This window comes from Gambusia affinis, linkage group LG18 (genome assembly GCF_019740435.1).
Source record: "Gambusia affinis linkage group LG18, SWU_Gaff_1.0, whole genome shotgun sequence".
NCBI classification, from domain to species: Eukaryota; Metazoa; Chordata; class Actinopteri; order Cyprinodontiformes; family Poeciliidae; genus Gambusia; species Gambusia affinis.
The window spans coordinates 8,146,877-8,276,843 of record NC_057885.1 but is presented as its reverse complement, the minus strand read 5'-3'; the positions used below and the strand labels follow the sequence as shown (position 1 = coordinate 8,276,843).

General features: G+C 39.7%; 5 protein-coding genes across 8 annotated transcripts in view; 2 read left to right on the top strand and 3 right to left on the bottom strand.

Annotated features, from left to right (window-relative positions):
- Positions 1-8,628: 8,628 nt before the first annotated feature.
- tnfsf10l (TNF superfamily member 10, like) lies at positions 8,629-85,862 on the bottom strand. The gene is made up of 7 exons (XM_044097018.1): positions 85,205-85,862; positions 54,842-54,991; positions 16,380-16,416; positions 16,191-16,292; positions 14,248-14,411; positions 13,312-13,422; positions 8,629-13,228 (listed from the first exon to the last, which is right to left on the bottom strand). Exons 1-7 carry the CDS (start codon positions 85,463-85,465, stop codon positions 13,043-13,045), a joined length of 1,011 nt encoding a protein of 336 aa, XP_043952953.1. The 5' UTR covers positions 85,466-85,862; the 3' UTR covers positions 8,629-13,042.
- A 6,608-nt stretch (positions 85,863-92,470) lies between these two features.
- si:dkey-171c9.3 (A-kinase anchor protein 11) lies at positions 92,471-100,157 on the bottom strand. Of its 2 annotated transcripts, none has more exons than XM_044097013.1 (2): positions 99,677-100,157; positions 92,471-94,913 (listed from the first exon to the last, which is right to left on the bottom strand). In XM_044097013.1, the coding sequence occupies exons 1-2, from the start codon at positions 99,905-99,907 to the stop codon at positions 94,032-94,034; spliced, it is 1,113 nt and encodes a 370-aa protein (XP_043952948.1). In that variant the 5' UTR covers positions 99,908-100,157; the 3' UTR covers positions 92,471-94,031. The 2 variants fall into 2 exon arrangements, with proteins under 2 accessions (XP_043952948.1, XP_043952949.1); XM_044097014.1 differs by lacking the exon at positions 99,677-100,157 and adding an exon at positions 96,895-96,999.
- Positions 100,158-102,186: 2,029 nt separating this feature from the next.
- ccnb3 (cyclin B3) lies at positions 102,187-107,743 on the top strand. 2 transcript variants are annotated; one of them, XM_044097012.1, is made up of 12 exons: positions 102,187-102,345; positions 102,569-102,697; positions 102,837-102,920; positions 103,731-103,843; positions 103,928-104,093; positions 104,674-104,772; positions 104,861-104,953; positions 105,087-105,224; positions 105,318-105,473; positions 105,588-105,737; positions 106,940-107,070; positions 107,165-107,743. In XM_044097012.1, exons 2-12 carry the CDS (start codon positions 102,614-102,616, stop codon positions 107,235-107,237), a joined length of 1,287 nt encoding a protein of 428 aa, XP_043952947.1. In that variant the 5' UTR covers positions 102,187-102,345; positions 102,569-102,613; the 3' UTR covers positions 107,238-107,743. The 2 variants fall into 2 exon arrangements, with proteins under 2 accessions (XP_043952947.1, XP_043952945.1); XM_044097010.1 differs by having other exon boundaries at positions 102,195-102,345; positions 102,566-102,697.
- A 1,465-nt stretch (positions 107,744-109,208) lies between these two features.
- htr2cl1 (5-hydroxytryptamine (serotonin) receptor 2C, G protein-coupled-like 1) overlaps positions 109,209-129,967 on the top strand; it is a 322,666-nt gene continuing 301,907 nt past the window's right edge. The window contains exons 1-2 of one of the 2 annotated variants that reach the window (XM_044096999.1): positions 109,209-109,517; positions 112,523-112,620. The gene's annotated coding sequence lies outside the window, so the exon portion shown is untranslated. The remainder of the gene's footprint in view (positions 109,518-112,522; positions 112,621-129,967) is intronic. The other variant, XR_006368689.1, reaches the window with a different exon arrangement.
- Positions 129,937-129,967, bottom strand: part of LOC122819933 (tryptase beta-2-like) — a 6,837-nt gene continuing 6,806 nt past the window's right edge. The window contains exon 6 of the mRNA XM_044097007.1: positions 129,937-129,967. This exon is cut by the window's right edge and continues 740 nt beyond it. The gene's annotated coding sequence lies outside the window, so the exon portion shown is untranslated.

The window sequence follows — 129,967 nt, the reverse complement described above, 5'->3', positions numbered from 1 at the left end:
GTTAGATAAAGGGACTTATATACCGTTTGTATGACTGTGTGTGTGTCAGGAAGGGTGGTGTTACATGTATGTGGATAGAGGTTGAGGGGCATGTTAAACAAACTCGTAGGTCATTTGTTAAATCTATTAAACACAGTAGGGTCAGAGAAATGCAGATAAGTGCTAAAAACAGCAGTTTTTTTTCCATTTATATGCGGCTGGCATGGACCAAGAGTTACAAGAAGAGAAAATAAAATAAAACCCCTAACAGGTCCACGGTCTGTGATAATGTTACGATGGAAAAGATTAGTAGTCGAACAGTGGCGAGGTCATGAGCGCACGCCCAAAAGCTCTCAACCTCTCGAGCGTACACCCGGGTGAATGTGAAGTTAAATATTTTCACTTTATTTATAGAATACTGTGCCTCTAATGTCTGTAATGATTTTGACCATGCGGAAAACTTTTTTTTCTTCCTTGTAGTCATTGAGTTTTGGTCAGTTAGGAGAAACCAGGCTGTAACACAGAGGGAGTTGGAACATCTACAATTCCAGTTCACCTGTGGTGGGTTGGTGTTTGTGTGGGAGGCTTGGCCAGGTGGTTTGCTCCCGTTGGGTGGCCTATGGCTCCTGGGGATGTGTGGGGGCCGTTAGTGGGCCTAGGGGGTCCACAGGACTTTGGTGAAACTCCAACCTTCTTAACCCCCCATGGGTTCACCAGGTGGAGAAAATGTGTCCCCTTGTTCTAGTCCTTCTAGGCTCTGGCTGGTGTTTTGGGGGTTTCCTCAGCTTGGGTGCTGCTGGTTCTTTGCTTTGCTGACAACCTACTTCTGTTTGGGGCCGTCTCTTGTATGTGTCTGCCTTGGGCCTTTTTGCTGCTGTTGATTGCTGTGGGTTTTTATTTTTTGGCAGGAAAATCTCTTGAGACTCATTGTCTCATTTACAAGAGAGACCTGTTAAGATCTGGGTTGCAGGGTGTAATGTTTTCGCCCCTCTAACAGCTGTGGACCTCCAGCTAACGAACTTGCTCATATGCACCCACTCAACACAGACAGTTATTCCTACATACACATGATCCAAAAGGTTGAAGGTCATACAAGCAGAGCATATTATTGCATCGATGTGGCCTGCCTACTTTGATGCTGCACACAGTCTTAGTTTAATAAAGTCAATTATGCAATTAGGATACCATCACCTTCAGATATCCTTGTTGTAGAGCAAGTCTGCACTGCCATGTCTTCCTAACATGTAATGCTGAAGGTGGGATGTTATTAATCCTCCCGCAGTCTTAGTGCAAAGCTCAGGAGGAGCGCAGAAAATGTCTCGGTCAGAAAACGCTCACAAGAAGTTTTCTTGGCAAGTGGCATGGATTGTCCACAACAACAAGAAGAAGTTTCACATAATTTTTAAATGCAACTTGTTTCCATTGATGTATATTGTGCTCAGCAGACAAATTCAAACGGCTTTGTGAGCACTGAGAAAACCCCATGCTAACTGTTAGCTGCTAACAACACTAAAGTTGGCATTTGTGTTCCAACTGGGGAAAAAGGGTTATTTCGCTCATTGCAATAGATTATCTCTAATCTAAAACACAAAATAAATTCTCAATCTCAAATCAGCTGTGACTCAGATTATTCTTGGGTTTTGAAGGCCAGAAAAAGAACCAACTAAAGTATTATAAAATTCATTAGATAACATCTGCTCTGATCTGGAACCTAAAGTCATGACAGCATATAGGGTAAATCTTTGTTAGTGGAAGCATCAGAAGGCCGAGCACTTACACATGCTTTTGATTTTTGACCCTTTGCCAAGATATTTCAGCCACATGGCCAGAAGAACACGCCTAGAGTTCCATTGACTTTGTCAGAACCACTGAACATGTGTTTTGCAGAGCAGGTCCAGAGGAGACCAGGTGCCGGTTGAATCCATCCACAACACAACCGGATCAAACCCTTGCTGAAGATCACATTTGACAAGAAGATATTTTGCCTGTTTTCAACCACTTTTTTTTTTCTTTTTTTTTTTAAGACAAGCATTCTTTGGAGACCATTTAAACTTGAGCTGCTCAGAAAAATCTCTTTCATTTTCCAGTGATTTAGAGATAATTCTGGTCTTCATACCCAGTGCCAAATAGGAACTGCTGTAACAAAGATAAAGAACACTTAAGACTTGATACCACTTGATAACACATGTTGGGAACTCATTTTAGGAGAAAATGGGTTGAAAGTATTAAAAAAAAAACAACTGTCAACAGACAGTGATGCATTTAGGTTTGCCTTTATAATTTTGGCTAATTGGAAAAAATGAAAAATCTGCAAGTAATGTTCTTTAGATAAATCCTGAAGAGCAGGCTGTTGCAATAAAATCTTAAAACATTTCATGTTTTCCAAAGATTTTTTATATATATATATATAAAAAGCACACTTACTGACTTACTATCAGTGTAAGGGATGAGGAGAGATAAACAGCATGCATTCAAGGGCTTAAAGGGACAGTTCTGCAGTGTTGAAGTGAAGTTCTGATATAACATTAGCAGTTTATCTCTTACCTGTAGTATATAAGTCTCTTAAAATCTTAATTTGCCATAATTCTAGATTAGTTTGTCCAAGAGCGTCGTCTTTCTTTAGCCACTTCGTCATTGTCAAGTCTTTCACTAGCTGGTTAATGTTGGTTTTGTGTCTCCTTTGGCAGTGTGTTTCTCATTATCTGGGCTTGAATGTAAGCAGGAACGTCAGCGAAGGTTGACGGAGCAGTGAAGTATCCGGGGTTGATGCTCCCATAAAGTCACTTTGTGCCCTTGGCCAGCCAGTTTCACTGAATTATCTTGGCATATTTTCTGATTGCTCAATTGACGCTGTGCGTGTCCAAATGATAGGAAGGTTTGGACCTCAAAGCCAAACTATGACAACATCTACTGGAAGTTAAGTATAACTTTGCTAAAGTTTCTCATCTATGCACTACAGATGTAGTAAATTCACTTAGGATCTGAATTTTATAAAGATCACAAGTTACGCGTCTCTAGGCAGTTCAATTGCCGTTTAGAAACGCACAACAGGTGCGCCTCAGTTCTGGATTGACCTCTTCACCCAACAAATAAATGGGAAACATACATCCTGTTAGGAAACATTGTGGGAATAGCTGCAGGTATCAACCTCTCTGTCTTTGGGCGTGACTGTAGAGACTGTAGCAGCTGCTTTATGACTGTTTTAAAGCAACAATGTCCCAACTGAATACGTTTCAGAGGAGCTATTTATCAGTCAAAGGAGATATTCCATTTCAGTTAAATTTAAGGCAAGATCTCCATCTCACTGTCAGCATAAACCTCTAAAGAGAAGGGGAGCCAGGATTGAGACGTTGACATTGTCCTTCGTATTACAAACATGTCTGAATTGTTGTCTCTTAATCCGTGTATGACTAGAACCAGCCTGAAAATGTTCAATGTATCGGCACTGACAAAAAGAAATTAATTGTCAACAAAAACATTACTTCATGTGTATCTAGCTATATATCTAGCTAGCTAGATACTTAACTAGCTAGCTAATTTTTTGCGTATCTATTGATTTACTCAGGTTTAATTAACAAATAAATGGAAGAAAAACACCACTTTAACTTTTAAAACCATTAACGTCTTTGCTGTTAATGGCCAGTAGGTGGCGAAGGTGTCAAAATTAACAGTATACGAAAGATCAAGAATGGCTAAAGCAGTGACAGACTTTAGCCTTTCCTGTTGTCATTAACTTTGACTTACAGTGCTTTGCAACTGCAGAGCTCCACTTAAATGGTTCAGACCAAGACGTGATGCTCACAGATGCTCCTTCATTCAATCTGACTGAGCCTGAACTACTTTTCAAAGAAGGGGCAAAAATGTGTCGCTCTTGATTGGCAAAGCAGGTTTTGACTTAACTAAAAGACTAATATCATTGACTCAGAGATACTGGGCGCAAACGTGCACTACAGTACACGATTCGTATTTTTATTTGTGAAAAATTCTAAACCACAATTTTCCTTCTACATCCATGTTGTACACTAGTCTGTGAAATAAAACTCTATTAAAAACCTTTATACGTAAAATGTAGGGAGGTCAACATGAAATCTTTGCTTGTCTTTTTACTTCACAGCTTTAAGTGTTTAAACCTACTGCACTTAAAACCATTAAAGTTAAACTAGCAGAAATGATTAATCATGTGGATCAGCTTGGCCCCCGTGGAATGTCCAAAATGATTTTTCTGTTAAATGAACTAAACTTTTCCATTTTTCATTAAGAGTCAGGGAGTTGAGAGAGGATTGGATCTGACATGGTCATCTGTTTCTTTAACTGATTACTCAACAACGTGATCCAGGGGTCTGGATACGTTTATGACCTCTTGATATTTTAGCCAAATGCTACAAACATCACCTTCCTTTGTCTCATGCTTAGTGGATAATTTGCAACAGCAACCCATTACAGCGAGTGGAACCGCTTCAACAATCTGGTCCCGATGAGTCTTGTTTGTTGCCATGCCTCCGTGTCTGGAGCATGATGTCACTGCTTTATTCTAATGTTTTAAACATGTTGTGGATAGATTTCATAAACGGGACCCTTCAGAGATTCACCAGCACTTCATTATTATTATTTTTTTTGCCCAGCAGATGTTCTTGGTTGAAATTTGGAAAGGCTGTTTATTTGCACCTGCAAGATCAATGGCAGCTGTCTTGGACAAACATTCGCTAATGAGCAAAGAATAAGAAAATACGACATGCTGCCAGTGGGCTTTGGGATAAACTTCTGGCATATTAAATTAATAATTTAACATGAAAGGAAATGATTAATTAATCATTTCATTAATATGAAATGAACATCAAGGGTAACAATTGTAGGTCATACTACTTATAGCTTTCAGGGTGTTTCATGGGGGCTGCACAGTGGCGCAGTTGGTAGAGCTGTTGCCTTGCAGCAAGAAGGTCCTGGGTTCGATTCCCGGCCCGGGGTCTTTCTGCATGGAGTTTGCATGTTCTCCCTGTGCATGGTGGGTTCTCTCCGGCTTCTCCGGCTTCCTCCCACAGTCCAAAAACATGACTGTCATGTTAACTGGTTTCTCTAAATTCTCCCTAGGTGTGAGTGTGTGTGTGAATGGTTGTTTGTCCTGTATGTCTCTGTGTTGCCCTGCGACAGACTGACAACCTGTCCAGGGTGAACCCCGCCTCTCGCTTGGAACGTTAGCTGGGGATAGGCACCAGCAACCCTCCCAACCCCATTAGGGATAAAGGGTGAATAGAATTTTCATTTTATGAAAAATTATGCAGCACGTTCCTGGGTCCAAAAACATAGTGCCATTAAAAAAAAAGTAGTTCCTCCTTTTACAGATTTCTGCTGTTTTTGCTAATTTGTCACACTTGAACGTTTCAGATTGCCAAACAAATGATAAATTTTAGATAAAGATACTTGAGTAAATACAAAATTTCCCACAATGGTTGTGTTAATTAGGAGGACCACAATATCCAAATCAATTATGTGGAATACAATATTCTCTCATTTCTCATTCATGCTTCTCCTTTGGGCTTTAGAGCAAAGCGTAGTCACTTGAAATGTAAATAAAGGTGGTCCGCCAGCAAAGTACGCAGCGGAGCAGAGACGCATGAAGTGTAAATCTGAGGTGACTTGCCACAGTTAAAGTCAAAGTTCATAATTCAACAATAAAAGAGAGAACAAGTACAAAGGACATCTAAGGGAGACCAATATTTACCGTTGACCAAAAAGAGCCTCACACCCTAAACATGATGCAACATGGTTACACAGTATTGTTGAGTGTGGTTGTGGAACGATTGGCCAGCTGTTCCACTTTGCTATAAAACATTAGAAACAATAAATTTTAGAGAACTGGTCTGTCAAATAGAGCTTGTATGCTTCCTTTGAAGATATGTTATGGTGTTCAGCAAGCTGCAGTCGTTTTAAAACATGGAAGAGCGCTGCGTGAATCCTGAATGGAAGCTTAAGTCGGTGCAGCTGGGACCTGGAGTCTGGGCTGATTTTACTTATAGTTTATAGAGTTTTATCATAATTGGTTGCTTGGTGTCTTTCTTCCAAGTCTGGAAGCCAGCGAGTAATCCCTGATATTTTTCCAAAGAATGCAACTCCAACTTATTCCCAGCAATATTACAGAAAACATACTATTTATGTGGCTAGTTTTGCAGGCAGTTCCAAGTTAGATGGAACATTGGGAATTTATGATTGGCCACCAAAGGCTTTAGTTAGAATGTCAAAACTCTTAAATTCTCAACATCTGGCTGCTGTAATGCATATCACAACATGCAGGGAAGAGTTGAGCCAACAGCTGGTCAGAAAGGCTAAAACAAAAGCAGATTTCTGCTATCTGAAAATGGCTCTTATTTCTAAAATATCATAGCAATCTATGTGAAACCATTCTGTTTACTGATGTAGAAACTGAGGGTTATTTGCGAGGGAAAAACATGTTGGTCTGTGGTCTGTTACCAAAAATTAAATACGTACTGCAGTGTTTTCACATTTTGTCACGTAACAACCACAAACCTAATTTCCTGGGGTTCTGGGGAGAGGAAATAGGACATCTTTTACGTATAAAAATCTAAGATGACACATTTAGCCCCCTTTACTCTAATAAGTAACATCTGGTACAACCGGTTATCTTCAGAAGTTTCGATCATTTATTAAGAAGTTCAGACCTAACTGCAATAGGAAACTGTTTGACGCACAGTGACTCAGCTTGAGCTATTCTGAAAAGAAAAAGAAAAGTGCAAACCTACAGCTGCTACTGTCGTGAAAAGTATTGACACCATGTGAATACAAATATGTACTCATAAGTTTGTTTGGGGTAATTCTTGATTATGCACTACATTCTGTTTTTATGTCAGTTCAAGTCTCAGTGAATATGTTAATGTTTGTTTTTGTGACATGGCTAACGCTGAAGAAAGTTCAAATAGACAGTGAGCACGTTTGCAGTAGACTGTACCTTCAAATTAAAAAGTGACATGAAGGTTATACATCAATGTTTTCATGATTCACTTGACTTGGTCTTGGCACTTGACTCTGTTCTGAATCTGCTTCTGTTCATTCAAACGGAAGTCATTTGAACTTCATAGTTGTCACGAACCGCTCCATCTCCAAAAGTACAATGTTCACCACGTTAACTTCAGTCCACAGGTTAAACCCAGAACATTAAGGTAAACCAACAAAGTGCATATTTAGAAAATCATCATTTCTGCCACAGAGCAACACTATCGATTACCTTGACCACACAGAGAAATCAAACCTCACTTTTACTTTTGACATTATATCATTTTGTCAAAAGATCATGTGGGTGAATCTTCCAGTCTCATCCTTGGTTGGCGTTGTCTGTCTGAGAATGGACTTCTCTTGTCACATGGACCTGGTGTCAGTCACTCGTGACAATCAGATGATTTGTGCAACATTTTCCTTAAACCCAAGCCTTTGACATGCATACCTTGAATTTTTGAAGTTATTCAGTCATTGTGGCAGAACCAGAGCCTTTAGGCTTGTGGCATGGCAGCAGCTAACCAGCAGGAAGGGAAGCAATGGAAGTGGCGCGTAATAAGAACATCTCCAGAAATGCTGTTAACCAGCATTAATTATTACTTCTGCAATGCTCAGATTAAAATTCATAAACAACGGGGCGCGCTGTGGTGGCGTAGTGGATAGCGCGACCCACGTTTGGAGGCCTTGAGTCCTCGACGCGGACGTCGCGGATTCGATTCCCGGACCTGGTGACATTTGCCGCATGTCTTCCCCCCTCTCTCTCCCGCTTTCCTGTCAGCCTACTGTCATATAAAGGACACTAGAGCCCACAAAAGATCCCCTGGTGGGGGGAAAAAAGATCCCAAAAAAAATCATAAACAACCTTCTGACTGTAGTCCAACTGAGCCGCTGCCAAACACACCTTATAGATCTTTTGACATCCCTCTACACCTGTCTTTTTGGACAGGTATCTGAGGATACAGCGCGTTCTCGCCACCTCATAAAGAATCATATTAATTAGTATGCTTACCCAGCAGACCTAAATGGACTGTTGGGAAGTTTTTAAAACAACGTTTATTGATTTATTTTTGTCAGGTTTGTCCAGAGATCAGCTGTGCGGCAGCTCCACAACGAATTAAGTCGAAAAACCACAACACCGCTTCCCTCACTTGGTCCAAAATGAATTCTTATGATAAATGAATCTGACTGAGTAGCTAATTTATCGTATCCATTTCTTGACCTATGAAGCTCAGGACACACCTGTCTTAGATATACTCTATGGATAATTGAGAAAGACAGTGTTGTAATTATTATGGAAAAACTCCTAACAACTTGAAAATTAAATAAATCTTTAGCATTGGAGTCAACATCGGTTCGTCCCTCGAGTTTAGAAAGTTTTTCTTGCTCACAGGTGTGAATTTAGTGACCTAACCTAACATACCAAAAGTAATTACTTGACTTGCACAATAATTTTCAATATTATTTCGACACGCATAATTACCTCCAGAAACATGTTTTCATAACAGTGAAGTAAAATTTTTATATTTTTGCCAAGCAAAAGTCAGTAGAAGTTACGTTTGAATCATAATCTAAACAAACAAACAAAATTTGATTACTAAATTGAAACTTTAGACTTTCAATCAACACATTTTCACAGACACGGGGTTATAGTCAGATATTTGTTTATTTTCCCAACAACACTGTGCCACTAATGTTCACAGCTACGTATAAAACTGTTCAGTAGAAACAAAGCCCTTAGACGTTCAATGCAAATGTTTAAGAAGAGATTGATGGATTTATTGTTACAATATGGTCTGGTATACTGTGATAATAAGGTGGTGTTTTAAAGGGGGAATGGGGGCACCAGGAGGCTTTTGCCCTTTTGAAATAGCATGCTGAGGGTCAAACATGAAGAACAAGACAGAAAATTGATGGGAAGCACAAAAAACCCCCAAAAAACGGTTGAAACTGCAATAATTTTTAAAGTTAAACCATTAAACTTGAATTATTACCTCACCTGATCGCATAAATTTCTGTTCCGAGTCGGAATGGCAGCTTGTGTGTAGAAATGTCCTTTACTCCTGGGAAAACCATTTAAGTGGAAAGGCAAAGAAAGGTGCGTTTGATTTGTTCAACCTCATTTCTTAATTGTGATTGTGACATAAGCTGTTTAAACAAACCCTTACAGTAAAGAGCACACACACACACACACGAGAGCTGACCACTGACAACAACCAGATGGCACAGGGAGGCTGCGCCGTAAATTTCTGAGTGTGTATAAATCTGAGTGTTTGTGCTTTTCCACAGAGTGTGACACAAGATGATTGGTGTGTCTGCAGAGCACATGCTGGCCGGCATGTAGTGCGAGCTGATGTGTGCATGTGCGTGTGTGTGTGTGGGTGTGTGTGTGTGTGTGTGTCTTTTATGGGCATCCATGTCCACATACCAGCAAAAAGAAAGTGTGTAGAGGTCGAGTCAGTGCTAGGTGGTGCATGGTTTATGTCAGTGAATATCTTGCTTCTTCCCAAAACACTTTTTTTTTTAAATGTCTGTGACTTTCTTTATCTGGGCTGTCTTCCAAAACTTTACTGTCTTTGGGGTTTGTCTTATAACAGCAGCATAGCTCTGGGAGAGATGCCTTATTTTTCTGATGCCTGTGTAAAACACTGTATTTATGTTGTACAGCCGTATTTAATTTGACCTTTCATCCCTGACAAATTAGCTCTTGCTCATATTATTTTATTGTTGAAGTAAGAGTTGTAAAATTCTTACAAAACTGCAAAGTAGGTCAGACATGAAATTCAAGGACAAACCGTAAAGGCACTTTTTGGACAATATATTTCCTGATATCTTGTTCCATCTAGATTGAACTGTCACCACCAGTTTCATTTCTGACAATTTTACATTTTCTGCTTCACTTCCCACAAAACATTTAGGCTAGAAAGTAAAATAACAAAAAGAGGCGGTCCTAACGAGTAACTTCTCGGTTGATGTAACCCTAATTTACAACAAAAAGGGAAAATGGAGAGATAAACCCCCCACAAATTTTTATTTGTAATTTTTGTTTATATCCTCTTGTTAGTGAAACCTAACAAGAGGCTAACCTCAACAGTTTATTGTCTATGCTTGTTACAGAGATAGTTTGGATTTCTTAAAGTGAGGTTGTTATCAGTAATGGATCCGTTATCTACGGTAGAAAGATTTTGTAGTACAAGGCTAACAGCTAGCTAACAGATTTTAGCCTGCTCAAATTGAACTTGTTCATATAAACAGACATTATTATATTAGCAGATATAAGTCTTCCTGGATTTGTTGTTAAATGTATTCTTTTTTTTTCCAAGTTGAAATATTCCCAAAACAATGTTAGAAGCCTAAAATTGGGTTGGTTGACTTTGCCGACTGCAACAGTTCACCACGTCATCTGCGACTTGTCAGTTGGCTGGAACTTAGCAGATCTGCCATATGCTAGTAAGTTAGCTATTGGCATGAACTAATGTGATTTTAGAGCTGTGGCAAGGCCATTGTTAAACTGGGATAATGGTGACAAACAACAGTAGTCTCTTGTGAAAGTGTACAAGGTCTGCATTTTCAGTTTGAATTATTTTAAACGGCTAAAATAATCAAAAACAGGTATGGTTCAGACTAACTGTTGGCACTTCTGTAAGAATTTCTTTTTTTTTTCTACAAATTTAAGGCAAAATTACATCTTTCTAATGTAAACAAAGGAGCTAATACTAACATTAACTTTGATTTTAAAATATATTTAACGCCCCCTGGTCCATGGGGGGAGGATTATATCACAGTAATTAACTGGTTCTATGACATTATTTACAATTTCTTGACAAAATTAGGTAAACAAATGTCAACGGCCACTTTTCCCCCATGATGTACGACTCAATGTCTTGAGCAAATAGATCACATCTCAGATGGATAAATATTGAACAAATGAAATCTTAACAGGGAACAGACTCGTCAGGGTTGTCGATGTTGGTTTTCTGTGTAGCAGAAAACCACACAGAAGTTCGTATGGAGCACTTTGTAATGCGAACTACAGCAGCAGAAAGATTATTTTAAGTTATAGCCAACTTATTATTTGAAATTAGTTTGCCAAACACCAATGAACCCTATATCCAAACCAGCCAAAATGAGCACAAGAAATAAATAAAGTGAATCAGTTACACTTCCTCTAGCACATGGACTTGGGTTAGCTTAAACTAGCCTCATTGGTAGCTGAGCTGTGGGGTATAATATCCACGGTCTGTTCCATAACACCGGCTTAACTTAATTTTTTTGATGATGAGACATAAACAATATAATGCGAATAAGTAATATAGAGTGAATCAGTTAGATGAGACTTTCTGCTCTGACAGGGTTAGCTTAGCACAGCATGATTGGCACTTCTGCTACTCTATGTAGTGTAAAACCATGAGTCCACTCCCCCTTACTAGTTTATCTGACGCATGCTTCAGGTGCTCACTGAGCTTTCCCAGCTTTATACCAATTAAGATCTTTTTTTCAAATGTGTCTCTTCTACTTAACAAGCCCTTTGTCTTCCCATTTATCTGGTAAAACTATGCAACACTAGGCATTAGCAAACTGATATCAGAAAACAATAAACAGAATTAGTCACAGGATGAAATTAAAGCATATATTTGCACTTTTTTCCACCCAAACTTTCAAATTAATGTTTGTTTTTTTCCCCACACTAAACTCACCTTTAACCTTTCATCACCCTCTGGTGGTGGCTTATCAGAAGGCAGCTAAAAGGCTTTTTGATTTATTTTTAAAAAGGCTATGATCTTGCTCTGGCACACATTGATTCATGGGTTTACGTAAGTATTTGCACATGTTATTTTCACCTTTCACCTATTTTAAGAGGTTGTTAGAAAGGAAGATTAAAACTGAGATAAATTTAGCATTTGAACATTTCTCTGAATGTATTTCAATGTACAAGGTGCTAGATGCAACGTAGTCCCTAAACAAACAAAGAAAACAACAACAAATGTTCACAACTTAACTTTTACAACCATGCTAGCTGTGAATGTTTGCAACTGAGCAACTAGTGTTTTTCTGCACATTCTGATTCTGTTCTTACAGTAAAACATAATGCAACTTCACAGGTTAGACAAGAAAGGCAACATAGATGAAACTTTTTATGAGAAAACATGGAAGAACCATTGACAGAAGGGAAGAGCAAGAGACTGGTTGGGCTGCATGCCATCCTGAGTCTCTCTGAGTCTTTTTTTATCTCCCTCTGCTTTGCTGGGCTCGTTCTTATTACCATTTACAAGATTTCACCTTTGTCCTCTTTGTTTTCACTTCTCTTGTTCTTTACAGACTCTTCTTCAGAAAGTTCTCGTCTGATCACAGTTCCTTACAGTATCCAGCAGGAAAAGGAAATCCTTATCCTCTGTCATACTTTTCATACAGTTCATGGTTCTAGTCCAAGTGGTTTTCAGGTCAAGTCAAAGTAAAAAATACAGATCAATTAGATTTAAAAAAAACACAAAAAAAACACAGGTCACATCCCATCTTAAGGCCTATATATGTACAGTACTCTCATGGCACGCTTAGAAAAGTTAAACTCAAGACAGTTTGCTTTGGTTTGATCATTGCGCTTCTGCTGCTACCGTTCAAAAGCCCTTCTTCACATCTTTGATGCAGAAGACGGGTGTGTACATTCTTTGGTTCGGAGATCCGTGGGCAAGGTTGCTTTTTACAACAAAGTTTGTTTAAAACAGGAAGTTCACCGAGATCGTTTTCAGCGGGGATGTCCAAATGATCTTCTTTTGTGAAATCCAAACTGCAAGAATCGACTGCAAATTAGTACTGTCCTCTCATATTGATGATTGCACGTCTCTCAACCGATTTTTCTCTCAATGGGAAGTAGGAAAGACAAATCCACTCTTCTCTCCCTTTCACCCAAACTTCTTGCAGGTTTCCCAAATGTTTTCCTCATTTAGCATGTCAAGAACGAGGCTCACAATTGTAATCAATTGATATTAAAAAGGTGTCTCTCTCATTGTCTCCATTTCCTCGGTAGCATCTCTTTTTACCAATCATCTCCCATCATGTTCTCTTAAAGGTCCAAGCGGAAGGCCCCGAAGTAACTGGATGAATCATCGGCATTCACCATAGTAGGAGAGGAGACGGAGACGAAGAGTTCGTCACCGGCCCTCAGCTCAAACAGGCCCCCCTGGTAGACGGAGTGCAGGGCGTACTCGGCATCTGGAGCCCAGCATTTGGTTCCCACACCCTTCAGGAGCTGGAAGAACCCAAGAGAGAAAATCACAGTGAGTTAACGGTTCATATCTGATTGGTCTAAGTAGAGAAAACCTGACGGCATACCTGTATCGGGCTTGGGTAGGAGGTTTTCTTGTAGACGCACTGCACCAGCTGGTGGCTGACGCTGCGCTGGTCCCCGTCACTGGCTGCTGGAGACGGATACCGAAAATATACCTGGAAGTAACCAGGAGGAAAGGATGATCATGACCGGTGCATAACGTCTTTGTTCTTATTGAAAAGTCACGGATAATTAGCTCCACTGCTTTTTAAGAACATTCAGTAGTCAAGGATCTTTTCTATTGCTAAAACGGTTGAGTTTTTCAAGTGAGCATTTAGGACCAGTAAAGCTGTGGTTCTCTTTCAAAGAGGCAGTATTATGTATTTTCCAGGCATATAGTGCTATTTTATAGCAAAATTAAGTAGTTATGTTACTTTTATGTTGATATATACAACAAAAAGTTGTATATACCACGTAAGAATTAAAAGAAATTTTACTTTGTAATTTAACAATTGGGCCTCTGCCTCTTTAAGAAACTCCTTCTCTTTCTGAAACTCCATCTTCAGGAAGTCATCACAACATGGCTCCTCTATTAACCCTTTGACAACGTTTTAACAAGCGTTGTGCTGAGAAGTAGCTGATATGATCAAATCAGCAGATCCGCAGTTCCACCGGTTTGCTAACTGCTGCTGGCTAGTCTGAAGGGGTTTAGTGGGGGAGTCGCAGGGGACGGGCACTCTGTCAACTGCAACTTCAAGGAGGAGCTTTGTCTTGGTAGGCGGAGCTAGGTCCACCCAGGCATTTTGTACAGCTGAATGGTTGCCATGGAGAATAAAGGACTTCTTAAACATGCATGAAAGAATCAATCAACACTCCAGGAAGGTTTTTGATGAGGGAATAACAATACAACATGATGTAAAACTAAAAAAGATTTAATTTTACATAATATTGCCCTTTTAACCTTTCTCTCTCGTTTGAGCCAGTCTGATGAGAATTATCACCTGTGAGTACAGGTAGTACCGCCCGTCTTGAGGCACTCGCAGCCTCCCATTGGTCAGCGTCATGTTGTGCAGGTGAGCGCCAAAGCTCTGATTGGCCCATGAGCGGACCACATGGCGACAGGACTGGTGGAGGCCCGCTGTGGGAATCGGATAGGGAGAGAACCCTGCGAGTACACATTAGAAAAGTATTGAAATATTGCAGATTCTCAACGAGATGGATTGTACTAAAAAATTGACAAAAGCTCAACAGCGGAGGTGGCGTCTAATAAAGCTGAATGTAAAGGCGAAGCAGTAATGCGATACAATGGGTGACCAAAGTTGGCAGCAGTCCGATTCAAACGACTTTCATGAAGAATTAGAATTTGTGTCCATTTTTAATGGTAGGAAAAGTGTAACAATGCAGACTCACGTGACTTTTTACGCGACTAATTCTTCAAAGCACATGTTTTAGTGATTATGCAGATTAAGCTATTTTGTAATTGTATATAATCTGGATATCATTTTTTGACATCTCATGCTGACCTTTAGGCACATAATTTGGAATGGGAGCACATTTTCTGAGTTGATGTCAAAAATGGTTTTAATGTTGGCCTAAATCATAACGAGAATGTATCCATGTGTTCTGTCATATTTCCACTGCTGTTCTTCCGTAATTACAAGTTTAATGACTCTAGACAGTATAGTTCTGGATTATTATCTTTCTTATTATTGTTGAGTCATGTTCCAGTTCTCTTATGTAAACCAAAACCCAAATAGAGAACAGGAAATACAAACGAGTTTAGCCTGTAGCTCAGATTATAAAAAGTAACAACAAGATTGGTTATCATCTATGCAGATGATACTCAGCTCTGTGACAATGTCACCAGGTGACGATGAACCCATTGAAGTGTTCAGTAGATTCATAGAACAAATCAATACCTGGTTGTGCTACAGCTTTCTCCAGCTAAGTAGAAACAACACTGGCTCACATAAGGTGAACGTATGAACAGCAGTAGGGCAGCTAAGCTAACATACTTCAGTTTTTCTCAGCAGTTGCAGGATAAAAGTTTCCTCTACATCATCAGAGGACTTCCCTCTGTGTGTGTCTCACAGCTGAACTTCCTTATGAGAAATCCAGGCTGAATGTGTGAACCTCACCCTCTCATCCTCCTTCCCTTATACACACACACGCACCCACGCAAACACACACATACACTTTTACATTCCTTGCCCTTTGTCAACGCAGTGGAAACAACATCATGCAGCCTGTGCCAGATTGTTAACACCCTTTGATTTGCACGGCAGTTTCAGATGAAATGCCTAAGTCTGGATAGCAGGCAGATGAAAGACAAAGTCCAAGTGCAAAGTATTTTTTAACAACACAAACAGTTGTTTAATCCTCATTTATAATCTATAATTTATTCCTAGTAAACGTCTCCATTAAGTGACTCTACTGGATGCTGACCATGAAATAACTGACGGGTTGAGCAATTGTATTCCTCTTCAGATGGTTCTGACTTGCAGAAGAAACAGGATTTCAGCTGTTTCGAATGAAACCTGGGCTTTTGAAGGACTTGTTTAAACCAACTCTAAGCTGGGAAAATTGAAAAATGTAAAAACACAGATGTTTATCCTGGAGAGCAGACATAGATATGAAAGTAAAGATGATTTAAAGAACATTTAATGCAATCCGTGTGAGTTAGCATGAGCAACAGCTGCTCCTGTGAAGTGTCTTCCCCACTGTTTGTATCTGTTCGCCGTTAAAAACGAGATTGCTAATGCCTTTTGACAAAGTTCCGCTGGGATTTGTATTCCTGTAAACCAATTCAACATGGTGTTTCGTTCAGATCAGACCGTAGCATCATTTGAACAGACGCGTGTTGGCAGAGAGGAAATCGTGTTCAGCATCTTCGCTGTTTCCACCATTGCTTAAACGGAGGGAGACTTTCATCCCCCCGTCTCACCTTGAGAGCTGGTGTCCCGAAGAGTCAGGTGGGCAGACGGCCTCTGGGCCACGGAGCTCATGAACTTTGAGTTGTTGAAAGAGCGAGGCATTGTTCTCGCCTCTGTTAGGGAGAAGAGAAAACCAAAAGAAGCTTAGGAAAGAATACTGAGGAGGAATAATAAGGTGTGCAAGAGAGAGAGATGCTCACCAATGAAGGTTTGTTTGGAGATGATGTTCTCCGTCACCTGAAAGAAGATGGGAACACTAGGATCAACAAAAATGCCACGAATGACAATAAATATTCCATACGTTCTTTTTTTTTTCTCAAGCATTTCCGGTTAATAAAAGCAGAACACAAGTATTTCACACAGCCATAAGGTGCCATCAGGCCATGATCGAACATCCAGAGGATGTCACTTTGAAGGGAGCAAGAAAACCTCAAATTACTGATTGTATCACATGATTGTAGGGCACTGATTGTATCTGTTTTCTTGCAAAATATACGAATGTACAAATTTGATCTCGCTGCCAAACTTCTGATCTGTTCATTTCGTTGCTTTTATCTAGAACTTTACTGGAACTGGTTTTCAGAAGTTGTGTATTCTTAAAAAAAACTCAAGATCGACATTGGGAACAAAAACTATATTATAGAAACATCCTTAGTTTTGGGTAATGGTTGAGAGTTTTCCATTATATTTTAATTTACAGCAAACTACTTTGCTAACTAAAAAAAATATTTTTTTTATGTTTGTTAAAAATGTCACCGTCATGACGGTTTCATATGAGACAGATAATGATCTGTGAAAAATCAAGCTTCTCTCCCTTCTCTGAGTACTAACTAGAAACAACTAATGAGAGTCAGTGGGAGGGTCTCAGCGCTGTCAATCACCCTTGTGTACAATCAATCAAACCATCAAACTTTATTTGTATAGCACATTTCAGCATCAAGGCATTTCAAAGTGCTTTACATCAAATCAAACACAAAAACACAATTCAACATAGAATCAACAATAAAAACACAACATCAAGTCAGATTCTGTCAATAAATTTGCAATTGATTACGTTTCAAATACAACTCTAAACAAGTGGGTTTTAGTTGAGATTTAAAGGAAGTCAGTGTTTCAGCTGTTTTACAGTTTTCTGGAAGTTTGTTCCAGATTTTTGGTGCATAGATGCTAAATGCTGCTTCTCCTCGTTTGGTTCTGGTTCTGGGGATGCAGAGCAGAACCAGAACCAGAAGACCTGAGAGGTTCTGGAAGGTTGATACAACAGCAGCAAATCTTTAATGTATTGTGGTGCTAAACCAATCAGTGATTTATAAACTAGCAACAGTATTTTAAACTCTATTCTTTGAGCAACAGGGAGCCAGTGGAGAGACTTTAAAACTGGTGTTATGTGCTCTATCTTCCTGGTTTTAGTGAGAACACGAGCAGCAGTGTACACACTGTTCACAACCTCCCCCTTGCTCTCCTCTAGGATACAGCTAGTTCCCCACAAGGTAGCATGTTGTGAATGTTTGCTAATGCTATTCTTGGCATCAGTGAGTAAATTACAGAAACCGTAGGATAAATCATAACTTAACGTCCCTCCTCTCATCCCATCTCTGCTCTACATCCTGCATCCCTTGATGGATGTATACACACAGACCAACTGTCTATTCTCACACACTGGATTATTCCAACACGTTTACACAATAAAGTGTGTTCTCGTTTCGCTTTGACTTTAAAGACATAATAATTTTTGCTTGTTAGCGCCTCCTTTTGATCCTCCTTATTCTTCCTTGTTTTTTTGTTTTTTTTGTTCTTTCCAAGATAACTTTTTATGGCTTTTCTCTCCGTTTTCCTGCCTCGCTCCGATCGTAGTCACGCAGTCCCCCTCCGGCACCCCGAAGCGAGCAACCGAATCCTGGCTGTTTCACTTCTCCCTAATTAATTTGCAGAGCAGACCGCAAAATCCTAAAAATGTGCTTCGCTTCGCCTCGTACTATGAAGGTGATGTGTTTTTCTTGGCCTCGGTTTTTTTCCCCCACGCCGTGCACTCAGCTGAACCTGTAAATTGAATGTGATCGCTAAAGGCCAGGGGGTTTGGGGGTATTTCAGTAAATGAAGCTGCCCCGACGTTCCCCCCACCTCACCCCTTGGTGTATACCCTATACGCCCTGAGGAAAACACGGCGGAGAGTAAATGGTGTCTAATCCGTCGCTGTGGCTCGTCTCGCTACGCGTAGCGTGCCGGTCTCGGCTTCCATATGCCCCCAAAGAGGAAAATTACTCCCACACACACTTCAAGACAAGAAAATTGCCAACAGATTTTTCTGCCCTGCATCTGGCGGCAGCTAAACGGGGGAATCTTGTAGGAGCGGCAACCCTTCAAGTGACCCTAAAACGGTGTTTTCAATATAGAAGATCAAAATGTTGGCTGTGTGTAAAGGTAAAAGGCTCACAGAGGAAGCCATCAGAGGTGCTTAAAATTCCATCGCTCCCTCTTTCTGTTGGTATTTCGTCCGCTGCGTGAACATTTGGATACTTTTGATGGAGTGCGGAAAGCCTGAAGCACGTTCCGGATTAACGGCTGACACAAATTTATAAGCTCTGGTCTTAAACTAATAGAATATGTCACTCTGACAAAGGTACCATTCAAGGTCTCTTCTTTAAAAATACACGCGTATTTTTAAAGAATTTCCGATGAAGCGTGTCACTCCAAGCAGGATCCTTGATGAGATAAATCAGGCCAAATGGCGTCCGAAGGGAGAGGAACGAGCTGAAATGTTTGAAACACACCTGAATCCCTCACAGTTATTATTGTCAGATGAGGACAAGATGTGATAAAATCCCAATGAATCCGGCGGGTCGATCTCAGCGTCGTCTCCAACGGTGATTTAAGGTCGACGAACGCAGGATAAATAGTTGTCACCATCTGTCTGTTGGTTACAGGCTGAAATCATTATCCACTGATAATTCCACTGACTAATCGACTCCTCTAGACGTTCACCTGCTAATTATTAAAATTTCCTTAATTAGGAAATAGTTGTTTGCACCACTTAACCCCTATAAAGTGGAAATGTGAGAGGCTTTACTGGGATACAGCTTCAACAAACGGAAATGCGGTGCAAAGTTTACAATGAATGTCATCCTGCGCCGAGACCAGGCGGAGAACTAAACCCGAAACACAGCTGCCATGCCATAACCACGTCTTTCTTTTTCTTCCTCCAGGTCTTCTGACATTTGCAGTGTTTTGACTCCTAATTTTGCTTGTTTGCTAAATCTTGTCATGTACACCTAGACCTGAGTTTAGTGCTCGTATAGACAGACTTGGGAACTTGTCGGAAAACAGAATGTTTCTTTCCTTTGCCTTTCGTGAAGTTGAGGCCGAAATCAGTGAAAAGTCGACTTTCAAGGAGCATAGACAGCAAACAATAGAGCTGTGGTTACCAAAGCTTATCATGTGTTTTCGATGAGGGGTTTTCGACAAAAAGCAGATGATTGGGATTTAGGAGGTTGAAACAAAAAGCCTTTCTTTTAGTTAAGAGTGCTTTCTAGCAATACACATGGATGTACATATACATCCAGCAATGCTTACATTTTTGCACCAGCAAACATCTTAAATATAGGCGCTTTGCCAAATGGGCATCAACTTGTGGGAGGGAAGGAAGCTGGAATCAAACCCACAACTTTCTGATGGCAAGATGACTACTCTTCCCAATGATCCATAGACGTCACCAAAGAGTGTAGGAACTCTGAGTTAGAATATAATATACTTTATTGTCTCCTATTGGAAATGTGTCATGGACTCCAGTGTGTGCATTGCAGCCCAAACAAACTATAAATACACATTAAAAAAACAACTAGCAACGTAAACTACATGCACAGCGGTTTAAAAACAAGAGAAAACCAAAGTTATTGTACAACTTCCAGGTCTCGGCGTATTGTCCATTTAAAATTTAGATTAAATTTTTTGATGACGTTAGGCACAAAAGTGTATTTAAAGTGGTTCAGTTTAGTTTGGGGGATGCTGTACCTTCTACCTGAAGGCTAAAACTCTTAAACAGTCTTGAAGATTCTTGGAAACCATAGAATAGAAAAGATTCCAGTGGATAAAAATGGACAAAAAGAAAACGTTTTCGGTGTTACAAATGAGGAAGTTATGAAAAATCATACACTGTTATAGGGCGTATTATTGCACGTTAACTCAAAATTTTTTTCTTTTTTGCTTCTAGAGCATTTATAATTCCAGATTTTAAACTGAAACTCTTTTTTTAAACTGGGTTTGGTTTAGATGACAAACAAAGCATCGGAAAATGTTTATAAATAAAAAAAAAAAGAGAAAACATATGAGTTATGTTTTCTGTTAATAATCTAGATTATAATTAATCCAGATTAGTCAGAGTTTAAGATTTTCTAACTGATCTTTTTTTATTAGTTAGTTTTTTGTTTGCGTTTCCAGTCCTAATGAGCGCATGATCGGCTGTCACAGTGTTTTAAAATGAAATGCTACACCTCTTCCCTCGTTATGGGGGCTCCATTTTGAGTCAAATAAATCAGCGTGTAGCCTCTGATGTGTCTACCCTCAAAGTTAAGAGCTTACTGCCTATGCATGTGTGTGCATGTGTGTTAATGTAATTGTAGGGTCTAAATGGTTTTCAAGCTGCAGTAATAACAACAAATAAGCCCTGAACACTCCTCTTTTACTTACTTTCAGATAACAAATGGATAAAAATAGATTTATTTTTTTTACATGCTTTGTGCAAAAGCACAAAATCTTACCAAGTACTTTTGGTCTAGTTTGTAGTTAGAACACTTAATATGAGACAAAACTAACATACAAGTACCTTTTCCGGAAGCTACATGAGCTTGTTTTAAGTCAGTAATTCCTGAATATTGATTAAAAAGTACTACTTTCACTGGTAGGTTCTTTCACTTCTCACATGGGAAAAACATCTTGCTTCTTATATCTTTTAACTTCTTTTGAGGATATTTTTTGCAGTGAAAAAACACCAGGGAGTCTGTAGTAAAAAAAAAACACTTGTCCATAAACTTACTTTACAAGCAAATATAAAGTATGTGTGGCAGGGAATAAGCTCTTTACTTCCTGTGCATATTTCCAATTACAATGAAAAATAAATAATTCTTGCAATCTAGCCGATTCTGAATTGAGTACAGATCGTTAATTTAAATATAACACACACACGCAAGATAAAAATATGGGTTTTAATACGCAAATAAGCATAACTCCTAATCACTAAATTTTAAACTGTTACGAATCAATATGATTCCTTGAATGTGTAAATAAGCATCAACAGGTGTTAGGGGAACAAATTTGCCAGCTTTGCTGTGTGGTTGTTTTAGTCAATGTACTACAGGGGGTTAGACAGAGAGTGTTAATTGACAAAATACCACAGTATGATAAGTTTCTTGCAGTTTGTATTGATTAAGTTTTTTACACCAACATTCTCCCAAACTTTTCTGTTGCTTGACCAGTTTAGAGTAATTTGTTGTCATTATAACTCCCAGTCAACAGGGGGAGTTCCTGATAAAGACGCACCAATTAACAGGATGGTTCTTAAGATAATCTTAGGAGATATTCCTGCAGTGCGCAGTGTGTTAAGAGTTATCTGCTCTGCCCAGAAAGACGTCAAGAACTCTCCGGGCTAAAATCATGGATATTCAGTGGGTTTCTCTTGGCTCAATACTGCAACATATGTGGTGTTCCCCGATGACAAACAACAACACAACCTGTTGATTGTGACGTTTGTGTAGCCAAACAGAAATCTAGGTGTCGAAAATACACAGAAGATGAAACTGCAGAGGTGGACCAGAAAGTCCGGTTGAATATCAGGAGACATCTTTGTATCGTTGTTTTCTCTGTTAAATATAGTCTACAAACTGTTGCTTCTTCCCAGTCAGCCATGTTTGTTTACTCTGAACTCACATTTGGTCTTGAGAGGTTGCCGTATACATCATTTTGGTGATTTAAATCTTTGTGTGTAGTATGTTCGATCTGTTTTGTGGACGTACCGCACACTGTGACCAAACCTGTTACACCTTAGATATTTTTATTGTCGTTTGAGTGTTGTCTCAGGTTTTGAAAATGAGACAATACTGTTAAAATCTTGCGGTGTGAACCAGGGATGATTGGAAACTTGGACGGTCTTGCAAAATTTGAAAGTTGTCAACAAATTCTGATCAAGCACCTGTAGTTCCTATGCGTTTACCACAAAAACTTTGCAGAACAAATGGGTCAAAAGTCATTAGTCAGTGGGAGGAGAGGAGAGTCGAAAGCGAAAGATGACGGACAATTATGGGGAATAAGAGAAGTGGAATGAGGTACACAAAAGTTGGGAAAACACAGAGAAGAGTCAGGTGGGGGAATTATGAAAAAACCAAAGATCCTGCCCGACTGAAAGAGAGGATTGAGAGTCGAAAAAGACGAAGAGTGAAAGACGGGCAAGTATGCACATGAACGAGGGCTTTTTTTCCCCCTGCAGATTAGCAGTAGCTGCAACCCAATACTTTAATACGCATGAACAGGCCTGAGCTGGAAGTGTGTCTGTGTGTGTGCGTGTTAGAGAGTATATTTGTGCTACTGTGACAAGTTCTTATCAGCTCTAATCTGGTCTGAGAGGCAACTCATTCCTCCCTGTCTGAGAAAGAGTTGGAGTCCAGGAGAAAATCTCAACCAGTATCTCCATGTTTGTGAGTCTAATAAGCCTGATTCAAGATTTACGAGGGACTCCAACTGGTAACACAAACAGTCTGAGAAAGAAAATACACATGTTTGTCTTTTTAAAAAAATATATAGTAAGTTTTTATTATTATTATTATTATTATTATTATTATTATTATTATTATTATTATTATTATTATTATTATTGGTCATGTTGAGAACTATGAAGCAGTTCTGTTTCAAATACCTAGCATAGCATACTTAGAAACATAAGTCATTACACATGTCTGCTATTAAGGGTTTCTGGCGTATTTGCCTTAACGCGACCCAAACACGTCTTCATTAAAAGCCGGTCTTCCTGACAACGGCCTGTTTTTGTTTATTATTAAATCTCACTCAAAGCCAAAGCAGAAATGTGACTTCAAAATCATAATCCCCATAAAAGAGTGATCTTTGCCTGTCGAATTAAAGGGGCAGTAAAGCCAGCTTTTATTATTACTTTGTTGGCCAACTGAGAAATCAGGACCAAATTCACAAACAGATCCTTGTGTACAAAGACATCTGTAGATGTCCTAGAATAGAAAGTCTTGTTTGAATCAATCAAAAGTGCGTACACAGAAAGAAACCCAGATGCATCAAACTGTGTGTACACTTGGATCCCAGCACATTTTTCTTGTTCAGATTTTAGCGGTCATAGGATTTCTTCATTGTCTTTGGCAAAAGGCCGCAAGTGTTTTCTCCCACAAGTGCTAGACTCTTGCGTTTGCTTTGGTTGCAATTACCCGGACTGCCTAGAGTTCGCTTTTTTGACCCACGTTAAGAGTTTGATTGTGCATTCACACCTCTCCCACAAACAAATCATTTCTAGGCAAATGAACTTGAGTTCGACTAATGCGGACTAAACCAGACTGGTGTGAATGCACCTTTAGGAAGACAGACGCCACTAAATGAGAAAGGTCTACAAAAAACTCAACTCTTTATATTCTCTCTGCAAAAACAGCCACAATGTGCGTCACACATCTGAGCGTCAGATATACTATTATTATAAAAGAATGTGCTATTGAATTGTACTGATAGAGTAAGAATGTAGCGTTTCAATCTTCATTTGTTTACTCACAAAATGTCTCTGAAGACAAAGCCACAGACTACTCAGAAACTAGCCAGCAAAAATGCCCGGTCTGGATTTCCCTCCTAAAGCTTTTTGTCCTTGTGACCCGAAGGCACCAAGAAGCAACAACTCCGATTCAGTTTTTTTCCATCTCTGGTGTTCCGTAGAATGAACGGATCCTCAAGCTGATTCTGTGCCAGCGTGCATAAGCTGCAGCTCTGAACCCAGATGTTAAACGCTTCATCTAGTCAACAAAACAAGTCAGACACACACACACACACACACACACACACACGAAAACACTCATTCGTTTTACAAGATGTTTAGCGTGATTTGTGCCCACGCTGCGCCTCTCGTTGCCAGTCTCCGTCCCTCGCTACGCTCAATTTTCTGTCCAGTCGGAATGATTTTAAGTCTTTTCATGTTCACTTCAACATCTGCCTCTCATCGTTTCTGTCATGTTTTTAGTTAGTTTTGTCTTTTCTTTTGGTCGTGTGCGCTCTAAGACTTGGTGGACCCCAAGCAGGGCCCATATTTTTTACAGAACTATGCAAAAAGTCCCAAGTCTTGCCACATAGTCTTGATTATATTTAGAAATACAATTCAGGAATGGTACAAAAATGGTCCACTGTCACTGACGATTGATCTAGGGACACACTTTTTTTTTGATTTTCAGTAATATATTTTCACTGACACATTAAATTCTGCTTAAAAAGGAAGCAGAAAATCTAAAAGCAACCTGAAAACTATGCCCTGTTAGCTTTTTCGAATGTTTTTGATGATGATAAAACAAAACACTTAAATCCCACTGTATTCAAGAGGCAAAATTCAACATAAATCCAAGACCAGTCTGACCTTCCCGGGACTTCATGGCCCACCATGTAGCATATTTTAGATATTTCCCAGAAATTGAATCTTTCACTGGTGTTCTTTGGATTTCACATTCTTCCACACCTGGCTTCCAGACTGTTGATGCCAAAATTTATCTTCATAAGCTATCTTCTCTGGAAAAAAAACAACAAATCAACCGTTATTGAGATGTCAAAAGTGAATCTCGACCTTTAGAGAGCGGGAAAATAAAAGGAAAATCTTTCCGTGGGGGTATTTTAATTTAATCCCACTGGACTGTGTACAGTTCAGTGTAGGATCCTAGATGCTTTTCATTATTCCATACTCTGAAAACACATTCCTCTGGTCATCTGACTGTGATTTGGCAGCTTTGCAGTCCTGCTCAGAAGCACTTTATCTCTGAAAAGCACAGAGGAAAAGTTTTGTTTTTGCATTTTTTTATGACAGGTAATGCCCCAGTGCCTCGCTCGATGCCAGCCTCTGATAGCTGACCTGTTTACTGAGGGAGTTTCCTGCTGCACCAACGCTGTGTTCGCTTAAGGAAGTGGTTGAATTTACTGAGACAGAAAATAGAGTTGGGTCGACATTTAAACTTCGGTTTAGCCAGGTAATTAAGTCAGTTTGCTTGCCCACTTTGTCGGTTTCACATTAAAGCACTGCAGATGGTATACAGAGTTACCGCCCTGCATGTGCTCTGGTGAGTAGTTTCCGTGTTGTTTTAACGTATTTCAATGCATAGAGCACACATACACTTTTTTTCTCTTCATATTTTCACTGTTTATCTTTTTTTTTTAATCGGCTTTATAGTCTTTTACAACACAATTACGACCGGTAAGGACTGAAACAGCATAATTTCAGGTCAGTGGCAAGGTCAAAGGTCTCAGTCTAAGTTTCATTTCCCAAGAAAACAACAAGAACAAGTACAAAGGTAATATATTATTTACTCACTGCAAAAGCACAAAATCTTGCAAAGTGTTTGGTGACAAGAGTCTTTCGTCTCGTTTCTAGTGCAAATATCTTAGCACACTTGAAATAAGACAAATCTAACTTAATATAGAAGCTTGTTTTATGTCAATACTTCCTTGATATTAATGAAAAACATAGGACAAATGTTTGTTACAAATGAAATAACCTAGTACTTTTTTGTGTCAATATTAATGAATTATTCACTTAAACAAGCTCCTACATCTTGCAAAAAAAAAGTTAATGTTGGTTTCAAGTGTATTAAGATACCTGCACTAAAAACTAGACAAAAAAAATACTTGGTAAAAAGTTGTATTTTTATAGTGTTTTAATTGACTCTTATGTTTTAAAAAAAACCTCCCCAACAAAACAAATATGAATTTTACAGGGGAAAACCAGCCATGTGAGAGAACTGTGTGTTTTTAAAGAAGAGTTTAAGGCAGAACGTCCCATGCATGTAAACACAGCGAAGGCATCCCCGTATCTCCCTTCCCGGGTTCTCCGTGGTTTTACTGGTTTCAGTCGGAACTTCGGCCTTGTCAGTTGTTCGTTATGGGAGTGATGCGTAAGACAAAACAAACTCTTCCCCAGGCCTCCGCTACAGGAAAAACAGACAAGTCCGCGTTCATGTGAGGCAAAAGGAGCCCGAATCCATCTGGCTGGTAAACAGCGTGTGAATCAGCAGCATAATTATTCCACTGTTAAGTTATGGGGGCTTCAAAACCCATATTTGGTCAAATGTTAGGAGTAAAACAAGTAAGACAACATAATTGCTAGATTGAACATGCAATTACAGAGGACCTCTGGATTCAATAATAATAAAACTGGCCTCTGGCCAAAGCCTGCGGCTGAAAGTGAGTTTAAATCAACATACATTCAGGTGTGCGACATCAATAAACTGGCAGTTCTTCACTTCTCTATTGAATGGAAACTTTGTGAATGCACAAAGTTACACTGTGCTTCTTACAATGCAGTGTCAACGCTTCATTCGAAACGAAGTTTATGTTTGCATATCACATATTTTCTGTAGGAGTTGGATATAGTTACACGACCAATCAGTGCTATTGCTAATGCTAAAGTAGCTAGCCTGAGGCGGTGCTTAGTCTAGGAAAGAAAGTGCATATATATTATATATAGCTAACTAAAGAAGTTCATCTAAAATTGAATTATAAAACCCTTAAATTAGAACATAAAAACATAAAACCCGTAAATTAGAACTTTTGCTGAATATTCAGTTTTAATTTTTATAGACTTGGCAAATGGCCTAATATAACGTCTACAGTTTTATTAATACTTTAATAATAAGGCAAAAAGGTGAGACTCTTTTTTTTTTTGTTACCTTTTAAATCCACAATGACTTGCTGAACCATTTGGGGTCAGAAAACATTGTTCAGTTCACAGAAATACCCTGAGTCTAGTTTATTGTCGAGCAGTTAAATATTTATAGGTGATCTCATTGTAAAAAAAGTTCAAACAGCAGAAATAACAATCACAACCATATTGTCAAATACTTTTTCCCTCTGCCCACTTAGTACAATCGGCCATTTAAAATCGTTGCCTTAAAAAAAGCAGATCTCATATTTGAATCTTGTTTCGGGTCTTCCTGTGTGGATTTTTGCGTGTTCTGCCAAAGCATGTTTGCGTTTCATGTAGGTTCTCCGGTTCCATGCTTTTATTTTTTTACTTTAATTTGATCCATAAACAAATCCTTTTTTGGCCTTAAACTGATTGGGAGTCCACTTAAACATACTCAACTGCTTTGGTGTATAAAACCACAGCACATTTTGTAATATCATGCCCTCTTTTGCTCTTTCTGGCGACGAACACCAAAATCTAGAGCATGTCAGCAGAAACATTTTCTCTTCACTTTGTTTCAGCGTTGCCAAACTGGCTGCTGGAGTCGTGGAAGTACATGGGATTTTTTTTTGTGTTTTTTTTTTTTTTTTTTTTTACTGAACACATGTTGTTCAGTGATAGTAGAACAATCAGAGCTATGTTACAAATGTTACAAAGCTTATTCCACTTTTCTTTGGCATGCTCTTGGAGATCCGCGACGGATTCGATCTAGGGGTTTGGTGTGTTGGAATTTAGTTTAAAATTAGTCTCCAGATTTGTTGTCACTTGCAGCTCAGAACATGTTGGACACTTTATCTCATCGCCAAGTGCATGTACGAGGCATTAAGTGTCCCCATCCAAGGCGAGCCTTCGCTAAATATAGCAATAAACTGCTTTCCAAGCATGTTTATTGGGAGGCTCTGTTCCTGCACCAACAAGCTCTGACTCCGTCGCTGTTCTTTGCACACTGGCAAATTTACAAGCTGATGCGCAATAAGAATGAACGATAATAAAAAACAAAAAAACAAAAAACAACTCACACACACACACACACAATCAAAACAGATGTACCAGCAGAGTGTTGTCCAGCAGTTGGAGCCCATCTGCTGCATTTGGCAGGTCAAAACAAAAGCTTGTGGTTTTGGAGTGTATCATCTCCAGAAATAAAAAAAACAACAAAAAAACAACACGCACACAGTTCTCCCAAAAACATTTAGACTAAAAGCAAATCCGAACAGACTCTTCAAGGTTGCAAGGTGGTGAGGATCAAGCTCTCCTTGTTTAGCTTGTCAAAACAGCCCCATTCATCAAATGTGATTCATTCTTTCTGCTTACAGAGTGATGACTTTATTGGACCTTTATCTCACTGCTGTATTTATGCCAACTTTTCCATTTAGATTCTCATATGGACAGGATGGAAGTCAAATCTGTGGTCCAAGAAAACATCCTAGGATAAAAGATAAAAGTCAGAGACCATGTGGTCAAGACAGCAAAGAGTTTTGGGCCTTAAAAATAAAAAAAAGAAGAAAAAGACCCCGGTGGGGGGTCTGCACACAATTTATTCTAGCCCAGGAGGAAACCTCATAAAAGCCCGATCAAGCAGAAGAAGAAACGATGACGCCACCAAAACGCAGAATTGTCGAGGCCTCAACAAAGCCGGCACTATTTTCTTAAAGAGATCCTGTTGGGCCGAGACGTACCAACAGAAACACTGTTGAGTTCTTGGACTGGCGCTCGGAGCCAGAGAGAGGGAGAGCGGGGAGAAACCGGACCAGTTGTGACGCAACACCAGTGTTTGAACTGTAAATGTTCCATGCACAAATATGCAGATGCTGGAGGGGGTGAGTTGGTAGGTCTACACAACGTTTCCCAGAGGCTTCACGTCCTTATACGGCTTTATGAGGGAGGATATGGGGAGAATCATGAAACTCAAACTTTGTTTATATCACCTGGATGCTCTGAGGAACACATAGACTCTCAGTGTTTGCCTTGACGGATCAATTAGATAAATAAATTTTAAAAAAAGCCAAAGGGTTGAAGCGCCTTGTGAAAACCAATTGAGTCCAAGTGCCTGGGCTCTGAAAGGAGCAAAAAGAAACGAACCCCTGGAACTCGATGACCTGCGTTACTGTCTGGAGACGAAGATAATCAAGGATGTGTAAAAGAGCAACCAGTTGCTTCAGTGGAGGATTTAAAAACTAATATGACAGAGAAGAACTGGCAACATGAAACAGAGGGGTCTCAAACTCCAGTCCTCAAGGGCCGCTGTCCTGCAGTTTGTAGATGAGCCACAGGTACAAAACACTTGAATGAAATGGTTTAATTATCTCCTCCTTGTGTAGATCAGTTCTCCAGAGCCTTGCTAATGACCTAATTATTCTATTCTATGTGGTGCAGCAGAGGCACATCTACAAGTTGCAGGCAGCGGCCCTTAAGGACTGGAGTTTGACACCCCTGACCTAGTAGATATACACAAAACCATAGTTAAAAAAATACAACAATCAAACTATAAAACCATGTACAGTGATTTAAAAAAAACAAACAAACAAATAAAACAACTTAATCCACATTTCTTCACATTGCAACCAAAAAATTCAACACTTATTTTATGTGATTAATCAAAAACACATTTGATGCTGTCACACTTGACGGGGTTTAGAGTCGCCTTCCTAGTAGAAGGTGAATCTCAGTTCTTTGATAATCTCTGGTTTCTTCTTGGATTATCCTGTGTGAAGATCCATCCATCTTCACATCAGTTCACACAGCGACTCTGCTTGTGTGAAAAGGAAAGAATCACCACAGGCCACAACGTCACATCGGCCAAAAAGTTGTATTATTTTATTTTCTTTATGTGGTTTGTGTGACTTCCTGTCATCAAAATGCGGTTCCGTTTAATAAACTATTTGTTCAAGCGTTATGTGTGACCAGAGGTTAGGAGCAACTTTTGAGAACTTGAGCGTGCTTATCAAGTATTGCTTTATTTTACTTGCGTAAACTTTCTGGATACTCCGCCCACTGTGAGTAACGTAAAGAAAAAACATGTTTTAACCAGAAATGCACCAGACACTGCAATGCCTAACCTTACCCGAACCCTAACCTTTCATTTGTACGTTTGCCATTTTAAGTCTTTAAAATACCAAAACTTGCACACATCTTTATGTTTGATGCTGTCTGATGACATAAAGTTACAGTATCGAATCGACTTCAGTAGCCTTTTGGCCAAATACATTTCTGCTTGATCAAAGCTTAAGTCATTTCTGTGGCCGCTCCTTTTTACTTCTACTTGAGTAAAAGCATGTTTTTATTGTCCTTGTTTGATTTTGTGTGCATATTTTTTTATGTTGCTTTAGGTTTGGACTTTTATTCCTTGATTTGTTTATTTTGCACAGCGCTTTGGCTGAACATCTGGGTTTTTTTTTATTTTAATTTGCTTGATAAATAATTTGGATATGGATTTGATTGCTTTCCTTTAAAAATAAATAAATAGAGCATAGTCCTGCTGCGGGCAGCCTACCCCCGTGAGAGTCAGACGACTCGGGCCGCGGCGGGCGTCCCTTATTTTCACTTCTGAAAGGTGGAAACTCTGATCTCATTTGACCAGAAAACGTTGTTCTGATCTGTCCGATGTGTTTGTCGGCCTTCGTGATTCTGTTTATTTACCAATTATTACTCTAATAGTCTTTAAAGGACAGCTGTATTTATACTGAAAGTGCAGAAAAGAAATTCTGTTCTGTAGAGAATGATATTTCCTGGGCATTCTGAATCCCCTCAAAATGCTAAAAAATTTATTTTAGCCTGCTTCATTTTTTTTTTTTTGTAAAATTATATTTTGAGTAATTCTTTGATAATTTTCAATTATTTAAGAAAAAGTCGGGCAATTAAGCTAACCTAACACTGGTAATTTAAGTTACGCATTTTTAATGCACAAACCTATATTTGTGTCAAATTTGATCAGTTTGTATTTAAAGTATGGGAAAAAATTTTAAAAATAAACGTTCACAGTTTTTTTTCCTTGTCAGCCACATTTAAACAGAATCTCTAGACTGAATAAAATTTTACCTAAAGGTGTCGTAATATAGGGAGCTAAACACAAATGTGGACAACATTGTTTATATTTTCAATACTTTTTTTTAACAACCACCTTTTGATTTCTTTACAACTATTTGCTATACTGTATTGGTTTGTGACATAAGGGGTAAAATACGTTGGAATTTCTGGTTTTAAAGCAACAAAATAGAAACCAGCTACTGGGAGACTTTCACAAAGAACTGTAGACTTACTGAACCCTGAAACTAAATCACGCATTTTCCTTCATGTTCTTTTTTTACATTTTGGCTGAGAAGTCCAGTCACATTTGACTCCAAGTAATGCGTCACGAATTAAAGCCGAACACGTGGTACATAAAAATCTGACTGCCTCGACGCTGCACACATATAAAACGATAGACAGTTGTTCATCTGTGGGGGGATGAAAATGTGTCGGGGAAATTCCCCAACAGATGAGTCTGGAAGGGAGCGTTTAATACATCAGTCGTGACAACACAAGAAGCCTCTTGTGCTGTTGTTTTTGATGCTAAGGAAAAGCTGGCTGTCCGGGCTGTGGAGTTAGGAGGTCCAGAGAAGAGATGGAGGAATGTTAGAGGAGGCTGCTGGGCAGGAACTTAGCCTGAACGATGAATGGAAGGAAAAAAGAGAAAAGAGGGTGGTTGACGCCAGACACAGGGCTTTTGTGTTTGCCTATCAGCTGGAAATCACTAACAACGCCGCAGACCACCACCCCATCCGGAAAGTGTGTGTGTGTGTGTGTGTGTGTGTGTATAAACAGCATGTCAGTGACTGACATTTGCTTTTCAATAGTCGACTGGAGCGGAGGGTAAGATAAGAACGTGCTCCTCGGGGCCCCCGGCTTGTTTCGTTTGGCTCGACACAAATATCAGACAAAACTGTTTGCTAATCTGACAAAAAGACAGAAAGGAACATAAAAACGTCTCGTTGTTGTGACGTCACCGTGTCCGTCTCCGTCATCATCAACGCTTCATTTCGAACTACACCCTCGACATAATCAAATATTAGACGTAGGGAACCGATGGCTCCATATATTTACTTTTACACATCGCCTATGTCAAAACCCCACAAACATTTTTTCTGTAAATAGTTAGTTGCTAGGATTTTGGCAGGCCAAGGGGAACTTGACCTGAATGTGGGTACAAGGGCCTAAAAACTTAATCAGCTGTAACATGAACTGAATAAAGCTTCCTGCCCGACTTGTCACCTGAAAAAAGTCAAGCATGCGGCAACCAAAACTGCAAAATGTTCATTTTTGAACCGTTGGACCGTATTGTGAATGTGGGCTGAAGGAGACATTTCCCAGGCTTTATTATTGCGAGCTGAAGCTAAACTTTGCACAGACTCCACTCTGTCTGAGTATTTACTGTCTTACATGTAGGTCCAGATACCGTCTATAAAATTTCACGGTGACTCTGCTGGAGCAAAAACAAAGAGTTGCATTGCGCGGATCAAAAGACCAAAGATAAAGGTACGTCAAACCCCTTGACTTATCGTTCGCCCTGAAGCTACTCTGACTATTGAGAAAGTACTAATTGTCCCTTTTGGGTATTTTGTTTGCTGTGTCTGATGTCTTGGGAACAGATGCAACATTCACCAAAGCAGCTAATGATCTAACAATATAGTGACAGCTCACTGCTTCTTTGGCAAAACGTTCTGACTGATGCTGATTCAGGAGTCTTTGATGTTGCCTGAGTGAATCAAAGGGTCCTTTCTGCCAACAGAACTCGCCAAACTTTAAAACCCCTGAAGATGCAGAAAGCTCATATGCTCGATGATTAAATGTGACTCATGTGTCTGAAACCTCCGTTAGACTCTTGTAAATTAATAATGCCCTATTCATAATTTTTTTATTTTTATTTATTCATTTATTTTTTACGTTGATGGGGGTAATTCCCGAACGCTAAAACCCCCTCTTCTGATTATTTTTATAGATTATTTTTTTCAGTTGGATCCTGAACCCTGAAGCAAAGAGCATTCTTTTGAAACGTCTACATAACACCCCCTGCCCCCGACAAGTTTAGCGTGCAAATGAGTAACTTCATCCAATTTGGACGGAAAACACTTTGTGGGGATTTTGGGAAACAGTTGGTCTCTTTCTCCTTACAGTAATATCAGATTAAGTTCTGGGCGTTTTGAAGAAAAACATGTTTTCATTTAAAATCCAACCAAGCCCTGCGATGTTGATCATTGATGCGAAGCTTAGAAAAATGTATCCCATCATTCTCTATCGCAATTGCTCAATAAAAACACCTTGACGTTGCTACTTTTATGCGTTGCGGCTTCTTCTGTCACAATGTCATAGATGGAAAGTTGTGGAAGATTTGCGTTTTTCTACCAGACAAAGTCAGACGTAGTTTAAGGGGAAACTTTGTGGGAGAAAAGGGGCGGAGGGCTGAATAAAAGATCAGTTTTAGCACCGATTTCAAATGGTTACACTTGAGAAACACTGAGGCCTTTCATGCGCCAGACATATCAAGCCTAGGGAGAGACGAATGAGTCCAGTCAGATTCTTTCAGAGCGATATCAAAATAAGATAAGAGCCAGGTCAAACTCAAAAAGAGGACAAGGCACTTCATTTTTGTTTTGCATCTCGAATTAAATTAGGCATAGTAAAAGCCCCGCAGAGTCTGAGGTCTTGATTTGGACTTCAAAGTTCTGCCCCGCGTTATGAAACTCGCCGATTTATTGCGAGAGCAACCCAACGCTACGCGGTGCGCAGCCTCTCGAAAGTTTAAACCTGCAAACTGTCTTTCCGCACCCCCAGCCCAGCCATCTCTAAACACCTGTTTTGCATCAGCGGTCCAAAGCCAAATATTTGCTGTGACATCACCGCTCGCGAGAGGGAGCAGATTCAGTGATACTACACACATGCACACACACACACCCACACACACGAGGTGGGACCAACACGTCGGCTAACCTTTTGACATCATATGCTCCTCATCAGCAGACCCCTTATCTGCTGGCAAGCATGGATGAATGGGGTCTGATCTGCAGCCTCTGACTGTTAAAAGTACATTTTTCACATTTTAACACACTCTTCAGAAGCTTGTTGGTTTAAATAAGAGAGGAACTGACGAGCCATTTTGCTTCTGACCTCATGACACTTAGCGGGCTTTTAAAGGGCTTTCTGTCATCGTCATGGCAATTCTGCAGAGAAGAGCTTTTGCCTGCACCATATAATAGACCTTTAAAAAGTGTTGCAAAACTGTAAAATGGAAGGAAAAGGACACAAGGTTTGGTTATATTTTACTGTTAAAACTCTGAAGAGTGTGGCAGTCGTTAGTACGCTGTCCCTTTTACTAGGATACCCCTAAATCAATCCAAAGCAAGGAAGTGCTATGTAGGAACTATTCAGCTGTTTTCTGTAGAACTTGGATATTTCTAAGGGTGTTTTTACACCTGATATTCGGGTAGACTTTGTTTGATTGGGTAACAAAGTTGCAACATTTGCTCCATTTTCATCTGGTTCAGTTTGCTTTCACACTGCATTGTCAAACAAACCAAACTTTTTGAAAGACCTGTTCCCCCTCTCGCCTGTGGTGGCGCTGCACCAAGAACCACTGAAGGAAACAACATAAATATCTTCCAAAAAGAAATTTCTTCCTTCCTCTCAAAATGTAAACAGAAATGAAGTGGAGTCAAATTTTAGCGATTTATTTTTGGTAAAAGACCACAAGTCATTTCTCCCTCTACGACATTTATTTAGGTTGGATCTACCCACAATGCCTTGCATTTTGTGCATTCTCTGGTATGCTTGGCATTCACATATGCATTTGAACCGCACCAGAGTTCACTTCAACTGAACCAAAACCTAGGTTTGTAGGCGGACCAGAGTTCGCTTTTTGATCCATATCAGAGATTGATTGCACATTCACACTTCCCCAAACGAACCGGACTTTCTAGGCTAACAAACTAAAGTTTGATTAAAGTGGACTAAACCGGGCTAGTGTGAAAGCACCCTAAGAGAACATAAGAAGCCATGTTCAGAGTTTGCCGCAAGCCATGTGAGACACACAGCAAGCAACTGGAAGGAGGTGCTTTGGCTAAATCAGAGCAAAAATTAGCATTTTTACCTACATACAAAACATTATACAGATATGTACGCAAAAAAAACATCGAACACACTGTCCCCATGGTGAATCATGGTGGTGTGAGAGTCATGCTGTGGGGATTCGAAACAAGTCGCTATATATAAAAAGCTGGTGAATAATAGAAGACTTGCAAACCGTGTATCCAGTGCATCAGTTTTGATATGATCTGAAAACCATCCCCCATTGTTTGCTGCCTTTTAGTATTTTCTAAACAAATCTGTCTTGAAACAATGACAGGAGCTCTGGGCAGGAAGTCCTCTGGGACATCCACTGGGTTTGGAAGAAACCCCCCCCAAAAAAACCATTAACAGATCATCTTTTACATAAAGAATGATACGGTTTTGCTTTGTTTCAATGGACAAAAATCCCATTTGAAAGAGCTTCAACTTAGACCAATGCACATTGTTAGGTTAATTTTCAGAACCCAGGGTCTGTTTGGCTTAACTTCGAGAACTCTAACCCTGGTTCAACCCCGGCCTCCCTAAACTTAAAAGGTAAATTCCATTCCTTTGCTCTGCTGAAGGTGAACTGGCTCAGGGTTGAAGGCCGTGACCCTTTCAACCGGACGAAGAGGAGGCAACATTCTTCCTCCAGAAAAGTAATTGCTGCTCAGTCACTATAGCGGCAAGGCATGTTCAGATCACCCCTTATCACTGCTGTTAAAATACACCAAGGAATTTGTTTTTGTCAGGAATGAAACAGCCAGGTCTAAAAAAAAGAAAAAAAAAAAAAGGAAAAAGAAAGGATAAGTTGAAGAGTGAAGCCAAATCTAGGCAGAGGATATATGAGCGAGACCTTGTACGCATTCCTGCTACATTTAGTTGCTTTCAACCGCATCCCCGAGCTATCCATCACTCCAGCTACAGTGTGAGAGCAGCTGTACTGGCCGCTCCTCTCAGCAGGTGAGTATCTGTGACACCGCTCTTTAGAAGAGAAGACGGAGAAGGAAGAGAGAGTTTGAAAGACTGGACTGCCTCAGTTCAGGTTGTTTATCCTCATTTCTCTATTTCTCTCTCCCGCTGGGCTTTCAACTCTTTTGCACCTCCTTACTGGTGAGTTTGAGCTTGTGTTTGCCCAGAAGGGATGACAGTTGAGACCGATTCAGCGCGCACCGCTGGGAACAGCTGTATTCCTTTACAGTGTTCTGAAGGTTTTTGGCTTTTATTCGACTGAAAGAGCCACAAATTATACCCCGAATTAAACCGGATGCTAGCTAAACAGATCCTGTTGCGAGTAGAATTTGGCCAAAAGATTCTTTCTTCATATTTACTACAGTGTGGTGAGGAAACAGTAGGGGACTGAGCACACAGCCATGCAGACACCCAGCACTCACTGACGGAGCTGGACATGTTTGTTTCCAACGCAAAATAAGTGTGGCACCGTGAAAGTTCACAATCCAGAGGCAAGTGGGATTGTTCAGAATAAGTAGAAATTAATAACTATTAGCATCAGGGAAATTATGGTATTAAACATGTAGCTAAGTGCAGAGTTAAATGGATGTAAAGGAGAATGATGTTTTGCAGGTAGAGGGGGTTCCTTGTTTAAATGAGTGAGTGCTTTAGGCAAGTCACTATATGACAGTAGAGTTGGTATTTTTGACCAAGAAAACTCTAATTACATATAAATCTTTGATACTATCAGTTGAGTTTCTCTTCATTTCCCATTATGTTACGCCACTTGCCTTTTTTCACACTGAAAAGTTATCCTTTAAAAGCTATTTTGGAGGCCGAATTGTCTCCTTGTTGAATTCAGGGGGGAGAAACGGGAACACAAAGAGGCAATTATGTGGAGCCCCACTTCCAACAACCTTTCAAGAAAAATAGTTAGAAGTCGAGATGCCCAAAGCTGTCATCTTCGCCAACCCCTCAAAGCAGCTTTGTATGAAGACCAGACCAAAATTGTTTCACTGAAGTTACCACATCGGGTTGCAAAAGACTGAAGAGAGTTTGTTGACGTGACCACAGATGGGATTTCAAGCCCCTCCGTGTGAAGGAGAAACAAACCAGAAAGTCTGACCACTTTTCTGGAAAATGCTCAAAGTGGGAAACTAAAACCAAGGCCTCCAGCGTGATCATTCACTACTTATACGTAGGATGTTTATAGCTGAGTAAATACATAATTGAACTATGAGCAAACCACCCCTTTTTTCTGTACTTCTACCCCAGTTTTCAAACTTTCTTCCCCCTCTCCATCTCTCATGGATTTCCTATCTGTTGCATCCCAACCGGATTTGGTGAAGACTCCCCTCGTTCTTCGTTCCTTTACTTTCTTTTCCATAAATCATTTCAGTTATTCCTCCACTCCGTTTCTCCACTAAGGGTCTCTTTGTGATTGTCAGCATATTTCCCTTCACTGTCATCAGCAGCAGTGGTCTACAACATTCGGCAAAAAGTCTCATCTCCCATGTCACCACCATCGTCTTCGTCCTTCATCGTCACACACACACACACACACGTTTGTCACATGATCACAGTCATCAACATCATCGCTCACTACTAACTGCAGCTTGCGGGTATGTTTATGGCCTGCGCGTGCTCTGCTGAGGGATATGCAAAGTCATATTTTATATAGTCAGCATTGAGCCAAAAGTGTTTAACGCTAACTTTTATTAGCTTATTTTCCTTCAATCTTATGTTACCACTTTTTCTTTCCTTTTTTTAACTCTCTTTCTTTTTTTTCTGACTTTATGCAAGTAACATAATCCATCAGGTCTATATGTCCAAGCACACCACACATTTTATCAGTTCACAGAATCTATATAAAACTAGAACCGCCTTCACTCTGGCACCGGGTTATTTGAGGAAACACTCACAACCCACTTTATTAGACCCACCTGTTCAAATGTTCGTTGACCCAAATAGCAAATCAGCCAATCACATAGCCACGATTTAATCCACCTAGGCATCTAAATGTGGAGACTTGCTAGAAATTACATGCACACCAGAAACAGCGTTTATTGATTCTGAACATGACAATGACTTCACTGTACACCAGTGGCATCTACGGTCACCAAATCTCAATCCAATAGAGAACCTCCAGGTTGTGGTGAATGGAGGGGTTCTCATCGTTCTCGTTGACAAATTTGTAGCAACCATCTGATATTGTCATGTCAATATGAACCAAAATCTCTGAGGAGCGATTCTGACAACTTATTGAATCTGTCTTGAGGAACTAATGGACCTCTGGAGCTTCAATAATAGCACCACATTATTAGGTACAACCTTGTGCACCTAACTATACCAGTGGTTCCCTAAGATTTTCTGGGCCCCCCTATGGATTACAATAAAATCCCCCCCAAAGAGGAAAAAAAAAATCCACCGGGCAAACACATCGTTCAACCAGACATAAACCTACACACATATTTTGTTTTCAAACTCCACTGAAGTTTATTTCACACATCAGGTTGTAACAAAACAAACAACAAACCATCTTTACAGTGAAACACTTTTGTGTAACGTTTATTTATTTTTTTCATCCATACCTCTTCCTGTGCACCCCCTGCAATGGCACTGTGCCCTAGGGGGCGCCCTCCACACTGTTTAGTTTGAATTAAAACATTAAATAATAGTATCAAATAAGTGTATCAAAAAAGCTTGTCTTGCCAAACTGGGCCAACAACAGAGACATGGGAAAGAACCTTAAAGTAAAAAGGTTTAGTTGTACTGAAGATTGCAAGGCGTCCAAGAAAGTGCCAGAATCACCTCTTCTTGTAGATTGCCCCCCCTCACACAATCTTGTTGCTGTCAGCGCTGCACGTACGCAACATTGACAGCTGGCAGTTGCAAATGCTTTTGCACCTAAAATAAACTGAATACTTTTGTACAATAGGGCATCAAAAAGGCAGTTTCTATCCAAAAGATGGCAGAATGAAATTCATCAGGCAGTACGAAGATAAACCGAGTTAGAGTCCTGCATAGTTATGTTCTCTGATAAATCCTTCTTCTGACTGTTTGGGACATCTGGAAAATCATTTGTCTGAAGGAGATGAGTGATACCATGAGCCCTGTGTCGTGTCAACAGTAAAGCATCCTGATACAATCCATGTGTGGGGTTGATTCTCATCCAAGGGAGTGGACTTTTTTACAAGTCCACCAAAGAGCACTGCCAAGAATTAAGAGGGCGGTCAAAACGGCCTCCAAGAGACAATTCCTTTGACAATTCAGACACATTTTGGAGATGATTTGTGTGTCTTCCAGGAAGATGGAGCACCATATAATGAGATGTAAGTGATGATGGAGTGACTAAAGCGTTGTAAAACAAAAATCTTGGAACTGTGTCCTTAAAACTCCCCTGACCTCCACGCTATTGGTCACTTCTCAGAAAGAAATAATGAGACAAGAAAAGGTCACCAGAATTGACGCAGAAATTGGTGGGGCGATTTTTCTTTTTTAAGCAACTTGATGCCAGGAGATCAACTAGAAATGACACCTTGTTGAGGTGGAGCATTGTTCACCATGAAGGTGAACTGGCCTGTGTCGCCCATGATGAGGTAAACCCACTGGATCATTGATGTTATTCAGGAAGTATCAGCTGTTCACTGTGCAGGCCGACAGCTACACAGGTCACACTCATCGACCCAGGATGCAACGCCACCATCTCCAAAGGCTCATCTGGGGACATCAGTGACTGACTGTGTGCTCTTTATTGTTTCAATCAAGGCTGGCAGCCATCATTTCTGCTCAGTGTGATTCCACTTTCTTTTAAGTTTAGCACTAACTCGACCCCGCCCTTTAAAAACCTGCACTGAGTTACCCCTGCAGGACATCTGGTAAGCAGACTACACTCATGTAAGCATCTGGTTGCCACTCACCTCCTTTAATTATCCCTGGAGTTCACTTTCTTGTTCCAGAGGGCGCTGTTCACAATTATCCTACTTTTCAAAAAAATTTTAAATAGTGCAGGCTATGCATACCTTTTACATCAGCACATATTCTGAGCAGTTTTATGGCTCCAATTCAAAGGCCTCTGGTAAATCTTACACGTTGTTACTGAACTGGAGTGGGGAATATGGTTGTAATTAGTTAAACATTAACAAAAGACCTTGAACTTTCCTGTAAGGTCAGATGATAAACACATACCTAAGCACTATTCTTGAATCTGAAACTGTACTTGTTGTTCAGCAGCAAGCTTATCACATTTTACGACTTCCAAGCCTTATGTAACTGCAGACACCATAAACAAATATTGAGACAAAACAAAGTTTTTATTACATCCAGACATACAGTCAAGTGAAAAAAATCAAATGAAATGGAACCCTGAAGGTTAAATATCCAGTTTTTCCATGTAGAACTGTAACATATTTATGTCTAAAACAATTTTTTATCACTGGAAATCTTGGACCCACATTGACTGATACATGGAGACATTTTGTCGGCTCCACGATGTTTGGGATGTTCTATTTCTAAATCCTCAACCATCAGTCCTGGATGGATTTACTGGTACATTATCATATTTCTGTGCCCACGTCTATTTCATTTCTACTACGTTTTACTCACGCACGCTCTGCTCCACAGCAGATTTTATGGGGGATTCCATGATGGTGAGACGACCAGATCCCGCAGCAGCAAATCATCTCTAGACCATGACACTTGCAGACGCTGAGGTTCTTTTCCTGGAATGTCGTATTTAGTTTAGACTAGACATTTCCTCTGCTCCGGTGTCCAGTTAAATCTGTCTACGGCTCATCTCTGCCAAAAACAGGTGCTCAGGCGCAAATCAACAGTTAGACCAACAAACTAAATGACTGAGGTTTAAACAGATTTAAAATGCTGAGTTTGTTTAAATAATGTGTGTGATATCTGTGTGTAGTGTGCTAATTAAATTGGAAAAAGTGTGAAGGTGTCCTAATTTGTTCTTGATCTGATTATTACTATTATTATCTTAATTATTAGAAACGTCCATGCAGAAAGACCGCAGGACCTGGATTTTAACCCAGGACCTTGTTGCTGAACTTTGTAAATTACATTTTATGTAAATTTTTTTTTAAAGTAATTTTTCAGGACTTCCGGTTATGGCGGCCATGTGAAAGGACGTGCCTTCACCGCTCTGCTGTTCCAGTCAAAGAATTTATCTAAAACTCCTCCTTTCAGAACAAACTAAATGACAAATGAGCGCGCGAGTTCGGAATAATGCCTAAAGCAGCAAAAACATCCCTAGACGTAAGTGAAAAGGCGAAACAACATAAACTAACAGAATACCATCTTCGAGGTGAAATGCAGAAAGCTAATGCTAGCTCTTACTCGGCTCTGATGGCTGCCGCAGACAGAGAAGAGAACCCGAAGTCTCAAAGCAGCAAGGTGGACGAAATACTTTCTGTTGTTAATTCGATCCAGAAGGATTTCTCCTCTAGATTCGACGAAGTTCTGGGCTCCATCGACAGCGTAAGAAAAGAGATAAACGACTGTACACAACGAATCACTGAAACCGAAACACGTATTTCTGATGCGGAAAGTGAGATAGAAATGCTACGAACTAAGGTGGATGCGCTAGAGTCCAAGAAGAAGGACTTGGAAGATAAAGTTACGGATCTGGAGGCTAGGTCGAGACAAAACAACCTAAGGCTTATCGGACTGCCGGAGGGAGCAGAAGGGCAGAATCCATGTGAGTTCCTAGAGAAGTGGTTGCCGAAGACCCTTGGTGTTGGAGCTGTGGCCGTGGAAAGAGCGCATCGAATTGGACCCCGGAGAGACAACACCGCAGCGCCTCGCACTTTAATAATAAGATTTCTCAGCTACAAGGATAAGCAGCTTGTTGCTCTAGCATCAAGAGCTAATACTGAAATTCGCTACCAGAATCATCAAATCCGGTTCTACCCAGATACAGCGACGGGTCTTTTCCAGCTTCGGAAGCAGTTCGACCCGATACGCACGGAGCTACGCAAACTGGGATTACGCCACGGGGTGGCTCACCCAGCCAAGCTGCTGGTGACTTATCAGGACCGAACTCATGCTTTCAAAACAGCAGCGGCTGCACGTGAGTTTTTACAGAAAATCCAGAAGAAAACCAACGAGGAGGTAACTATGGGTTAAAAATGCCATATATGGTTTCTTAAGTTAACAATTTGTGGCTTCCTATAACCTTTTTGATGCCATTATCGTTCAGTTGTATAGGTGGTGGAACAGGAGGGTTTTATTAAGAATACATTTACTTCTGCTTAGATATGGCAAAAGGAAAAGTACACATACTGGTTGATGTCCATACTAATAAGTTCGATCCCGTGAACAAATATATGGAAGAGTAAGTTACTGTTATATATAGTGAACAGCATCGGTAATAAAACTTTTATTTTGGTTATTGAGTGGTTAGACTGCTCCTCACTGCGTGTGGGTCGGTCACACGTGATAACGGGAGGTGTACGGAGGGGGGAGGGAGTCCCTCGGTTGGACTTGGTGTGGGAATCTAGGTTTAGGGGTTATGTTGTGAGTTTTGTTCTGTTGTTTAAGCTTCTCAAATGTTCATGTTTGTATGGGGTAAACTTTGTTTTTTATTTCTTCTCCATTTCTGGTAATTTGGTGGATCTTACATGTCGCAAGCCTTAAATCTTAAGATAGTTACATGGAACTGCAGGGGCCTACAACGTCTAAAAAAGGTCAAACAAGTCATTAATAAACTGCAAGATCTGAATTCCAGAATAGTATTTCTACAGGAGACGCATCTTATGGAAAAAGATGAGGGGCGGGTCAGGAGGAGGTGGCGAGGCAATGTATTCACTTCAACGTTTTCTTCTCGAGCCAGAGGAGTTATGACTCTTATCCATGAATCTGTCCCATTTCTTGTAAACAATGTTATCAAGGATAAGAAGGGTAGATATTTGATAGTTCAGGGCTCTTTACTAACGGAAAAACTTAACTTAGTTAATGTTTATGGCCCTAACACAAATGATCCTGGGTTTTTTCAAAACTTGTTCCTCTTACTTTCATCATTGCAGGGGCGCTTTGTGATCGCAGGGGATTTTAATTGTACCCTTATGCCAGAAATAGATAGATCCACAGGGTCAGATCTGACACATAACACCTGTAGAACAACTATACAGTTGTTTATGAAAACTCTTAGACTGGTAGACATCTTTAGGGAACTTCAGCAACAAACCAGAGCCTACTCATGTTATTCAGCAACATTTCAATCTTACTCGCGAATAGATTATTTTTTAATTTCATCAGAACTAATATCAAAAATTCAAAACTGTACGTATGGAAACATAGTGATTTCAGATCATGCTCCATGTTGTCTGAGCTACTGTGATAAGAATCTTACCAGGGATCCCCCTAAATGACGCTTTCAGCATAAATGGTTGCAGGATGAGGATTTTGTTAAATATATAGGACAACAAATTGATGAGTTCTTTCAGTTTAACACAAATCAAACAACAGCATGCATCAGATGGGAGGCCTTTAAAGCGTTTATTAGAGGTCATATTATTAGCTTTACAGGCAATAAGTCCAAGGAAGCCAAAACTAAAAGGCAGCACCTAGAAAATAAAATAAAAAACATTCAGGAGAGGGTTTTTCAAACAAATGATACTGAATTGAAAAAACAGCTGTTGATTCTCAGAGCAGAATATGACAAAATGTCCAGTCTTAGAGCTGCATCCAGTCTCTTAAGATTGAAGCAAAATTTTTATGAACAGGGGGACAAGGCTGGAAAACTTCTAGCTTGGCAGATTAAACAGCTTGAAACAACAACCTCAATTACATCAATTGAAACACAGGATAAAACTCTAATAGATCCAAGGGATATTAATAATGCTTTTAAAGATTATTATCAGAAATTATATGACTCTAAAGGAGAGTTAGACCAAGTGGAATTAGACAAGTTTTTGGGTAGACTATATATTCCTGTCATTGCAGAAGATTGTAGAGTAGATTTAAATATGGAAATAAATAAAGAGGAATTAGCACAGGCCATAAATGGAATGAAATCTGGTAAGCAACCAGGACCTGATGGTATCCCCATTGACTTTTACAAAAAATTTAGGGACAAATTGCTCTGTCCCCTTCTAGACATGTTCATGGAGTCATTTGAAAAGGGCACCTTGCCTCCCTCTTTAAATCAGGCTCTAATTATTCTCCTGCCAAAACCTGGTAAACCTCCCAATAAATGTGAAAACCTGAGACCCATCAGCCTACTTAACTCTGATCTCAAAATCATTTGTAAACTATTGGCATTTCGACCGCAAAAAATCTTACCAGATATTATTAATAAAGATCAAAATGGATTTGTGGTTGGGAGGCAAGGATACCACAATATTAGAAGGGTCCTGAATATTATTTGGTTAAAAAAGAACGCTAAAGACACAGCTCTTCTTTCAGTGGACGCAGAGAAGGCTTTTGATAGGGTTGAATGGCCCTATCTTTTTAACATATTGGAAAGGTTGAATTGTGGTAGTAACTTTATTAAATGGGTTAAAATATTATATAATAATCCAACTGCGGAAATAGTATCAAATAAAATATTTTCAAGAGCGATTCAAATCAGGAAGGGTTGTCGTCAGGGATGCCCTCTCTCTCCCTTACTGTTCACACTAGCAATCGAGCCTTTGGCATCAGCTATTCGTCTCCATCCACAAATCTCTGGGATCACCGTGGGTCCCACAGAGCACAAAATATCTCTATTCGCTGATGATGTTATTTTATTTCTAACAGATCTAAAAAACTCAATTCCAGCGGTGATGGAAGTGATCCAGGAATTTGGGAGAGTCTCTGGCTGCAAAGTAAATAATACAAAATCCTCTATTCTGGTATTAAATCTAGGTGAAAGGATTAACCCCATCAGTGAGATTAAGCAATTTAAAGTAGTGGAACATTTTACATATTTGGGTGTTCAGATTTTCCCAGAACTACAACAGGTGGTCAAATCCAATTATGAACTCTTAATGAAAACAATAGCTGCCTCAATTGACAACTGGACATCTCTGCCTATATCCATATTGGGAAGAGTTAATGTCCTGAAAATGAATATACTTCCAAAGCTATTATACCTCTTTCAAAGCATTCCACTGCCGCCTCCAATTATTCAATTGGCTAAAAAAAAACATTTTGGCTTTTGTGTGGAATAATGGAAGGCCTAGGCTACGCCTCTCACTGCTTTATTTACCATTTGATAGAGGGGGGTTAAAGTGTCCCAACTTTAAATTTTATTATTGGGCCACTCAGTTAAGGACTATTATGTTCTATTTTACAGATAAAGATAATCCTCACTGGGTAGAAATGGAGTCCCACAATTTAAGTTTAACTCTTCCATTGTTCATATACTCTGACACATTAATGAAGTTAAAGAAACGTACTACAAATCCCATTCTGAAAAACATGATAAAAATTTGGCAGGATGTTAGAAATTACCTTGCGGAGCCAAACAACATATCCCAATTTAGCCCAATATGGGGTAATCAGCTGTTTGCTCCAGGTAGAGCGGATGGAACCTTTAGGCTTTGGGCGCTGCAAGGTTTAAAAACTGTTGGTGACCTTTACCCATCAAATTCTGATATATTTTTGTCCTTTGCAGAGCTACAAACCAAATTCAATCTGGATAAAAAACATTACTTCAAATTTATTCAGATAAGAAGCTTTGTTAAAGCAAATTTCAACAATCTTAACAAGCCCCCTCTTACGTTACTTGAAAAATAAATGACTCGGAATAAATCAAGGAAGGGCATTATTTCAGATTTTTATAACGTGTTGATCTCTAACTCATTAGAGGACTCAAATAATAAGCTTATAAACTGGAATTTGGACCTATCATCAAATATCAGTGAACAGGATTGGGAAAAGGCTTGCATTAAAATTCACACAATGTCCATAAACAGTCGTCTTAGAATTCTACAATTTAAATGGCTAATGCGTATCTATGTTACACCTGTGCATTTAAATAAATACAATAATAACATCCCAGATCTGTGTGTAAAATGTAATTCTAAAGGGACTCTAATACATTGCATGTGGGAATGCAGACAAATCAAAGCATTTTGGACAGAGGTGAAAGATATAATTGAAAAAATTATCTTAAAGCAAGTTCCACTGAATCCTAAATTGTTCCTGCTAGCTTTATTCCCTGGGGAACATAACTTTAGTAAATCAGAACACACTTTCATAGATATAAGCTCATTGGCTGCAAAAAAATGTATTGCTTTGACTTGGAAAAATATCAATAGACCTAGTGTCACGCAGTGGTTAAAACAGATGTCGTCTAATTTGCCACTAGAAAGAATAACATATATTAGGAAATCCAAAGGGTATCTTTTTGAGAGGATTTGGGGGCCTTTCATTAATTTTATTAAGGACTTAGACTTGACAGAGGGTTTGTTTGAGTTCTGAATTGCCAGAACCTGTGGTGTGCCATGTTGTATAGATGTGTATAATTATATCTGACCAATTTGTAATCTGTGTGAATACCCCAGTTTTTGAGAAGCTGTGTTCTTTGTTTTGTTTTTTACTATTATTTTTTTTGTTTTTTGTTGTTGTTGTATTTTATTTCTCTGGGTTGAGTAAAATAATTACTGTCATGTAATGACTACAAAGAGAACCTGTTCAAATAACTACATGCTTGTATTTCCAAAGTGTAAAAACTCAATAAAAATATGTTGGTAAAAAAATAAAAAAAAAAAGTAATTTTTCAATTTCTAATTGTTTGGACCTATTATGGAAACTTTTTTTGCATGTTTTTACTTTTCCATTTGGGCCTCAACTGCTTCTAAACACACCTTAAATGCTTTAAAAAAAAAAACCATCAGTCGATTTTTGGTGAACAATTTTTTTTTTTTTTTCAGGAAAAATTTGGCATTTCATAAACCTCCCAATTGTTAAGTCACCTAGCAACAAAGGCTGAGCTCCAGCATGTTTGGTCAGCTGGTTCAACCACTGTATGTGCTGTACAATGGCTACTGGAAAATAGAGATGTTTTGCTGTTGTTATACTGTCCATTGTTATTGGTTGTACAGGAGGCTCTACTAATGCTTTTCAAAGCGAATCTGTTTGCAGCCTGTTGAGCTGGCAGAATGTAGTGAACATGTTTTGTGTAGCCCACTGACCTCTCCTAACCTGTTCAAGGTCACCTTTACAGTATTGTTGAAACCCATATTGAATACCCATTCGTCTAAATGTGTTACAAAAACACAAAGACTATTTTTTTTTTACTTGTTTTACCTCTGGTCACCACTTTAACCACCTTTAGACATTTTGCCATGTACAATGCACCCCATTACGTCTCATCTCCAGATGTTCTGTCCTGATTTTAAACCCCTCTGAGACTTGCGCTTGTGAGAAGGTTTGAGAATGAACGGCTCCGTTACAATAAACAATGTAGGAGCATGTGTGTGTCACACATTAACGATTACTGTGTAGGATATTTACTGGGGCAAAGCTGTGTAACTTCTTTCTAAGATTGTAAGATAATCCACTGAGGTTTCTGGCTGGGCTGAAAATCTACATCTCCAAGCCTTTCACTGAAGCATTTTATAAGGAAAGAGACGGCGCCTGCTCGGTCTGCCAGCTCGCTCTAACCACCATCTTGGCTTCATCGGGTGACGTAATACTAACAAAAAATTAAGAAATGGAAATTTCCCAAAGCTGACCTGTCTTTACGCGCTAAAAACACAACCACAATGTTTTTTAAAAAGGTAAAAGTCCACAGTATTCTTTCCTCCGCAAGTGACAGGAAATAAAACCCAAAACGCCAAAAAGGAGACCCAACAAGAAAGGCCAGTTCAGGAATCAACATCTAATCATGTGAAAGTTTATAAGAGGGTAATTGGACGTTAATGTGTTTGGATGTTTTTCACCAGCAAGAGTTTTTGACCTTCCTACAGGAGGAGCGCTAGACATTCCCGTTCCTTTCCACTGAGGAGCAGAGGGGCATGAAGCAGCGCACTCCGATTGTATCGTACAAGTGGAGCCCAGAGGAAGGAGGCGAAGGGCTGAAAGGTAAAACAAAGAAGTAGCAAAGGGACAGATTGGCAAAAAACAAACTTCCATTTTCATGTAGAATTTTAAAGTCAAGTCAAGGAAAGAAGTAAATATCTAGTTACTCCAAAAAGCTTAGGCTCTGAGTTTGTAAAGTCTTTGGCTTGTTTACTGTAATCGTTAAGTACATGTTTTTAGAAGAGCCAACTGTTCCACTTCATAGCCATTGGCATTCTGCAAGTGGAAGTAATTGGTACCTGTGGGAGGACAGTCAGACCCAGAACACACTAATAACCCACAACCGACCAACAGTCAAGAGATCCAAGGTGGAGGAAATTACCGTCCATAAAAAAAATTATGTATGTAATAGACAGCTAATTCCAAAGTGCAAGTTGTCCAACTCAAATTAGGAACTTTGCAGGTTTTGGAATTAATCACAATTTAATGGCTTTTTGTTCAAACTATTGACAAAGTAAGCAGTATTTACAACACAAAAACCTTTTTTGAAGCTAAATTATTTAATGAGCTGAACAATAAAGATATCTGTGGTTCTGTTGTTAGGCTATTCAGCCATCAGATTGGTGCCAAGTGCTTTCTAGGTGTTTCAGGAAACCCTGATCATTCATGGAGCCTCTTTAGAAATGAGAACCTCAGACGCCAACGTTAGCGTTGAGCACGTCTGCGCTCCTGCAACATGTTTATAGCTTTGAGAAGCTATTTTAGGCTTGGCTAGCTTCGCTGATGTGGTTTCTGTTTTTAGCACACAACAATTTATTTATTTATTTTTTTTCCAGTGTCTTGTCTGTTTTTGAAGTTAAAATACAGTGGGCCTGTAGAAGCAGCTCTGTTGTCCACTGGTGTGGTTTGCGGATGTCGCTCGTGTGTCAGATTTACAGGCTAAAACAGGACTACTAAAAAAAAATTACATATTTAATTAAGTGATCAAAACTACTTAACATGTTGAGGTCATAACTAAAAAATAAAAAGCTTCGTTAAAATATTTTTATTGGGTACATGAATGGCCAGACAAGAAACTGTGACAGCAACTTTAAGAACAACTGTACGCTAAAGTCACAGAAACCTGTGCATTCCTCCACTGGCTTAAATTACAATACAGTTTTGTTTCATTCATGTGTGTGTGTGTGTGTGTGTGTGTGTGTGTGGGATGGGGGGGGGGTTGCATATGTGTATGTGTGCCTCTATGAAGGCAATAGGAAATGAGGAGGATGAAGCTAAATGGCTCTAAGTGTCCAGACACTGAGACGAAGTGGGAAAAGTCCTCCTGGCGATGTCTACTACAAGACGACTTATAATGTTGGATTGACTCAGCGGGCTTAAGAGTGTGTGTGTGTGTGTGTGTGTGTGTGTGTGTGTGAGACTCTTAAAGCAGCTTCCTTTAGTCACAAGCATTTTCATTCTGATTCAGCAGCAGAAATGAGCCGAGTCTGACCTAACTACTATTCAATTGCTATCTGTTTGCACGCTTACAGACTGCAGGATCACACAGACTTGTGTCACCTGATATGTGTTTGGATTGGTTGGCTGTAAATTCATCGTTCAGGTGATAATCTGCATCTTTGAGGCCAAGCTGCCATTGTACCTGCATAAGCAATCAATAGGAATGTGTTTTTATAAGGAAGACGACTCCTTTTCTTTCTTCTTTCTTTTGTGTGTTTTTTTTTTTTTTTTTTTCTGGACCAGAATCAAGTAATAAATTCCTGGTTGCATCCAAAACAAATACTGTAAAGTCCTCGCTTGTCTGAGCAAATCTCACGAGTCACAGCCAAGCAGAACCAGGTGCCTGTACAGCCGAACCCGACCAAAGCAGATGGAGAGGCTGCCTGAGGCTGAACTAATTTAGTGCACATTATGTTCAGTGGCTTTGTTTGACTGGAGCTACTTACTGTAAGGTTTTCTAGCCCCATATGAACCAATTTAAAGCAGGTTAGAGGTCAGTGTCACACTCAAGGGAGCCACTTTCCTGTTTGTGACCGAAGAAGTGAAGGATAAACTACCTTGTCAAATATCAAATTAAGTCTGGATCCAGTCATACAGCTGTGCTGGATGTAAACAACTCTGGTAGGTTCTGCTGCAATCTTATGACTAGAAAGATAAGGAGAATAAGTTTTATTATTTCTTTACTCTGAGCAAAACGAAGGGAAAAACTGAAATTCTTTCAGGCAAATAGATTTTTCTTTAGCTGTCTGATATCTCTGTTTATTTACTGCAAATGTGATTGGGATCAAACTAAAACATCTTTAGTTTTTAATCATCACTTTAAAGTTTTTAAAGGGTTTTCACCACACTCAAATACAGGTACATTTGTATCATTACTAGAACTTTTTTTTTTTTTCTGAACTGTTACATCTGTATCTTTTTCTACAGGCAGATGAAAAACAAACTGAACCAGACTTGAACTGCTTCTCTTTTTTAGAAAAGCACAGACTGCAACAGCCTTTGCTGCATTTACACAAGAGAACTGTCTGGAAACGGCCGGTGTTTTCGGGCGCTGATTTGGGGAAAACGTTGGTGCTTAGACGAGAGCGCAACGAAATGAATCCGCTGTAGTTGTCATGCCAAGCCACTGCATGGCGCTGTGATCTTGGCATGTCGTCAAAATGCGCAGGAGCTTTTGACTGTTGGCTTGCAGCTCATTTAGAAAACAGTTACTTGTCGGGTCATTTCTACCACATTTCCCTTTTTTCCATAAATAAATAAATAAATAGATTAAATAAAATACCAAAAACAATGACACTGAATTCTGTTTTCCAGTCTTGTTCAGAATATTAAATATGACCCGCTGCCCTTCTCAAACTGCAGCTCCCCGAGAACTTCAGCTTCCTCCTGAGGCTTGGGCGCCAAGAACAGTCAAAGTCCGTCCAAAAGGCCTAATAAATTATTTGGGAAAAGGGCGTAAATGCATGGCACCTGGCCTCCAACGTATTACACCCAATGAGTCCTTCACGCTTGAGATACTGCACACATCAATGACAACCGAGATTTATTATATTGCGCAGCTCTGGCCTTAATGTAGGTTTGACCTCATCAAGTCGAGTCAAACCACTAATGACTTCTGAAACTTGAGAGGGCGACATGTGATCTGATAAATCCGCCAGTGTGCTAATGCTAATGCTACTTAGAAACTTAGCTAACACAACTGCATTTTTTATTTTGTTGGACTACATAACCGATTAAAATCCTCCTTAAATAAAACAACATGGGGAATAAAACAGACACTGCCTCTTTAAGAAAACCTTTCCTGCTTTCTTTTTCGCAAACAGAAATATAAAATTTATTCAAATGAACCTGTTGCACAATGTTTCAAACAATGAGGCACATTTAAACAGAAAAGTCAACTTAATCTAGGTCTTTAATTATCTAAGTTGTGCAAACATCAGTGCTGACAGAGCAAATCTGGAAAACGTACAAACCCCGATTGAACTGCCGGGTTTGATAAAGAGAGACCGTAATAAATCACTTCAATCACTTTTGGTCTATTTTAGCATTTACTTCACACACCATTAACTACAGTAAATCTGAACAACGTTAAAAGACCACAAAAAGTGACCTCTAGAGGTCATAATCTGATACACTAGAAGGAGTTATACAGGGTAGAGGGAAAACCTAATGTAACTGTGGTACTGCAGCTTTCCTTTATTTACATTATCCTTTGAACAGATTTATTTATTTGTTTCTGGCATTTAAAAAAAACTTGGCGGAAAAAAACTGAAGAAGTATCGATATATTTTATTGCAGCGAGAGTTGCATAAGACAGTGACGGTAATAATTAACAAGAGTTCGGGACGAGCCAGGTTTGACGTCTCGTAAGAAGGAAATAGCTTACTAATTTACCTGCGGCTTCTAAAAGCAGCACTTACTGGGAAACATCAGAAGAAGAGTCAGACAGGTTCATTTCAAACATCTGGCATGCACACAAACACACCCACACACACACAGAGGGGTAAGTTTTGCACCTGCCCGTAAGCTCATTTAGATAAATCTTCCGTTGGTTAAAAAATAAAAACAAAACAAAATCTCAGGACAGGTTTGGGCATATCGATGGAAGTTTTGGGTAAAACCACTCTGTGCTGCAAATGCTCTCAGAGCATTTTTATGACTGCTCCACAAATATATAAACACAAATACTGCTTTCAAAAAACATCCCCATTTATAATATGCTTCCTGAAAACAGAGGTGACATGAAGAAGTGTGATTTATACTACTGGAGTGAACACATTAACTGGATTTAATTATATTGTCAAATTCATTTATGCTTATTGAGACTTTCCCTGAACAAACAGTGGAGAAAATACCGAAACTAACAATCAGTAATAGTATTTTTTTTAAACTCTTTAATTGGAATTTATTGTGACAACGATACAATAATTGCTCACTGTTGAAGGGTTAAACAAACACTGAACTCCTATGGGATTGTTAGAACGGTCCAGTCAAAGTCCAGACCTAAATCCCATTGAGAAGGTGCAACAACACTGGATTGTTTGTCGTCTTTAGAAACCATTGCTAAAAAAACGTTGCTTTATTTTCTCATTGTCTTCATTTTGGGCGTTTCCTCTCACACAGAATCCCAACATAATGCCCTGATGATGTTGTTATGACATGACAAAATGTAACAAAGTTCAAGGGATTTGAGTCCATTTGCTTAGTGCTACCACTCGCTGCACACGTTGAAAGGATGTGGGAGTCGTTTCAATATGTTTCAAACATGGCAGCCGTTGAGCACAAACACTAAAACAATGAGCCCTCCTGCTGCTAAAACCCGAGACGGTTCTCTTCCAAATTCCAAACGCCAGCTATCCCTCATCTTAATGATATCTGTCTTTCATTACTTTTACAACAACAGGCCCCATAAAGCGACACTGAATGATGGGGGTTTTTATCAAGAAGCGGCAGATCTGCAGTTTTCAATATCAACACAATGTTTGAGTTGACGATGAGAATCAGCCGGTTGAAGCTTCCATCACCACGAATGAGAAACAATGATATTTTGCGAAACATGTTTCCAGTGAGCTGTCACTCAAACACTTTTGTCTCGTTCATTATGATTTATGTGGATTTGCCAGAGATTTGTTTGGCTGTCCAAAACCATCCACCTGGTGTGTCGTGTGAATATGTATTTACTTTAATTGACTGATACTCCGTCATAGCTGACCGTTGCTCCATTACAGTGACAAACGTGCACAATGGGTCCCGCCCTGAGGTCTGCATTGGTCCCTGCTGACGCTTTCTGCGCTCGCTGGAACCGAGACAAGGCGCTCAAGCTGCAACCCAAAAGCCAAAACTCATCTGGTCCCAATCCGGGCGCTCTGCGGAGACGGCCGAACGCGCACCGATAACGACTTGATATTAAAATGCCGACGGGTTTAAAACGACAATTCTGTGGTCAAACTGGGTGTTTTAGGGGAGAGACTGTAACTCTGTGAAAACTTGTAAACAGAAGATTTTTTTTTTTAATGGCTTTTAAGTGCTAGAATTAATAAGAAGGTACAATACGCATGAAATAAAGATTCTTAGTAGAATATGCTCTTTTTTTAAAATATTGATGTGAACCAACTTGAAAGAAAAACATTCACAAATGTTTCTGGCTCTTTAAAGCTGACGTAGTTGGACGTTTCTGTAAGGTTCAGCGGCACTTCAACAGATTTTCAACTAGCCTCATTTATCACAAATTGTGTGTGCGTGTGTGTGTGTGTGTGTGTGTGTGTGAGAGAGAGAGAGAGAGAGAGGAAGTGGGGAGTAATAGGTTGCAGATTTGTGAAAATGTGGATAGTCACTTCGCTGACCGTGATTTTTGGATGCGCTGCAGTTATTCCTACCTCAAAATCACCTAATTTTACGGAGCAGAACTTTATTTAATAATGCATTTCAGCTTATTATCAATGACATGCTTTTGTTCAGGATTAAACCCTTGCATTTGGCTTTTGTTTGTATTTCATAAAGTGTTCCGGTGCATTTTGCACACCAGCTCCGTTTCCGTTACAAATGTGTGCAAAACTTTTTCACATTTTCACACCATTTTGCTAATGTTGAATGTTAGCAACATTAGATTTATCAGATCTAATGTTGAACAAACATGATTTTGAAATAGCAGTGTTTCCATTAGATAAGAAATGTGATTAAAATCCCACATGAAAAACCTTGTTCACATGATAAGTCATTAAAAATCATTCACATTTTAGGCGCTAGCAACCATTAGCTACCAGACGAGGCGTTGGCACGACAAGCTACTTATACTTGGGAATGGCTACAATTGCTGTAGCAATATCAATTCAACAGTTTTGAAAGACAAATTCAACTTCTGATGGACTGTGCAATGCCAGGAGTCTTCTTTTGGAGCTAGCTGTGCGCTGTCCAAGAATGCTAATGCCTGTAAATGAGGACTTTGGTCCTGTATACAAACTGGCATAAAGTGGAAAAAAACACCGATTTCGATACGACTGAAAAAAACCCCAACTCATCCGAGCACAAAACATTTACCAAAAAATGAGTACTTGTGAAATTGGCATTTTTCGATATAGCAAATTGACTTTCGTAATTCCAATTTCCGCAGTTTTAAGGGTCAATACACAAACGTAGTACGGACACCCACTGGACAGATTACCGCCTTAAACGCCTTTCTATGAATCTAAGCCTTGATAAATTTGCTGAAATAGTCGAACGAAGGCCCTAGTGGTTCCCTACCTTCGAGATGTAGGCCTTGATGCCTTCAGCCAACTTGATGCATGGTTCCCCAAAGAGCTGGGCCAGCTGATCCGGGATGTCCTGGTCCTTGTCCAGAGCATTCAGTAAACTCAGGCACTTTAGTTCCTCTGTCACTCCTTGGCTACGAACCTGTATGGCAAACAAAGATGGGAAAGAAATCAGCAGGGGTTCATATGAACCAAAGTTTGGACAAACAAAGGAGTTAATACAAGTCTTTCCTGCCTTCTACCCAAAAAGCAACAAAATAATCTTTTAAATTTTAAATTAAAACCAGCTAGGAACCATGTCTAGCTCCTGCCCTGCTTTTCTGCTTGAGGCGATTGAGCGTAAAATCCCTAAAAGATTCTTGTACCCACATACTTTTTACAGTCATTTTAATTTCTGCTGAATCACTTCCAGTGTCTCATATAGATTCAAATAGTTGTCTTGCTTTCGACTGGCCTCCAGGGACAGCTACGGTCGTCACAGAGTAAAAAAAAACCCTCATGTGTCGTCACTGGCTGTGCACGGTCAGGGAGTAGCCTCGTTTCGCTGTCAGTTTCCTTTCATGTGTTTCACATTTTTCACTCTAACTTCGAAGTTTCCCGATTCCTCATTCCTCGCTTTTGAGCAGATAGGAAGCAAAACACGAAGCAAAAACACTTCAAAAAAGAACCTCAATCATCTTAAAACTGATAAGACAATCCTGTGAACATGACTGAACGCAGCATTATTAGATTATCAGATTTCATTACTTAAATTGATGAGTTTAGATAAAAGCTTTATCTTCCAGACTTCTTGTCCTTGCTCAATTTTCTAAATGACCAATGTCTCTTTTAATAATTTGATGTGCTTTAGTTTGATTTGCCAAGCCACGTTTTGATGAATTAGACTTAGTGAAACATTAAAAAAAGGCCTTTTTACGACACATTTTGTTTTCAGAAAGCCGTAAATTTAGGTAGATCTGTACTTTTGGCTCTGAAACTGGGTCTATTTAAGCACTAAAATTGCTCTTTTAAGAAGTCTCAGAGGCAGAAGTTCACAAATTTATGATTTACAAAATATACATTTAGTTGAGGGTTCTCCATATTTTATTTGACAAGTCCAAGAGGTCTTGATATTGGAATAAAGTGAGTCCAAAGGCAACAAAAAGCAAAGAAATGATCCCATACCAACATTTGGCATCAGGTTGTTTCCTTACAGTGGGACCTTCAGGTAACAGAACTTGACTGCTGTTCAAGATGATCCACAGTAACATTTTGTACCCAGAATAAGTGGCAGGAAACGAGTCCAGAAATTCTGGAAAAGCATGGATTTCTGTTATCAGATAGTTATGTAGGGTTATGGTCCGGAGGAAAATCTATGAGAACCGAAATGGCTGACGCTCTTTGCTTCTGGAGCAACTTTATGGTCATGCGTGCCTGCGTGTGTGTATCCTTCAGGGAGGTTTTCACGGTCTAAAAATCTGGCTAATGACTCTGTAACAAGCACTGATGACGAGAACCAAATTACGCTGCTGCACTCCTTCAACCCCCTGATTTAGTTTTATTAATTTCTTTCCACTTGACCGCTCTGCTCTAATGAAATGTTTAACTTTTTTTTTTTCCACTTTCTATCTCTCGTCGCCTTTCTTTGACTTTTCTCTCCTTTTTCCAGCTAATTTTGTGTTACTATTCTTGCAATAATTGTTCATGTTGATGCCCGAGAGGATCATCTTGCTCCTGCAGAAGATCGTACTGCGGCTATAAGCGAGTGTGTGTATATATGAGGCCGAACGAATCGGGTCGCGTGAAGAATTAACGGGAAGAAAGATGTTGCTTCTCAACATTTTGTCTCCACTCTTTTAAAGATGACTCATGACCTTAAAATTGTGCATCTATTTAAGGACAAGTCCTTGGGTTTAATTGGATACATGTGTTTGCTTGCAGGTCCTACTTTGTGTCTACGTTGAGTCACCTTTAATAAATTGGAACAGCAACGTGTTACGCCAGAAAATGGGTCATTCCAAGTCTTTACACTTTTCCTAGAAGAAGAACGCTGTCGGCAAAGACGCCTTCTTGCACAGCCTGTTCAAGGAAAACAACATTTACGGTGATGAGAGCTTAAATCTTTTCTGGACTTATAGTTATTTAAGGGAGTATTGGGGCTTAGAGTATTTTTCTAAACTGTGGCAAGCAGTGACTCTACACTTGAGACCATTAATTCTCTGAGACAAACAGTGGAAATTTATAGATACAGCAGAGCGAGGCTCACTTTTAGCTGCCCCAGGTCAGTCGAGCGTTTACACCAACGTTTAAGCCTTTCACATGAATGAATGCCCCAAAAATGATCCCAGGTACCCGAACTTATACATCATAATGCTGCAAAATAAAGAACATTAAGATCACTTTTATCACTGGTGTGTGACCAACACAAGATTTATTATTAACCTTTTTCTTTTTTGGTACTGCAAAGAAGAAAAATGTGAATTAGCTGATGTGATAAACAAATTAAAAGAGACCTAAATGAATATTGAAGCGCATTCCTCTGTCGGATGAGAGTCTCTTGGAGTCCGGCGCGTTTTCACAAGAACTTGCTCAGGATTACTCTGGTAAACGCACCAAACACAGAGGTGGGAGTATGAAGACTGAAGCTACAAGAGGTCACAGTTTTTTGGGAGAAATTTTATGGATGCTGTTTAAATAGATTCAAACGAGTGAAGAAGGAGCCTATGAAGACCTGTGGAAAGCAACAGCATAAAAAAGACTAAAACAGAGCTGAGGACGTTGGGGCACGCAGTAAGACTGATCTCAATCCCTCTTTCAGACCCAGCTTTCCTCTTGCTCACTTCTCCATATGTTCCCTGTTGTTTTTCAGTACCGCACTGACACAAAGAGAGCACAGTAGGTCATCACGGATCATCTGCGTATAATCAGGACACTTCCCAAGAAAAACTGCTGACAGCGGAGTCTGGGCCGAGACACTCTGTCTATTGTGAGGGCTGCGATGACAGCTACCACCGGCTCGAGTCCTGGGGAGGTTCCCGCGTGCATGAGAAGATCTGAGCTTCACTCTGCAGAAGGAAAAGGAGTGTAAAACAGGCATAGTTTCTTTCTGGTGACTCTGCCAAAACACACTCCCTGTTTTGGTGGATATGCTTGAAAGATTTATTTTTAATGAAGAATCTCTTGATGTAAGGAAAGCAACAAACTGTTTCTCTTTCAAGACCGTGGATGTATGTGTGGTCATGCAGGTAAGAGTGTCCATTAAGCCTCGACAGTGTGGATAGGGAGTGTTTGATCTATTATGGGAAACAGTCCAGCCAAAGTCAGCGCGGAGATAAAGGCCATTACTATCACTGCCCTCTGCTAAAAACAAGATTAGAAGTAAACTTTTGGCTCCATTAGCGAGTACATACGAGGTCACAGGCTAAAGCAGGATACATGGACAGACACTACACTACTATTCTTGGGATTTATTTTTGCACGAGACACCTAAATATAGTCTGCCAAAACTATGAGAAAATGTCTTTGCTAATCTAGAGAAATGTCAGTAAAACGTATTTCCCTCTTCTGAATTTGGCTCCCAGCAGCCCTGGTTTTCTTTGGATGAAACATCATCAAACTTTCCCGTTGTGCTGCTGTGCAGGCCAGTACTGGCGTGAGCCATCCAAGTAACACAGGCTTACATCACCTCATTCAACTCACAAACCTATCTGAGGAGTCGAGACTCAAAAGTGACGAAACGGTTAATGTGAAGCTTGCGTAAAGCAGCAGACTGAACGGCTCAGTGTTTAGATCTTAAACTGAAATACAGCCCCATTAATAAAAAAGGAGGCAATAGGCTCAGTCTTATCTAAATCTTTATTATCTTTTAATAAGTTGGGGGGGGTTACAGTCTGTTCCTCGTTTGGCTGGCGGCGTAACAGTACACCTTTTAAAACAAAAAACATTTTTGATTGTTCGGTAGCTTTAGAGCTTTTCAGTCATTCCAACGAGGATGGAAAAAGAAACTTGTTAGTTGGCATTCCTGAAGTGTTATAAAGTGCACAACTGGCTCTTCGTCAAGCTACAATACAGACCTGAAATAGCATGTCAACATTACAAGTATAAAGAAACAACCTTGAGTGAAAATGTTGTACTAGCTAGATGTAGCTAGCTAACAATTCAGACTAGACTGTTGTTGTAACAAATGCTGTAAAAAAAGTAGCACCAGCCACGTGTCTGCACTTTGTTGTTGAAATCCATCGTTTTAAAAACACGCTGAAAGTAACAGAACCGTGTTACGTAATGTCCAGTGGTTAGGGTTACACCCAGTAAATTAGACTGGCTTTAAATTAAGCTGGTACCATTGCATGCTAATGCTAATATGAATACAAGAACAGGACTGATCTTGTGTAGTCTATGTGTCAAATGTACAAATGGTATATGTTTTTCTTATTTGGCACTTCTCATGTTCTCGTACTTTCTTCTCTGCTAAACAGAGTAAACCCTAAAAATATAATTTCAACACCCAAACCCTATTGTTGTTCTGACAAATTGAATTTTTTGCACATTTCATTAACTTGTTTGATACCTTTAAAATAAAAAACAAAAAAAAGGCTAATGATATTTAACGCGTTAACAATTTATTTAAAGATAGGGATGAGATCGCCTACAGAAGACATTTATTAGTAACAAAGTGCTCCAAAATGTCAATGTTGAACAAAACGTATAACCAAGCCGACACTTCAGTGTCTTTTTCTACGCTAAACTTAAGGCACCAAGTATGGACTAAAAAAGTCATGACGGTATTTCAGACTGACCTGAAAGAGCCGCAGAAAAGCCCACGGATGTCCAGCGTTTGTCAGGCTGGCTTAGGAACATACATTAGTGACCTCAACACATACGTTGTTCCCTCATTTTGCCTTTGATTGAGTAAAACCGTTGGGAAACAGAGGAAAATGTGAGCTATTTTGTAAGCCAGTGTCGACATGCAGGCCTCCAGAGAGCGGGGGGACCGAGCCTTTGTTGCCGTCATGCCCTGACAGCATGCATTTGGGGAGTCTTCGGAGATTTGAGTCAAAACTTCCCTCTCTGGAGAGTGTTCCTCTGACAGCTGTGCATCTGCCAATCTCGACTCCTCCCCGCCAATTCCTGGAGTTGCAAAATGCAGTATCATTGTGGGAGCAAGGACAGTAATCGGAACAAATCGACGTGAAGTCCAGCCCAGGCAGTAACATGTTTTTTAAGACCTCGCTTTGTCTTTCGTGTTTTTTTGGGAATCACTTCTGAAAGATTTGATTAATTGTTTTTTTTGAGCTCCATAAAAAGTCTGAAGTTTTACAAGCGAACCACAATGTCCTTTGGAGTTCTAATATGTATATATATTTTTTCAAAACACATAAATCTTGTTTGATTTTTCTTTTTACACTGAATATTCCCAAAGTTCTTGTCCACACAGCAGTGTGTTTTAATAGTGTGATGATCCAAATGATTCGGCCTTCCCTTGAGTTCTAAGCTGTAAGTCAACCGCCCCGCTTTCAAAGCCAAAACAGAAAGAAACAGCAAACATAAAACCCCTGCTTGCTAGACATGAGAAATGATGCAATTCTATTGTGCAGTTTAACAAAATGAGATGCTTCTCTGGTCAGATGACAGGAAAAAGAAAGAAGAAAAAGGAGAATTGAGTAAGAGTGTCGGTAAATGTAATTATTCATGGGAAGGAGCGTTGACCACAGCGTCCCAAAGTGTCACGCCAAATTAGATCCAGCCAAACTTTTCACGTTTTATTTAGTTTCACAGTGGATTAGCTGAGCACTCGGGCCGTAAGGTGTTCACTGCGTTCATTAGAGAGGTTGGAAGAAGCCGTCTCTGTTTATCACATGCAACGCTCTGTAATGCCGACCTAAACGTCTATCAACAGTTTGCATGTGAGGTCTGCAGAGGTGCTAGCTGACCTTTTCCTGATGCTAGACCTGCAGAAGTCCTTGACAGAGAGAAATTTGGCGTTGAAGAGCTTTTCTGTAGGACTGATTGTTCTTTGCAATTTGGCCTTTCCTGTTTTCTAGCGAAGCCAAACCACAGTGATGGATGAAAACAGGAAAAACTGAAAAATGAAATGGAAAGCTGCCACAGTTCTTGAGTTGCCACAGAAATCTTTATTCATTCTGCTAACATTAAAATAAAACAAGAAGAAATGGCGTAAAAGTATTCGCTGAGAAAAGAATGTCTTGCTAGCACTAGTTGTACACCTTAGCTTGCTATCAACGCTAATGTTAGCATCCGATTCGTAGCTTCTCCACATTCGAAGTTACTTCTACTGGGCAAAACTGAAGTTAACGAGTTTAAATACACTTTGCTTGAACGTTTTACTTTGAGGAAAAGCATAAAAGCAGAAATTCAGTGTGAGAACATTGTGTAACTGCATAAACGATGGTAAAGTACCAAGACTAGCCGCCAACGTCGTTACGGATCGCATCTGCTTTAAATCTTCCTTATGGCTCTGTGTGTCAGTGTGTGAAGCATTTGGTGGTCTAGTCAGTCAAATTTTAAAGTAGTAACACTGGTCAAAGCCACAAATCCCAGCTGAATGTGATGCTGCACACTGATTTTGGAAGGAGGATTGTGACTCGATATAATGAGCCTTGAAACTCTTTTATCGTCTTATTCAGTCGATACAAGAAGACAATATGGTGTACTGTCTCTTTGGGTGAGCTTAATGTATTGTTACGCACTCTATTAATTTACAGCACCTACACTTTTACACATGAGAAGTAAATAACTAAACTTGGTATTATGTATTTAACAAAAGCATGTTTTCTTTGACCACAAATTGAAAAGAAAAGACTGAAACTCTCATGTAAAAGCATGTTGATGAGGTTGAACAACTGGGTTCACTAATGTGACTTTCAACATCTTTGTTTCGTCTAATTTTGGATGGGATTCATTGGTTAACCATAAATAGCCGTAAAATATTAAGGGTTATCCAGAGTTGGATGCTGAATATCAGAATGCAGATAAGCAATGTATCCAGATTATGCAGCAAATAAACAAATAACCAGGAAAATATTATCCATCCATTCATCCATCCATCTTCCGCTTATCCAGAGTCGGGATAAGCGGCCTAGATTAATTATCCTAGATTAATTTCTGAATAATCTCAATAGAGTAAAATCCTCAGCATGTAAAAACTTACCGTTGTAGATATGAAAACTGTGAAAAACAGAAGAAACACTCAGTTGACAACAAAGATATGAACCTTTACATGTTAGCGTACCTCACTTGGTTTCTGACTTTCTAAAATTCATCCCCATTTAATGTCCTGAATATACAAGTGCAATGTGAAAGCAGATTAGACTTACTTTTATTAAACCCTTATTGAAACTGAGTTTCAGTCAAATGAACTTAGTCTTGAGACGTTTGCAGGTCGTTAGTCATCTCTGCTTTGATTGTTTCTGCCTGATTGAAACCTGGCTGTGTGTCAGATGGCAGCTGGTCAGTTTCTACAGAGTTTCATGTTGATGCATTTCTTTAAAATCTGGAGAATATCTAATAATTTCATTCCACGGGATTATTTCTCCAAAACACACCCAGATTGTTTTACGTTGGCCCTCATATCCTGAGCTGTGCTGGAAATACCAAAGTAGCCAAAAGTTGCCCTGAGGCATTGTTTATAGAATACACTAGAATATTTCTGTTCAGCATTTACATCCAACAAGTATTGCTTTCAGACGTCCCCTAAGAGCCAAGAACAACGAGAACATTGGGGAAGAAAGAATGGGTCGCGATGTCAGAACCTCATGTGAAATCATTTATGCATCTCCTTGCGCTGGAGATAAAGCCCACAATGTTGTGCTTTGGGGAATAATCATCCCCCACTACGGGCAAGAAACACTCGTACGCGGATTTTTAAGCGATCTACCTGAACGCACTTTATGTCTCTGTCCTTTGCCAGAAAACATGCGGTGCCTCACATCAGTCCGTTCGGGTTTGACAGACCGGGCTCCGGAGAGAAATCCTGATGCCGACTCTCAGGAAGGAGCAAACAATGCTGCACTGTTCCCCCCTCTGCGCGCGTACGTATGTATTATGTGTGTGGCCTGTTCTCGGCGTGTAAGTCCAACAGTGTATCGGTGTGTGTGTGTGTGTGTGTGTGTGTGCGCTTGGCTTTTGCAGGACGCCGAACCTTGAAAAGAATATCTCAGACGGCCACTTGGAAAAGCTGACCCTCATTTCGTGTTTCTATATCTGTGTGCGTGGAGTTCCTTGGCAGTGAGGGAGTCTCATTTGAGAGGATTAGGAAGAGGAGAAGCAGCCACGTAACTCAAATCCAGCGAGGCAGAGTTCTGGAACGACAGCGTGTGTCTTTTGGAGGAGAAACGGCAAGATCGGGGAAGGAGAGAGTTTGCCGTTGGTGACAATGCTCTCCATTCTCCGCGATGAAACGAATAAGGCGGGGAGCTAAAGACCAAACGACAGCCGAGACCTCGTCCCGTAAATCACACCGTGCAAACAGGGATGCGGGGAGCGAACAAGTGTGCGAAAGTATCGCCCAAAGCCCTGCGGAGGAACACGGTGGAGCCCGCTTCGACGTGTTAAGTAACTTGGTGTCTCAAGCAGAAAAGTACTTGGCGAGAAAATTAAGACATGCGTGAGGTACAACTGAAACTGATTGTCAGCTTGAAAGGTGCTTCGTCTGCAGGCCGTAGCACCTTGACGCAGAAGGCTTTTTGGTTTGCTGTTTTGTTAATAAAGTGCACTTGTGAATAGGTAATGGGAAGTTGATGGTTAAATATCACCACCTTCCCAGAATATCATAAGTCGTTTTTTTGACAAAAGTTATCTTTTTTTTCCCGCCTAGGCCATTATTTTAGGAAGGTGACGATTCATTTAAAAAACAATGTTTGTAAAACAAGCCACCTACATCAAGTCCAGGAAGATTTGTCAAGTTGTAGAGTCCTTAACCAGTGTTAGCATAGAGTTTTCCAATCCAGTACAGTACTTTGTGTTGTTTTATAAAGATAAATGTGGGTATTTGATTCAGGAGCTGCTTTAGTGAAAACCTCCTGAACCCTGAGATGATAGAAACCTGGTGGTTTTTCAGACCGGAAAGAAAAGGTAACTTTAACTCTGAGTCAGTGACTCAAAAGTAACCCACAGATTGAGTTACGGTGATAATTAATTCAGAGAACATAATCTGCGAACTGGCAGGTTTTCCTTGAACTCAATAGTTTCTCTCTCAGACTCCACCCGTCCTGCTGAGCCTCAGACACTCGGTTATTTCCAGTCTACATGGGTACATAAACACAACTTTGTATCTTTCTCAGGGACTTAAACGGACAGTTTCACTATTTCGGTCTGAGGTTCTGTTATTGTTCCTTTACCTGATTTAGCGTTTGTATGAAATTGAAGAAATCCTCAAAGTAGTGGAGGGCTTTTCAGCAAGGAAGAGAGACAAACTGGCAAAATTCAGGCTAAAAATGGATGAGTTGATCTTTAGGATACAATATTATATTGGGTACCGTTAAACATCTTCGCTTTTACAAGAGACCATTAAGTTTGTTCCATCTTCTCAGTTGAATAGCATTAGCCCTACTACAGATATTACGGTAGCTGAATCTGCCCAAAAAGCTGAAACGTGTGAGTTCATTCTGCGTAAATTTTCAGGTTCGCATCAGGCTGTCGGTGGGGCAAAATTGTCAAATTCCTAGATAACTGGAACGCAGCATGAAGGAACAAAGGTTTTAATTACAATTCAAATCAATGGAAAGTTTCTCAATGTGGTTTTATTGGGATACATTGTTTTGGCAGTAATGAATCTCTTGTCTTTTTCAAAAGACTTTTTCAATCTTATGCAATTGTGTCATTTGGACCACACAAGCTTTCTAACCTGTGCGCGGTCCAGCAGAGTCACACTGACCCCGTATGTGCTTTTGCAAGATTTGTGTGTGTGTGTGGTTTCGGAAACTGACGGTCTGACGGGACGCTGCCCCGCTTCCCCACAGTCTGACCATAACATCTGCCACGCTCCTCCTGAACGTCACGCTAAGACCACGGGACAATGAAAAAAAAAAAAGGAGCACAATTCATTTGTAGTAAATGTGCATGTGTAGTTAGCAACAAGTAGCTAAATTAGGCAAAATCATCGATTAAAACATTTAGCTTATTATTTTCTTTCTGTAAGGAAGGAACGTAATTTATTTACTCAGGCACCTCAAATAATCACACAGTTTGGAGTGGGTTTTATCTGCACATATGCGTTTATGTTTTTCCCTCTTTGTCATCCCTGTAGGGCTTCAGTCTGCTTTTGGCAGACAGCCAGTGAGGATCTGACATTGATTTATTTGTTGGAGGCAAGTGATTTATCCCTGTTGCATGTTTAATGACTGTCAGCTTTCTCAGCACCCTGTCATGCAGTGGAGCAATCGAAACTAGCGTTGTCTTTGTTTAATGTGCAACAACGGATCCCTTCTTCCTCCTGCACTTTGCCAAGAAAACCTTACATACAGCACATATCAGCTTCTAAGAGGGGTGGGCTTTATGAGAGTTTCGACCAAAACACACTGATAACAGCGGAGGGGTCTAGAAAACTCTGGGGTCACGCAGCCACGTAAGTGCTGGCTGTGCTTCTGATGTCCTTAAGTAAGAAAGTAAGAAAGTACAAGACAGACATCTGTTAATCAGGAAAGGAAACAAAAAAGTTGCACAGTGCTTATTGTTGCAGGCACAAGGCTTTGGATTTCATATTAAATTCATCCCCAGTCTGGAAACACAAGAAAGCCCCAACCCTGTCCTGAAGGTGTTTGTTAAAATGCGCCAAAACTGATCCCTCGCTCCCAAATGTCAGCAACTCTGCCTCTACGACTCCATTACTCACTTATTTGTTTTCGATTTTCCTCAGTGTTTGGTCTGTGCGAAATTCCCCCGGACGACGGAAACACGACCGCAAAATGCCAATCCCTGGACTCTGTTTAGGTAAAGATCTTCCTTTCTCAAAACTGTTCCCCGATAAGATGAACTGAAAGTGAAACTGGTCAAATGACAAAATCATGAATCATTCAATGAGACGCAGAAGTGCAAAAACTTTGCTGACTTGCGAATAATTAACAGGACCCTTTTCCAATGTTACATCTGACATAATCTACAACTTTTTCACCAATATAAAGGAATTATTGGCTTAAAACAAGCTCTTATATTTAGTTGAAAAGTTACCTGTAAATTAGTTTTATATTATTTCAAGTGAAGACATTAGCACTAGATCAGAAATACTCTGTAGGATTTTGTGTTTTTTGAAGTGTAAGAGTGCTGATGTTGCATTCAAGAAACTTATTTCATTTTAATCCAGCTCAATTGGCATAAATGCCAATTTAACTGCAATCGCCTATGGCAGGATTGCAGTTTTTTGTTTTTTACTGCCAGTAAACTCTTCTTTTCAGCTTTGATTTCACTATTACCGAACCAGACTCCTTCATAAGGTCGATTTCTGCTTTCAGAAATGAGATCATGCGTTGTTGATTGGGTACACATTAAAAAGTTGCTTTGATTGCAACTTTTTGGAGTAATTTAGTAATGGGGATGTCTTCTTTTTTCTTTTTTTTTTTTCTTTCCACATAATTGCAGTGCAAATAATATGTCTGAGTAAGATTAAGCATGTGAATTCAAAGGAAAATTACGTGGAATTAGACACAGATGGATGTCACATAATGGCCTTATGGGCAGAGCAGAGCGGCGTGTAAGAAGACATTCCTACCTCCGTGCATCACACTGTGTTTTAGTGCTGTAATTGTTTTTTAGTGGCCGAGATTGTTCTGAAGGAGTTTAAGCTTTTGTTAGAAAATGTTCTGACCGTAGCTTTCAAGTGTTAATTCTTCTTCTGGTCAACAACAGCTCAAAGCCCGACGAAGGCGGTCTTGAGTTTAGCTGAGTTAGGCTCCTCCTCTGAGTCGTTTGTGAGTTTTTGCTGCAGGTTTCCTTTCGTCACCGGGCATGCAGAATGTCAACCAGCAAGCATGTGCTTCTGAGACCTGTGGAGCGCTAACAGCCGATTGTTTCAACGCCACGCCAAGTCATGCAATCAAGTTTCTTTTGTGTGTCGACGGTGCAGGCGGGGGTTTGCATGAGCTAATATTCGTGAGAGTGTACACAACCCCGCAGCGAGACAGCAGAAAACCACTCCCTGCTCGTGCATGTGGGAACGATGACCTTTCTTTGTGAATTTTGCCCCTTTGGATTTCTTCCAGTTTAGAGAGTTTAAAGACATACAAAAGCAGGGTGGAACCTGCCTGCTGTTTCTTTATTTCAGTTTTAACTTCCTTCTTGCTTCAAACAATTAAGAATGTCACTGTTTGGGGGAAAAAAACGAGCTGTTAAGATTTGTGGAGATAAAGATACAGACAGTGTGGCTCCCTTTGAGTTTATGGCAATTTTTTGTAGCTTTTTAGGTCTTTTGGGAGTTGTGTTTCTGGCTCCTGATATCACTTAAGCAATGATTGAAGGAAAAAAGAAATGGTAAGGGGAGAGGAGAGGGAAATGACAAAACGAAGGATCAGCGAGAAGAAATCAGGACTTTCCAGAGAACCTCTGTCACCTGTGTTCTCACATAACGGCAGAAACGCTCAAGGCGACCGTGGTTTCCAGTGAATCAGGCCGAGAAAGAGAAAGTAAGCTGTAAAGATTTATCTTTCAAGTCAGGTCAAGTTTGTTTCAGAAACAAGGCAGTTCAAAGTGCTTTATGTCATTGTGATGATCATCAAAATTATCACAACCCAACTGTGAACATTACATTTTGTGCAATGTCATTATTAAAATCATGAAGCAAATGCACATCAAATATGTTCATCAATCTTACGCTTATTAGTAACCAAGGCCAGCTGTGTGCATCGACTCGACATCGTACTTCTTTAGGTCCAAAGATAATAACTCCAGTTTTGTTTCTGTTCAGCTGGAGAAAGATATCACACACCCACACACTGATTTGTTCTAAGTATCTGGATGGGTTCAGCCTCCCGGTCACATCATAACGTAGAGCTGTGTAGCATCTGAGCTAGTGGGAACAATCTAGACATTAATCCGGAGGGGTCCCAGGATGGAGCCTTCACCCCACAAGATCATAAAAGTTGCAACTTATCATTTATTTTAAGATCAAGAAGAGTTGGGCGTGCTGTGGTGGCGTAGGGGAAAGCACAACCCACATTTGGAGGCCTTGAGTCCTCAACGCGGCCGTCGCGGGTTCGATTCCCGGACCCGACGACATTTGCCGCATGTCTTCCCCCCTCTCCTTCCCCCTTTCCTGTCAGCCTACTGTCATATAAGGGACACTAGAGCCCACAAAAAGACCCCCTGGAGGGGAAAAAAAAAAGATTATGAAGTTTGTAAACAGACCATTTACAACTTCTTTGATAGGACGTGTGAATAACATTCAATCCACAATATCAACTTACGAGTATAAAACATACTGAAGTGTATCCGGCTTATTGCAACAAACTACGCCTGGATCCCCCAAAAAAGTTCATTAGAGGTTATGAATTTAGTGCAGAAAGTATGATACATGAGACGATACCCAAATGTTGGGTCCAACAGAACAAGATGGCATCTTCACGTTCTAACTTTATTTGTTTGCACAAACTGCAATGTCTTTCTGCGGTCCATTTGCCCTGTGGTTCTTTTACTGGACCTGCTCACAGGTTTTCCCAGAGTGCTGGTGTTCAAAGCCAAGCCAAAATCTGTGTGAATACTAAAACGTTCCGGTAAGGACCGATTCCTTATGGGTCATGCGCTCTTCCCCTGCGCCATTGCATTGCCCCCAAGGCCTTCGGTTAATGCATAGAGACCTTTTACATCGTGATATCACGAAGGCCAGCTGTCCCCCTCCGTTAACCTCACTGCTCTGTGTAGCAGAATGCAAAAATCACAGCAACTATTAAAGCTCCCTCTCTCACCAGACGACCCTCAATTGAAAATGCATGCAGCGGCTCCGACGTGGCATCCGATCTGAACGGACACAGCTGGAGATCGTTTATCTTCAGGGTGTGTATTTAACCAAATTAGGATTAACCAGAACATTTTTTGCCTCAGTAGATCAGGACACACTCAAGAAAATATTTTTCCATTATGAGTCCTGTTCGATTAAGTGAAGTGGATGGAAAAAAAAAAAAGGGGGAGACTATTAAAGTCCAGTTGAAAGCAGATGTTGACTCAAGGACACAGTGGATGTGGTGAAACGCCACTAACTGGGACGATGTGTGTCTCGCGGGCTGCTTAAGAGGCCTGTGGGTGGCCATGTTTGTCATTTACAGTAAATGTGGTTATGTATGGAGGTGGTGACAAAGCATGACTCAAGTCAGAGCTCTACGTGGTTTTATGCTGACATGGATTGCAGCTGACTGGCGTTTGTTTCAAGACAAAAATCGCAGGCACTTCAGTGAGGCTGTAGCCTGCAGTCCCTTACTTTTAGAGTTGTGTTGCAGCTATTGTTTAAAGGACAGGAGAAGGTACTTGGGCAAAACTGTAACGACAAACAGAGTGTGTTTCTATGAGAAACGTCAGCCTGCCTGTCAGCATGCCTTACTAACAACAGAGAGAGAGAGAGTCAGAGAGAGAGAGAGAGAGAGAGACAGAGAGAGACAGAGAGAGAGAGATGTCAGCCTCAGCCACAATAAACACTCAGTGGACTCTGGGGATTCTACCTTTCACATTCCTACTGAAACCTCTGCAGAAGGTCTGTGTTATGTTTACGTGTGCTTGGACTACAGATGTGGAGATTAAACCCGATAGCACACCTGAACAGCTTTCCACTTGAAAAGCTTTCAGACACGAGTTTACGCCTCAAACGAGGTGAGGGTAGAGTATTGTGAAAAATTAACTCTGTGGTATGTTTTACAGCGCAAGGCAAAAATCAACCTGTAAAACAGAAAGGACAGTTTTTGGTTTTTTTGTCCTATTAGAGTTCCTGCTGGCTCAGAATCGCTAGCGTAGCGCAACAGGCCTATAGCGAAGGCTGTATTTTTTTAAATTTTTGCCTGAAATGAGGTTGAGTAGAGTATTTTGAAAAATAAACTTCGCGGTATGGAGAACGTTTCACAATGCAAGGCAAAAAAAGACTTGTAAAAGAGAAAGTACATATTTCTCCTTTGACGTATTGGTGTTTTTGGTTCCGAATCACTAAAAGAATAGCTAGCATACCGACCGTAACAGGCCCAGCAGAGGCTCCATTTTCTGAAGCAGGTCAAATGTACATGACTCCCCACCAATGTCCTGGTCATTTTCAACAAAGTCTTGGTTCAGACTGTGCTGACCTTTGGTGTCACATCCTGGTATTCCAGTTGTAGCGCCCACGGCACATTCACGGGTGGTTTATGGAGGAAATCATTGATGGGGGAGGACTTTTTCCTGAATTAGTGTCTTCAGAGAGCACAGGGCGTCGTGTGTGAGCTTCTCGCAATCTGGTTAGCGGTTTGGGTGTGTGTATATTTTTAAACCTAAGTTGCACTCCTATCAATGATTGTCTTGCCTCTTAAAACTTTTAACTTTGTTGAGGGATTGAGTTGATGCATATTTATATATATTTTTGCTTTTTAAATTCCGTCTATAGTATGAGTCATTGAAAAAAAAGAGTGTGCTTTCTTTTAAAGAGGCAGCATTGCATTAAATTGATTTTTCATTATTTATTTTTTTTATCTTTACATCATGTTATGATTTTATTCCCTCATCCAAACATACCTGGAGTGATTCTCTGATAAAAGAAACCACAACTTCATCAGAGCCTCATACTTTCAAATGCCAACATTTTATCCTGATGCAAAATAATATCTGCAAATAAAGTCACACTACTTGTGATTAGTATGTAATATTTCTCAATGATGGCTTATTCTCCCAATGACTCTTCTCGACAGATCAGAGAAGAAAAGTAGATTTATCCTCAAATGAAAGCTAGTGTTATTCCAGAAGGGTTTGATAGAAACTAGATCTATTTTTCAAATTTAGATTCAAAGCCGCGCCAATGCGACAGCCGTCAAAGCCTCCTCTCCGCAGCTGTTCTTTGTTGGCGTGCTGTAACTTTGCCATGCGACTCGACCTGTTATTGTTTTCCAGCAGAAATTACTCAGAAACATCTAAAATATTTCACGAGGTGTTGAGCACTACTGAAGCTGCCAACTTTTAGAGGCCAAGGGAACCTAGTGGAGACTCTGGAGGGATTTGTTGTCATTATTATGTTTTCCTTGATTGTTCCGAGAATCCAGGCTTGAAAGGGAAGTTGTTCCAGTTCATAGATCTTTCTCTAAATGGGATGATTAATGCCGAGAGCCGAATTGGAAACATTTCCTGGATGTTTCTGCCTTGTGAAAGACGAAAAACAGAAAAACAAGTTTATTATTCAGTACAAACAAGGATGTGTGCTTTTTGGTCTAGGAGAGGTAACATTTAATTTTTACTGCTAAGAACAATTTTACAAAAACAATATAATTAATTTTGTAATTGACAGGGCTCCCTTTTTTAAAAAAATTTCTATGGACAAAACAATATTATGGAGCGCCCCCTGTTGGTCAAGAGCTCTTAGAATTGTCATAACGTTCCTCCCCTGTACGGCGTTCCTGCTTTACTCACCAAATTATAGCTCTATTTTAGATTTTTTTAGCCTTTATTGCGGAAGTTTTACAACACATTCCAGAAATGAATCATCCGTTTTATTAATGCCAAGAGCCGAATTGGAAACATTTCCTGGATGTTTCTGCCTTTTGAAAGACGAAAATCAGGAAAACAGGTTTTTTTCTGAAACCAAACGTGTAAGCAACGGTTAAACGTCTAGAGGTTTCTTGTTTTCGCTCCCTGCTTGTAATATTTTCAAGGCCCCAGTCTGATATTGGAAGCTTGCTTTCATAATAATTCTAGATTTTTATCTACGTTACAAAAGGCTGAGGCCTACGCATCCATTTCTGGAAACAAGACTTCTGTGCTTTTCTCATAACTAGTACAGTATGTGTCTCGTCTGCCTCTCTGCCAAACGTCTGGAAGGAATTACTCCATTTATTTGGGTATAAAAAACTAAATTCAAATTAACCCAAAAATTAAACCATTTGTGGAAAACGCAATCAGTGATACCACACCGTGTCGGAGCCACGACGCTGTCATGTGGAGTTTGTACCCGCTCGCCGACAGGCAAAGACAGTTAACAAAAACTGACAACATTACTTTAAATTCAAGACTTGAAGGGATGTTTTGACTTACTACCCTTCTCGCCCCAAAGCTATTATTACGGTTTTCCATTCGGCAGCTGCACACAGGGCCAAATGTGTGCTCAAAGGTTGATTTACGGATGACTTGTGTTCCTGCATGTCCAAACACCTTAGAAGCTCCTGCAAATGTGGAGTTATTTCAAGAGACATACGGCCAAAAATTTGCTTCAGTCCAGAGACTCTGAGAGAATGGAACAACAATGACCAGAGATTTTGTCTCTTTTTTTTTAACACTAAAAGCTTGTAAGAGGTTATAGACAGATTTTATTTTAAATAAAAAGTCAAAACCAAAATGTTTTTGGTTGGCAAGACAAGGGATGAGGCCAACGGTAAGGTTTAGTGAGTAAACCGTCATGGACAAAAGCTGGAGAAGAGATTTGGGTGAAAAGCATTCAATGGTCATTTAATTGTTACATTTATGCAATCTGACAGGTGGACAGGCAGCTCTTATTACTGAGGTCAGAGTAAAAAAATTAGCACTAGAATTAGAGAGAGAAAATGCCTGTGGACATGTTCTGGCTGAGTCCAAGATGTTTCTCTTGTACCAGGACAAATCTCCATTTTCAGGCTGGGATCATGCTAACCCAGTTTACACCCCATAATGACATGAAATCTAGTCTTTTTATGGGCTGTTGCTTGTCATTAGCTATCCTTATGCTAAGTTTCCACTGTTATTTATAAGTATACATTCCAAAGGTGGGAAATAGAAATGCGCATACATTTACAAATATTTCCCGTCTCTGAAGAAGAGTAAATATTTGTTTACCATGTATATTCAGAGCTAGCATTTTGTCTATGTTAGCTTTAGCGTAGCTGGCATGGGATGTTATTGAAGCTAAAATGTTTCATCACCAGAACATTACATTTTTTGGACACATTCACCAATATTTCAACAATGACAAAAGTATGAAATTGCCAAATCTTACAAAATGCTATCAGCACTGATGGTGGTTCACTCACCTCAGCTTGGCAGATGCTTGAAACTAAAAAGTGAATTTGATACGTTCTGATTTATTCAGTTAATGGTACAGCTTGAGGCCTTATAAAGCATTAAAATTACACTACCAGATCATCAGTTGATCCTTAAAAACAGAAGTAAAACTAAATAAAACAAAAGGAGATGTTCACGTCTAGACAACAGTAACACACTCCATCTTGACACAGTGGAAAACTACAGTAAATGAATCCCAATATTAATGCACTACTGCAACTTCGGCCTTTGTGTCAGATGTTTTTCAACGCACTAGCAAACATAGCAAGATAGGGAACATTGTGACAACAGGTTAAGAATTAAGTCACCAGCAGTGAAGAAAGTATTGAATTTATTGGGAATGACAAATCTTAAACAGTATATAGCAAAATGTTTAAAGCAAAATGGCAGAACACTTTTAAAAATTTCTTTGCCAATTCTCTAAAAGAGTGCACCTTTAATTGTGGTTCAGTTGCAGAAGACTTTCCAGCAAAGAAAAGCAACTTCTGTACATGTCTGCAGTAAGAATGGGAATAACTTGGTTACCACAAGATGAGGGCCATGTGGATCGGTACAATAGAGGAGGTCGGTGAGAATGGATTGAGCGGAGCTGCATTTCATTGTAGGAGGTCCATGCAAACAGTTTTCCATTTTGCACATCAAACAATAACCTCCATCTGTGTCTTGAACTCTGAAAACGGCAACAATTTTGAAAACTAATAGATAAACTTTATAATACTGTCGAAGTACACTGCTTCCCAGAAATGAGGTAAAGGTTATACATTTTTTAAAATATATTTTAGACATTTGTTTTTGGTATTTTTGGACTTGTCCACTTCATAGCACCACACATTCCAGAAGGCCTGACAACAAAGATGAGCAATGTTTGTACTTTGACACACCCGCTTTAGCAAGTATTGTCTCTAATATAATCACGTTTCTTAGCGGGATTTGCTCCTATTCTTCCACCAAACACTCAGGTCCTGTAAGTTTCTCTAGTCATCTCACTTGACCTACTTCTTAGAAATAGGTTCACTATATGTTAACACTATTTAGGCCAAGAGACTTTTAAAAGGATGGCAAAGCTTATAGTGTCAATTTTAATTTGTATGCCAAGGTGCGTCATTGGTAATTCAAGTTACTTTATTGCAAATAGTGCGATTTAAGATCTTTATGTTTTCAAAATGCTTTGCCTACTTCGATGACTATTTTTCTTGAGGTTTTTTTTAATTTACTTATCCTGTACTACAAAAAATTACTAAATTAAATAGATTCAGATTTTCTTTTAAGTTTGAAGTGCTGATTCTGAACTTTGTGAAGGATAAAAAACCACAGAGCCAAAACCAAAGGGTCAAAGGTCATCACCTTGTTTCTTGATTTAGATTGAAATCAGAGCAACCTCTCATCAAGCTAGTTCGACTAATTGTCCAACTAATACCAGCTTATTTTGAAATCATTTTATTCCAAACTTTTAGGTTTTAAAATCTTTAAATATTGGCATAATAAGCATAAATATGAGCAGCACAAATAGCTACATGCTAAATGGTGTCGCATGCATGTGTTCACTGCTGTTGCAAACACTGACTAGCATTTATTAGCCCTTTATTGCCCTGTTAGCTGAGCAAACACAGTGATAGGACGCAGTATTGGCTGAGGGACACACAAACTCAGCTGTGGTTACGTCTTAATTTGCATTCCAACATGAGAACACAAATGTGCTGCGTTATTAAGCTAGCCTAACCAAAAGTCTTACGTGTGTGTGTGTGTGTGTGTGTGTGTGTGTCTGTGTGTTGGCTTTCTGTCCTCAATTACATGCTACGACGCACAGCAGCTCATGGCTCTCCGGTTCTCTTTGACTTTAGAGTTAATCCTCGGCTCGACCCTCTGCATCGTTCCTTCCTATTCAGCCTCGGTCCTTTCTTAAAGCCCCAGTGTTCTGGGCTTTACGGGAATTTTTCTGCCGTTCGACAGAAACGCACTCCATTTTATTATTATTGGGGGTTTTTTTTCTACCTCTTTTGTTGATCCGACTTTCACGTCTTTTTCACAGTGGGCTTTTAAAGCCACAGGGAGCTGCAGTGAAAGTTCATGTTTAAAGGTTTTGTTGTGCGCTTCTCTTTTATCAGCAGAGAGAGAGACCGACTGGACCGGAACGACCAACGGCAAAGACGATGAAAAATACGTAATAAAAAAAGAAGCCAAACAATATAAACACTGAAGATTTTAAAACCCGAGTTTGTTTAGTCTCGCATGGTTGATGGAGCATTTCACTTATTTTTTACAATGAAAACTGTTAAACTTTCTCACTGGAATAATACATCAACAAAGATACTGATGGTCCACTTCGAGGGGAAATGTTTTAGCTATAGTGTTATGCACTTTTGTACTTAATAAATCCAAAGCTGAATGACTTTAGCTTCAAAATTTCACCATTATTACTCATAATAAAGTCATGAATTAAGAATTTCTGTCTCCCCAATTGTTGACTAGTAAGACAAAAAGATATTTGACAAAACAATAAAAGGAACTATAAAGTAATATTTTTTAGCAAAAACTTCAATAGCTTTGCAGAGTCTGAGTAAAATAATGCAATTAAACTTTTTTTTACTTGAGTGACAAGTCAAAAAAAAATCCATAAACAATGGAAAAAAACTAATCTTTATTGGTATTACAGCACTTCCTATGATGGATCTGTTCATGCATGGCCGTTGTTTGGAGGGTATTACGCAGTGGGTTTAAATAAGGACTTTAGGTAACCCAACCATCTTCCTCCTCTGTCACTGCTTTGACTGTTTCAACTCCCAGTTTTAGGGGAGTCTGAAACAGGGAGACTCCCCTGAAACTCCTAACAGGACTCGGAGTCCTGTTTCTGCTCCAAACTCCCTCTCTTCTCTTTCCACTCATTTCTCCTTCTGATCCCTGATTTCCGTTTTATCCTGGTCCAAATGACCTGACTACACAAACAGGGAGCATGCATGCAGGTCTTTGGCTGGACGCTGGGCTGAATCTGGTACAGTGCAGCCCAAAATATCGAGGAAGAACTTGTCTTTTTGAGGTTTCAGTAACTTGTATCGCATTACTCTGGAATTTCAGTAAGCCAAAAAGCTGAATTGTTGATGTACTTTAGCCCGCTGACATCGGTTTTGGCCTTGTCATTTTAACTTAAGAGGCAAAAACAAGACACAGAATGAAGCCAAATGGATCTACCTTTCACCTTCCTTCAACAGTTATTTATACATAATCCTCTTGTTTCCTCGTATGCTTTTTTTGAGGGCTTTCGCCCTCATAAAACACTTTCCATAATTTTTGATCGGTGCCCAGGGATCTCTTTTTAATCCAGATCATTAGTTCCTCTTACCATTTTAAAAAGTATTTGCATCACTGCTGAAAAATCCGTCCCACCCTTGAGCCCTAAAACTGACTGTAACTTGATTCTGTGATGTGGACCCTTAATCATAACACACAGAGACTACAGGGGGGACAGGAGGTGGAAAGACAGGCAGCGAGAGAGAGATCGTTGTGTATTTTGGCTGCAGTTTGTGGTGGATGGGGGATTAGTTATTAGTGGCTCTGAATTAAATCAAAATATTTGGAGTGACAGGTTTTATTTTCCTCCAAAATGTTGTCTAATTACTAATATGAGAGGGAAAGATTTTACTGTGCCCAAACCACACACACACACACACACACACACACACACACACACACTTTTTCCCTTACATATACTTAACAGTAACTCAACTTGTGGACATGAATGCTTGTATTTTTTGGTGTAAAACTATTCATTAACCCTCCCACATTTTTAGCACAATGCTCAAGAGAAGCGCGGCAGATGTCACAGTCGGACAGCGGGGAAGTGGTGGATTGGTCCTGTCAGACCGTCAGTTCCCGAAACCACAAAAACAAAACTTTGTAAAAGCGCAAGCTGGCTCAATGTGACCTTGTCAGACTACGCAGAGGGTAAAAATCTCATGTGGTCCAATTGACCCCATCTTTTAAGACTGCAGGAGTGTTCAATTATATTTCTCAATCTAGAGTGAAAACCTGCAATACAACTCTAGCAAGTTTACACAAAACTATTCATTTTGGAAGACATTACAAAGCCCACTTTTTTACCATCTTATTCTTTGTTTACAAGATTTTCCATCCTTCCACAAATTTCCAATAAAAGTAATACCAGATGACTTTGATTTCATTACCATCCAGCTGAAGTCATGACAGTAAAATCCAAAAAAGCTTATTAGACTCTAATCAAAAACAATCTGCAAAGAAAACTAATTCTCAGCGATCCAAACCTCCCATCACTGTTTTTACCAAATAAACAAAAACTTCTGATATTTTTCTGAACTGAAAATTGGCCTTTGTGGTGAAGAAGGGTTGGGTTGATAATTCTAAATATGCCACTCTCGTTATATACAGACACTCTTCATGTTTGACCATCACCTGATATTAAAATGCTGCCAACAGTTCCACAGTGGATACTGTTTCCTGTCACCCATGGCACAAATCAAGTCAGTTTTATAACAAATTATAGCTACAAGTGACCATCTATCCAGTTTTTAATTGGATTCTGCTTATCAGAGATTGGGTTGGGGAGAAAGTATGTGTCTTGAAGGAAAACAGGAAGTCTCTCTGGCCATTGAAACTCTCCAGATAATTCTGGGGTATTTCAAGGCAGTCACGGGCCAGGAGAGATAGACTTCTGTCTCCTTCAAGTTGGCTCTCCTTGGTAATCTTCCAAAGAGAGCAGGCGTCCTGGCCCCAGATCATGGAGCTCATCACCATCTCTCTAGAGTCTCCTTAACAAAACACTTAAATACGGTTCTTAGATGCCTTATCGCCATCTCTGTGTGCTTTCCAAATGAACTGAGATGACTTGGAGGGGGACTCAATCTAACCAGTGTTTAAAGGTAGCCAAAGCCTCGTTTTGCCTGACTTTTAAAGAGCAAAGTCAACTTTCTGGCTCCACAGAGTGATACTGTGATGACAGGCGCCAGGACAAAATAGAGTAGTTGACTTCATCTAAGGGTGATCCCTTCAGCAGTGATGATAAATAGAAAAAAGGACAAAGACGATAAGTCGTCATGCACCACCCATGCGTCTGGCTCATTTAAAATGGGTTTAATCATGCACGGTTCATGGGTAGCACTCAATACTGACTCTCTCGAGTTCCACTCTACTCTTCTTTTGGTTGATTAATGGATGATTTGAAAGCTCCTGTGCACTGGCTTGATTTGTGATTTACGGACATCCAAAAGCAAATCACAGAGGGGATTTTCTTCACGAATTTATGACAAAACAGTTTTGTGAAACATGCCACGACAAGCCCAGTTTTCTTATGACGAAAACATAAGATGCAGTCGTATTTGTAATGGCAAACCCTTCTAGAGCCAGGTCTGGAAAGCACCTGCTGGTTGACCTTGGGTTGGTGGTCAGCCAGGCACCAGGTAGTCCACTTCCTGTTGGCTCAACATTGGTGTGGATGGGCATTGAAGTCGGGACCCCATTTAATTGTGAAATTGAGACAAAACGATAATTTTTAACTAACCATTTCTACCTGCAGGCTTAGTCAGTTTGTTACTACCCAGGTGGATGGCAGAAAAGGCTACATCTGCCTCTTTAATAGCAAAACCAGATGGCTTCTTCAATCATCGTGTGCATTCCTCTGAGATCTCTATCTGCAGAGAGGATAGATGATTGTTATCTTTACTTTCAAGAAGAGACAGTTTCTGACTATAAAAGTGACTTAGATCCTATACCGTGAAAATTTCTCTTCACTGTTTTTTGGGACCGCTGAATCTCAGTCTGTTTTTGCGTGACTCCTCCGTCTCTTTTCCTGGCAATCGCAGGCTGAGCTGAAGTCATATTTGGCAGAAGGCTGGATATGAGCTAATCTATGGTTTGTTGCTTTGTCCAAAAGATCCTCAGATGACCTTTTGAGGTGGGAAGCAAAAGTCCAAACCAGAACTCTAGGAATAAACCGCAGATCAAATTCAAAACGCAGGACGTCCTCAACACCAGGCACTGAACACAGAACAAGATAAGTGCTACATTTTACACACTGAATTACTGACTCTGAGCTGGTTGTTCCACAACACTAACACCTATAATCTGAAGTAACTCTAAACCTGACTCCTTTGCTACTGTAGGCACCTTGCAGGAAGAAAACTTCTCAATATTTTGATAGATTTGTCCTAGTTTTCTCTCAGTTTGTTCATAACAAAGACCAAATCCCTAGAAATCATTGTGCAAGCACGCACTTAAATCATGCTAACAAGGAAGAAAGATGACAAATTGGCCAATTTTTTGGACTGCACGGACCACACACATCCGCGTACCGCTGACAAAAACCTCCACAGTAAGAGAAAACAGTATGCATCAGACCTCACACACACACCTACAAGGAACACTCAACGAGTGTGTTGTTGCGTGAGGGTGAATCAGCGCCTATCAGTGAACCCAAACAATAACAAAGAGGAGCGGTGATGTGAAAAGGAAGGAGTTACATACACATAAACAGACGATAGCAGACAAAAAGCTTCAGACTTTACACAAGTCAGCACAACTGTAACAGAAAGCCCCGGTTTGTGACAGTCGCACATCTGGCGTGTGCGCTTTAACGCAACTACAACCTGCTTCTATAAACACATATAGAGTAAAGCGGAGGTTCCAAGTGGTATTGTTTGTATTTGCAGCACGGAGTTCAAATCTAGAGGGTAATCAGATCCAGGAAGTTATCAAATGTGAATATTTATTAAGTTTAATAGTTGACCATAGACGCAACACAAGTTTTCCTGATAAGCAGCTTCCTGGCAATGAAAGCACACCCAAGTTTTTGTATGTTGTTAACAGGACGGCAGATTACAGCAACAATGGTGAGTTTTTAATTTCTCCAATCTCGTTTGTTGTTTTTAGGGGATTTTTTGGCAATAGTGGCCCTAATTCATTGGTAGCTGGACAGGAAGTAGGGCAGAGAGAAGGGGAAGACATGCAGGAAATGACCAAGGGTCTGGAATCGAACCCAGAACAGCTGCATTGAGGACCGAAGCCTCGGTATATTGCACACCTGCTCCACCACTGAGCACAAGGCCACCATGTGCAATTTTTTAGGACAATATCATGCCGATAGCACATTATCATACTGATGCCTGCGTGGCATGACGTCTCAACGGGACGTCACGCATGATCCCGCCCCTCAGCTTCACGGTGGAGGGCAAAAAACTGCTGGCCAAAAATGACTATGATTGGTTTTATCTGTAAAAATAACCCGCTAAATCTTAAATGTACGTGTGATCTACAAAAACAAAAGGGACGCAGTGCTTTGCTACTAATTGTCAACACTACAACTAGATGGCAAGGTCAGGAAAAAATTTAAATAAAAAAAAAAAGCTAAGGAGAGGTGGGAGCTATGCTAGCTTGACTTTGACAACCTTGACATGTAGGTGTGCTGCAGAATTCGGTGTGTTTCTGTTCAGTTAAAATAACCAAGGCGACCCACACACCAACAGTCTGACAGATAATCAGTAGAGCGGGTGTTTAAATTAGCTAATCAACCACCGCTGTGTTTTATTAATAATCACAAAATAAACATCAACTCTGTAAACTTAAAACTGTAACGGACTGAATGTTCTGCTCTTTGTTTGGGAAATGATGGCACGTTTTTTTGGTAGTGTGTCCTGACACACTAGTGCCGTTGTTGATTGCCAGTTGCTATGGCAACAAATCTGTAGTTAGCCGAGTGAGAATTAAAAAGAAGAATTTGAGTGGTTTTGAGTTATTCTAAAAAATATTTTTCTGCATTATTTTTCCCTTTGCTGGGGCACACTGCACTAATGAAGCCTGGAGGTGTAGGTAAATTAATACCTACACCTCCAGGCTTCATTTTAAACACATGGAGTTGTTTTGCCCCGGCAGCACGGCTACGGATGGCAAATAAAAGAACGATCTTTTTGCCCTCCAACGGTGTGCGTATTCACAAAATTTCCGGATGTAAACAATGACATGCATCATGTCTTTGCTTTAACCAATTCTAAATCATCAAGTCCCGATTAGCAAAAAGACCTAAGTCTTGTACAGTCCACCCCCCTTAAGTAATTTAGCTTCAGTACTGAGAGAACTGTAAATGTGAGCTACAAGACTGACTGCCTTGCTCTGGAATAATGCTTTTAAATTTACCCAACATGAGGAAAGGTTTGTGAAATGAAAAAAAAAGAAAAAAAAATTTTTTTAGACACATAAACTAAAGCATTAAATTACTTGAAGTTTCAAGTTTATTTCTGGTTGTGATTTACTGGTTTGATGTAATTTCCTGCCCTTCACAAAGTTATCTTACCAGATGTGTAGGATCATAAACTCCCCATTTCTTGCCTTCATGCAACATGGTTAGGAAAAATTGTGGGGGTACTTAAGCTAGATGTGATTTAAAAGGGGGAAGAGCTAGCCTTCAGTTGTTTTCATCTACGGTCATGTATTGGGAAAGCTGCCCAAATGCAGCTGTCTTGCAGCTGCAGAGCTCATGATCTGGATGTATATCCCTGGTTTGATGTTTTTGCTTCATCCAGTAACATCGAGCCTAGCCGCTTCTGTATTTGCACGTGTTTGTTTGTTTTCGTGTGAACGCCGAAGCTCCAGAGAATTCCTCCGCCATACAATGTTTATTGTCCTGCATATCTTTTGTCCCGTAAGCAGGCTGGCACGGCCTGTTGAGCGGGCCGCAAAGCAAAAGAAAAGGGTCTGTTTCCAGATTAAAAATAGCCGGCCTTCACATGGGAACCAGGGGATTCCCCCCTGCACACACACACACACACACACACACACAAGCCCCGTGTTTTTCATTAAGCCTGTCCATCTAGTGTCATGACAGATTCCGCTCCCCATCCAACCGCTTGTCACCTCGGACGTCTCCGAATGGACCGGTAATGTATCGAGTTGTTTGGAGTGAAACAGATGGACTCCTTTTAACACTCACAAATTTAACCGCTGGGCCGATTTAAAACTAGAAACATGACTTCAGTGTGTCTTAAAGTAAAACGCATGTGCTGCTTCCTCTCAGGTTAATAAAAGACAGCGTAAAATACAACGAAATTTTGCTTCCGGATGTGAATGCAGAAAACTGACAACGAATACTGGCACTGAATATTAAAATACGCTTTTAAGAGCATTTAAAGTCGTGTTTCTGGAAAGCCAATGAACAAGAAAAGGCTTGCAGGAGTCAGAGGAGCATCAGCGTAACTTGTTTTTCAGATTCTGAATCATGAAAACGAAAGTTCAGCATGAGTTTATGGTAGTTATTTCCATAGCCATCAGTGTTATGATAGAAAAAAACACTGACACGGATAGCTGGATCAACAGGTGGAAGGACAAAAGATGAATGAATAAGCAGGTTGTCTAATATATAGCTGGATGTAAAGACAAATGATTGGATGGTGGACACAGGACAGGAAAAAAGAAGCCAAAGCCAATAGACAAGCAAACCAACGAATGACGCTCCTTCGAAAATGGAAAATGAAAAATGTGTGAAACATTCTTGAACTGTTGAACATCAGGAATCCATTCAGAACTACTTTCAGGGATTACAATTCACCCTGGATGCTTGGAAGCAAAACGTCAATTAAAAAATGTCACAAAAGACCTGATTGACGCAAAAGCTTTGGTAAACATCCTGTTGTCACATATTCCCTGGATATTTGTTTTCTCACACATGCACAACGGGAGAGTGTGTGTGTGTGTGTAGGATGCATTAACAGTGCTGGACACACACCGTGATGACCCCAGGGTAGAACTAAAGACGAACCACGACGCAGACTGGACAATGCAGCAGAAAAAACCCCCCAAAAAGCTCTTGCTCTCCTGTTGGAATATAAGCATGACTAAGACAGCACTTCACTTCCTTCTGATCCTTAAGAATTTTCCTTCAGTGTGTTTGGATGTCATGTGACAGGGCAACAAGAAGTTGCAAGAAAAAGCGCTGGTTTTCAAAATGTTTTGCATATAAAAAAATGTGGTATGTATTTCGCTCAAACCAATTCACCAAGACCACATCAGCAAGAATGCGTCAATACATATTCACATTCCTATCTAAACCTAATTGAATATATGTGATAAGCCTTTAAGACTAAAGTTAACAGATGCTCTGGAGCCAGCCTGATTGAGTTTGGGTAATTCTATAGAGAATATTAAGTTCAGCTTTCAGTCTCTAGACGTCCAAAGGCGGTTTGAGAAATTCCTCAAGAGACTAGCGGCTGTAATTTCAGTGAAAAGTTTGTTTTACAGGGTACTGACATGAGGCCACTGGATAACACGCATGCTACACTTTTCAAGTTTTAAAGTTCCAACAAACTATATTGAGGTTTGTGGTTGCAACATGGCCGAATGCGAAAAGAGTTCAAAGGCATTGCATATATTTGTACGCGGCACTTCCTTTGGGAGCATCCGAAACCAAGCATCTTATCTGGCAGTCAACTCGGCAAACAGCAGAGGATTCCTGCTTTACGCCAGTCGCTCGATCTGATTGCTGTTTCTTGAAAATGGAAAGAGAAAGGAGACAGTTGGACTTTGACACAATCGTGAGTCAAAGAGACTGATAAGTTCTATCTGTCCTATTTGATGAGTCTGTAAGAGTCCACCGAGCAGAAGCAAAACAAACGCCGGCTTAAAAAAGTATATCTCCCCCCCTTGCTGTGACTCAGTGAGCAACAAGTTGCTTCTGATTTCAATTCTATCTGGTGATTTTCACTTTCATTATCTGCAGGTGTAAAAAAAAACAAAAAAAAAAAAAAAAAACACTACTGTTTTACTTGTCTGAGCTGAGTTTTGAATTATGAGATATCACCAGCCCATTCTCAAGCAGGATGTTTTACAGCTAAGAGATACTGGCAAAGTGCAGACGCATCACTTATGGAATTATTTCAGAAGATAAGAATGATATTTGTCAGAGCCCAGGAGTCTGAATCACCTCCATTACTGACCCCCATTTTTCACCTCTGCACAAAACATCTGTAACCTACTTAAGAGCTTGCAGCCTCCGCTTGCCCAAATGGCTCCAATATGCTCCCCTCCTGTTATACACAAGGCTGAACTCATTTCTGCTCAATAAACCCAGCTGGACAGAGCAACCTCTTCCACTCGGGATTGCTTCTGAATCGCGTTGTTTGACAAGCCCACGGTCTGGCAAGACATGCCTCCTCCCGAAAACGCCTGACAAGTCAAAAAATAAATAAAAATAAAAAAGCGTGTCCAAAAACCTTCCATTATGTTTTATAATGCAACATTTGTGTTAGCAAGTTTGTAAAAGCAACCACTAAGCTTTTCATAGCTTGTTTTGTGGCTGGTTTATGTGTGTTTCTCCAACAAAGAAAAGATCTGTGTTTTCCATCCAATGAAGATTTGTTGCCTCGGGAGCTAGCTTACGAGCGAGTGGGAAACAGCCGCCACATGAACATGTCCAGGTAAGAGCACGAGCCCGGGGTGCGCGAGGCACTCAGAAAGCTAACATGTCAAAAGGTGAGGGAGTACTATGCCAAAACTTCCTCCCGCTTCACCAATTAAAAACCTCAAAAGTTCAAGTTAGACTTACCATTTAACAAAAACATCAATGGGTAACATTTCTGAAAATAGGTGAAAAACATCCACCCTATCTATGTTTACAGCGATGAAAATTGCGATATTATTACAGTTGTAAGACGATATCCCTTCCCTAATATAAAGGTCAGGTTTTTGACTTATTTTTTTACATTTTAGAAGGCCATTATATAGCTACGTATACATATATAGGCTACTTTTAAAAACAAGAGGCAAACAGCTCTTGCCTGCGACAGGAACATGTTCAGGTAGAGCAAGATCCCCGAATGAACGATGCACCCCGAAATTCATAACATGCCAAAAAAAAGAGAGAAAATGCGGGGAAGAACCTCCTGCCACTCAACGAAAAATTAAAAACCTCAGAAATTAAAAATTAAAGTTTGACCTATTATTCCAAAACACATCATTAGGTAACATTTCTGGAAATAGCTTCAGAAAATAAACATCCACTAAATCTACCTTAATAGCGATGAAAATGGCCATATCCGGTACAGTTGTGAGATTATATCAGAACCTTTAAGGTTAAGTTCTAGATTTTTGACTAATCTTTGACATTTTAGAAGGTGTATACATACATGCTATAAAGACATAGTTTTAAAAGCAAGTGGGAAGCGGCTCCTACCTGTGAGATGGACATGTTCAGGTAGACAAAGAGCCCAGTGGTGGACGCAATCTGCAGGACCACCACCACGATCACCACCATGGCCAACCACATCTTGGACGGTGCTTCCCGGCGCGCGGTCCCGCCGGGGCTCCCCGTGGGGACCATCATGTAGGTGGTGGACTCGCTGCTCACCGACCTGAAGTAGTCCTGGTTCTGCTGGTGGTGGTGCTGCTGTGCGCTTGGAGAGGCCATGGCTTTCCCGACGCATGAGGGGAGCATGAAGCCTGGAACAACAATAGCCCTTCCACGGAAAGTGACGGGATTAAGTGGAAAATGTTGCAAAAAGGAGAAGAAGGGGAAGAAATGTTTACATTCCCATGCGGCCGCCAACCAGTGAAGTCTTATTTTCTTTACACTGGGAGCTCAGCGCAAGGGAGGCAGGAGAAGGCAGAGCGGCGAAAGTTAAAGCGTGGATGTGTCCATGTCTGCTCGGCGCTCCGCTCAGCTGCCGTATGAGGTTGGATTGGAGGAGGCAGCTGGGCTGGTGGGCTGAAAACCGAGAGAGAGCGCAGCGCGGAGGGGCAGGCTTAACCTCTTCATCACCCTGGAGCTGCGGAGGAATGCGCGCGCACGCACGCGCAGCAGCACACACACATGCGGTTTCCTTTTTGTTTCAGCGAGACTCAAGACACGGGACTGTAATGCCACTCACTGCCAAAACACATAAACAACAGGAAAAGTGTGAGCGCGAGAAACTAGAGAAACCTCAGCTGGTTTAATCTTTAATATAAATAATAGGAAATATCTCAGTTTTATTCATTTGTGTCGTTAATAGTGTTAGCTTCTTTTCAGTTTCTTATTTCCGGTCAAACATTTTCTCAATGTCATGATTTCTGTTCTTTTTTTTTTTTTTTTTAATCACAAACAGAACGCTGTAACCCAAACATGTCATGTTATTGTGTTTATAGGTCTGTGCGTGTCTGAGTTTCACTCAATTCCAGTCTGACCCGCCAGAGGGCGCTGTCCTCTAGATATTATTGATCTTATGAATCAGAATTCATCTCTTTTATCTAAGATGGATTCATATATATATATATATGTCACATACAGCTATGCGAAAAATTAGAAAATCCCATTAAATAATTAGAAAACAAACTTTTTTAAATTCATTAAACAAAAGATATATATTAAAAATGGTATTTAGTCATGGGGAAAATAAAGACACCCTCCTCCTGATAGCTAGTGTTACCCCCCTTTGATTGAATGAAGTCATCTATCTTGTTTCTGATTTCAGTACAAGGAAAGTTTACCCCATTTCTCACTTTCTTGGAACAATCAGGTCCCAGGTTTGAATCCCAGCCTGGGAGTTTGTATCTTCTCCCAGTACATGTGCGGGTTCTGTCTGGCTTCACAGTTCAAAAACGTGACTGTTCAGTGGACTGATCTCTCCATCTTGCCCTTCGGTGTGAGAGTGTGTGTGTGTGTGCATGGTTGCTGGGCCAGTGTGTGTTTGTGTTGCCCAGCTGATAGACTTGCAACCTGTCCAGGGTATCTCTTCCTCAAATGACCCTGCACACAGCAGTGTGGGTACAGACAATGGATACATGGAGCACCATCATGCCACAAAACATTTTTTTCTATAACAATTTCTCCAAGTTATTTCCAATGAAAAACATTGCTGTTTTTCTCCTCTCTGAAGTGTTTGCTGCCAGATAAATGTCTTGCTAAAAAAACAGTAAACCACAGACATTATCCATTAGCTGCACCTTCAGAGTCAAGAGCCCAATGATAAATCGGGCACCCTGCTGGTTTAGGTGCTGCATCTCAAATACGTCTTCTAGTTGTCAAACAGAGTGTGCAGCTCTGCTTGGATTCCTTCTAACTCAAATATCTTCCAGTGGCACAAGCTTCTTGCATCATCCTAAAGATATGCATAAGCCTAGCTAAACAGCATGATGGCTTTACTTTAAGTGCGTGGGATCGACAGCTGTTGACATTAAACATTTTGCTGGGCACTTTTAGCATGTTACTACAACAAATGACCGAGATACTTCAGTATGCTTTCAATGGGATAGCAAATATCCAGGAGCCATCTTGTTGGGTCCCATGCTCACTTCATCAGTAACTCTCACTGATGTTTTTCTCTTTGGGCAAGACAAAAGTAAATTTGATCTTTATTTAAATGTATAAACCAAGCAAAAGCTTAAATTGCTAACATGTCCAGGTCTCTGGATTGGCAGCTGCAACCTGAGCTTGGACAAGCACAACAAACAATGAATGGAAGGATGGATATTGTGCAATACAAAAAAAAATAACATTTGAAGAAAGATTTCTTGCCACAATTAGAAAATGTTAACACAAGCTTGGCCATTGCCTTCTGCTCGATTCTCATCTCCTGTTAGTGCTTCATCTGTGGTTTCTCCCATTGAAGTGGATTTCTCTGGTAGAATTTCAATCGATCCAAATGGTGACGCAGAGTTTCTGCGCTGTTTTGGACTTGTAGTCTGCATGTTGTTTGGCAATGGCAGCAGAGGAAGTGAACAGGGTCGTTCAATCCATGTTGGCAACGTTTCCAAATATTGAATTAGCATTAACAGCTACCTCATTCAGTTTGACACTCTTTCCTTTGCAGTGGTGGGTGGTTGTTTACAGCACAGTTGAGTTCCAGTAGGCTTTCAGAGCAGCAAACTAGCACACGACAGAGGACACGACGAGATGTTAGCCATTGGATGAAATAAAAAATTTCAGTCCACATCAACCATTTCTCAAAGGCCGGGGGCCCAGACTCTCTGAACGAAGCGAAGAGTAGACCAAGAAATGCTAAGAAACATGTTTTTAATTAGCAAATTGAACTCCATTTGTTTGTTTGGTTGGAAGACGTGGCAAACATCCCACACCGGTAAAGAATGATGTTTCGCAGCGTTCAAACGGTGATGCGTAAGGTTTTCAAACCCGATATTTATGGGTTTCCTCCCCTCTGGCAGAGGAAAACAAAATTCTGACTCCTCCTTTTTTTGCCATACCTCCTGCTGCTGTTAGATGTTGAAACCCTTCTGCTATCCGTCCAGCGTCTGTCATAGCGCTTTCTCTCTCTTCCATCATCTCACTCACTCCCCAGAGTGCTTGCTTAGTGGAAGCTGACCTCCTCGCAAGCTTTTCTCCAGATGTACACCTCCTCTGACACCACAGCTGTCCAGCAAGCCCTGCAGCTCATCAATGCGACCCTGTTTGTCAGTATTACCTTGGTGAGAAAACATAACAGTGATTACCAGTGGGAACCGAACGTTTAGAGAAGTATTCCAAGACATATTGCATGTCAGAGTGGGGGGTACTATAACTTAGGGCAGCCAAGTTAGCTGTGTATGCGTCGCGCTCCGTTGTCGCGCTCAAATAAACATTCAACCTAAAAGGAATCAGTCTTTTTCTGTTGTTGTTGTCAAATTCGTTTCAAAAGACTCTTGAGATTTTCAATCAAACACGCAGCTACTTTATAAGATTAAAATGAAACCGTGTATGTGTGTAAGTGGTAAAGATTAAAATAAATAAAGCTAAGGGAAGAATATTTAAGCGGTAACTGTATCCCTTTTGAAAACTTCCTTACCCCACACTGCTCCTCCGCCAGAAGGAGGGGATCTTTTCAGGGGCTATTTCTGTAACTGGAACCAACAGGCCGACCCTACGCGGTAATTTGTCAGAGTCTGAAAACGGGGGCCGTATTTTCAACTGTTTGGACAAGTACGGACAAAGTACTTCTATTGTGCTGCCAGCAAGACATGTTCCTTAATCTGGGATTTTCCCAATTCAGATTTTCCGCTCCAGTTTCCCTGATGGGTTTGAGCTCACACCGAATTTCCTTAATTGATTGATATGTAAAAAATTATCCAACCACCTCATTTCCAGTAACCGGCTGAACCTAATGTGCTTCACTTATTTTTAGCCACGACTGTACGGTTGCTTGCAATTGGGATACATGGCAACTCGATGGGTGTAGGAATCGAGATGTGATGAAAACATCTTCCTGAAGTTTGAGCCAAGCATCAGAAAAGGGGATTTAAGTCACTTTAAACGCAACGTGGCTGTCGGACTCAGAGGGACCAGAAACTGCTGATCTCCTGGGATTTTCACACACAACCATTCGTCGTGTTAGCAGAAAATTGTCTGATGAGATTCAGGGTACAAAATGTCTTGTTGATGTGAGAGTTCAGAGAAAAACAGGCAGACTGGTTGGACAGAACAGAATAGTAGAAATAAACGGTTTTTGCCATCTCTTGTCTTACGACACGTTGAACTTCGAAGCAGATGGGTCACAGCAGAAGACCATGCCACTTTTGTCAACCTGAACAGAAAATGTACAATTGGCTCATATTTTAAAAACTAGATCATAACAGATTAGGATTAAAAAAAATGGCTGATTTTGGAAGAAACAAGATCAAAGTATAGATCTATACTTCTCATTATGCTACTGGTGGTGGGCCAGTCATGTATCAGACTCAATAGAACATGTGTTTAGTCTTTATTGATTAACAGTAAAGGTCATATTTTAGGAAGTCAGCCACTTAGGAAACATGTTCAGTGTATTCAAAGTCAAATTAATTGAGCTAAAACATGAGCTAAAACCCCTTTATGAAAGAGCAAAAACAATGTCCAACAAGTTGCAAACTAAATACTATTATTGTTCTATTTTTTAAATTTGTGGTCCTACATCAAAAGATGGATCGAGACATGTATAATACACACCTTAGAGATTCACTGCCTTTTTTCACCAGGGACATTTTAAAAGGGAACTTTCAGATTTCTTTTATTCTTTTGAATAACATTTGTCAACTAACAATAACTCAATATATAAACTGCCTCATTTTTTAGGGGCGACTTTTGACCTTCTAAAGTAACTCATTTTTTTTCCAACCTTTACTGTTTGCTCAGGTGGATTTATACACTAAACCACATAAAACATACAGATCTTGACATAGTATGCATTTCCCCGGTCCATCAGCAATGCATAATGTCAAAAAATATTGCATGCATGCCTTCCATGCCTTTGCTGTGTCCTCAACATGGCCTCTGACGAACTGGAAATGGGACTTCATTCCACCCGTTCATAAAGGTACCGCTCTCAGCCCCGCTTTTAAATAAAAGTAGAAGTGAAGTGGGAGTTTTAAAGCCCGCATAAAGCTAAGTGAGACGCTTGGAGTGTAAAATGCTCGCAGCTGTGGTGGTGAGTCTTTAATGATAAGCAGTCTTTCTTCATTCCTCGCAGTCTTTATAGCAATCCGTTTTCAGACCCTGGAAGAAAATAAGCCTCCCAGCCATTCCTGCAAAGGAGACCGAGACACGAAGCCCGGGAACTCTTTTTGTTGTGTTTAATCGTCTGATATATTTGGACACTCGCGCCGGATTTTGCCTCACTGCATTGCGGAGTCTGAACCAGCATGGTGGCGTTGGCGTAGCCCCTGAGTTTCATGGCAATACAACGGACAGCTGTGCACACAAAACCCTTGAGCCACACTTGGTGTTACATGCAAGAAGAGATAGGATATGCAGAATTACTGGTTTTCATCTGGGAATAATAAGTGTAAGATTTTGTGTGGTTTTATTTCTTCTTTAAACATTATTATTTAGTCTTATTATGTCACCGTGCTTGTATTTAAGTGAGTTGATTGCCCTTTTTCCTGTCCATGTTTAATTGCCGTGACTGTCACATTTGAGCATACATCTGTGTCTGGAGTAAAAAAACCAAAAAAAACAACCTCCTGGCTCCTGGTTTTCATTCAGTCGAAGGTTTCTGACATAAAGAATTTTTGATAACTCTTTGCCTCAAGTTGATCTTAACCCAGGGGTGGGCAATCCTGGTCCCCGAGGGCCGGTGTCCTGCAACTCTTAGATGTCTCCTTGGTCCAACATACTTGAATCCAAGAGCTGAATCAAGTTCAAGTTCTGCAGAGTCCTGCTAATGACCTCATTATTTGACTCAGGTGTGTTGAAGTGGAGCTACATCTAAAAGTTGCAGGAGACCGGCCCTCAAGGCCTGGAGTTGCCCACCCCTGTCTTAACCTGCAACCAGCATCATGTAAATCAGGGGTGTCAAACTCCAGTCCTCGAGGGCCACAGTCCGACAACTTTTAGGTGTGCCTCTGCTGCACCACCTGAATAGAATAATTAGGTCATGAAGGCTCTGGAGCCCTGATCTACACAAGAAAGAGGTAATTAAGTAATTTCTTTCCAGTGTTTTGTACCTGTGGCACATCTAAAAACTGCGGGACAGTCCTCAAGATCCCTGGAGGACTGTAGTTTGACACCCCTGATGTAAATGATCTGTTTTGAGGAAGAGATTAACCCACTTGTCAATATTGAGCTTTGATAAATGGGATAAGTAAACGATGACTCACCATGCATTTTCCATAAATGTTGCGTGACCTTTCCAATCACTTCATTCAGATTCTTGAATTTGAATGAAGTGATTGGAACCAAACATTCCTTCTTCTGTTTATGAAAGAATGGGTTGCTTTCATGAGCTGGGTGGCTTGTGCCGTGCAATAACTCCATTTGCAAAAGAAATCCCAAATATTCAGCTGTCAACTGTTGGTGGTTTCGTTGTAAAGTAAAGGAGCAAAGGCAACGCGGCCATGGAGTGGCAGGTTATGTAAAACCACAGAGTGGAGACAGTGAATGCTGAACGACGTTGCCAACTGCCTCCAGAGTCAGTGACTACAGACCAATAAATGTGGCGAGGCCTTTGATTAGCTTAAAAATGGTACATAGAGTACTTCATGGGTTTGGATGGAACGACAATTTACATTACCAAGAGCAATAAAGAGCTGGATTCAATGGTGCAAAGCATACTGCCGCTGGATTCAGCTAGAAGAGTAGAGATGGGTTTCATAGAAAGACGAATTGCTCTTTTCTGTCAGGCAGCCCAGTGGAATATTCTGGGTTGATACTTGTCAAGACAATGTTACGTCCTGATTACAGTCTGCCGATTGTAAAGTGGGAGGGATGGGGGTAAAGAGGTTTTGAAGCACATAAAGACATTTTTGACAATTTGCTGATCATCTTTGTGAGAACAGTTTGGGGATGGTGCTTCCTGTTCCAACATGTCTGTAGACCTAGTTCACTGTTCAGAAAGACGCAACTGAGAAAGTCTGCGCACAGGTCTGACCCTGACTTAACTAAACAGACCACCTTTGGGAAGAAAATGTCCAACATCAGTGCCTGACCCCTCAAATACTCTCTTCAACGAACGGTCAAAAATATCCACACATAGACATTTACAATCTGTTCGCTTAATCATTTTTCAATCCATTTCACCCTTTATTCAACCTAAAATGATCTTTTTCACAAAAAGTTCCTGACCAAGACCGTACATCAAAATTGGCTTAACACAAAATTTTAAATACCAACACATACAATATAAGTTGTAAAAGCAGAATGTGAGGAGAGCACCCAGCCTTGACCATAAAAATAATTCAGACTGTGTGCCATGCTTGGTGGAATAAATATTTCTCCGATGTGTTGCATGCAGCTCTACTTTTTCTTATGAACCCAACTAATATAGAACTGTTCAGCAAAAGAAATGTAAAACAAACCAAACACATCCTGCATATTTTAAATTAGATACATGAAACACATTCAATTTACACTCTTTCAAATTAAGACAATTGTTAGTTTGCTTTTCTTTTCTTAAAGAAAAGAAAGCTTTCTATCCATACAAGCTGGTCCTTTTCGGATCTGGCTGAAAACATGCCAGAACTTTTCTCCTGCGCTGCCATCTACAGGGGATGTACTGCAATAGGTGCTGGATCCCTGTGGCTGCATGAGCTACACCAAAGTACTACATCTGTTTTGGACTGGCACCATTATTTGGGCTCAGTAGGGCAAAGCCACAAATATAGCCATTAGCACATTAGCTTTGAGAGAAACTAGCTTTATTTAGAAATACATTCATGGGGCCAAAAAAGGAAGTCAGAATACTAAACAATATGACAGAAACCAAACTAAAAGGAACATTTCCTTTTAGAGGTTAGGTAGGAGCAGCACTTATCTGTTCTGCAGTAAATAAATCCTGGCATTTTATTTTATAAAAATCCAGATTAGCTTGTCCCCTGGGCTAAAGCTACAAGCTAGCCAGCGCGGGCCCAAGGTCAACACATAGTTTATCATCTTAAAGCAATTCCGGTTGTGAAAACTGTTGTAGCAGTTCATGTCGATGCTATTTTGTGAGCTTGTGGTCGTGTTCGCAGCCTGAAGCCATTAGCATCAAACAGATGAGTGTTACACAGAAAATGAAGGCAGGAAACGGTGCGCGACCAAACATCTTCCTTTGTGAAACGTACCAAAAACAAAACATTTGAGGTTGGGTTTTGTTTTTTTTGATTGTGGGAAAACAAAACAAATCGATCAGAAAAGTACATTTGCGTAAAAATCAATCCACCACGGTTTACATGCACACTGAGAAGATTTCTGCTTTTGCATGTCTTTTGTGGTTACTCTGACTGGAAAGAATTCAGGTGGTTTCACAATGGAAGAACACTGGTGGCGTACTACCTCCGACCTATATCTCTTTTTCAAATAATCATTGGCTTCTCTGCAAGTAGACGCCTACTGCAGATACAGTGAAAACGCTCTGAACAAATTAATGAAGTACCATTTACATTAACCCTATATTTGACTGGAGAGGTTTTAAGAGGGGAAGAAGTCCACGTATGTCTTGATCCCTTTCAGAGTAGCTCATATCTTTAGCCGCAATCTGAATTTTCACTGAATTAAGATGCCAAAAGGGTTATCTCCTGATGATGAAATATTACCTAATCGAAACATTTACACGTCAAAACTCCTTAACAGACACGTACTAGTCAGATAGGAGGTCACATTTCGTTTTATCCAGCGAGGAAGTGATGATTGTTTCAGCCAGTTGGTAAGCCAGCTGATGAAGATCGCTTTCATCCGACCCCTGCTGCTTGTTTTTCACGTTCAAGACCCAGCTTAACACATCACTCGACAGAACCTCTGCGAAAGCCTCCACTCCGGCTCCGTGCGCCTGCAGGCCGTCTCTCACCAGGTCGTTTGTAGACAGGGAATGCATCAGATGCTCCATCAGTTCCACCTGAGCGTCACTGATCTCACCGCCCGAGTTGTCCTCCTTGTCTTTCGGAGTCGGTGGAGGAGGAGAGGGCAGGAAGACGTTTGCCAGCCCCCCCTTGAGCTTCCGAGCGAAACTGTTCCTGCTCCGCTCCAGCTCCGGGATGAGGGGGGTGGTCGGAGGGGCATCTGGGTAGTCGAGGGAACCCACAGCAGGAAGGCCCGATTGGTACAGAGGTGGATGGTTGGACTGAGAGTTTCTGTGAGTCTGTAATTCCCTTAAGGAAATCATCTCTAGTTCCAACAGGTCCTCTTCTTCTCCGGATGCGTCCACCGGGGGGCCATTTTCAGCCTCTTCACAATCGTTCTTTTCAACATCTGGTGGTGGATATTGAGGCAAGCAGACGTCTTTCAGAGCAACCTCAACTATTGCTAATGCCAACTCCTCGGCTAAGATCTCCGGTGTTTGAATAGGTTGTAGCACCTCAGGTTCCAACTTTTCCATTTGTTCTAGAGAGGAGAGGATTATGCTCTCTGCCAGATTTTGGGCGAACTCGTCCAGAACGTCGGCATACATGAGGATTCTTTCGCCAGAGGTTTTGGGAATGGGTCCTCGCCACTTTGAGTCTGCGCTTAGAGACTGCATTGGATCCTGCGAAGATAGAGACAATAAGCTACAATGCCTTCCTAAAGAATCCATGTTGAACTTTTGCAGACTTGGTCACATTACATCCTCAAACTTTAATGTATTTTTGGAGATTTTATGTGATAACCCAACACAAAGTACAACACAAGTCTTCAGTAAAAGCTAAAGAAAAAAGGTTTGTATAAAGAAAAGTTAGTTTTACTTTTCGTCAATACTCTTAGTGAGTACTTTGTAGGAATACACTTAGTTTCAGTTTTTTGGGGGGTTTTTTCTACCAGCTTTCAACATTTAAAGACCTTTTCATGCATGTTTCTCTGCGAAGCTCAATAAAATTGCATAGAGGACATTTCTAAACATTAATTTTCTATTTTTTCCCAAATTTTCATTGACTCTTACGTCTGAACTTTGGCTTTGCCACTTTAACACATGAACGAGCTTTGATCTGAACTGTTTCCATCTATCTTTGCGTCAACGAAGCACCTTGTTAGTTAGAAACAAACGTAAGTTTGTTAATGTCTGAGCAGTTCTCCTAATAAGAGCTCTTATGGCTTTTTTCCATAAGAGAGATGTTTTCATGGTTCTTCCACGCGAGCAAGATTTTAAGATTATATACCAGTGGCCCAATCCGAAGGTATTTTGTTGCACCGAGTTTCATTTTGGGACATTCTTTTCGTGAACTGATTTGAAACTGATTCGTGTTGTTCTTTCAGGTAAAATTCAAACGAAATGCAAGTTTGTGACGGTATTTCGTCAAAATATGGAAGAGTTCAAGTCCAACATTTGCATGGCACTATGTGAATTTTAGCATTTAAACATTCCCAGAGCTTTTACTTTTATAGAAAGAATTGAGCCAAACATTTTTGTTTGAATGGTTTGGCTGCAATATTTCTCATTAAAAGCAAAAAAAAAAAAAAAAAAAAAAGAGTACAGTTAAAGCATAGCAGGATGCAAATGGCGCCTCTGCTCTCTTCAGGGTCTTCGTCTGCTTTGTTTTAGAGAAGAAAATAAAAAAAAGATGATAATCTATGAATTGACAGAAAGCCTGAAGAAACTTCAAAAGAGAGAATTGAGTCAGGAATCTTTCAAAGCAAGAGAAAGACCAGAGGAACAGAGAGAAAAGGAAGTCCCCCTCTGAAGCTTAGGATGGAAAGTAAGATAAGGGCCTCAACCACAGCCTGTCACCAGATGAGCTGTCAGCCAGTCCGGATGTGACAGGCAGGAAGTTCAGTTCAAAATTGCTTCGGCTCAAATTGCTGGCCTTGGCGACAGCAGCAACCTGTCACTCTGTGGAGCTTTTGCCATTCCGGTGAATTAGGCTGGGAAAGCTGGAAAACCTCTCATGGGAAAAACATCCAAATGTTTCGTCAAGACCAAGTAGGGTGTTGGCTGGCTCTGAAATATATTTTATGCAAACAATAACACATTTAGTCCTAAATGGTGTCACAGATCTACACGGTCTGCATGGCATCGATCAACCGAGGAGGAGAAAGTTTTCTAAATGTGGGATTGTTTTGATCTTATCACAGAATGAGGTAAATTATTATTCTGTTCTCATTTTCACTTTTGATAATTTCTCTTTTGGATTATTCCAGTTCTTTTCTACAGGATATTTGAGTTAGTTTACATGAATTAACTTTCATTTATATTGTAGGTGAAGTAGGGATTTGCTCCCAGGTTTTGTTTTACTGTAACCGGAGCTTTTCCACGATGCTGAGGCTTCATCGCCCAGCATGAGGGGGGATGAATCGGCTAACTCTGTGATAAACCCTGGTGTTTGCAGAAAGCAGACGATGGAACTGGACCTTCAACTCAACCATCTGCTCCCAGTTCAGGTTTGTCACGATTGTTAATTGTGTTTATTTGTATTTTAATGCAAGTGACTCTAGGTATTTACAATAAATTATTAACACTGGTGCATTTTATTTTCTCCTCCGATGACAACCTGCGGCAGCAGCTGATGTTTCTAAATAAAAACATGCAAATGAACCTTGTTCAGTTTCCAGTCTTCATTGAATTTGCCTGCAATGACTTTTTAAGTCTAGCAGATGTCACTCTGAATGACACACTTCCAACGCAGCGTCGACACAGTTTGGGAAACGTGCCACACGCCCCATGAGGCCTCATCTGCCCATCACTAATGGAGAGAGAGAAAATAGAGTGGAGGGAGAATCCAGACTCCAGGCGCAGAAGAGAATGCTCCATCCCCAAAAAGGACAAGACAGTCTCACCAATTTTTTTTTGTTCCTCAATTGCTGTGTAATTAGATGAAGAGAGTAGATTCACAAAAAGATTAGGCCTCAAAATACATAAGAAAACACAATTAAATAACATTAAGGAGCCAGGTCAAACTAGTGGCAGGAGATGTTTTCTGACGTGTCTTTCTGTCCGAAACCCAAGGCTTAGTTGACGGACTCACTTTGGAAATCAGAGGCAGTAGCTGTTTTTCCTTTGCGCAGTTAGACGTTTCGAAAGTAAATTTGCTTAATGGAAACACGCCAATTTAGAAAACACTCTCATTGTTCAATAAAAAGATTTGGCAAACAACCGGATGTTGTCACTGGCGTAAACCACGAAGAGCAAGAACACAGGAAGTAGTTGAATGATGATGCGGCAGGTTTTGTAATGACTTATTGCGTGAACAAACTTATTCACTTGTGATTTTAATTGCTTTTCTTGTTCAATGGCACAATTGTAAAGTTGTGTTTTTTTGACTGTTGACAACGTTTTGTGCACATTTGTAAAGGAAATGCAGCAATAGAGGCAGGATAAACAACCAATAATATACTGGTCTTAATCACAAAGGACTCAGTACCCACAAACTTACAGTTGTGCATTATTATTATTTTTCTATTGATAGCAATATTTTCATATGTGCAGACTAGTGAGAAATTTCTTGCCCAACTGGTTGTGTGTTTCTCTGTCAATACCAAGAACAGTAGTTCTTCATATTAATGGGCAAACTTTTTTTTGTAGCCAAATCAGTCAGATTTCTATTTTTATGATTCTTTCTCTGACACTGTTGCGAGAATTGATTGTCTTCCAAAATGAACAATGAGGTCATTTTTGGTTTTATGACAACATGTGCCTCTAAATCTTTGGGGAAGCATTATAAAATGACGAATTGGTTAGACCTTACAAAACCAGGTTCCGCTAACAACATAGCTCCAAGGTGTCAAACTAGCGCAGCGGATCGTAAATAAAAAATGAGACTGGTGTAAAGTTAGTTTTTGGTTTGTAGATGTTAATTTTTAAAGCTAGACTTAATTTACAACACGTTTGGCCAGTATACTTGAAGCGAAATACAACAGCATGAACAAAATGGGCTGACTCTCGAGAACCAAGCTAATCTAAACAAAACCGCTTTGCTAGGCTAGCACAACAAAGTGTAAATAAACGATGACAGAGCTGTAGAGTTTCTTCCTACTTTTTGAACCTTAATTTTAAGGTAAAGTAAGTTTACAAAAATGTGGGCCTCTAGTAACATAAAGAAAAATCAATGAGATGTCAAAACGTGCTAATTCTCAAAAAAAAAAAAAAAAAAAGAGGAAAGGCTGTCAAGCTAGCATCACAGATCCAAAATAAGTAATAAAGAAACTCTAAAGTTACTTTTCGTAACTTTTTGTAGATGGTCATTCCTTTTTAGCTAAGGTAAGGGAAAGAGAAGGGAGACACCTAAATTTCGCACTTTTGAAAGATAAGACTACAGTGTAGGTTTTTCTTTAGATAAACTTAAACTAAGCGCAGATTACAATGGAACCGTCTACACGTAATGTCTTTATTATTCTGTAAACTTTAGCAGCAAGCTTTTATGGCAAACTAAGACAAAAACAGTACATCTTTCCCTTTCCCATCTTCCTCCACTGGAAACTAGCATTTCGAGTTTCGCCAGAGGCGGCCTGGGGTTTTTAATACCACAAACCAGTCGCTCACAGCAAACACGTTTCCAACATTTTAATGTTGTTGTCCGATCAGTCGATCTCCACCTGCTTTCGAAACATACAGACCGCAGAACGGGCAAGATGCAGAGTGAAGAGCAGATGTGGAGCGAATGACGGCAAGAACAAAGGATGTTTTCTCCTGACAACGCGAGTTGTACACTCTGATGAGGTAGAGGAGCGTCTGTCTGTTTGGGACGCCTCCTCGTTATATTATACGACCCCAAACATAAAGTGTCGATACTGAGCATTGTGTCGTTCATTTAATGACACCAGTTTGCCTCTGTTGGGGTTTTCACAAGCAACCAAATGCACTGCGTATGCAGCAAGTACCAAGGCAGTTTTAAGTGTGCTTGGTGTTTGGCTGAAACTTCATTTGACCTTTAAAGAAGGCTTTATTTTTTTCCTCTTTCTTTCCCACTGGTTCATCTGTTGAGTGGGGGCGAGGGGAAAATAAAACCTCTTCTGCAAGAAGCTATTTTAGGTTTTTGTGAATATCCCAAGCCACCATTTCCTTCAGAAAAAAACAAAAAAGAAACTGACTGAAAATAAATTCAAAAATGCCTCAAATAAATGTTAATAAGCACATATTAACATTCACTTAATGTTAATATGTGAAATAGGCTGTCGGAACTAAAAAGAGATAGATTATGTTAGGAGTGGAAGATAGAAAAGGCAAGGAAAATTTTAAGAGATATTAAGTGAAAATACAGAAGGGATCCTGAGAGTCAACTTGATGTACGATATGTTACATATACGAAGCTTAAAACAGAAAAAGAAAGACACGTGAAGCAACAGACAGTCTGAACTCCATCGGCATGTAGGCGAACTTACCACATTGGAGCTTGGTGCACAATCTTCAGTGTAAATGGGTGACATGGGGAAGGGTTCACCAGTTTTGCTCACTTCCTGTAAGTTTCTGTAAACGTACTTGTGCATGGGAGGAGCCAGTTTAAGAAATTTACAGCACTGAGAAAAAAATAGGAAGTGGCAGAGGACTGCCTTGTACCGTCGACGGGTTCCGTTGACGTTTCTTTTTGCTTGGTTGAAATTTAGAGAGCACATGTTTTTTAAGAACACATTTGTTTCCGTTTTTGTTTAAGTTTGCATCTGTAATTATTCATTTTTCTCTGTGGGCATTCAATGTCCTAAGTTTGATAAATATGTAAAAAATAAAAGAGTAAAATCAAGAAACCGGCTTCTAGTTGACGAGAGATGACGCTGCATGTCATCACCTTTATATAAAAAATAATGGGCTGAGTCGTTGTTTTGTTAAAAGAGATTTGTTTTTTATTTGCCTGAAAGGCTTTTTGGAAAAAAGGGTTGTCGATTTTTTTTTTTTGTTTGTTTCAGAATTGCTTTTGGAAAGAAAAAATAATTATTTTAGGAAGGTTTGGATATGAAACACCAAATTCTTCCTCTCGTGCATAACATGGTGGAAACCCGAGAAAAAAGTACTGAGAGAAATAAGGAGGAGAAAGTAAGAGGAAAAGTTGGTTATGGAGGCCTAATCCTGTCATAATTAGGTATAAGTACATAAATAAATAAATGTTCAACAAAGCACATGTTTAAGTTTTTAAAGGTTTAGGTAGTCACTTTTCACACATGGCTGCGTAGGTTTGATTTTTTTTTTCCTCCCACAATAATAAACACTTTAATTTAAAAGCTGCCTTTTTATGTTTGTTTTTTGTGTGTGTGTGTGTTGTCTTTGACTCATATCTAAATTGGTTTGATTTTCAGGAACACTTGAAGTGTGACAGATCTGCAAAAACAACAACAAAAAAATGACACTTTTTCACACCATCATATTAGATGTGTTTCCTGTAAAAGAACAAAATAAAACTAACTAAAATAAAGCTCATTATTTTTGCTTTTGGCTACAGTGAATACAAAGCAGAATAAGCAGAGGAAACTAAAACCGTTGGCGAAGATTTGTAGATCCCTGGTTTGTGCTTTCCACATCTGGCTAGTGATGCGGTTCTACGTCCCAAATGCATTACAGTAGCTCCCCTTGAACCGTTTCTACCAAAAAAATAAAATAAAAAAACCCCTCTGAACCTCACATCCAAACACCGCCCAGTTAGCCTATATATTTTTGTATCAAACGCTCTGCGGAGTTAGGTACATTAAATGATGTATGTTGAGGGTTTGCACAGAGAAGACATAAGTCTTTCTCACAGGTCAAAGAAAAAAATGTCTTGGTTTTAGCTTAAATTTATTTCTATCCACATAAGACAAAAAATGAAAAATAAAAGAATTGACAGCCTCAGTTCTTGATACTCTGACAAGAATCCAAACTTCTGGCAGTGGGATGTTTGTTTGCTGCCAGTTTCCTCTTTTTTTCCATCTTCACCTGTCCTTGGAGTGTACACAAAATTTCATGACCATCCATTATCTAGACTGCTGACGCAACTCCTCTGTGTTTCTACGTCCCAACAGGCCAATCATTATTCTTTATTCCTGGAAACACTTGCAACACCCTCAACCTGTGATAAAGATGTGTAAAAACACAAAGTTTAAGACATCCTATTTTGTCGGTTGTTGTTTTTTTTGCAAAAGGATTGTTCTTCTTGTTTTTGACATGTATGAAATGATAAATAAATTACTTGTGTCTTTTTTTCTGTCACCTTTTACTCTATCATATTTACGCTACAGAATATTTGGATGAATATTTGAAAGGTCTTAGAATTAACTCACCCCATCTCAAATTCATATTTCTTCCATTCAATGACTAAACAAACAAATGAAAAGTATGTATTTTAAAATAAGTGTAATAATTTGATTTCAGTGTAGTGAATATGTTTCCTCTCAGCAATTAAAAAGTACATCTGAACCTGAAAGAAATCGTAAGACGCCCTTTGACAAGTTTAAAGTAGATTGATTTATTTACTCTTTACCTGAACGATAGCAGGTAGACGGAGAACACGTGTATGTGTGTGTGTCCAATGATGACAAGTTATTGGTATTTAAAACCTCCCCGAACAAAATAGCAACAAATCTTTTAAGGCGTGAATTTCTATTGGTTGTCATGAGGTTTGAATACCTTTAGAGCTCTTTTTTTAGGTGTGTTTGTTGTCGAACAGACGGGTGCATCGTCATTTTCAGAAACATGTGGCATTTAGAAAGGAACAGTCATTGCTTGTATAAAAGAGTTTCTTTTATACATTAAATGTTAGCAATTAAAATACCCCGACAATGATTTTTGAAAATATATTTTTGGGCTAAAGCACGTTAATTAGATGTTGTTTCCTTAACTGCGCGATAGTGCACCGGTAGGAGCTGGTACTTATAACCAGCGCTCCTTATCAACTGCATTCTGTTCCGCTTCCTGATTGGTCCGTTTGGCTCAAATTCTAGCCAATGAAAGCAAGGCGCAGGAAATTCAGATCCTCAGCTGAAAACGCTGCCGACTGTGAAGCATCGCTACTAAATTGGAATAAATATTCCTGAAAAGGCTACTCTCAGCTGTCTAAACTGGATTTAACAGTGCGAAGCACGCTAAGGTAAGGCTAAATTTTGGCGTCTTCGAGCCCAGAGCCTCTTCGAGGAAACCCCGCCCGTCATGCAAGCTCAGCCACGGAGACTCCCTTTCATGCGAGCGAGTTTAAATTAACCCCTGAGCCTAAGCCGTGAAGAGTTTTTTTTATATATATATTTTATTTTTTGCTTTGTTTTTGGTGTAAGTGCGCCATTTTCTGCTTTCCTTGTATGCAATCCGAACAGCAGCGGCGACTGGACAGTTGTTTTCGTGGGACAAAGGTGAACGAAGCCATGCCTTTCACCAGAGGGAAGAAATCCAAAGAGGCCGCAGGAAACAAGGCATCCAAGGTGAATGCAGCAGCCTCGGAGAACCAGGTGAGGGGACTGGGCAACAGAAATCTCCCTTTAAGTCGCCAACAAAGCATGCAACGCAACAGTATGACCGTGCACGTATTACAACGATGCAATGCATGCAAGATGATTTGCTTGCTTTGTTGTGCTGCTTGCGCTTCAGGAAGAGACCACTCAGGTGAAGCGGTCCTCGTCTCCTCCTCATGGAGCTCCCAAGAAGAGGACTGCCTTCATCGACATCACCAATGTGAGTTCTGTGTCTTTCTTTAGAGAAATGTAGCAATTTGCTGTCTCGGCCTGAACAGTAGCATTAAAACTAGGCGCAACATGTTACCTGGAAGAGAAGCAATGTATCAAGTATTGGCGAGGAGATAATTACTACTTTTACTTATTTTATTTATTAGAAAAATCATTAAAATATTGTACCAAAACAGAACCCTAGTATTATGTCACAGATGTGCAAATGTTGCCATCATTTGGTGTAACTTTACTTTTTTGTGATGCACTGACTACAATGTAGTGTTCACTCAAGATAAAAATTTTTTTTATTATTATTTGGGTTCCAGCGCTATGCTTTAATAAATGCTGCGTTCCAGTTGCCTCGGAACTCGGAGCTGGGTTTGACGTCAAAACCCGACGTAAGGCGTCCCTGTCAAAAAGTCGCATTTTCAACATGGCGCTGCCCAGAGATGATGATCGCAGTACCTCTTACAAACATTTTAAACTCTTCGTATGAAACACCACTTTTAATTTGTTCATATTAGAGGTGCTACATGCAACAATATTTTTTTAAACTCCTTTTTATACATGTGTGTGTAAAATAAACATGTCCCCATCACACCTTACTGTTGGGGAGTTGCTCCATATTGAAACACAAAGTTTATGGTAACTGAGGGTGTAGTTATCACTACTCTGTGTGTGGATAAGTAGAGTTAACTTGATCTATATAAAATTCTTCTTTTACACTTTGACAACTCCTCGGGACAGTATTTTATTTATGTCACATGTTTGCACTTCAGATATTACTTCTTGAAATTCTCATCCAATCTGTCTCCAGGCTCACAAGGTGACGATCAGCCTTCCAGGTAGGAAGAGGGAGGCGGCAAAGAAAGTTGACAAGAAGACCAACTCTTCCTCGGTGCTGTCAAAGAATCAAACAAACCTACAAAAGTACTTTTTAAAGACCTTCTGGGTTTATTTTCTGTCGTTCTTCTTGCCCGTTGCCTTTACCTCCGAGCCTCTCGCCTCCTGCAGGTCGTCATCCGTGAGCTCCGAGGGATCACCGGCCGAGAAAGAAAGGTCCGATGTAGAGGAGAAGAACGAGGAGCCGCAGAGCGATGACTCGTCTCCGGCAGAAGAACCTGTAGATGTTTCGTCCTCTGCTGCCCGGGAGGTGCCGGCACACATCCAGAGGCAGCCTGTAAGAAGAGGCGCGCAGTTCTGAAACTACGTTCACACGGCAGGTCTTGATGCTCGACTCCGAAAAGCGACGCGCGTGCGCAGGAGAACGTTGACATCACATGGCAGCATTATTACTTCATGGAAGTAATAATGGACGGAGTTGTTTATGGATCCACTTCGAAAGTTTAATCAGTAATGGGAACTGACGGTATCATGACAAGATGACAGAAGCTAATGGAAAAGCACAACTACGAGCAATGGTCTTGTGGATCATCGACGGCAATGTCAGTGGAGGATGTGCAGTCAGAGCTAACGGTGGTGTGATGCGCTTCAGTGTCCATAAGTTCATAATTATAATTTTCAGTCGCCGTTTATGTCCGGATTTACTGAGCCTGGCTTCCTCTGATTCATAATAATTGCACACATCTCATCAGTGACGTTAAAATGCGACATGACCATGCAAAGATTGGAATCGATCCGTTCAGTTGGGGGTGTAAAAGCCAGATTTGGGTCGTTTTTGCCTGCTGTGTGAACGTAGCCTAAAGTTGGGTAAAAATAAGCCTCGTGGTTTTAACTCCACATTCCTTCGACTTGTACAGATCCCAGCAGAGTTTGACATCGACTCTGATAACTCTGAAGACTGTTACATGTGTCCTGAGTATGCGAAGGATATCTTCGACTATCTTAAAAAGAGAGAGGTGAGGGAACTCTAGAAAACCTTTAACATTGAGTATTTGTGTCTTTTGTTGTTAGTTCAGCTCCATAATCCTCATTGTTCACTTTCAGGAAAGGTTTGTTCTTTCCAACTACATGGACAAGCAGCCCTACCTGAGCCCAGACATGAGGGCGATCCTGATCGATTGGCTGGTTGAAGTCCAGGTGATTCATTCAGCCAGTGTGTTTGCCAGAAAAGATTAGAGAGTCTTTAGATCTTAGAAAAACATTTTGATAACTTGAACAGCGGTTGCCTTTCTGATCTCTTCATCCTGTTTTGTTTTTTTTTCTCGCGTAGGAGAACTTTGAGCTGTTCCACGAGACTCTCTACTTGGCTGTGAAGTTGACAGACCATTACTTGTCAGAAGTCCCCATCCACAGGGACATGTTGCAGCTCGTCGGTTCTACCGCCCTGCTGATCGCCTGCAAATTTGAGGTGAGAATTATTCAAAAATTATTTTTTTTTTCAGCTGGTTTGAAGTGACATTTCACTTTGAACCGTTTTGAGTCTTTTCGTCGTTGGTTGCAGGAGCGCTGCCCGCCTCCCGTCGAGGATTTCCTCTACATCTGCGACGATGCTTACAAACGGCGCGAGCTCATCAGCATAGAAGCCAACATCCTGAAAACACTGTCGTTCGACATCAACATTCCCATTCCGTATCGGTTCCTCAGACGCTACGCCAGGGTGTGTAGGCTTTAGCCGTAAATGTTGTTGTACGGCAGAGCGATTGAAGACTTCAGGTCTAACATGGCTTACCTTTTATTTATTTTTCATTTTTTCTTTGTTCTCCCCCTGCAGTGTGTGAATGTCGGCATGGACACGCTGACTCTGGCTCGCTTCTTCTGTGAGATGAGTCTGATGGAGATAGACTTTGTGCTGGAGCGGGGCTCTCGGCTGGCGTCAGCCTGCCTGCTGATGGCGCTGGTCACTAAAAACCTGGGAGGATGGGTAAGCTACCTCCAGCTGAGACAAAAACTTAAACCGCGGCTGCTCTTGCTTTGCCTGTTGTTTTGAATCGGTGACAGATTTCAGAGCAGAAATTAGCCCAAATTTTAACTGTACTCTTTTCTTTTCTTTAATGGGTTTCTCCTGTTTGGGCTTTTTTGATCATGAACTGAATCTTCTGCGTGTATATCAGCAATTAGGATTAGTAACGTCCTTGTATATGGGATATATTCAGAAGTTCCCTGATAGGATGCGTCCAAACTCGGGGGCTGCATCCTTCAAAGTCTGTATTTGAAAGCCGATTACGTATTGCCTTTTATATCAGTCAACATCGATTAATTGCGTTTTTTAGTTTTAAAGATCTGAAATATTGAAAAATTGGTGCTGTTTTGTCTCCACATTTCTTTTTAAGCAGTTTAGTTATGATTTTTTTTTAAGGGCAGTTTTGTTTGCAGACTTCATAATCTGTTTATGGATTCAGTAATGTGAGTTTTATTTCCATTTTAGTGCTTTTTTTTTTTTTTTTTTTTTTTAAGATGGTTAAAATTTCTTCCAGTTCCAATGATTGGTCTTCAGAAAATTAAAGTTTATTAACCTTTGAGAGGGTCAACTTGACAATATTACTGGATAATGGTCTCAAAACAATTGTTGTTTATCACAATAATTTCAATAATTTATCTTCTAGCAAAAATTGTTATTGTGACAGGCCTGCCTACATCCCCCCCTAGAATGGTTAGCGGTTCTAGATTGGATGTCAGTGAAACTATTGACCATTCCTATTGATATTAATACATGTCTGTCGTGTATTAATATTGCTATTGAGTTATTTCTCAGCAATATTGCTGGGAATATTTTGTTGCATCAGTGATGCAACAAAGACTGCGCAAATATGAAGGCTCCTCCCAAAGCATTCTTCTTTTCTCCGGATTTGAAGAACAAGTCTATCATTGACAGCCCAACCTATCCCAATAGTCATTGCAGGCCGAATGGGGAAACTTTTGTTCAACAAAGTGGTGGACGAGGAAGGAGACGAGTGCATCTTATGGAAACATATTAAAATCTAATATTGCAAAGATAGAAGCTTATAATGGTTAAGTGCTAAGAGTTTTTGCCAAAGAACTTTTACAATAGACTGTGAACCTCTCATGAAATGTAAAAACCCCAAAGCTGGATGTAACGTTTCTTCCGTGTTGTCGCTCCTGCAGTGTCCCATCCTGCAGTTCCACTCCGGCTATCAGGTGTCTGACTTGAAGCCTGTGGTCAGAAAGCTCCACTCTATGCTTCAAGCTCCATCCGACGATAACCTGAAAACCATCCGGAACAAATACTCTCATAAGTAAGTTTGCAAAGAAAAATACACTTAGAGGTATTGCTGTTCTGGGCTGGTGGGGTGAATAATACAGAACAATTTTTTATTTTTTTTCCCCCAGGGTATTTTTTGAAGTCGCTTCTCTTCCTTTGGTTGACGTTAATGTCTTGGAGAAAGCCTTGGCCTCTTCGTGAAGATGGAGAAATGGTCTAAAAGACTTAAGTTGAGTGAAACCTCCCATTAGGACAAAAATGTTGTACATAATTTAATGTTTAATATTTATATGTAGTCCAGTTTGTCTTCCATGTGAAGTTGGAAATAAAACCAGTTCTCAAGGAGTGTTCTTTTATGTGGGCATTGTTATTAACATGTTAAACTTGTTTTATCAGTGGATTTGTTTTTTTATATAGGTTTTTATAAGATCTAATAATTAGTAACTAGATTACTAATTATAATTCATTGGTAATCTGTAAACTCCTCTGTGTGTACACTTACTAATGAATTATGCATTGGCCCACTATTTTTAAAAATATTTCAGATATTGTTCACATTAGCAGCTATGCATGCATTTCTGGTTGTACAGTGTTTATCATGTTAAGCTAATGATTTGTATAAAAGAAAACAAAATGCTATTCCTTTGTTGTTTTTTTGTCATGGCTGTCATGCGAAGTCTTAAAATAAAGAAACGTTTTACTCTTTACTCCAATGAATGATTATTTCACTCTTATTTAGACACTTACCGTTTATTACGTTGAGCTTTAAAGTGACTTTAAGTTGCAATTTTTTTTCTAGTGACTGTAATTCTTCTTCTTGTCCACTGGAGGTCGGTGTCACCACATGAATAATTGTGTGTGTTTTCTGACTGACTGGATCACAAAGGGTTGGGAAAGAAACTTGGGAGGTAAAAGGGCTTGTTGCATAAATGCAAATTTATTGGATGTGAAAATGAGACAAAGATTTAAAGATTCTCACCAGTCAAGCTGGGCCTCATTTACCCAGAAAATATTTTGTTTGTCCCAGAATTAGCTTTCACCAACTAAGACTGGTCCTCAACAGATGTTAGCTCTTGGTAGCTAAAATAATTTAAAAACACTAATTGGCTCCTGTTTTTTTTTGTTTTGTTTTTTTTGTTGTTGGTTTGTTGTTTAAACAATTCAGTGTTTTAACCAAACTCAAAATCAGAGGCAGAAGATCATGTTCTGAAGACTATACAACCTGACTTTTATCTTTTACACACATTGTAAAAATGTGTGAGAGGTTGCACTGAAGGTTATTTGCACCCTTATAGGCATTGTGGTGCATTTTGGGATGAGCAGTGTGAACATAACCAGCTGGTGGGTCATTGAGAGAAGATTCTGCAGTGTACCACTTTTGTCTCTTGGGACTTAACCTTGACATGCCTGATCTGAGTTAATTGAATACCTAGCTGTATGCTTAGGGTGATTTTACTGCTGAAAAGTGGAAGAGTAAAATCATTCAAACTACCAGAGTTCACTTCAACTGAACCAAGAGTGAGATTTTTATGCGGACCAGGGTTTGCTTTTTTTTTTTAATTTAATTATACACACGCCCTGCGACAGACTGGCGACCTGTCCAGGGTGAACCCCGCCTCTCGCCCGGAACGTTAGCTGGGGATAAGCACCAGCAACCCTCCAGACCCCATTAGGGACAAAGGGTGAACAGAAAATGGATGGATGGATGGATGGATAATTATACACACCTCCTCAAACAAACCGGACTTTCTAAATGAACTAGAGATTGATTAAATTGGACCAAACAGACTGGTGTGAATGCGCTCTTAAATATTCAACAGTAATACTAACAAGTTTGATTTCAGGATTCCCCTGTATTTAGCTCCATCCATCTTTCCTGTTATCAGTAAAAAGTATTTCCACAACATGCAGTGTGTTTCTGCACTTCCATGTGGGTATCTACTGCTTCTCAAAACAGCCCAAGAAACCCTTAAAAAAAAAAAAGAAAATAGAAAAACCCACCATCAGTTCTTCTTCTTCTTTTTTTTTTTTTTTTACTTAAATTTAAGCAAATGTTTTGCGGGTGTCTGCAAAACAACCTCTTTCCAAAACCTCTAATTTGTTCCACCACCATTTTGTTACCTAGCAACCCCAAGCCCAGCCCCTCATCTGGCAATCCTTGGAGCTCCGCCCACTTAATTACACTAAGTTTGTTCAGCTGTGATTTTTACCGCTGCTCAATGGCTGCTGAAGGAAAAGGAAAAAATGATTTACATAACTTGTGTCCATTCATCTTTTTTTCCTCAGTCAGAGTTTAATGGCTTCATTTTATTCTTTGCTAACAATGTCCCTGTGATATTAGCAAAAAAAGTTGTAATTTGTGCCAATAAATTTAGGAAGGATTCCTTTGAAAACTACCAACTGTTCACGACGGGATTCAGACTTCGACTGGAGGAAGGTTCTGGTCCGACTGTTCGTCACAAATCTACACATTATGGCGGTGTAAGTACGAAAATACTTCTGTGTTTTGTATTATTCGGCAAGTACATGTTTTGTCATTTAGCACAAGCTAACGCTGAGCATAGCCTTTACGAGGCCTGTGTCTCACGTCATGTTGCCCACAATATTTGCGCATTTACTGTTTGTGAAAACAGACACGCGCACAACACAATTTATTTTTTATTTCAAGAAATGCTATTCCACTAACCTCGCGAAAATCTCTCTATATATTTTAAAAAATGTGGTAGAAAACCCCCCAGCTTTTGTGGTATTGTCAGCTGCCCTACTTTGTCATGGCACACTACTTTGAATCAAGCAGAATCCTTAGTTTTGATTAATAACATTATGTGCGTCAAATCTGCAGCGTTAAGTGGTTGTGGCTCGAAAGTTGTTCCGGAGGCTCCACTTTCCCTACTTCCGGGTCAACGATTTATGGTTGTGCCAATGTCGCCATTTTCAGTGCCCATAGTACTAGTAAGCACTGAATTGGGAGTGCTGGTGCTGTATTCAGGTCAGTTGATAGGGGTTTTTACAATGTTAAATTCAGAGGAAAATGCCTTATAGCCAAAGCTTGCTTTGATCTTTTTTGTGACTTTATCCTTCCCTGGTCTCCCTGAAACTTTTTTGTCTTGTATTTGTGGCCATAAATTGCAGAACTTCCATGGAATATAAAAACTCAGTCTGAAAATGCGTTCCATTTTCACAAAATCAAACTCTTTGTCCAGGTCTCTTTGGTGTTGGTGGTAGAGAAAAGTAAGACGATTTCATTAACTTGCATCACACCAGCAAGTACCAGCTACACCACAGAGCTCTTGTCTGACCTTTAGTTTTGTTTGAAGGTCTATTACGGACACGGCGCACATTTAAAAACTTCAGGATGCGGATGTCCGCCAGTTCAATTCAGTGGCAATCATCTCTCACAAACACGCATAAAGCTTCACCTGCTGCTCCCGGAGCCGTCTGAGCTCATTTTCCCCACAGTCATTTTCTCGATCAATTAAAGTGATTGATTGGCTGCATTTTGTGTGTGTGTGTGTGTGTGTGTGTGTGCATTCTGTCCCCCCACTTCTCTCAGAGCAACGATCCCAATAACACCCTCTGATTAAAGTGTGCTGGTGCAGATAGTGCCTATCCTGCTGGGCTGGATAAGGATCTGAACCGCTGCTGCCAGATCCTTATCAAACTGCATATGAGCTATTGATCAGAGTGTGGAAGGGAAACCAGCTTTCTCCCCGCTAAGATCTGCTCAGTCAGGAAGATCTGGTACTTCTGTTTGTTAAAGTTTGTTCTTCTTTATGACAGAGAATTAGGGCCATGTCATTAAATTACACGGTAAAGTCATTATATTATGAGAAAAAAAGTTTAACTGGTAAAAGAATAAAGTAATATTTTCAGAATAAGGTTGTACGAGAAAAATCCAAGAGAATATAGTCGGTTTTTCAAGAATAGTCATATTTGCAAAAAAATCATACGACTCGAGTCGAAGTAATTTAAGAATAAAGTAATATTTTTTGACTAGTTGTACCAGAAAAACATCAAAATAATATGGGAATAGGGTTTTATTTAATACGAGAATAAAGTCAAAAAATAAAGTCGTACGTGCAAAGTTGACATTTTTTGAGAATAAGGTGGAAATGTTTTGAGAATAATCATTTCAACTTTATTTTTGTAATTTTATGACTTTATTCTCATAATTTTTTTTATTTTCTTAGAATGGCACTAATACTTAATTCTTCTTATAACTCAACTTTGTAGATGTAACATAATGATGAAAGTATATTTTCTTTAAATACAGGAGATCCATTTTTTTTTAGCACTTGCCTGGCAGATTAACAGACTAAAAGTTCCTGACTTCCCATCATCTCATATGCTTTGTTTCCGCTGCCAACCCCTTTCTCACTTCCTCATCGGCGTGCCCCGCCTGCTGTCTCTTAAGGATTCAATTGGACTAGTTGGATCTACAAGCATCTTTATCTGTGAGAACCTTAGGGACTCTTTCTTTGTAAATCTTCATTTGGCCAAGTCGGCTAATTACACAAACGTTTTAGAGGGATGTTTGGCTGTGAGCGCGCCGTGATGAAGCTCCTTAGCAAGTGGAGCTTGTTTTGGGTTCATCTACCCTCCATTTTAGTTGCTGCCATCAAGCAGAAATATTTGCACTGAGCTGTAATGCATATCTACGTTTAAAATTGGCTCAGTTGAACTGAAAGGGCGGCTTACAGGGCAGGAAAACAATTTAATTTTATTTTTTTCTCAGGGTTTTACAATAATTTCACATCAGGAGTCTAGACGTTCCAGCTACGGTTACCAGATAATCCCTTTAGGGGCAACAGGCTTACAAGTGAAATTATTGAACAATGAGGAGTTTATAATCTGTTTATAGAATGCATTTCTGTTAAATGACAGATTAATGGTCTAGGATGGAGAGTCCAGTAAGGGTTAAACGATGCTAAAATAGAACAATGCAACCAAGTGAATAAATTAGAACAGAGGTTCCTAAACGTTTTCATCACACATGTATATGTTTACATGTAGCTTCACATGAACTTATTTGTCTGGAACGATGTTTTGGTTTAGTTAAACACATTCTTTGTTGACGTTCTTAGGCTCATATGTCCAAAGAATGATATTGTAGAAGCCACTCTTACTGTATTTTGGTCTTCAGTTTTAGTAGTTTTTTTAAATTGACTCTCTTAATATAGATGACATTAATATTAAACATCCATATGTCCAAATATATTTGAAAACACAGGTTTTGGCAGATGATTGAAAAGCACATATTAAGTTAAAGCATTTCACAAAGATTGTTTAGTTAAGATTGTATTTAACTTGAACGAGAGCTATACTGCTTTAAAAGAAACATATCTGAATAATAAGGCATTAATTTCTACTTTGGGGTTTATGTAAGACAAAAATATGTCTTGCATAACCTTATTTAGGTTTAGTATTTTGTATTTTCATACAAAATTAGTTTCTAACATAATTTTATTTATCTATGTACATTTCAGGACAATTCTCCCAGGAAGCGGGCAAAATTGGACTCGGAAAATGATGGCTTGTGAGCGTCTCTGCAAGAAAGATGAGAGAGAGAGTTGGAGTTGTAAAGGTAGATACGATCTTGCTTTTTGAGCCAAAGTTAGACTCAAGTCATGATAGATACCGCCAAGGATGATAAATTAAGTAAAAGACATTCACCATCTTCAGGACTAGAATTGGTAGAAACCAATGGACAGATAAAAATTTATTAACAGAATTGAGGGACATCAAAAATGACTGTTTCAGTAAGGTTATTAATTTTTTTTGTTGGAAAAAGGTTCTTGGGTGGGAGGGGACGTGAGTTTTTTGAAGCTGATCCAATCAGCTGCCTAGTTCAGATTGTCTTAATCTTGCTCTTTTGTTAATAATTGGACTAGTTCTTACATTGGAATCTTGCACAGACAATGTAGGGTGATTGATAAAAGGTCTTAAATTAAGGCCTTGAAATGTCTTAAATTAATTTTAAAGAAATAATTTGGCCTTAAATATGTAAACCACAGGTCTTGCATTTAGACTTGGCAGGGCTATTTAAACATATATTATATGCATTTTCTTTTCTGGTGGGACTTTTCTGTCTGTCACACTCAAATCTCTTAATTGTAGCTAACTAGCTAGCTAGATAAATATTTTTGCATATATTTTGGTGCAAATTTGTTGCTAGCTGGATGGATGAATTTCTTTGGCGATATAGGTATTAAATTTAATTCATAATGGTCTTAAAAAGTCTAAATTCAAGTTTTTGAAGCCCTGTAATTTATTCTGAATCCCAGTTTGAATTTATAACTTTGCTTTTCGCTCCTTCCAACTTCCTCTCTCGCCAGTTGCTACAGACCTACCTTTCGTTCAGTTTTGCTCTCTTGGAATGCAAACCAAAACCTAGACACCTCCTATTGTCTCTTTGCCTTTCAGTGTGTCTCCTGTTGCTCACCGGCACACAGTGTGTTTCAAGTCTGCTCATAATCGTCTGCTTTCTCTGTCTGCTAATTGTCTTGGCTCTGCCGCAATGCCATTAGCATTTCCCCACTGCGCAGATAGGAAAGGGCAACCAACCCCCTGTCCGAGAAGTGAAGGATTGCATAAAGAAAGACGAAGTGGGGGTTTGAGAAAACGGATGAGCCCAAACAATAGCGCTTCTAGAAATTGGCTGGCGCCGTGGACTGTGATTATGTGTGTACGTGAGCGGTTGTTTGAGGTAGACGTTCGTGAATATGAATGGAGAAAGCAGAAATGCAGAGATAGAATGGTGTGTATATCATCGGAAACAATGGTGTTTCTGTGTTTTAGAATGTATACAAGTGTCTTAAAAGGTCAAAAAATTGGCCAAAGTGCGACAGAATAAAAGTGCATCCACTTTAATAACTGCAATGTTGAACAGAAATAATGTACAAGTTGGTATATCTTTACCTGAAATTCCTCTGCCGTCTGTGTTTCACATCCGTCTTTATATTTCTAATCAGTAAAGTTGATTTTTACTGTATGTCCAGCATCACCCTGCTTGGTCAGCTGGTATGCAACAAATGGAGGCATTGTGACGTCTTTGAATCAGAATTTATAAATGGGTTGTATGTTGGACTAAACCTCAAGGCCCAGCTTTTGTTTCCCTATACTTTCTTCATTAGACCACTTTTATTAGATATTGACCACTGTACACTGGAAACACCCCAGAGATGCTCTGACTTAGTATCAGTCTGACTCAGTATATTTCTCTGTAGGAAAAATAAACTGCTATTCACAATTAAAACCAGACATTTACTTCCACAGTAAAATAGGCATATTTTTTTCACATTCTGACATTAAATTAAGAAATACAAAATATTTGTATGTTATCCAGAGGGATTCAAGGATATTTATATACCATGTACAACATGCCTGTTTACATCCATAGTAACAGTTTACACAATAAAACTCAATTTAGAAAATCTCTCCATCCAAACAATTTCATACATACATTGTAAAAAAAAAAAAAAAAAAAGATGAAATGCCAATCTTTGGTCAGCAGATGGCGATAAAGTAAAGAGCATGTGGGCAATGGAAATACAAAAAACTTAGCTGGTGACTATCAAACAGTTTTGATATCATTTACAGTTTACTCTGTCTTATCTGTAAGAATGAACAAAGTTCATATCAGCAAGAGATGCAAAGTTTTTGATAAGTTTAAAAAGAAGCTCCAGTCTGATATTCCTTGTAGTACAGAAAACCTTATTGAGTCTTCAAAGATACACATCTACATCAAATCAGACAAAGCCAGTCTGGGGAACTGCATGTCTTGTTTTGTGTCCTTTCATTGCCTTTCAAAGAAAACAGATGTCACTTAGTGAAACCCGTTTTATGTTCGCAGTTGTCTTCGGGCTACAGGCCAAATGTGGAGGAAATTTCTCAATTTACCAGTCAGTCTTCAATTCAGGTCCTACAGATGGTTAGCGACAGAGAATGGGTTTGGAAATGCACGAAAGCACCGAGTTGAAGTTGTTCTCTGAACTTTCTCTGTATTCTGGGTCATGGCCTCATCGATTCAAGAGGAGCTCTATTCACACTCTGCAGAGATGCTAAAGACGGTGGAGGCTTTCAGGTGTTTGTGGCTAAATATAAACAAACTTTTAAAGCATAGCTCTATAGAAGGGTTAAATATCCTTTCTAAGCTGTGATTGAAACCTTATGTTCTTTTAAGTAGGGGGGAAAAAGTGTCACCAACATAGTCCAAGATTTAACTCTGTATCTTTATCTCTTTTGCTGGTTTTAATAGTCACTAAAAAAAAAGATTTTTCCTTGATTCTGCTTGCCTGAGTGGAAAATGGAGAAAACAAATTAGCAGAGTTAGAAGCCAAAGAAGGAGGAACACAGGGAATTTAATACACTTTTTTGTTTTGTATTTTTTTAGCAAATACTTTGTGGCCACCATCTTTGCAGCCTGTGTGTCATTCACAAAGCAAATACTACAAATTCATTGACAGAGTGGTGAATTTGTAGTATTTATCCATCAAATTTAATGGATATTTGTAATTTTATGTGACATAAGCACACAATTGAAGTGGGTTAGACTGCTGCATGCTCACATCTTAGAATGATCCGGCGTTTCCACCCAGAAAACTTGCTAAGGCCAGTGGTAAGTCATTCAGTGCCCTACCATGTTTTTGAGTTATTATATATCACTAGGTAATTATGTGTTGTAGGAACACAGTACCGTTTAAGTATTAATAAATGTAAATGCTTAAAAAAAGGCAAACATAAAAAAAGGCTTAGCCTGGTGGATGTAAAGCCTGGTTGGCTGGGGGAACCCATGTGGCCTATTCAAAGTATAGACCTATATCCAAATAAACTGTGGTAAATCTTGAAAACTGACGAAAATGCATACAACAGAAATACTGACATTTTGTAAAACATGAAAATGTAAAAACAGTTCAAGTGTTGTGAATATTTTGTAAAGCACTGCAATCTTAAAAGCAGTGTAGCACAAAGTAAATGTGAAACTTTGATGTAAAAGGTGTTATGATAATAAACAGGTCACACAAAACATTTGTACATTTCACACTTTCACCACCGTGTGTGTCACAAATCCTGCCTCCAAATTGATGCGGTTGCGTCTAATTGTTTGTGCTCGTTCAGGTGACGGTCTGATGAACAAACGATGCAACAAAACGTGTAGGGGAAGCTGGCGTGCCATGTTCGTTATTAAAAACACACCCACGCTGAAACAGCGGCAGCCGAGGGTCCCCATCTGTGTTTAACGAGCTCCAGAAACACTAAAACGCGGCGTTCACATGTGTGCAGATGAAGACACTTTTGTTCTGCTTGCTTGTAAGAGTGTGAGACTGTAATTGGATGCCTTACGGCGGACAAAGAAACACACTTCATCAAGAACTAAACCTCCTGAAACGGACGGTGGACCGTAAAACCCGGCCACCGCTTTCTGTGTGGCACTTTTATCACACTGAGAGGAAGAATCATGAATAAATGAACTCTAATTTGAAACATTATTTTTGAGTTTGTGATGGATGCATCTATTGCTTCTACTTCCTACAACCTTAGAGTGGGGAAAAAAGAGAAGTAGCGCTTTAAAAATGTATAGACATCCTGAGGGATCTGAGCTCTCGGGTCTTAATTAGCTCGTTAGGGGATAGGTCTGCTCACAGTTATCATAACGAACAAGCCAAGTGCTTAATTTTAAGGCTTTCTACACTCGCTGACTCCTTAAACTCTTAATATGCAGCCGTGGAGTTCTCTAAACCGCCTGTCTTAAACCCAGATAATTAAAATAATTGAAACCCACAAAGCACTGGAGGGCAAAAAGGAGATAAAAAGCTGTTTCTTTAGTTCTTGGTGTAATTAAGAAATGGTTTATAACAAAAAATGTGGAGGTCAGTCTCAGGTTTCGAAGACCAGGAGATCCTTCTAATACTGATGCTTTTATTGTTGTTGGAGCAAATAATTACTACTTTTCACTCCAGAAGGAATTAGAAAACATTTGTATGCTCGGTGAAATATGGTAAATACCCAAGTGACTCCAGTAAGTGTTCAAAATGTGTGAAACAAAAGGAAGAATCTTTTACATAGGGATCAGTGAAAGTATCACTTTTTGCATTTATATGGTGCCTATTCATATCCAAAACATGCATTTATTCTTATTCCCAAACTTTTCCGTGCCATAGCTCCTTAAAACAGCATTAGCTTCTGGGTGAGGACACCCTTTGAAAATCTGCAAAACAATGCTACTAAATATGTAAAGAAACATCTTTCTGAATGGTTTTTTTTCCCCCCTCACTTTAATCTGCTATTCTCAAAAGTTATTACATTTGTTTAGTATAATTGCTGCCTCATACCTTTTGATTTCAGTTGGCAGCCTGATAAATTTGACTGGCAACCAGAAAGCCAGAGTTGTAGTCAAGACCACCTAACCCGAGACCAGAATGTATCGAGACAAGACCAAGACTTTTAGGGTCCGGGACAAAGTCAAGACCAACACCAGTGCCCTACGCTACATGACACAATAAAATGTGAAATATGATCAAAACTGCTAATCAGATTGATCTGAAAGATTCACATTCCTATAAAAACACCTAGATATTAAATACTTAGAGCTGCAATAAATTTAACAAATATTAAAAGCAGAACAAACTCTTTACCTAAAAAGATAATGCCCTGGGCATTTGCCCATATCATTCATGTCAGAAATCAGCATCGTCAGTGAGGCTCCAGTCCAGGGCCGGCCCAAGCCTCCATGGGGCCCTCTAGTTCTGCTAACAATGTGGACTGGCTGCAATCAGCACTCCAATCATTAGATCATTCACACACCTGCTGTAAACGTATTGCATCTCTGGCAGTGCTGTTTACATTATATACATAATCGGAAGCATTTATTTGCCAACTGATTTATCGACCAGTTGATTTCTAGGCCTCTGTCCTCTTCAGCTCTGCAGTGAGAGGTTTGACTGACAGACCGGCCAGGTCGGGTCTGAACATTTACATTTAACAATATTCACCCCACTGTTGCCAGTTCAGTGACTTTCTTGCTATATTTAGCAACATTTCAGACAAAAAAAAAATACCAACCAAAATTAAAATTGACAGGTCAGGGTTTTTAAAGATCTGTAACCAGGGATCAGCCAGAAAACTGCAATGAGTGCACTCACACAATCCTGACATTCTTTGATTAAATACATTTCTCTTAAGTGTAAATCCAATAACTAAAATGTAATTTATACCAGGTGAGTCTTTCTCCCCTGAGAATGTGGACCGGTACTGGACTGATTCTGAGCCTTCAAATGATTTTAACAGAAGTTTCACATAACTTAGAAGTTGATGTAAAAATAATGTTTGTTTTAGCCACAAAATGATTTTGCTCAACAGCGAACAACAAATCACCAACTACAGCACAGAGCAGCTCATCGATGTAGCCTGACGTAAAAACATTTTACTAGACAAACATTGAGAAGTTTTAATTATTATCAAATGTTATCAAACACGGCGTTTTGAAGCCAAAAATACCTCAGAAATACACAGAGCCAACCATGAGAATCAACTCATTTAAAGTTTAACCTCAGTTTCATACAAAGACCCTAGCATAAATGTTTGGCTGTTGAATCGGACCTTTCCAGGTCGCTATCGAGCTATGGCTTTACAAATCTTTTACATTACATTACCAAGGCTTATCTTGGCTTTTTTCTATTCTTCCTCTTTCCTTTCTCCTTCCCTGAAGGATAAATCCATTTTTCAGACGTTGTTTTGCTAACTTATCTTCTGACCGGAGCTTTGGACGTTTGGATGCTCTCGGCACATTGCAGCTTGTTACCGGCGAAGCATGCAATACCTAGTGCGGCCACCAGGGGCCCCCTAAGAGCAATTGTTTTTCTTTTTCTTTTTATGAATGAAATCATTTCTACATACATTATCATATATATATTATTGTAAAAACAAATTACTTTATGGTGAAATTATGTGTTTTTGATATTATAATGAGATAGAAATTATTACAAAAAAAAATAAGATCAGCTCCACTGAGGGGACTTAGTTTGCCTTGAGCCGGCCCTGCTCCAGTCCTATCTTGTTAGTAAAGACAAGTTCAGAAGAATTGAATCGTTGGTGAATGTCACATTACTATATTGCAGACTTTTGGACACAGCGTTGTCCCATATATGCGACATGTTAGTCAAAACCTCCGCGCAATAATTCAGCGCTGTGAGTAATTTTTTATTTTTTTTCCCGTCACAATGCTTATGTGTCTCTGTACAGCTAGCTTTGCTAATATAACGTCAATGGAGCTTACCTTTCTTTGAGCTTCTTTTCCAAGTAGTCTAAACCGTCTGTGAAAGTGAAGTGCTGCTGAATTAGCTGTCGCCATTGGATTTCTTATGATTTATGTTGCGTAATTCAATTACTGACGATTAGACAGGCATCTTCAGCCACTCAAAGAAAACTACTGCGCATCTCTTGGAGCGCCGCGTGTGAGTGAAAGGTAGGGAGAGGGGTAACAGAAACACGTAATTGGTAAGTTATATTGCTTGGATTTTAATCGGTGCGTTTTGCATCCAATGAAAACAAACATGTAAACAAATAAACTGGACAGTATGCTGTAAGTTTAGTGATATTTTCACAGTTGCTGTCTTGAAATAAAATCCAGAGTCCTCACCGCCGAGACCATCTGGTGGCGGTATGAAGAACACTATTCTAGTTCACTATACAGGCAACTTATTGGACATTTAATTTGTTTCAATCAGATTTGAAGAAGTGATTTACTGCAGAGTATAAGTGCAGTTTATTACATTAAAGTGAATATTTCAGGAGACAAGTGAAGTGTAATAAATCCATTAGCTAGTCCTTTGTCATGACTGAGCAGAGAACTGTTCTGATGAATGGCTTCATTTAGTGGGAAGTACAGACTTCACAGAGAGAGAGAAAGTATTATTTCAGTTGTCTGGTGTTTAAAAAGGGTAGGAGGAGTCATGTAAGGAGCCAGAGTATATTTACCTTCTTAAACTGATTGTAAGGACTTTGTAATTAATTTTCTGTCTTCCAAGGTTGAGAGATTGAGTCAAATTAGTCTAACCATAGTCTTCTTTCGCAATTCCAGTCCTTCTGGGATTTGTCCCATCGAGTTGAATTTCTCAGGTATTTCATCCTGGCCAATCAAACAGAAGGAGCAGTGAACAATGACATTGAGTTTTCAATCAAAGTCTGCCTATTGTTGCACTTTAGCAACGGCAGTGGAGGAAGTGAACAAAGCCATTGAGTCCACATTGGGCACGCTTCTAAATATTGAGCAATTAAAGTCAGAGAAAGAAGAGTGCTTAAGATATTTCATTGTCTTTAAAGATGTCATGGTCCTACTACTCTCACGGTTTAGTAAACGTCTAAAGTTTTACAATTGGCTCCTTTTTAATAGTAAAAAATGTGGCTGGGCTGAATGCTAGAGAGGTAAATCCCATTGTTTTGTCCTCAATTCAAGGAAGTGGAAAAATTACAAGTTGTTGCTGATACTTCTCTCTTCGCGGTGGCTTTTGGTCATAGCGTAGCTTTTTTTCACGATGGACCTTATGTATCATGGCCAAATGTTAGCGATTTACAGGACTTCAAAGTCCACTCCTCTGGGCAAGAAATAGTCTGTCAATAGCCGATGGTCCAGACCCAGGCTAGGGACAGATGACTGACATTTGGAAAAATGCCTTGAAACTTTTGAACAGTGCTATCTTACAAGGAGGGCAATGGTTCTTGGGGAATTTTTCCTCAGCTGACCTTATTCTTTTCTGTCCTGTAAACGGTCCCCAACAGACAAAGATAAATGCGTTGGCTGCTCCTTTGACAGGCCTCGCTTCCTCTGAAAGTGTGTCCTCTGCAAGGGTCTTTTGGGGAGAGACTATAGAGACCTCAGCTTGACTTTTTATTTTATGATGAATAAAGAAGGGATGAGATGGAAAAGGAAGATGATTAATATTAAAAAAGACAAAAGATGACTCAATAAAACCAGTCCGTAAGAAGGTCCAAGAGAGAAATGGTGGATGAAGCAGAAGGAAATAATGCTGAATTGATACCGATATTGAAACATGAATTATTTTTTACCCAGTAGACCATAAGAGCTCTAAGAAGATCATAAAGCGGATTCACTCTTCTAATATTTTCACTCTAACTGTCCTCCAACTTTCTTCAAGGGCATCATATTTCCCTCTCGTTCATGACCACCATTATCCTTCGCCCTATATCAAGAATCTTGTCAATATTTCCTCCTACTGTGGGGAAAGCCTTCATCATCTTAGCCTAATACCACCTCCTGTGCTATAAATCAATTCAGATTTTTTTTTTCTGGTTGCTGCTTTAGTTTGCTTTAGATATACATTTAATCTATTCCTGTGGGATGTAAGGAACTGGAAAGACATTGTCCTTTCATTCGTTGTTTGTCAGAGTTCAGACCTGGGGGGGAAACTGGTGCTTATTGGTATGTGCACTCACGGGGACATGGATTATCACTTAGCAAGTTAGCGGTCAAGTAGGTGGAGAATATCAACAACTTCACAAAAAATAAAGACTTTAGAAGAATTTGGAAATGTCAGTCTTTTCACAAATGAGTACTTGTTGCCCTGCTCTTCTCCAGTATTTGACATGAACCTTGCTAATCCAGGAAATGTCACGGAAGTGTTCATTATGGCTCTTGCTTATTATTCCAAGGTTGTCGGAAGCAGTGGTTTAAAAATTGAAATTCTTTTTCAAAGCAAACGTTTTACCCTGGCCCAAACCAAAGAGTAGCGTATATCATGAAATCCTTCTAATGTCTAAAGAAGTCCGGATTAAAATGGTGTTTTCTTAGGAACATGTTGAAGATGGGTAAAGTATTTTGCCCAAGGACATCTCAGCGGAGATGGACGGAGCAAGGGCTCAGACCAGCAACCCAATGGTTACGGGACAAATGCCTCCCACCATCACCAAAGTTTCAAAGTGTTTCTTCACTTCTCAGATTCAGAGAAGTGCTTTTGCTTCCACGTTTTGTTTTTTTTCTGATACTTCTTGCTTTCCTAAAACTTTAGCCCTTTTTTCTGCTTTAAAAAACAATTTGCATCACACAAGCCACCATTTATTCAAACTGTGCTTCGAAGCGCTTCACAGAATACATCAAACTTGGTCTTTGTCTTAACCATGTGTGAAAACCGAGGTCGTGTTAGTCTGCTGAGCCAAACAGCAGCCGGTTCAAAAAATTTAGCTGAAACAGCAAAGAGGAAGATTAAAGCAATTTATTTTTCTGTATCTCTAACACACACTCTTTATGCAACTTATCAACTGTGGTGATTTTAATAACTAAGAGTGGAAGAAAGCGTGAAAGTAGAAGCCAAATATTGAGGGGGAAAAATGTTAGAGGGGCAGAGAAGACGAAGACATTCAGCTACAATTTCACACATTTTTATCCACATTTACTCAGTCCAGTGGCAAACACCTAAAATATGCTTGTCTGACATATCAGTGACTCCTTCCTTTCTGCCTTGAATAAATTTATTTTACAACTCATTGTAGTAATAAAAAAACAAAAAAGTGGTAGATCTGAACAATTACAGTTGCTGTACCTTCATCATGTCTGTAATTCACACTCAGCCAAAAGTATCAGTGTGTGTGAAGCAGAATCAGCTACTCACACCAACTCATCTTCTTTACAACATCACGGTGCAATAACTGTATTCAGTAGATGTGAAATTCCAGACCTCCTTTTGCTCCAAGGGAGAATATTTATTTTTCAAAATCAATATTTGAATTAAGCTTGTTGATTTGGAGTTATTTATCTGATTACTGCAAAAATATTCATACCCTGGCAGATTTAAGGAACTGCCAATTCAGGCACACAATGTCTTGGTTTTTTTTAAATAAATCTTTTAGCAGAGTTACTCCATTAATCTCGCTGCACTGCTAAAAATGCTGTGCGACGACAATAAATCTAATGTAAGTGATAAATTCATCATCAAAGGTAAGCAGAAAATTCCAGTGGAAACAGTCAAATGGCTCATGTGGATGTGAGGATGCTGGAGTGACGTTTTACATTTTTACAGATGTGTTTTTTTTTTTTTTAAGTGCATCTTTTCTAACCCTCCTGCAGCCCTTAGAGGGGTCACTTGGTTCTCTGCGTGAGCTTTTTACCCTGTGCACAATCCTTACTTTGCATACGCTTTTGTTTCTTCTCCTACTCCCTCTTCAGTGCCCCGCTGTCCGACCTTAACATTTTCCACACTACTGAGTGTGACACTCAGGAGGAGTGTCCAAAGTCAGTCCTCGACGGCCGGCATCCTGCATGTCTTGGTTTTCTCCCTGGTGGTAGTAACAACCTCTTCAGCATGTCGGTGTTCTTCCTAGGCCTCTAATGAGCCACCATTTGATCCAGGTGTGTTAAACCAGGGAGAGAACTAAAACAGGCACTGATTTAAACTAACTTGTGATGAAGAACACAAATCCTGTCTTGTTCATGAAATTTTCTGAAATCTTGGTGTAAAAATAGAAACGTGTATTATTTTTTTCTATAGGCACAAGTTTAGATAAATTTTTTGTCTGCTCTGTGTGAGTCACAATGCAAGAGGTCCATCAATCCACATTTTCCACCACAGAGAAGAAAAATCAAAGCTGCAGAATAACAATGAGGTCATTTCTGTTGCTTGAGGATGATTGCAGGTTAGTTTTCCGAGCAGCCACCCAGAACATTTTAGAGAAGGGGCTGAGCAGAAATAATCTGCAGCTTGCCTGTAGGGGACAGCAGTTCCATTCATGTGCGAAAGCTTCAAGATTAAAATTCAGAGAGTGAATGAAACTGAAACATAAGGTGCTTTTGGCCCATTTGGCATTCATTTTAGGGAGAGTTTATAAACCTTGAAGGGCTTCTGGTGGTACGCAGTGCCTCATGTTTATGAGGCTCAAACATCTCGTCTTATTATTGTATATTGTCTCTTGTTAACCTCCTCTTTGGAAGCTAAGAGGAGGTTAACAAGAGACAATTTCTCCTCCCTTCTGATGAATTTTATGGGAAATGACAGGAAGGAGATCAAGCCTCTTTTTATTTTCTTACTTATTACGGTCTCTCTAAATAACAATTTAGAGAGACCGTAAAATAAATTCCAGAAAATATTTTCATTGTTGATGCTGAGGGAGAGTTGAAACAAATTTAAAATGGCCCATAGTTGACATTGTTAAAACTGGCAGACAGTTGGTTTAAAAGTGGGACTGGGAGGTTTGTTTCTGACGAGGTAGTCTGGAGCACCACAGGGCGCCGTTCTCTCATCATTCCTTTTCACTCTATAAACCTCAGACTTGATGATGGTTTTGCAGTAGATTGTTGTATCAGGGATGGAGAAGAAGTTGAGTAACTGGTATTATGTCTTAGAACGGTTATCTCATCTCAAATTTGAACAAAACACAAGAGAATAAATAGCTTGGTGTTCACCAAGGCAACCAGATTATTTAGATTGGACTGGGCAGTGAAGTCGTCTACAAGAAGGGAGAAATTAGATTGTGATTCTTGAGGAAGTGAAGGTCCTTTAGTTTTTGCAGAAAGATGAATATCATCTAAATGTTTGAACGTAATCTCCATTGGCATCTACATGGATCCCAGTATGCTTTAAAATAATCTTTTTTTAAATAACACTTGATGTTGACCCACAGCGTCTGTCAGACTGATTTATCCAGTGTTAAGACTCCTAATCATATCAACACATCTGTGTCACAGAACTTATATTCTTCAGAAAGTCATTAATCAATAATTTATGATTAAATCACATTGGAAACACATATAAAAGTAAAGCAGAAGTTTTTTTCAAAAAGAATTGCTTCTGTTGAATTTACATTTTCGCCAGTCTGTCGCAGGGCAACACAGAGACATACAGGACACACAACCATTCACACACACACTCACGCCTAGGGAGAATTTAGAGAGACCAATTAACCTGACAGTCATGTTTTTGGACTGTGGGAGGAAGCCTGAGAACCCGGAGAGAACCCACCATGCACAGGGAGAACATGCAAACTCCATGCAGAAAGACCCCGGGCCGGGAATCGAACCCAGGACCTTCTTGCTGCAAGGCAACAGCTCTACCAACTGCACCACTGTGCAGCCCTTGCAGGCTTTATCATCTGATTAAAAGTCTTTAATAAAACCGGACTGGTAAAGTTGCCAGGAGCTGACAGCTTCAGAAGCCAAATGTTGTCTAGATTTAAAAGGGTGAGTTAGGATGTAGTATGATGACATCAGTTCTGGGTCTTTTACTTATTTTTAAGCATAAAAACTTGAAATGGATGATGATTTATTTTACACGCATTCAGTCAGGTCATGGGGCTACATTTTAAAGTGCCATCCACCCAAAATGCTATCTTGCAAGCTAACATTTTCGACGCATCTTCAGAACATGTTGAAACATAATGATTGATATAGATTTTACTGCCCCTGCTGGTGTGTCTCTGGCTTTACATCATTTGGGTTTGAAAATGTTTTGCTTATCATGTAAAGTGACAAAATTCAACAAAGAGCTTGTCCATTTAATTTTAACTGAAAAAAATGAAGGTTCTGTAAAAACATTTGGCTTTGATGTCATATTATTGGCAAGCTCATATTTCAGAAAATAATGAAAATATGTTGGTGTAGATGGGCTTCAACATTCTTACAGCTCATTAAAATCTCTTGGTGACCTTAAACATTTATGGCACCACAAGTTATTTTACTGCAATTTAAAAGGTTTCTTCTCTTCTTGTTGCATAAAATATAAAACATTTTTGAAATTCTTTTAAAATTCTACTCTTAAAAACATTTACTCATTTTATTTAAGAAAAATATGGGAAAAAAGATACAAAAAGAAAAGAATTGTCTTTTTTCCCAAAGGACTTAAGTTAATCCACTCGTACTTCTAATGTGGTTAGGGTTAATTTCATACCTTGAAAACCTAGCAGTTATTTTCTTTCCAGTGAAAAGTTTCCCCATCTATAGACGATTGTTCTATTGCTCATCTTTACATGAATATCCACATCTATGGTGGATTTGCATGTTTCTGGAATTTCCCAGCAGAGCTTGATCAAGGCCTCTAGTTTCATAAAAACGTTCTTCATTAAATCCTTTTGGCAACTGCAGAAGTCTTCGGCGGTGTGTCATCAGTTGTTTTGGTGAACTTGACACGGCAGTACTGGTTGTTCAACTTTTAATCTCCTGAATCTTCTACAGGTGTGACTAAAACTGGAGAAACCTGCAAAACAGCGCCGGTGGTTTCTGGTCGTCTTTCGACAACCAGTGATCTGGCACAAGAATGTTCAGATGACAAACTGGGTCAAGGCAGACCTGGGGCCGTGCGCACAAAAAAAAATATGCAGCGCCATATTTTGTGTGGCAAATTATCTATAAAATATAAATATGCATGTATATAAATTAACTTTGTGTCAAAGTTTGTGTAAATTTACGCACAGTTTTTCGCTGGCGTGAAAATGTGCTGCAGCCACACAAACTTTTTCTGTAGAGAATATCAATCTACAAAGCATCCAAATACGCCTAAATACACTGAAATCTGACTACATTCAATGTTATTTAGACCAAGAAGCATCAAATCCAATTTTTTTTCATGATTTTAATGTTATTATTTAAACGTAAATGATTAAACTGATCCGCATCGATCCTCAGACAGTAAGCTAACACGCACATAAAATAAAGAAAATAAAAATAGAAGGACGTGAAAACCTCAGTAGAATGCAAATAGTACTTTTCCTAAGTTTTTGTTTCATAAAGATTGGTCCGTGCGCCAAAGTGCATGAAATGCATCGATGGGGTAATTTCATTCTGACTGAAAAAGAAAACTGGGTTGGATCATCAGATTACCTCCAAACAGTTCAGGTTTGATTATTTTTAGGCTGATCAAGGTGTGTATGATCAGACATATATATGTATATAAGTAGCTGCACAAAGCTGAGCCGTGTAATTGTGGAGCGCTTTGACTCTGATGGAGAAAATCGCCAATGGAAGGATTCAGAGGGAGCGATTGATCAGAGCTCATATTGATCTGCTGGGAAATGTTGATTGTTTATTAGCGTTTAGATTAATCCAGACTGATCATCCTAAAGCTTCGAGCAAAACTTAAAGAATGAGCCGAGAGGTACCGATGCAGCTGCAGTCATCCTTCAGTCGAGCCGCCCTCTTTGTGAATGTGCCTTTATGGACAGAAAGCATCTCTATTCTGTAAATGTACAAGTTCTGCACATGATTCCACTATTTAGATTAAATGTCCACATTTCCACTCAATGACTGTCTTTAAATCCTGGCTGAACTTTCTGCTGTTCAAACAGGCATTTATACGATCTCTTTATTCATTTCTTTTTTAATTTTGATTTTTTTTTTCTTTAAAATTGATTCTTTTTGTGATGTGAACTTGTGTCCTGAAAGCACCTTTTAAATAAAATATATAGTTATTATTATTATAAATATTTATACTACTTCGAAGAAGGACTTTGCCATAGTTATTGCTTCAGGTGGTGGCAAACTTCCAGGTATTTATACTAATTTACATATGCATTTATGGAAGGCAACAGGGTGGACCGGCAGCTGCGCTCAATTTTCCGCAAATTGGGACGTATATAGGAAAGGTGTGCAGCCACATGCGTGCGCACGGCTTTATACAGCCGAAGACATTGTGTGTGTGCTTTTGCTTCTGCGGAGCCTAATGTGTATGTGTTGACATAAAAGATCTGGAATTTACTGCGTGTCCTAATCTCCTCCTTCTCGTTTTAAAAGTATCAGCCAACAACATGAAGCTAGGACTTGGAAGGTGTTAGCAAAGCCTAAGCAAAGACCAAAAGGCATTTTATTGGATTCCTTAAGAAATTCAAAATGATCAAGTTTTAAGGTCTTTGTATTAAATCTCTAAGAGGATTAATTCCTGTTTACAATATGAAAGAACCTTTAGCAGACTTATGGAGAGTGAATGTATGTGTATAAATTATAGACATCAGTAGACAAAGACTGAAAATAAATTTTCCATTTTCATGTGGTAATTTAAGCTGACAGGGGGAGAAGGGGCTGGCTTATTTTGAGATGTGCTGCAGGATCAGATGTGTGAAAAAAGCCAATGAATGGACAGATAATAATGGTTTCAACCCACAAGAAGAATACCTTTTAATATATAAACAGCTGTGCCTAGTTTGTTTTAATATCACACACCATTGTGATCTTTTTTCTCCAGCCACAGCACTTTCTCATATCTTGAGTAATAAGTTCTTTTTGTCACTGATCCTGACGAGTCGTGCTTAAAGAAAAATCCAGAAAAACACGTTGGGTTTGTTGCTTGTCTCTGAAGTCAACGTTGCCAGGTGGATGATGTGTTCCTCTTTGCAAAAGGGAGGGGAAAAACCCAATTACATACACACAAGCTCACTATCAACTCCTACAAGTAATGCTTGCCGCACCATTACATTTTTCTACAACAAAATGAGAAAGTGAAATTCACCTTAGACTTGTGAATTAGATCTGCTGTAAACGTGTAAATGAAAGACACAAGTCACTAAGTCCACCGGGAAGTTTGAAAAGGTAGTCACGTGGACAACTTGTGCAAATTTACAGTAGGTGCAGAAACATGTCATTTGAGGGACTGTCAATGGGGATCCATTTGGGCCAAGACTCCAACATGTGCAATGAGCCTGCAACTTTAAAAACTCCACTCTTGTTTCCAATCAGATCTTCACAATTTCAACCACTTAGCATTGGAAAACTGAAAGATGTTTGACAAGATGCCCCTTTATACAACATTGTTGAAGTTTGTTCTTTGCTAACATTGTTTTTTGCTCAGTTCTCATGAACATGTCAGTCAAATTGAGCTTTCGGCCAATGCAACACCAAGTTTCTTTTTTTCTTTTTGTTGCTGATTTCTTGCCATGTTTGGGGTTATCACTGAGATGAAGCTTCATCTGTTCGTGTATGGCTTTGTTATGTCTGGTTAGGAGTTCATGGTTAGGTCGATGACTACAATGTGCAGCCCAAATCATTATCCCTCCACCACTGTACAGCTGAACTAAGGGTTTTGAGCTTAGAGAAGAAGCCTTGTACATTGTTTGGTTTGTACATCATGAACAATAATGAAAGAAATTAGATGTACTCGTTGAGATTGTTTCCTCTGAGCTCCCCAAACCGATGGGCACCAACAAGTGAAGCGTCTGTGTTTCACTTCCAATGGAAGCAAGAAGAATGTGGTTAGTTTCTACACAAAAAGTGTCAACCTTGTAAAATAAATGACAGTTTGGCATCTGTTTTCCTTTTTTAGCCTTAAATTAGATTCAAAATAATCAGAACCTGTGCTTAATATGCCTGTAAAATGCATGACTGTAGGTAGAAAACAAAGTATAATGCTGTGCGGTTTGGAGCTAACACTATTTTACTGATATTCAGTGTTGCAAGTAATGAGCTTTTCCAAACAAATGGAAATGATTCTGACCAACAACCAGCAGTTAAACCTCTGCTTATGTAACGTACATGTCCCACAGTAACCTTTCATCTGGGCGACATAAGATAGACGTACTTTCCCTTGTTGAAAACGATTGTTTCATTCTGGCTGTGGTATGTTTCAACTTTCCAAGTCACATTTTTACCGGGCACACCTTCTTAAAAAGAGGTTATCTTAGTTTTTCCAGGAAGCATTTCAAAATAGCTCTACCAGTAATTTAATGTAGTCAAGCAGGTCTTGTGAAAGGTTAAAGACAGCCCATTAAATATTTTCTGGTTATGAAGAAATGTTCACTTCTTGACATTTATTTTGGCTTGGATTGGCTTAATTGAAATTCTCCTGAGACGCATTAAATTCCCTCGCCAGACTCAAAACTGCTTCTCTTTTTGTCAAACTGGACACCAAACTGAACCTTCCAACTCTGAAACATCGGGTTGGCACAAAAAATAATTAAAACCAGCAGAAAAATATAGTTTTGAATGATTTTAATCACAGTTTATT

Bases quoted from the DNA above. Each gene is read 5' to 3' on its own strand.
- tnfsf10l (XM_044097018.1), bottom strand. From the start codon at position 85,465: ATGCTCCCCTCATGCGTCGGGAAAGCCATGGCCTCTCCAAGCGCACAG. The intron at 54,992-85,204 runs GTAGGAGCCGCT...TTTGCCATACAG, and splicing joins TGAACATGTCCATCTCACAG to GTTCGTAGCCAAGGAGTGAC. The intron at 16,417-54,841 runs GTAGGGAACCAC...ATCTTCTTTCAG, and splicing joins TCAAGGCCTACATCTCGAAG to GTGACGGAGAACATCATCTC.
- ccnb3 (XM_044097012.1), top strand. From the start codon at position 102,614: ATGCCTTTCACCAGAGGGAAGAAATCCAAAGAGGCCGCAGGAAACAAG. The intron at 102,921-103,730 runs GTGAGTTCTGTG...ATCTGTCTCCAG, and splicing joins CCTTCATCGACATCACCAAT to GCTCACAAGGTGACGATCAG. The intron at 107,071-107,164 runs GTAAGTTTGCAA...TTTTTCCCCCAG, and splicing joins CGGAACAAATACTCTCATAA to GGTATTTTTTGAAGTCGCTT.
- si:dkey-171c9.3 (XM_044097013.1), bottom strand. From the start codon at position 99,907: ATGTGCTCTCTAAATTTCAACCAAGCAAAAAGAAACGTCAACGGAACC. The intron at 94,914-99,676 runs GTAAGTTCGCCT...CTATCTTCGCAG, and splicing joins GTGCACCAAGCTCCAATGTG to GATCCAATGCAGTCTCTAAG.